Source organism: Lissotriton vulgaris, chromosome 9 (assembly GCF_964263255.1).
Source record: "Lissotriton vulgaris chromosome 9, aLisVul1.2, whole genome shotgun sequence".
Taxonomy (NCBI): domain Eukaryota; kingdom Metazoa; phylum Chordata; class Amphibia; order Caudata; family Salamandridae; genus Lissotriton; species Lissotriton vulgaris.
Genome location: NC_141697.1, coordinates 818754555 through 818898733, shown reverse-complemented (window position 1 = coordinate 818898733; position 144179 = coordinate 818754555).

The window sequence follows — 144179 nt, the reverse complement described above, 5'->3', positions numbered from 1 at the left end:
CTCTCCCACTCGCTCACGGACTCTCCCACTCGCTCACTGACTCTCCCACTCGCTCACTGACTCTCCCACTCGCTCACTGACTCTCCCACTCGCTCACTGACTCTCCCACTCGCTCACTGACTCTCCCACTCGCTCACTGACTCTCCCACTCGCTCACTGACTCTCCCACTCGCTCACTGACTCTCCCACTCGCTCACTGACTCTCCCACTCGCTCACTGACTCTCCCACTCGCTCACTGACTCTCCCACTCGCTCACTGACTCTCCCACTCGCTCACTGACTCTCCCACTCGCTCACTGACTCTCCCACTCGCTCACTGACTCTCCCACTCGCTCACTGACTCTCCCACTCGCTCACTGACTCTCCCACTCGCTCACTGACTCTCCCACTCGCTCACTGACTCTCCCACTCGCTCACTGACTCTCCCACTCGCTCACTGACTGACTCTCCCACTCGCTCACTGACTGACTCTCCCACTCGCTCACTGACTGACTCTCCCACTCGCTCACTGACTGACTCTCCCACTCGCTCACTGACTGACTCTCCCACTCGCTCACTGACTGACTCTCCCACTCGCTCACTCACTGACTCTCCCACTGATTGACTCACTCCTACTGACTGACTCACTGACACTCCCTGACTGACTCACTGACACTCCCTGACTGACTGACTGACTCTTCCACTCTCACTGACTGACTCTTCCACTCTCACTGACTGACTCTTCCACTCTCACTGACTGACTCTTCCACTCTCACTGACTGACTCTTCCACTCTCACTGACTGACTCTTCCACTCTCACTGACTGACTCTTCCACTCTCACTGACTGACTCTTCCACTCTCACTGACTGACTCTTCCACTCTCACTGACTGACTCTTCCACTCTCACTGACTGACTCTTCCACTCTCACTGACTGACTCTTCCACTCTCACTGACTGACTCTTCCACTCTCACTGACTGACTCTTCCACTCTCACTGACTGACTCTTCCACTCTCACTGACTGACTCTTCCACTCTCACTGACTGACTCTTCCACTCTCACTGACTGACTCTTCCACTCTCACTGACTGACTCTTCCACTCTCACTGACTGACTCTTCCACTCTCACTGACTGACTCTTCCACTCTCACTGACTGACTCTTCCACTCTCACTGACTGACTCTTCCACTCTCACTGACTGACTCTTCCACTCTCACTGACTGACTCTTCCACTCTCACTGACTGACTCTTCCACTCTCACTGACTGACTCTTCCACTCTCACTGACTGACTCTTCCACTCTCACTGACTGACTCTTCCACTCTCACTGACTGACTCTTCCACTCTCACTGACTGACTCTTCCACTCTCACTGACTGACTCTTCCACTCTCACTGACTGACTCTTCCACTCTCACTGACTGACTCTTCCACTCTCACTGACTGACTCTTCCACTCTCACTGACTGACTCTTCCACTCTCACTGACTGACTCTTCCACTCTCACTGACTGACTCTTCCACTCTCACTGACTGACTCTTCCACTCTCACTGACTCTCACTCTTCCACTCTCACTGACTCTCACTCTTTCACCGACTGACTCTCACTGACACTCTCACTCACTCTTTCACCGACTGACTCTCACTGACACTCTCACTCACTCTTTCACCGACTGACTCTCACTGACACTCTCACTCACTCTTTCACCGACTGACTCTCACTGACACTCTCACTCACTCTTTCACCGACTGACTCTCACTGACACTCTCACTCACTCTTTCACCGACTGACTCTCACTGACACTCTCACTCACTCTTTCACCGACTGACTCTCACTGACACTCTCACTCACTCTCACTCTTTCACCGACTGACTCTCACTGTCACACTCACTCTTACTGACTGTCACACTCACTCTTACTGACTGTCACACTCACTCTTACTGACTGTCACACTCACTCTTACTGACTGTCACACTCACTCTTACTGACTGTCACACTCACTCTTACTGACTGTCACACTCACTCTTACTGACTGTCACACTCACTCTTACTGACTGTCACACTCACTCATTGACTCACCCACTCTCACTGACTGCCTCACTCTCACTGACTGACTGCCTCACTCTCACTGACTGACTGCCTCACTCTCACTGACTGACTGCCTCACTCTCACTGACTGACTGCCTCACTCTCACTGACTGACTGCCTCACTCTCACTGACTGACTGCCTCACTCTCACTGACTGACTGACTCACTCTCACTGACTGACTGACTCACTCTCACTGACTGACTGCCTCACTCTCACTGACTGACTGCCTCACTCTCACTGACTGACTGCCTCACTCTCACTGACTGACTGCCTCACTCTCACTGACTGACTGCCTCACTCTCACTGACTGACTGCCTCACTCTCACTGACTGACTGCCTCACTCTCACTGACTGACTGCCTCACTCTCACTGACTGACTGCCTCACTCTCACTGACTGACTGCCTCACTCTCACTGACTGACTGCCTCACTCTCACTGACTGACTGCCTCACTCTCACTGACTGACTGCCTCACTCTCACTGACTGACTGCCTCACTCTCACTGACTGACTGCCTCACTCTCACTGACTGACTGCCTCACTCTCACTGACTGACTGCCTCACTCTCACTGACTGACTGCCTCACTCTCACTGACTGACTGCCTCACTCTCACTGACTGACTGCCTCACTCTCACTGACTGACTGCCTCACTCTCACTGACTGACTGCCTCACTCTCACTGACTGACTCTCTCTCTGCCTGACTCTCTCACTGCCTGACTCTCTCACTGCCTGACTCTCTCACTGCCTGACTCTCTCACTGCCTGACTCTCTCACTGCCTGACTCTCTCACTGCCTGACTCTCTCACTGCCTGACTCTCTCACTGCCTGACTCTCTCACTGCCTGACTCTCTCACTGCCTGACTCTCTCACTGCCTGACTCTCTCACTGCCTGACTCTCTCACTGCCTGACTCTCTCACTGCCTGACTCTCTCACTGCCTGACTCTCTCACTGCCTGACTCTCTCACTGCCTGACTCTCTCACTGCCTGACTGACTCTCACTGATTGTTAGAAATGGGATCCTGGCTGGCCAGGGCTCACACCAAAGTCACTCAGAGACCACCATTCCTAAGTCAGGGCAAGGGAGTTACACGCCAAGATAACCCCTGCTCACCCTCTAGGTAACGTGGCGCGAGCAGCAAGGCTAAACTTGGAGGCTATGTAGGTTAAGTGTTTGCGTGCGCACCCAGCAACAACACCAAAGGCCCACCGCAAAGGAAACTCCACACAAGGTTATATATAAAAATAGCCTTTGTGTTATACCAAAACACATTAGATAAAAACACACACTTTACAATGTGCCAACAGGCACGGGCAGAATTTACAGGGGATATGTACAAGACAGGGCCACATAGACCACTGTCAGGAATAGGCACTTTTTAGAACTAGCACTAGAACATAGAATATAGATCACTGTAGCAAAAAATAGAAAATAGAGCACACAATCAGTAACTACTGGTAACAGGTAAGTACCAACTACGCTACCCTAACCACCTTAGGAGAATATATGGCAGAGAACCTGGACCTCACCAGCAACACCTGTACTAGGAGAAAGACAACCACCTAAGTGTCACCCTACATTTAGGAGTAGAAGCAAGAACATACTACTTTTGAATTCCACGCCGCTCGTTTTCGCAGGTCACCATGTTGTTTTCAGGTCATTTCTGAATATTCATCGGATATGACAGATCTCTTTCAAGTTTACGTGCATAAAAGGAACTCGCCAGCTCATACTACATACCATAAAGACAGGTGTTTGACCCTTGAAGAAGTCTCAGCTGATGAGACGAAACGCGTTGGCTAAAAAAAAAAGAAAATCCATTGTGAATTGGACCATTTTTTCTACTGTGAAAACAAAATAAAGAATTGAAAATATACGATCATCAAGTTCGGACCTGTTCATTTGATATGGACTTCAACCATTGTTCTAAAGGACATTGATTGTTATTACAAAGAAATACTTTGTTGATGGGTGCTGATTCCACAGCTTATGTTAGAAGCAAGAACATATTACACATGACGATCAAAACACATTCAGAGGTGTAGGGAAGGAAAACACAAGATGCCTAAAAACATTCAGAGGTGTAAGAACAATTGCGCAAAAATCACATTAGTCACCACCTGTGACTGTCCCTAGACCAACTACCCTCTCTAGGGCTAGGACGCCCTGTGTCCCAATGTCAGGGCCCTAAACGGAGCAGCTGCCCACTAATTGCTGGGCAGCTGTGAAGACAATGATGGGGCCAACGCTGGAGCCTTCCTGGCGCTGAACCAACTGACTGGGCCCTCAGGAGCCTCGCTGGGCTCTAAATAAATGGAATGCCCCTGAGCCTCTCCGGGCTCCTCAACACTGGGGCTCCTTGAGCCTCTCGGGGTTCTTTACAAACAATTGCCGCCTTGTGGGAGCCCCTCAGGGCTCAAGAATAATGAGGTGCCACCTGAGCCTTTCAGGTTTGAAAGAAAAATGCGGCGTCGTTGGAGCCCCTCTTAGGTTCGAATTAGCAATGCCAGGTGAGCCTCGTTGGCTCTGTTTCTAGAAAAATGCCCTTGGAGCCCTCTCAGGGCTCTAAAACCATAATGCCCCCTGGGGGCTGCCACTGAACGATGTAGCGGCCCTCTGCCATCCGGGGCTGCTCTTGAAACACTGCTGAGCCCCCCCCAGATCCCCACACTCACTGGGCTGCTGTGGCGGGGGCTTTTCTGGGGCGGCTCCCTCCACTGGCTGTGGGGCCTCGCGGTTCTCGCGACTGGACTCTTCCGGGGCTCTTCCTCGCGCCTGGGGGGGGGGGGGGGGCGACGACGCTGGCTCCTGCGGTGCTTCCTGCCTTCCCAGCAGGCAGCCGGGGCTCTCCCTCGTGAGAGCCTTGCCGACCCGACGCGGCATGTTCCTTCCTCTCGGGCTGCGGGGGCGGGACTTCCGGCCCTTCGTCCTGGGCCACGCTGCGTTTGGCTGATCAGCCAGCTGCTTCCGGGTCGCCGTGGGCAGAGCGGCGGCCTGAGGGAATGCTATCCTTGTTGGGGTTAATCCGGGGTAGGCTCCCGGTCGATGGAGCATAAAAACGGGGTGAGCACCCGTATTGTTGGGAGTAAACAATAAATCGAGGTGGGCACTCAATATAATCAGTAATCCTGGGCAAATGCCGGGTGGGCACTGGCTTGGACAATTAAAGCGCCCCCAAGCGCTATGGCAGAGTCAAGCACTCCCAAGCGCTAGGGGTGTTGCGTGCTTATCTAGGACCCTGATCGATACTGTGACCTTATGCCCCTATTCGGCTATAAATCCATTTATTCCCTATATTGGCATAACTGTTCGAGTGCAATATTCAGAAACTCATCTCTGGCCTCACACGAACAGAGCCACATTCCAGAATAGCTTTCTCTGCCACTTCCTTTGCAACCAATTAGTGCAATGACAGAGCAGAAGTCACTATGAGATTCCTAGATTAACACTCTGAGTTCTTCAACAAGATAAAAACTCAGCAAACCTGGAAATCCCTGCTTGCTGTGTTTTGATTAGTAATAGAACTCTATTGAGCACTGATAGACGATCACCTCCTAGTGACATCTTATTGACGTCTTATGTCCAGCAAACTTATGTCAAACAAGGCACCTTTCAGGTATAAATACTACCAACGTGGCCTTAAGCAAGTCCCCTGTTGCCCGTTGCCTGAAGCTGCTGTTATGCTGAAGATATCATAGCTGCTATCGCTGCTGCTATCGCTACTGCTATCGCTGCTAACTAGCGAGCGATGGTGTGGTGAACTTAGGAGCTGAACAGCCGTCCCCTGCAAGAGCCCAGCAGATGCAAGCTGCCCACGGACGCTGTCCCCCCCTCCTTCTCCTCCTCGACGCGCTGAGAAGAGACTCTGCCTTTCTCCTGCAGAGAAATCCAGCTCCGGCGTTTCTAGTCTACCCTTGCGGGTGACTGGGATATCGAGCCCTGAGGGAGATACCAGACCTCCATCATTCTATTCCAGAGGTATGGTGTTGACTAAACCCTTGAGAGAGAATTCTTGAAGCAAACCTTGGCAAAACCAACTTAACTTAAAGCTACTTACTCCCCTCCCAAGTATTAGGCTTAGGTCAGGTACACTGGGGTAGGCGTAGTTAAAAGCACCAGTTGAGTATTTTAGCTTAATGTATATATGAATGTATATATGTTTTATTCCTTTTAAACCATTGTATGGCTAAGAAACCATATCAATGCTTTTACAGTATTATTTCGCAATACTTATCTTACTGTACGTACTTTTTATCATAAGAAGTCTTGCAATTGTGGCAATTCATTTCTCTTGTACGAGAAGAAAGACTGTTCAATAAATGTTAACCCTTTATTGACAAACGCCCGTCTCTCTATTCTCTACATATTGTGAAAGTAAACTGCACCAACCTGACTGAGTAAAATAACTGTCTATTGTTTCACACGACCCTAGAGATTGACTCTTGATCTGAGGAGCAAAGTTGTCATGTTGCACGGTTGTTGGAAAACTGAATCCCTTCTTGTCTGTGCCAGGGAAGCTGATCACTTCCTATTTCAGTCAAGAAAGTTTCCAGTGACCTCTGAGCTAGTTGGTAACAAACCCAATTAAGTTTAGCATAGTCAGTAGAGGCCTGGAAGATCCGCACTTCTACGTCGATACTACTGTTTATGTTATTCCAATGCGCAGGGCCTATTGGGAAAATAGGAACTACGCTACATGGCGCCCAACGTTTGGTAAGGCGATAAACTAGATACTACTGTTTATGTTATTCCAATGCGCAGGGCCTATTGGGAAAATAGGAACTACGCTACATGGCGCCCAACGTTTGGTAAGGCGATAAACTAACGCAAGACGTTAGAGTAACTCAGTCGTGCATATTTCACACAGACCCCTTTCTCCCGTAAATACTCCAATAGACGTCTGGAGTGGGTGAAAGGTTAAAATCCGCCCGAACTCAGTAGGAAGAGATTCCTATGTAAAGCTCTGGTTTATTCAACGTTGAAGGATACAGTGTTCCAAAATATTGTGCACCTAATCTTTGTCTCCTTGGAGACCTACTCTGCAAAATCTGCATTTATAAAATGTCAGACTTAGAAAACGGAATCACTGGGGGCGCAGCAGATGCGACTCAGCAGGGTCCCAAAGACACAGACCCGGATGCAATTATCATCCCGGTCCACTTAAGAAAATCTATAACTTTAAAACTTATAGAAAACGGACTGACACCACAAGGTGGTACAGTAATCTTCGTGATAGAGGTACACGAATATCGGCAGACAGAGGTATTCTATTCATGGATAAACTTTCCAGCGGCAAACGCTAGACCAAAAGAGTTTCACTATTACAAAATAGAGAAACCTCCGGAAGAGTACGCTCCTTTCGAGGAGACTGAAATCCGACTAAAATCCCAAGAGCACCTGCTCTGGTTTAATGGCGCCCTAAAACATAATGATCATATTACCAGGCTCGGTCCACTAGGTAGACCAGGAGCAACGTGGCCGGTTCTAGCCAGCTACACACCACATCCGGACATTGCAAAAATGTCAAAAGAAGAGCTGTTAGTACAGCTAAAAACATTAATAAAAATACATAGGCAATTAGTCCAATATGTAATGCGGACTGCAACAGTCCAACCAGCTGTTAATGTACCACAGCTGACCCCTCATCAGGGGAACACTAATAAAATCACACCACAGAACATACAGCCATGTCTTGGTAGAAAACCCGTAAAAAGGGAACAAATTCCTTTCTGGTTAGCACAGAAAATCACTCAAATAGAGGCAGTATTTCCTGATACTACCCCTATAGAGAAACACAGAATCTTGACCATCTGCCTTCCTATGGGAATCGCACCACACGTGGAGGACTGCGACACTTGGGGTACAGTCTTTGCTTCCATTTACACAAAAACACACGGTGGTCCGTCTATGGCGGTAATACCAGAAGTGCTAAAACAGTTTCAAAATGAATACGGTCCAGAGCCAGCTTTAAATCTTGGTATGAAATTACTGAAAGACTTTAAGCAGGTCTCGGCTATATTATTAGCCAACATAAAGGGAGAAGCAGCATCTGTGGCGATCCGCCAGAAGTTGAAGGAAACAGATATAACAGATCAGCCAATTGAGCTTGCCAAAATCATAGAGAAATGCTATGAAGAATTAGGTAGAGACAGCTTGGGTGGAAAACCAGTAAAGCCCCAACTGCTCGAAAATCCTGAAAAATTATTTATTAAAAATAATTCAAACACTCCTAAAAAGAGCTGGGATGGAAATAAACAATCCACTCCCAAGGAAAAAGTTTTCCAATCCAGAGGAAGGTCTCCTCGACGGAGGGAAAGAACTCCGACTCAAGAACACCAGTCTCCCCAGAGGGAGCCCTCTGAGAAAAGATATAACCTTAGAAATAGGGATAATTTGAAAAAACCTGATAGATATCAAAGTATTGATACACGTCCCTCTCGATCTTTTTCGCAGAAATCGGAAAGAAGAGGACGGTCAGACCCAGGAGAGCACACCAAGTCCAAAGACAAGGAACTTGCTCCAGAGTAAAAAATCTCAATTTCCAAAAAAGAAGGTAGCCAGTATTAGAGTAATCAACCATGCCGAGAATACTGAGGACACATTTGAAAAACGGGGAGTGGGCATTGACAATGTTGGACAGTGCAGCAGAAATCAGTATTGCCCGCAAGATCTTGATGAGTCATCTGGAGACAGTGGACACGAATGAATACATTCAGGTCGAAACTGCCGACACCAGACTTAGCGAGCCCCATAAAATATACGAAATACATTGCGTATAGAGGGTGATAAGACTAGGAAAATAAAGGGTCTATTTTGGGATAAACTCTCAAAAGGCTAAGATATCCTGTTAGCTGAAAAAGATTGGCCCCCAGAGTTTGTCAGGGAGTGCCCTTGTGGCGAAGAAGTGATTATGCCTGCCTTCTCGAATCACATTCCGATTCACAAAAAATATACATATGCAAGGAAATGGGCAGTAGCCCAAGCACCGGCATTATATAAAAATCATGTAGGATGGGATGAGGACTCTCCTCCTCACAAAATACAGTGAAAAAGTGAACCAACTGCCCAACGGCAGTATCCCATTAAGCAAGAAGCTAAAAAACAGGTCAGGGAGATCTTAGATCAACTTGAATACCAGGGGGTGATTGAAACATGCACCTCTCAAATGAACAATCCTTTGTTTCCTGTCTCCAAACCAGACAATTCATATCGTCTAGTTTTGGACTACAGACACCTTAATGCATGTTGTAAAACATTTGCAGTACAAAACTCGCATAGTGCAGCCCTAATGAATAACATAGTTAGGAAAAAATATAAAACAACATTAGACATCTAATGGTTTCTTTTGTCAAAACATTGCACCAGAAAGCAGATATTTGACCGCTTTCTCAGCATTTGGGTCGCAGAAAAAATTCTGTCGACTCCCACAGGGGTTCAAGAACAGCCCAGGACTATTCTCAGCTAGGGTAACAGAGTTACTACAAATGTATGATGATGAGGCATTATCTTACGTAGATGATATTTATCTCACAGACGACGACTTGGATACTCACTTGAAAAGAGTGAACACCATTATACTTGGGTTCACGGCAGAGGGTTACAAATTCAACTTTAAAAAGTCTCGAATTGCCCATCTGACAGTACTATTCTTAGGATACGAATTATCAAGTGAAGGAAAAAGCCTAGCGGACAACTTCTTAGAGAAGTGCGCTGTACTCCAAGCTCCAAAAACGCTGAAGAATTTACAATCCATACTAGGTTTTCTGAATTTCAGAAGAACTTACATTCTGAATTACGCGGAGAGGGTTAAACCTCTCTACGAACTAATTAAACCAGATTTTAAACAAATCAATTGGACTCAAAAACACACAGAAATTTTGAGATCACTGCAAACAGACATGTTAGCTAAAACTAAATTAGATACACGTGACAATACATGCTGTTGGACTTGGCCTTTTTTCCCCCAAAATTTTTCGCTTTTGACCCCCTTATCTGGATTGTCTCCCCCATGGGATTAAACCTGTATAGGCCATGAGTGGTGTGAGACCCCTTTTGAAAAATGTAATTACCTGACATAATGTGAGCACTTGTAAAATCCCCCATTTTAAAACTGCACCCCCATTTTAAAACTGCACCTGACTGAAATGTATTGCTTTTAAAATGGATGCCATGGCCATGGGTTTTGCCACTGGACTGACATAGGTCAGCGGTCTAGTTAATATTACCCAGCTACCCCTAGCTTTTGGAGGGAAAGCCTGGCACCCAGGGTGCTCACCCCCTCCCCTAGAACCAGTTTAGGCTAGATGTGCCAACATTCTAGAAGGTCCTGGCACTGCCTGGGAGGAGGGTATAAATAGGGGGAAGTGTCACCAGAGAGTCAGTCAGCGCTGGGACAAGGAAGGGAGGGGGACCTGCTGTGAGGTGCGTCCGCCACATGGGCCTGTGAGCTGGGCCCTGCACCCCTATAAACCCCCCCGCTGCTGTCCCCATGGGCCCCTGACAAGGGAGGGCCCCTACCCAGGTCCCTGACACTGTGGGAACCGGGAGTTGCGCCAGCGCTGCGATGAAGGAGCGCCCAGGAGGTGAGAAATAGGATTGTCCACTCCCCCTGCTGAAGCTGTGACCCTGTGGAAGTACTGGGTCGTGAAGAGTAGGCTCCTAGGAACTGTCACCCCCCTTGTAGGCACTGCCTGTCAAGCGCTATAATTGAGAAGCGCTAGGAATTCGAACTGTGCCCTGCATAGCGCTGTGTGGTGGAGCGCTGAAGAGCAGTGCGCTGTAAATAGCGCCATCTGCTGAGGAGAATCGCGCTGTGTGGGCTGAGGAAACTGTGAGGAGAAACAGCGCTGAGGAGCCTACCCTCGTGTCAGCGCGCTGTCTGCCTTATTATTAATTAATTACAAGGGAGCCTACCCTTATCGCCGCTGGGATTCACCGCCGCGGTCCGGCGTGTGTGGGACCCCCCCCCACTGCTGAGGGCCTCGTTGCGGCGGCCCCCGGTGCCAGGAGAGGGCCGCCGAAGTGGAGTGAGGGCCGCGCTGGGCCCTGAAGCCGCCGTCTACCTCGTCACGTGACGGGGGCCTGACCGCGTCATCGGCCCGCCCCCGTCACGCACTGATTGGCCTGCGCGGCCGTGAGCCCTGAAGGCCGCGCAGGGATTGGTTATCGGCCGAGAAGGCCGGGAGAAGGGAAATCGAAGCCCCGGGTCCCCGTGAGGTAGGAGGGGGACCCGGGTGAAGCTCCGTTGCGGGGCCCCCGTGAGGTAGGAGGGGGCCCCGAGAGAAGCGACCGTCGCGGGAGGCCACCCTGCTGGTCTGTGCCCCACGCGAGGGGCCGGTGGGGAAGGCGGGGCCGGGGCACGCTGTCGGTGCCGGCCCGCCAGAGCGAGGAGAGCGTCGCCAAGCCCTAGGTCCCCGTGAGGCAAGGGGACCCAGGTGAAGTGTTGGTGCGGGGCCCCCGTGCCGAGGAGGGAGCCCCGAATTGGAGCGACCGAAGCGGGAGGCCACCCCGCCGGTCTGTGGTCCTCAGTGAGGGGCCGGGGCACATTGTCGGTGCCAGCCCCGCCCCCTCCAACGAAGCCGTCTGCCGGAGCCTTGAAACGTGGGAGGAAAGCCAGGCAGGCTTCCCCCACGGGTGCCCAGACACCGTGTTGAAGCCCCAGGCCCCTCTGAGAGAAGGAGGCCCGGGTGAGGAGAGAGTGGCCGTCCAGAGGCCGTTTTGAAACCCCTGGGCCCCGGGTGACGCCGCGGAAAGGGGGGCCTCGAGGCATATTGTCGGTGCCTGGTCCCCCCCCTGCAGAGGAGACCCCAAGGACGCCCCGCAGAACCTATTGAGCCTGGTGAGTGGGGCTTGGATTAAACTGTGTGGAGGTCGGGGCACAGGGTCGGTGCTCGCCCCTGGAAACTGTACTGATCTTCATTGGCCCTATTGATCTCCTTTTTAAGCCACTAGACTGGGCTGGGACATTACTGAAACCTCCCCGGGATTGGTAGAGGGACAAGTTAACCCCTAGCTAGGTGTCAGGCCCTGCAGAGTGAAGGGCTGGGTAACTCAGCCTGGTTGTTAATGGCTTGTTGATCCCTGTGCCCTGCAATGGTTATTTGCCATGTTCATTTCTGATCAGGATGCTGGTTGCCTAGGGTAACGCAGCGTTTCATGTTACCTGTCCAGGTGTGATGCGCCACTGCGCCTAGTGTTATGGACTACTGATTACCCTGCTAAGGTGGTTATGCAAATGTTATGCCTACACTAAGGTTATTGAGGCCTAGGTATACTGTGGTTTTACACCTGATGGGTGATCGTATGCTTTTGCGCCCTGTTAGTGCCGTGGTGCCCCTATGCTAGCCTGAAGAGTTATTCCAGGCCCCTGTTATGCCCCTGGTTAATAAGCCTGCCGTACTGATTTCTTACAGGTGCTCCTGACTAGTATGTGCTGTAATGCTTTGTTGTTGTTTTTCCCTTACAGGGGTGGGGTTGGCGTTGTCACGCATGAGGTGTAGTCATGCTAATATGCAACTTACAATTTCAGCCAACCTCTCAAGGATGAAGGCCTGAGTAGGCCCTGCCTGATGTGTAATTCCCTAGGTGGAGGGGGGAAGAAACCTGATGTTTTATTACAGGTACTCCTGTCTAATATTAAAGGTTCTGTGATGTTCTGTTTTCCCTTACAGAGGTGGGGTTTGGCGTAATAACGCATAAAGTGTATTAATGCATAATATTAGAGTTTGCAATTACAGCCTACCCCTAAGGATGAGACCCTGAGTTGGCCCCGCCAGATTGGCCCCAGGTCTAATGTTCATTTAACCAACCATTTTTTTATTACAGCATGGACTTTGGACTCAACCCTTTTTGTCCCATGTAAATAATTCCCCAGGATGTACTTGGCTCTGGCGCCAGTTGGCGCCTTGTTGTGATTACCAGTGTATTTTTCCTTTTTGCCTTGCAGGTTGGAGATACTAAACTGCTTAATTTTCCAACTCAAATTGGTGTCCTGCCTCTTTTGTAGTGTGCCTGGTGTGTTGACTGAGGGTACTGCGGGAATGCTTCACATGTCCTCGAAGTTTGGCCTGCCCGCTTGATGCCATGCTACCCCCTTTGGGATTTGGGTAACCCCCATTTCCAACATTTGGTGGCAGAGCGGTGGGATAGGACTTGTGCTTGCGCAGTACCACAGCGGCCACAGGTTACACTGCAAATAGAGCTTTGGATGTAATCCGAGCCTTGTTGTGGGGATTATTGTGTTTTTTTATTGCTTCCTCCTGAAGAGTGTTCTGAATTGTCCCCTTGTTCCACTGGGAGGGTGTGTCCCGGGTGTACCTCGCCACGATGGGGTTGATCTACCAGGAAGTGGAACTGATGGAATACACCGAACAGGAGGTGATAGACTTCCTCCTGGAGAGAGGGATACCCCCAGTAGGGAACATTAGGAGGAACCTGTTTCTCTATGAGGCCCTCAAGAGGGGAGAGCCCTTAGAGATTGATGGGGACTTGTCTGACTACCCCCCCGAGGTTTTAAAGGGTCAGTGGGTTAGAGACCAGAAAGAGGGCTCCCCATCCAGAACCCTGGGAGGTAGTTATTCCGATGAGGAGGAAGAGTTTGAGAGGGCGGAGACGCCAGTAGCTGTGGAGGACACCGAAGATAGGGAGTCTCGCACTGGGTCCAGTCCCGGGGGCACTGCCCCATCCCTTTCCCTGTCCCCAGAAGAGTGGGTAGATAGGCGAGAAGAGAGGGAGTATCAGCTGGCGCTGGCAAAGCTCAGGCATGCAGAGGGCTTGGCGCAGCTGAGGGTAGAAGAGCAGCGCCTAGAGACTGAAAAAGTCCTAGCGCTGGAGAGGATGGCGGAGGCGGAGAGGGCCTTCGCCAGGGAGAGATCAGCTCAGGTGGGTAGGTTGTCCCCTGAGAGTGGTTTCAGGAGTCTGGATTCACCAAGGAGGGTGGGATCCAGTGGTGGCAGCGAGTGTAGGTCCAGTGCAAGGTGTCCCACTCCCGAAGCCCAGGAGACTGTGCCTGATTCCCCGGAGGAGGAGGACGGGTTAGTGTTGAGGGGCAGGGGAAAGCTGTCCCATCAGTCCTGGGGAGAGTTTGAGGAGGAGTGTTGGACTGTACTGGAGGATTGGGTGGTGAGGAGAGCAGTGGAGGATTGGGATGGGCTGTGCCATGCCGTTATCCGGGAGCACATGCTGAGGAGTTGTTTCCCAAGACTGCGTCACCATCTGTTGCAGTGCGGGTTCTCAGACCCCAGGGAACTTGCACGGGAGGCAGACCTCTGGGTAAGTGCCAGAGCGTCTGGGAAGGCTGAGGGGAGTGATCCCGAAGGGAGTGAGACGGGGAGGTGTCCCAAGGTACCCCAGCTGCGGCCACCAGGCCTGGAGTGTTCTTTAAGAGAACCCCAGCTTGGGAGGCTAGGCTGCCCCGATGTGTCATCCAGAGGGAGGGATCCCCTTATGTCAGGAGAACCCGGAGCATCATTAATCAGAGCTTCGGTGGTTCGGGGGACTGACCAGTCACAGGGTCTAGATCTTGGACTGGGGTTCCAGGTTCAGGAGTTGCCTGGCCTGGAGGGTGGGGTTCCTGTAAAGCAGGTCCCTACCAAATTGACTCCCAGGGGTACCACTTCCAGTGGGAGGGTGCGGAACTCTGGGAGGGGGTGCAGAGGGAGGAAGGTCTCTTCTCTGTCACCAGCTCAGCCACAGGGCGCAGATCCCGGGTTGGGTGGCCAGGGACAGGAGTTGCCTGCCCTGGTGGGAGGGACATCTGTAATCAGAGTCCCCCCGGAAGTGACTCCCAGGGGTACTTCTCCGGGTAGGAGGGTGCAGAATTCTGGGAGGGGGTGCAGGGAGAGGGAGGACTCGCCCCTGTCACCGGTTCAGCCTGTGAGTTTCGACTCCAGGTTGGGGAGAGAGTTGTGTGAGGGTGTCCCCAGGCGTAGGAGATGGAGGAACCCAAGGAGGAGAAGTAGGGGGAGGGGAGCCTCGCCCCTAAGGGCTGGTCATTCTGAGGGTGTAGACCCCAGGTGGGTGGACCAGTGGAAATTTGGAGAGAAGAGAGTGGTTCCAGAATATCACAAGCCTGAGGCTAGAGCCTCCCACTCTAGGAAAGAGAGACATCCCACTAGGGAACACCAGTGGGGTGGTTCTGTTGGTGAAGGGAGGGTTGCGAAGGAGAACCATTGGGTTCCAGAGTGGAGAAGAGACTGCAGGTGCTCCTGTAGTTGCAGGCCTGCGTCCACCTTTTTCCGCCCCAAGCAGGGAAGCCCATCAAGGCATTGATGTGTCTACCCTGGCTTTTGGCTGGGGGGGAGTCGTGTTGGACTTGGCCTTTTTTCCCCCAAAATTTTTCGCTTTTGACCCCCTTATCTGGATTGTCTCCCCCATGGGATTAAACCTGTATAGGCCATGAGTGGTGTGAGACCCCTTTTGAAAAATGTAATTACCTGACATAATGTGAGCACTTGTAAAATCCCCCATTTTAAAACTGCACCCCCATTTTAAAACTGCACCTGACTGAAATGTATTGCTTTTAAAATGGATGCCATGGCCATGGGTTTTGCCACTGGACTGACATAGGTCAGCGGTCTAGTTAATATTACCCAGCTACCCCTAGCTTTTGGAGGGAAAGCCTGGCACCCAGGGTGCTCACCCCCTCCCCTAGAACCAGTTTAGGCTAGATGTGCCAACATTCTAGAAGGTCCTGGCACTGCCTGGGAGGAGGGTATAAATAGGGGGAAGTGTCACCAGAGAGTCAGTCAGCGCTGGGACAAGGAAGGGAGGGGGACCTGCTGTGAGGTGCGTCCGCCACATGGGCCTGTGAGCTGGGCCCTGCACCCCTATAAACCCCCCCGCTGCTGTCCCCATGGGCCCCTGACAAGGGAGGGCCCCTACCCAGGTCCCTGACACTGTGGGAACCGGGAGTTGCGCCAGCGCTGCGATGAAGAAGCGCCCAGGAGGTGAGAAATAGGATTGTCCACTCCCCCTGCTGAAGCTGTGACCCTGTGGAAGTACTGGGTCGTGAAGAGTAGGCTCCTAGGAACTGTCACCCCCCTTGTAGGCACTGCCTGTCAAGCGCTATAATTGAGAAGCGCTAGGAATTCGAACTGTGCCCTGTATAGCGCTGTGTGGTGGAGCGCTGAAGAGCAGTGCGCTGTAAATAGCGCCATCTGCTGAGGAGAATCGCGCTGTGTGGGCTGAGGAAACTGTGAGGAGAAACAGCGCTGAGGAGCCTACCCTCGTGTCAGCGCGCTGTCTGCCTTATTATTAATTAATTACAAGGGAGCCTAACCCTTATCGCCGCTGGGATTCACCGCCGCGGTCCGGCGTGTGTGGGACCCCCCCCCACTGCTGAGGGCCTCGTTGCGGCGGCCCCCGGTGCCAGGAGAGGGCCGCCGAAGTGGAGTGAGGGCCGCGCTGGGCCCTGAAGCCGCCGTCTACCTCGTCACGTGACGGGGGCCTGACCGCGTCATCGGCCCGCCCCGTCACGCACTGATTGGCCTGCGCGGCCGTGAGCCCTGAAGGCCGCGCAGGGATTGGTTATCGGCCGAGAAGGCCGGGAGAAGGGAAATCGAAGCCCCGGGTCCCCGTGAGGTAGGAGGGGGACCCGGGTGAAGCTCCGTTGCGGGGCCCCCGTGAGGTAGGAGGGGGCCCCGAGAGAAGCGACCGTCGCGGGAGGCCACCCCGCTGGTCTGTGCCCCACGCGAGGGGCCGGTGGGGAAGGCGGGGCCGGGGCACGCTGTCGGTGCCGGCCCGCCAGAGCGAGGAGAGCGTCGCCAAGCCCTAGGTCCCCGTGAGGCAAGGGGACCCAGGTGAAGTGTTGGTGCGGGGCCCCCGTGCCGAGGAGGGAGCCCCGAATTGGAGCGACCGAAGCGGGAGGCCACCCCGCCGGTCTGTGGTCCTCAGTGAGGGGCCGGGGCACATTGTCGGTGCCAGCCCCGCCCCCTTCAACGAAGCTGTCTGCCGGAGCCTTGAAACGTGGGAGGAAAGCCAGGCAGGCTTCCCCCACGGGTGCCCAGACACCGTGTTGAAGCCCCAGGCCCCTCTGAGAGAAGGAGGCCCGGGTGAGGAGAGAGTGGCCGTCCAGAGGCCGTTTTGAAACCCCTGGGCCCCGGGTGACGCCGCGGAAAGGGGGGCCTCGAGGCATATTGTCGGTGCCTGGTCCCCCCCCTGCAGAGGAGACCCCAAGGACGCCCCGCAGAACCTATTGAGCCTGGTGAGTGGGGCTTGGATTAAACTGTGTGGAGGTCGGGGCACAGGGTCGGTGCTCGCCCCTGGAAACTGTACTGATCTTCATTGGCCCTATTGATCTCCTTTTTAAGCCACTAGACTGGGCTGGGACATTACTGAAACCTCCCCGGGATTGGTAGAGGGACAAGTTAACCCCTAGCTAGGTGTCAGGCCCTGCAGAGTGAAGGGCTGGGTAACTCAGCCTGGTTGTTAATGGCTTGTTGACCCCTGTGCCCTGCAATGGTTATTTGCCATGTTCATTTCTGATCAGGATGCTGGTTGCCTAGGGTAACGCAGCGTTTCATGTTACCTGTCCAGGTGTGATGCGCCACTGCGCCTAGTGTTATGGACTACTGATTACCCTGCTAAGGTGGTTATGCAAATGTTATGCCTACACTAAGGTTATTGAGGCCTAGGTATACTGTGGTTTTACACCTGATGGGTGATCGTATGCTTTTGCGCCCTGTTAGTGCCGTGGTGCCCCTATGCTAGCCTGAAGAGTTATTCCAGGCCCCTGTTATGCCCCTGGTTAATAAGCCTGCCGTACTGATTTCTTACAGGTGCTCCTGACTAGTATGTGCTGTAATGCTTTGTTGTTGTTTTTCCCTTACAGGGGTGGGGTTGGCGTTGTCACGCATGAGGTGTAGTCATGCTAATATGCAACTTACAATTTCAGCCAACCTCTCAAGGATGAAGGCCTGAGTAGGCCCTGCCTGATGTGTAATTCCCTAGGTGGAGGGGGGAAGAAACCTGATGTTTTATTACAGGTACTCCTGTCTAATATTAAAGGTTCTGTGATGTTCTGTTTTCCCTTACAGAGGTGGGGTTTGGCGTAATAACGCATAAAGTGTATTAATGCATAATATTAGAGTTTGCAATTACAGCCTACCCCTAAGGATGAGACCCTGAGTTGGCCCCGCCAGATTGGCCCCAGGTCTAATGTTCATTTAACCAACCATTTTTTTATTACAGCATGGACTTTGGACTCAACCCTTTTTGTCCCATGTAAATAATTCCCCAGGATGTACTTGGCTCTGGCGCCAGTTGGCGCCTTGTTGTGATTACCAGTGTATTTTTCCTTTTTGCCTTGCAGGTTGGAGATACTAAACTGCTTAATTTTCCAACTCAAATTGGTGTCCTGCCTCTTTTGTAGTGTGCTTGGTGTGTTGACTGAGGGTACTGCGGGAATGCTTCACATGTCCTCGAAGTTTGGCCTGCCCGCTTGATGCCATGCTACCCCCTTTGGGATTTGGGTAACCCCCATTTCCGACACACGCGATCTTGTAATCCGAGTCATCCCATGAAGATGCGGATTCACGTACCTAACCTCTAATGAGGGAGAAAAGGTACCAATAGCATACAAATCACATTTGTACACAAAGGCTGAAATAAAATTCAGTTCAACGGAGAAAATTCTAACTGCGTTTCAGACTGCTGTAGCAAAAGAAAGGCCCCTAGCACAAGGCAAACGAATAATAATCGTAACACCTATACCGGCTTTAGAAGCGGTAACTAAAGCAAGCATTCCTAATGCTAAAGCTTTGCATCCGAGATGGATCCAGTGGGTTAATTCTCTTGCTGCAACAGACGTAGTTTACGAATTTGATCCTAATTTAAAGACACAAGAATTTTTACAATATGAATATGAATGTCCTCTGCCAATTGAAATCCTGCCTCTCGAAGAATACGGAAGTATTATATATACTGACGGATCAGCACAACCCGCAGTTGGGGGTAAGCAAGCTTACAGTGCTGCGTGCGCGATTGTTAAAGGTCGTTGGCACAAAGGAAAATTTAGACCTATGGTCACTAAAACACAATCTCTAGGAGATTGCTCAGCTCAACGAGCTGAATTAATTGCATGTAAGATGGCGCTAGAAAATACTGATCGCGAATTCCCCACACTAATAGTGTGCGATTCTTATTATTGCGTACAATCTTATAATGAATACTTGCAGGATTGGGTGGAAAATGGTTTCAAAGATGCAAAAGGTGGCACAATAAAGCATAAAATGCTTTGGGAACAGGTAGTTCTTTTACAGAAAGAACTACAAAAGACTCACGTGATACATACACTGAGTCATCAACGTGATGGCGTTCACGTTGCAGGGAATTCATTGGCTGATGAAGCCGCGAAGGCAGCTGTGCAAATGGCTTCCGTAGCTGCGATAACTCGGTCACATACAAAAATAGACAGCGATATTCTACAAGCTGTCAGTGCGTCAGTAAAAAATGATAAGAAAACACTCCCAAAAGGCTTTCCAGAAAAGTACTTATATTCAACAGATACGAATAATGATCCTTTTGCTCGAATCCCTGGAGTGGGGGATAGGGTAATTCCAAACATGGAACACAGGTTAGGACTAATCAAAGCGGCACACGAAGGGCTTGCCTCTGCACACGCTGGCGTTTCCGCAACAATATCACTACTAAAAAAGAGATATTGGTGGCCTCGCTTTAGAATACAAACTAAAAAGTATGTATTAGAATGCGATATATGCCAAAGGATAAAAGTAAAAACAGTAAAACGACCAGCGCAGACACCCCTTCTCATCTCGGATAAACCATTTGCATGTGTTTACCTGGACCACTGTGGTCCCCTACAAAGGGATGGCAACTATAGATATATCATGGTAGCAGTGGATTCCTGTACGAGGTTCATATGGATGTGGCCCCAGCGCTCGGCTGACGCTAGAACGGTTATAAAAGATCTGCGAGTCTTTATCGGCACATACGCAATTACCACGTTCCATTCTGACCAGGGTCCTGCTTTTAGCTCTCGAGCTTATAAGGAGGCCATGGCCAGCATGGGAATTGGGTTGCGGTATTCTTGTCCGTCGCACCCCGAAGGGAATAGTGTGGTAGAAAGAAAAAACCGAGACATAAAGCGATCTATAACAGCGAAGGTATTAGGTTCAGGCGCTGGGTGGGTCAAACATTTAATAAGTGTCCAGACCAGTCTTAACAATTTGCCAAGAAAATCTCTAAAAGGTTTCAGCCCATACGAACTATTGTTCGGAATTAGAATGACAATTCAGGACTTAGATAGTCAGGTATCAGTGGTACAAGATAAGAAAACAGACTTTGACATCAAAGATCGTTTGGCTGTTTTACAGGAACTGAATGAAACAAGAAAATCCTTAAGCAACATAAAGTTAAAGCAACAGCCAGATACCACTGACGAGGCACCACAAGCAACAGCCCCAGCAAGGCCTGTCTGGATTCCAAAGATTGGGGATCTAGTCAGAGAAAAAATCGCGGTGAAGAAGGAATTTGGGCCTTCTTACAGAAAAGCAGTATCTGTCTTGGCAGTCACCGGAACAAGATCAGTTGTACTACCGCCCCTTGCTGGTAAAAAGGAGAACAGAGTCGCGTCTATCGACCTGGTAAAACCACAACCATGTGGCCTATAATCAACAGTAGGCCCAGTGGACTCCCAAGAAACAACAGAATACCCAAACTTGCAACAATCCAAGAGGTTCAAACTGAAAGACTAATCACATTCGATCAGCCTGCAGTGCACAGAGAAGGACTATGCAATAATGCCATGGAACTCGCGCCTCTTGAGACACAGATTGAAACAGTTCGTCAAGAAACACCAGTCTACAATAATGTGGCATCAGAAAGTGCTACCGAGAGACAGATTGAAAGAACAATCCCAACAATTCACAGAACTGCCTCTGGTTATTTCATCAACTTCGACAACTTCTCTGAAGATCAAAACGACCCCGAAGTGATGCCAGAAACAAAAAAGTATTCTAAAGAAAATACAACAGGACTCCTTCAACAAATCAAAGAATTATATCTGGATTCACCGTTGATTGAGCATTGGATTATTTCAGGGGTATTCATACTCCTACTATGCCTACTTTTAATTTTAGGAAAGTTTATTATAATTGAAAGGACACAGCAAGTCAGAACATCAACCTAGTCCTGAAACCACACAGATCATCCCACGTGAAGAAAAGAGAACTGTCAACAGTAAATGTCACAGCAATTCCAATACCTGGTGGGGTAGTATGGGAGAAAACTGACTATGAGATCTATGGTCCGGTCGAGATCCTGAAGTATCCTCATCAACTGAAGGTTTCTTTAAGTGACTTTGTAAAACCTAGCACATTCTCTGATGATTGGGACTTTAACAGTATTAATGACATGTCTGATTTAGAACAATTGCGTAAAAATCACATTAGTCACCACCTGTGACTGTCCCTAGACCAACTAGCCTCTCTAGGGCTAGGACGCCCTGTGTCCCAATGTCAGGGCCCTAAACGGAGCAGCTGCCCACTAAGTGCTGGGCAGCTGTGAAGACAATGATGGGGCCAACGCTGGAGCCTTCCTGGCGCTGAACCAACTGACTGGGCCCTCAGGAGCCTCGCTGGGCTCTAAATAAATGGAATGCCCCTGAGCCTCTCCGGGCTCCTCAACACTGGGGCTCCTTGAGCCTCTCGGGGTTCTTTACAAACAATTGCCGCCTTGTGGGAGCCCCTCAGGGCTCAAGAATAATGAGGTGCCACCTGAGCCTTTCAGGTTTGAAAGAAAAATGCGGCGTCGTTGGAGCCTCTCTTAGGTTCGAATTAGCAATGCCAGGTGAGCCTCGTTGGCTCTAATTCTAGAAAAATGCCCTTGGAGCCCTCTCAGGGCTCTAAAACCATAATGCCCCCTGGGGGCTGCCACTGAACGATGTAGCGGCCCTCTGCCATCCGGGGCTGCTCTTGAAACACTGCTGAGCCCCCCCAGATCCCCACACTCACTGGGCTGCTGTGGCGGGGGCTTTTCTGGGGCGGCTCCCTCCACTGGCTGCGGGGCCTCGCGGTTCTCGCGACTGGACTCTTCCGGGGCTCTTCCTCGCTCCTGGGAGCCCGGGGGGGGGACGACGACGCTGGCTCCTGCGGTGCTTCCTGCCTTCCCGGCAGGCGGCCGGGGCTCTCCCTCGTGAGAGCCTTGCCGACCCGACGCGGCATGTTCCTTCCTCTCGGGCTGCGGGGGCAGGACTTCCGGCCCTTCGTCCTGGGCCACGCTGCGTTTGGCTGATCAGCCAGCTGCTTCCGGGTCGCCGTGGGCAGAGCGGCGGCCTGAGGGAATGCTATCCTTGTTGGGGTTAATCCGGGGTAGGCTCCCGGTCGATGGAGCATAAAAACGAGGTGAGCACCCGTATTGTTGGGAGTAAACAATAAATCGAGGTGGGCACTCAATATAATCAGTAATCCTGGGCAAATGCCGGGTGGGCACTGGCTTGGACAATTAAAGCGCCCCCAAGCGCTATGGCAGAGTCAAGCACTCCCAAGCGCTAGGGGTGTTGCGTGCTTATCTAGGACCCTGATCGATACTGTGACCTTATGCCCCTATTCGGCTATAAATCCATTTATTCCCTATATTGGCATAACCGTTCGAGTGCAATATTCAGAAACTCATCTCTGGCCTCACACGAACAGAGCCACATTCCAGAATAGCTTTCTCTGCCACTTCCTTTGCAACCAATTAGTGCAATGACAGAGCAGAAGTCACTATGAGATTCCTAGATTAACACTCTGAGTTCTTCAACAAGATAAAAACTCAGCAAACCTGGAAATCCCTGCTTGCTGTGTTTTGATTAGTAATAGAACTCTATTGAGCACTGATAGACGATCACCTCCTAGTGACATCTTATTGACGTCTTATGTCCAGCAAACTTATGTCAAACAAGGCACCTTTCAGGTATAAATACTACCAACGTGGCCTTAAGCAAGTCCCCTGTTGCCCGTTGCCTGAAGCTGCTGTTATGCTGAAGATATCATAGCTGCTATCGCTGCTAACAAGCGAGCGATGGTGTGGTGAACTTAGGAGCTGAACAGCCGTCCCCTGCAAGAGCCCAGCAGATGCAAGCTGCCCACGGACGCTGTCCCACCCTCCTTCTCCTCCTCGACGCGCTGAGAAGAGACGCTGCCTTTCTCCTGCAGAGAAATCCAGCTCCGGCATTTCTAGTCTACCCTGCGGGTGACTGGGATATCGAGCCCTGAGGGAGATACCAGACCTCCATCATTCTATTCCAGAGGTATGGTGTTGACTAAACCCTTGAGAGAGAATTCTTGAAGCAAACCTTGGCAAAACCAACTTAACTTAAAGCTACTTACTTACCCCCCTCCCAAGTATTAGGCTTAGGTCAGGTACACTGGGGTAGGCGTAGTTAAAAGCACCAGTTGAGTATTTTAGCTTAATGTATATATGAATGTATATATGTTTTATTCCTTTTAAACCATTGTATGGCTAAGAAACCATATCAATGCTTTTACAGTATTATTTCGCAATACTTATCTTACTGTACGTACTTTATATCATAAGAAGTCTTGCAATTGTGGCAATTCATTTCTCTTGTACGAGAAGAAAGACTGTTCAATAAATGTTAACCCTTTATTGACAAACGCCCGTCTCTCTATTCTCTACATATTGTGAAAGTAAACTGCACCAACCTGACTGAGTAAAATAACTGTCTATTGTTTCACACGACCCTAGAGATTGACTCTTGATCTGAGGAGCAAAGTTGTCATGTTGCACGGTTGTTGGAAAACTGAATCCCTTCTTGTCTGTGCCAGGGAAGCTGATCACTTCCTATTTCAGTCAAGAAAGTTTCCAGTGACCTCTGAGCTAGTTGGTAACAAACCCAATTAAGTTTAGCATAGTCAGTAGAGGCCTGGAAGATCCGCACTTCTACGTCGATACTACTGTTTATGTTATTCCAATGCGCAGGGCCTATTGGGAAAATAGGAACTACGCTACATGGCGCCCAACGTTTGGTAAGGCGATAAACTAACGCAAGACGTTAGAGTAACTCAGTCGTGCATATTTCACACAGACCCCTTTCTCCCGTAAATACTCCAATAGACGTCTGGAGTGGGTGAAAGGTTAAAATCCGCCCGAACTCAGTAGGAAGAGATTCCTATGTAAAGCTCTGGTTTATTCAACGTTGAAGGATACAGTGTTCCAAAATATTGTGCACCTAATCTTTGTCTCCTTGGAGACCTACTCTGCAAAATCTGCATTTATAAAATGTCAGACTTAGAAAACGGAATCACTGGGGGCGCAGCAGATGCGACTCAGCAGGGTCCCGAAGACACAGACCCGGATGCAATTATCATCCCGGTCCACTTAAGAAAATCTATAACTTTAAAACTTATAGAAAACGGACTGACACCACAAGGTGGTACAGTAATCTTCGTGATAGAGGTACACGAATATCGGCAGACAGAGGTATTCTATTCATGGATAAACTTTCCAGCGGCAAACGCTAGAACAAAAGAGTTTCACTATTACAAAATAGAGAAACCTCCGGAAGGGTACGCTCCTTTCGAGGAGACTGAAATCCGACTAAAATCCCAAGAGCACCTGCTCTGGTTTAATGGCGCCCTAAAACATAATGATCATATTACCAGGCTCGGTCCACTAGGTAGACCAGGAGCAACGTGGCCGGTTCTAGCCAGCTACACACCACATCCGGACATTGCAAAAATGTCAAAAGAAGAGCTGTTAGTACAGCTAAAAACATTAATAAAAATACATAGGCAATTAGTCCAATATGTAATGCGGACTGCAACAGTCCAACCAGCTGTTAATGTACCACAGCTGACCCCTCATCAGGGGAACACTAATAAAATCACACCACAGAACATACAGTCATGTCTTGGTAGAACACCCGTAAAAAGGGAACAAATTCCTTTCTGGTTAGCACAGAAAATCACTCAAATAGAGGCAGTATTTCCTGATACTACCCCTATAGAGAAACACAGAATCTTGACCATCTGCCTTCCTATGGGAATCGCACCACACGTGGAGGACTGCGACACTTGGGGTACAGTCTTTGCTTCCATTTACACAAAAACACACGGTGGTCCGTCTATGGCGGTAATACCAGAAGTGCTAAAACAGTTTCAAAATGAATACGGTCCAGAGCCAGCTTTAAATCTTGGTATGAAATTACTGAAAGACTTTAAGCAGGTCTCGGCTATATTATTAGCCAACATAAAGGGAGAAGCAGCATCTGTGGCGATCCGCCAGAAGTTGAAGGAAACAGATATAACAGATCAGCCAATTGAGCTTGCCAAAATCATGGAGAAATGCTATGAAGAATTAGGTAGAGACAGCTTGGGTGGAAAACCAGTAAAGCCCCAACTGCTCGAAAATCCTGAAAAATTATTTATTAAAAATAATTCAAACACTCCTAAAAAGAGCTGGGATGGAAATAAACAATCCACTCCCAAGGAAAAAGTTTTCCAATCCAGAGGAAGGTCTCCTCGACGGAGGGAAAGAACTCCGACTCAAGAACACCAGTCTCCCCAGAGGGAGCCCTCTGAGAAAAGATATAACCTTAGAAATAGGGATAATTTGAAAAAACCTGATAGATATCAAAGTATTGATACACGTCCCTCTCGATCTTTTTCGCAGAAATCGGAAAGAAGAGGACGGTCAGACCCAGGAGAGCACACCAAGTCCAAAGACAAGGAACTTGCTCCAGAGTAAAAAATCTCAATTTCCAAAAAAGAAGGTAGCCAGTATTAGAGTAATCAACCATGCCGAGAATACTGAGGACACAGTTGAAAAACGGGGAGTGGGCATTGACAATGTTGGACAGTGCAGCAGAAATCAGTATTGCCCGCAAGATCTTGATGAGTCATCTGGAGACAGTGGACACGAATGAATACATTCAGGTCGAAACTGCCGACACCAGACTTAGCGAGCCCCATAAAATATACGAAATAACATTGCGTATAGAGGGTGATAAGACTAGGAAAATAAAGGGTCTATTTTGGGATAAACTCTCAAAAGGCTAAGATATCCTGTTAGCTGAAAAAGATTGGCCCCCAGAGTTTGTCAGGGAGTGCCCTTGTGGCGAAGAAGTGATTATGCCTGCCTTCTCTAATCACATTCCGATTCACAAAAAATATACATATGCAAGGAAATGGGCAGTAGCCCAAGCACCGGCATTATATAAAAATCATGTAGGATGGGATGAGGACTCTCCTCCTCACAAAATACAGTTAAAAAGTGAACCAACTGCCCAACGGCAGTATCCCATTAAGCAAGAAGCTAAAAAACAGGTCAGGGAGATCTTAGATCAACTTGAATACCAGGGGGTGATTGAAACATGCACCTCTCAAATGAACAATCCTTTGTTTCCTGTCTCCAAACCAGACAATTCATGTCGTCTAGTTTTGGACTACAGACACCTTAATGCATGTTGTAAAACATTTGCAGTACACAACTCCCATAGTGCAGCCCTAATGAATAACATAGTTAGGAAAAAATATAAAACAACATTAGACATATCTAATGGTTTCTTTTGTCAAAACATTGCACCAGAAAGCAGATATTTGACCGCTTTCTCAGCATTTGGATCGCAGAAAAATTCTGTCGACTCCCACAGGGGTTCAAGAACAGCCCAGGACTATTCTCAGCTAGGGTAACAGAGTTACTACAAATGTATGATGATGAGGCATTATCTTACGTAGATGATATTTATCTCACAGACGACGACTTGGATACTCACTTGAAAAGAGTGAACACCATTATACTTGGGTTCACGGCAGAGGGTTACAAATTCAACTTTAAAAAGTCTCGAATTGCCCATCTGACAGTACTATTCTTAGGATACGAATTATCAAGTGAAGGAAAAAGCCTAGCGGACAACTTCTTAGAGAAGTGCGCTGTACTCCAAGCTCCAAAAACGCTGAAGAATTTACAATCCGTACTAGGTTTTCTGAATTTCGGAAGAACTTACATTCTGAATTACGCGGAGAGGGTTAAACCTCTCTACGAACTAATTAAACCAGATTTTAAACAAATCAATTGGACTCAAAAACACACAGAAATTTTGAGATCACTGCAAACAGACATGTTAGCTAAAACTAAATTAGATACACGTGACAATACACGCGATTTTGTAATCCGAGTCATCCCATGAAGATGCGGATTCACGTACCTAACCTCTAATGAGGGAGAAAAGGTACCAATAGCATACAAATCACATTTGTACACAAAGGCTGAAATAAAATTCAGTTCAACGGAGAAAATTCTAACTGCGGTTCAGACTGCTGTAGCAAAAGAAAGGCCCCTAGCACAAGGCAAACGAATAATAATTGTAACACCTATACCGGCTTTAGAAGCGGTAACTAAAGCAAGCATTCCTAATGCTAAAGCTTTGCATCCGAGATGGATCCAGTGGGTTAATTCTCTTGCTGCAACAGACGTAGTTTACGAATTTGATCCTAATTTAAAGACACAAGAATTTTTACAATATGAATATGAATGTCCTCTGCCAATTGAAATCCTGCCTCTCGAAGAATTCGGAAGTATTATATATACTGACGGATCAGCACAACCCGCAGTTGGGGGTAAGCAAGCTTACAGTGCTGCGTGCGCGATTGTTAAAGGTCGTTGGCACTAAAGAAAATTTAGACCTATGGTCACTAAAACACAATCTCTAGGAGATTGCTCAGCTCAACGAGCTGAATTAATTGCATGTAAGATGGCGCTAGAAAATACTGATCGCGAATTCCCCACACTAATAGTGTGCGATTCTTATTATTGCGTACAATCTTATAATGAATACTTGCAGAATTGGGTGGAAAATGGTTTCAAAGATGCAAAAGGTGGCACAATAAAGCATAAAATGCTTTGGGAACAGGTAGTTCTTTTACAGAAAGAACTACAAAAGACTCACGTGATACATACACTGAGTCATCAACGTGATGGCGTTCACGTTGCAGGGAATTCATTGGCTGATGAAGCCGCGAAGGCAGCTGTGCAAATGGCTTCCGTAGCTGCGATAACTCGGTCACATACAAAAATAGACAGCGATATTCTACAAGCTGTCAGTGCGTCAGTAAAAAATGATAAGAAAACACTCCCAAAAGGCTTTCCAGAAAAGTACTTATATTCAATAGATACGAATAATGATCCTTTTGCTCGAATCCCTGGAGTGGGGGATAGGGTAATTCCAAACATGGAACACAGGTTAGGACTAATCAAAGCGGCACACGAAGGGCTTGCCTCTGCACACGCTGGCGTTTCCGCAACAATATCACTACTAAAAAAGAGATATTGGTGGCCTCGCTTTAGAATACAAACTAAAAAGTATGTATTAGAATGCGATATATGCCAAAGGATAAAAGTATCAACAGTAAAACGACCAGCGCAGACACCCCTTCTCATCTCGGATAAACCATTTGCATGTGTTTACCTGGACCACTGTGGTCCCCTACAAAGGGATGGCAACTATAGATATATCATGGTAGCAGTGGATTCCTGTACGAGGTTCATATGGATGTGGCCCCAGCGCTCGGCTGACGCTATAACGGTTATAAAAGATCTGCGAGTCTTTATCGGCACATACGCAATTACCACGTTCCATTCTGACCAGGGTCCTGCTTTTAGCTCTCGAGCTTATAAGGAGGCCATGGCCAGCATGGGAATTGGGTTGCGGTATTCTTGTCCGTCGCACCCCGAAGGGAATAGTGTGGTAGAAAGAAAAAAACGAGACATAAAGCGATCTATAACAGCGAAGGTATTAGGTTCAGGCGCTGGGTGGGTCAAACATTTAATAAGTGTCCAGACCAGTCTTAACAATTTGCCAAGAAAATCTCTAAAAGGTTTCAGCCCACACGAACTATTGTTCGGAATTAGAATGACAATTCAGGACTTAGATAGTCAGGTATCAGTGGTACAAGATAAGAAAACAGACTTTGACATCAAAGATCGTTTGGCTGTTTTACAGGAACTGAATGAAACAAGAAAATCCTTAAGCAACATAAAGTTAAAGCAACAGCCAGATACCACTGACGAGGCACCACAAGCAACAGCCCCAGCAAGGCCTGTCTGGATTCCAAAGATTGGGGATCTAGTCAGAGAAAAAATCGCGGTGAAGAAGGAATTTGGGCCTTCTTACAGAAAAGCAGTATCTGTCTTGGCAGTCACCGGAACAAGATCAGTTGTACTACCGCCCCTTGCTGGTAAAAAGGAGAACAGAGTCGTGTCTATCGACCTGGTAAAACCACAACCATGTGGCCTATAATCAACAGTAGGCCCAGTGGACTCCCAAGAAACAACAGAATACCCAAACTTGCAACAATCCAAGAGGTTCAAACTGAAAGACTAATCACATTCGATCAGCCTGCAGTGCACAGAGAAGGACTATGCAATAATGCCATGGAACTCGTGCCTCTTGAGACACAGATTGAAACAGTTCGTCAAGAAACACCAGTCTACAATAATGTGGCATCAGAAAGTGCTACCGAGAGACAGATTGAAAGAACAATCCCAACAATTCACAGAACTGCCTCTGGTTATTTCATCAACTTCGACAACTTCTCTGAAGATCAAAACGACCCCGAAGTGATGCCAGAAACAAAAAAGTATTCTAAAGAAAATACAACAGGACTCCTTCAACAAATCAAAGAATTATATCTGGATTCACCGTTGATTGAGCATTGGATTATTTCAGGGGTATTCATACTCCTACTATGCCTACTTTTAATTTTAATTTTAGGAAAGTTTATTATAATTGAAAGGACACAGCAAGTCAGAACATCAACCTAGTCCTGAAACCACGCAGATCATCCCACGTGAAGAAAAGAGAACTGTCAACAGTAAATGTCACAGCAATTCCAATACCTGGTGGGGTAGTATGGGAGAAAACTGACTATGAGATCTATGGTCCGGTCGAGATCCTGAAGTATCCTCATCAACTGAAGGTTTCTTTAAGTGACTTTGTAAAACCTAGCACATTCTCTGATGATTGGGACTTTAACAGTATTAATGACATGATGTCTGATTTAGTAATGTCAGCTAGATTCACAGAACATGATTATTTACAAGGTTCATCTAGTTATGAGCAGACATTCTGCTACACACATTATGGCGATCATTATTTGCATAAATCTGCACAGTCTAGAAATGTTTTTAAGTATAATCAATGGGAACATTGTTCTACACCACCTAAAAGCAGTTCTAAAGCATTTTTTGAGAAATTCAAATACTTTTCAGGGTTTAACACCAGTGATGCAGAAACGTTTTATTACAAACTGTTAGATAAAACAGGAATGAAAACAATGCTGACAAACACTAAATTAATATATTCAGAAGCATTTTATGAAAAAATGATGACATTTGGTTTTGATTATTGGAAAAATAACATTGAAACAAAAACCATTTGGGGTACAAAAGATTGGTAGGTACAAGGTCTTGAAGCACTATTCAGAACCTGCATGATACCAGAACAAATGATGTTTTTAAATGACACAATACACCAAACATCCTGTCTTGGCCTAGCTAAGATCAAAGACCTTAACAAACCGTCTATTCCGAAGCCAATACCTGATAATGCAACTACAGATATTGAGATAGACGTATCTAAAATTTTACATTTTAACAGAACACATCCTGATTGGAAAAAGTGGTTAATCTGGCCTACTGACACAAACAACTGTCAAGATAGATTCCAGAACAAAACACAGGGGTTAAAAATGACCAGACAAGACCCTAGATACTCCCAGAGACAACATCCAGGGATAGTAACAACATACAGTGTAGGGAAACTCTGCCTCGAATGGCTAGGAACATCCACACTGGCTGAAATTAAGCAACACTTGTCTTTACTAAAAGATGGTGCTGATTTGCGCGAGTTCATTCTTGGACCATGCAAACAGCGTCAAAAGCGTTTCATAGCGGCCAGCATCTATGCTGCGTACAACGAGGCTTGTAAAGTCACACAAATTGAAACAGCTGAAAAAATACGAGAAATTACCATACACACATTCATGCTACAGTGACAGCGACAAAAATGTATTTCTTAGTGGTGAAAATTGTAAACATTCACTAAGCGGTATGCTTTTGTGCCAGGGTATTAATTTACACGGAGCCTGTGAAGGTAATTCTAACAACCTTTCATGCCACCAGCTTGTCACACCTGCAACTCAGATAGAGCCCTTCTTTATGCAACTTGCGAATGGGAGTTACATTCTTAGAACGGATCACAGATGTTGTGGCCTTGTTCCAGGGAAAAGTTATCTAGTAAGCGTAACATCCATGGTCAAATGCTGTATGCAAGCATTGTTCCCGAGTGGGCCTGTAGACACAGAGACTCCCATCTGGCCTCGTCTGAATCTCTATTCTATACGAATTGATACTTTAAGCAAAATGAAGTCTGTGCTTTTGCAGACAACAGTGCCCATAACGTCATCAAAAGAGACGTATGATCTTCTAGTTGCAAGGACAGCTACGGAGGTTCATGACCTTTTATCAACAAATTGCCTCGTGCATTTCGTAGAAATGCTTAGCCAACTCCTTAACATGTCTAGTGCCACAGGCATCCCAGGCATATTTAAGACGATTTTTACGGGACTGCTAACACCATTTCAAGCAATTCTGGGAATCGTTCCAAATTTTGTCCACTCTGTTTTTGGCGGCATACCCCTATTTTTGGGACTTGTAGCAGGGATTTTATTTTTGACCCTCCTGCTTCGTTATGGCAAGCCACAGCTCAGACATGACTCCTATGGGAATGGAAGAGACAATCCTAGCAATCCGCTACCGGGACAGAATAACTAAAGTCCTTGGATTGGCCAGGCTGAGAGATCTAAACATGACCTGGTTCCTTTCATTCAGACCTATGTGGCAGAACTGTATCTTACCGGTACTACGATGTATGCTATGCGGAGATGAGTGCATGTTGGACATCTGTCTTTCACTTCCATCAGCAGTACCAATGGACGTCGATACTTTGCTCAGTCCGATAACGGCTCACGCATTGTGTTGTCCCCAGCGGCTACCAATCCTGATGACGGCATTCGTTGGGACTCCTGTGCTACGACTAGGTGGTAACAGTGGAGCAAGTGACAAAAGCAGCATCACCCAGGTACGACCATCTGTGAGCATTGCTGATCCCGACTATGATGACAGCAATCATTCTCACACTTGCCAAGTTACAGCACTATCGAATTTGGTCGAACTGTCACCTGATTTTGTTGACCAATTTTTTGAGAGCCTGTCTGATATGATGTTCTCACCCGGACAGAAACAATAACTTTGGAGAAGCATTCCGACACACAGCGTTCCCATGAACTCTCAATTCGGCCTTCAGTTTTGAACAACAAAAACTGCTAAAAGCGTTGGAACTCTAATTTCCCCGTTCAAGCAATAATTCTTTTGAATTGAACACTTTTTAATATTCACCCTTTTTGGCACGAAAAATTCTGTGCTTAAAGTAAAAACTATTCTTAGAGAACAGAAGCTTCAACTTCTATTTCTAAACACATCTAGAGACATAATAACTTTACACCAGCCTCTAGCACATTTATTGCAATGCATTTATATGTGATGATTTATCTCGCCCTTCTTCTGTTTCAGAGATATTTCATGTGTAATTCTTTTTGCATAATCGTTCATTGATTTCATATGCTATAATTTTTGAATGATTTCTATGCTTCAAAAACGTACAGTACCTATATTTTCACGTATTACAATATACGCCAATTTCAAATGCATATATGTATTTTGGGGTGGGCAATGTTACACATGCATCTTATTGCTCTAGTTTTAGTAATTTGATGGACATGAATTCGTGGAGTGGGTGTTGCGTGCTTATCTAGGACCCTGATCGATACTGTGACCTTATGCCCCTATTCGGCTATAAATCCATTTATTCCCTATATTGGCATAACCGTTCGAGTGCAATATTCAGAAACTCATCTCTGGCCTCACACGAACAGAGCCACATTCCAGAATAGCTTTCTCTGCCACTTCCCTTGCAACCAATTAGTGCAATGACAGAGCAGAAGTCACTATCTGAGATTTCTAGATTAACACTCTGAGTTCTTCAAGATAAAAACTCAGCAAACCTGGAAATCCCTGCTTGCTGTGTTTTGATTAGTAATAGAACTCTAATGAGCACTGATAGACGATCACTTCCTAGTGACATCTTATTGACGTCTTATGTCCAGCAAACTTACGTCAAACAAGGCACCTTTCAGGTATAAATACTACCAACGTGGCCTTAAGCAAGTCCCCTGTTGCCCGTCGCCTGAAGCTGCTGTTATGCTGAAGATATCATAGCTGCTATCGCTACTGCTATCGCTGCTAACTAGCGAACGATGGTGTGGTGAACTTAGGAGCTGAACAGCCGTCCCCTGCAAGAGCCCAGCAGATGCAAGCTGCCCGCGGACGCTGTCCCCCCTCCTTCTCCTCCTCGACGCGCTGAGAAGAGACGCTGCCTTTCTCCTGCAGAGAAATCCAGCTCTGGCGTTTCTAGTCTACCCTTGCGGGTGACTGGGATTTCGAGCCCTGAGGGAGATACCAGACCTCCATCATTCTATTCCAGAGGTATGGTGTTGACTAAACCCTTGAGAGAGAATTCTTGAAGCAAACCTTGGCAAAACCAACTTAACGTAAAGCTACTTACTTACTCCTCTCCCAAGTATTAGGCTTAGGTCAGGTACACTGGGGTAGGCGTAGTTAGAAGCACCAGTTGAGTATTTTAGCCTAATGTATATATGAATGTATATATGTTTTATTCCTTTTAAACCATTGTATGGCTAAGAAACCATATCAATGCTTTTACAGTATTATTTCGCAATACTTATCTTACTGTACGTACTTTTTATCATAACAAGTCTTGCAATTGTGGCAATTCATTTCTCTTGTACGAGAAGAAAGACTGTTCAATAAATGTTAACCCTTTATTGACAAACGCCCGTCTCTCTATTCTCTACATATTGTGAAAGTAAACTGCACCAACCTGACTGAGTAAAATAACTGTCTATTGTTTCACACGACCCTAGAGATTGACTCTTGATCTGAGGAGCAAAGTTGTCATGTTGCACGGTTGTTGGAAAACTGAATCCCTTCTTGTCTGTGCCAGGGAAGCTGATCACTTCCTATTTCAGTCAAGAAAGTTTCCAGTGACCTCTGAGCTAGTTGGTAACAAACCCAATTAATTTTAGCATAGTCAGTAGAGGCCTGGAAGATCCGCACTTCTACGTCGATACTACTGATTATGTTATTCCAATGCGCAGGGCCTATTGGGAAAATAGGAACTACGCTACGGGGGGGGGGGGGTCAGGAGGATCAAGAGAAAGCGCTCCCCAGCGCTAGTGGATAAATAAAGCGATTCCAGGCGCTTCCAGGCCCACAAGTCCAGAAAAAGTCCTACTAGCAGAGCAAGGCAAGGGGGGGCGGGCAAAGGGTGGTTGCAGGGGCCAGCTCACTGGCCCCTCCAGGCAGGGAGGTGGTCCTAGTGGCGGTCTCTCCTGGCGCCCAGCAGCAGCAGCCCCCCTCAGTAGGATGTTATGTTATCAACATTTATTTTACGCACAGATGCTCCAGCTAAGGAGCGTCCTGGCGCATGGAAAAGGTGGACATAATACAACGCAGAGAAAACAGAAAAGTGAGGGTCAACATGAAGGATTAAAACAGGTAAGTTTTCACGGCCCTACGGAATGCTAAAAGATCCTCTAACAGGCGGATTTCCAAAGGGAGAGAGTTCCAGAGAGCCGCAGCTCTCACACGGAAAGAACGACCGCCCATCCGGCTAAGCCTGAAACGTGGGATAACCGCAAGGGATTGCCCAAGAGATCTGAGGGAGCGAGTCGGGACATAGGGGGATAAGAGATTAATGAGGATCTCAGGTGCCGATCCTTTTAAAATTTTAAAGGCAAGCCTCAGGGCCTTAAAGTGGATTCGGCTTTTCATTGGTAGCCAGTGTAGGGACCGCAGAGTGTTGGACGTGGGACAGGACCTCGGCAGACCCACCACTGCTCTCGCAGCCGCGTTCTGAACGCGCTGCAAGCGAACGATCTCAGATTGGTTAACTCCCAGCAGGAGCGAGCTGGCGTAGTCCAGCCAGGAGATGATTGTCGCTTGGATGACCAACTGTCATCAGGAATAGAACCAATTGTAAGGGGACACAGCCCCTTTTTATACAGTGAAACCCTTTGTCTTTGTGCAGGGTGGGGGAAGAACCAGTCGCAGCTGGTCTGGGAGCACCCTTGATGTGCTCAGCCCCTCACTCTATTCACTGGCAGGGCTTGGGTCATTAGACGCACCACATGGGACAGAGCCAGCATTGTGTGGGGAAAGCCCAGTCCTATTCAGGACCCAGGTGCACTCCTCCCCAGCCATCAGCATGCTAATCTCCACACTCACCACCGGGCAGATCCATCCAGACTCCTGGAGCCAGGCTCACCAGCCTGCTACAGCCAATCACACGCCAGCACATTCACTGCACAGACAGGCACACTCCTAGAAGTGGCACTTCCATATTAGACACAAACAGGCTGCATACATCATAGCGCAGCATTCAATCACACAAGTTCGTACATACCAAACTCGAGCCTGCACACCTCACGCATCTGAAACTACCTGGGACACAGACATTCTCCATGCATTCCTATGGGAGGGCAGGCCAACCTTACTCCACGCACTCAGAGTGCGCACACACTTTCCTCTGGAACACAGTGAAAGTGCGCAGAAACCAAAAATCACTACCACCAATTCACATTCAAAAAGCAAAAAGTTTAGGGGTGAACCTGCCAGAAGGGCCAAGTGCAACACAACCCGCTTCCAGGCAAAACGCAGGGGAAACCAATCACCACCATGATGGACTTCCCTGCTTGGGGCGATAGAACACGGACATGGGCCCGCAACTGCAGGGACACCCTCCTGTTCTACGCCACAGTGAACCCGTGGGGTTCCTTCTAACACCACTGTCTGGACCAACTGGGCTAACCCACTGGTATTTCCCAGCTGTCCGCGGCCAGGACCAGGCCCTGGGCCACCCAGGTGCCACAGGTCCTTGCCTATTCGCAGAGTGGGGGGTAGGAACCCATGGCACATAGTAGCCATTTTTCACACTTCCTGTCTGCAGGACAGGACTAGACTGCCACTGGTTCTCTAGCCTAGGGTCTACAACCTCAGGCGGACCAGGAGTCTCAGGGAAGGCTCTCCTCCCCCTACCTCTTTTCCTAGGGTTCCTCCTCCTCCGGCGAGGGGTACCCCTAGAGCGCTATTCCAACCCAGGGTTTAACCCCTCAGGTTGCACCGGGGTCAGATGTGGGCTCTCCCATCCTCTGCACCCCCTTCCAGAGTTCTGCTCTCTACCAACTGGGGCGGTACCTCTGAAAGAAGAACTGGTCAGGACACTGGTTACAGTTGTCCTTCCCTCCAGGTCCGGCGGATCCTGCACCTGGCCTTCCAACCTCAGGTCTGGAACCTTTGGTGGAATAATTGCCTGGCACTCCAGGACTTCTGAGGACTTACACACCACCCCCCTGAGGCTAACAAAGGACACATATGTTGTGTGACTGTCTGTCTGGCGCAGATCTCCCGTCCCCTGTCCACCTGACAGTGCACAAAGATCCCCCAGAACAGACGTGGTGTTACCATGGTCACTACATGGGAACCTCACCCAACTGGGTAGTCCCTGACCCACTGGTTCTTCCACTGGGGAACTCATCCCCCAATCACTCCTCACGCTGGACTCCTGTACCCTCCCTACCGGAGCGGTACTGCCAGACTCTAGAACCACAGGAGCTCTGTTTACAGACGCTCCAGGTCCTCTACTCACTAGGAGATCTTCCTCAAGTGGAGTAACAGGACAGCCTAGGTCCCCAACCTGGTGTTCCCTACAGAAACCATCCAAATCCTGAGGCAGTGTTTCGTGCGTCTGGGGTCCCTCGGTCTCCCACTCTCTCCTGCTCCACTGAGCCAGGCAGTGAGCCCCTACACCCTCCTTGCTATCCTGGGACCTAGCTGAGCTATACTGAGCCTCTTCCACCACGTTGGGCTGGAAGATACCTGAGCCACTACTTTTGGAATCACTCCCTAATGATTCTAGAGAACCTCTAGCACTTTCCCAGTGGTCTGCTTTCTCTGCCAGCTCATAAGGACAAAAGCATTCAAACCCCAACAGGTGTTGGCGCATCTCTGAACGACAAGTACTGAGCATCTGCTCTTTGAGAACCATATTGATCACTCCACCCCAATCCTGTTTTGGGTTAACCTCTAACCAATCCATCAGTGCATTACTACAATCATCCACAAAATTTCCCCAGAGCCGGTGAGACGGCTTCTTCCTACTGTCCCTGAATTTCAACCTATATTCCTCCTCTGGGGAAACAGGTACCAGACTGTGGGAACTGGGGGTGGGACTTCTTGCTCTGGGCTCTATATAGCTGCCACCACTGGACTCAACCCTCCCTGGGAAGTCCAGAAAACTACAACTGCGCGTGGGGGATAGTCTACCCTCCAGAGCTAACTTCTCTCTGGTGAAGGCCCTCTCAGCCTCCTCTATCCTCTTCTGCGCTAAGACCTTCTCAGTCTCTAACCTTTGTTGCTCAAGGGCCAATGTCCTAAGACTCAACTCATGAGCCCATAACGCAATTTTCTCCTCTAAGGCTAACTTCCTATTCGCCTCTGGGGACAGGGGAAGGGATGAGGCACTGCCTCCTACGCTGGACCCAGCAAGGGACTCCCTACCTATGGGGTCTTCACTCTCTACTGGCGTCCAGGTACTGTCATCTTCTTCCTCCTCTTCTGAATCTTCAGGGCTCACCACAGACCCACCACCCTCATGGTATGAGGCCCAGGCCCTTTCCTCACTGTGCTCAAGATCCCATTGATCCTTTTGCCATCTGACCAGGCAGTCCCTAAGTTCGTAATAGTTTGACTCACCCCTCCCTATGTCTCTCTCTTCACAGAACCTTTCCAGCTCCCACTTACTGTTGGTATCTAGATCTCTGAAATCAAAAGCAGACTCCATTTTGGCGGACGTCCTAGAGAAAAGATTACTCAGGGAACCTAGGGGTCTGAGCTTAACAGTAGCACACAATTCACAAGGTATTCAGCAAGTTCCCTATCCCAGAGATCTCACACTCACTTGTCCAGTGCAACACACCATTCATCCACACGCAACCCCCCCTCGGACTGGTAAGGCAGTTTCTACCACCCCTGATTCGTCAACCTGCCCACACGTGACACAGGTACCAACTCTGGGCGCGGGGAGGGGGAAACATGTACTGGACACAATTACACAATGATACCTTTAGGAGAAGAAATATGGAACTTCAACAAAAAACAATAATCCCCAAAATGTGGTCATCTAAAATGCAGAGTTTTGTATTGCGGCCAGTTGCCACTGCGGTACAAAGCGAACACAAATCCGGGTCCTCACCGCTGCCACCAATGTTAGAAATGGAATCCCTGGCTGGCCAGGGCTCGAGCCAAAGTCAGTCAGAGACCACCATTCCTAAGTCAGGGCAAGGGAGTTACACGCCAAGATAACCCCTGCTCACCCTCTAGGTAACGTGACGCGAGCAGCAAGGCTAAACTTGGAGGCTAGGTAGGTTAAGTGTTTGCGCGCGCACCCAGCAACAACACCCAAGGCCCACCACAAAGGAAACTCCACACAAGGTTGTATATAAAAATAGCCTTTGTATTATACCAAAACACATTAGATAAGAACACACACTTTACAATGCGCCAACAGGCACGGGCAGAATTTACAGGGGATATGTACAAGATAGGGCCACATGGACCACTTTCAGGAATAGGCACTTTTTATAACTAGCACTTAGAACATAGAATATAGATCACTGTAGCAAAAAAAGAAAATAGAGCACACAACCAGTGACTACTGGTAACAGGTAAGTACCACCTTCGCAACCCTAACCATCTTAGGAGAATATTACGCAGGGAACCTGGATCTCACCAGCAACACCTGTACTAGGAGAAAAACAACCACCTAAGTGTCACCATACATTTAGAAGTAGAAGCAAGAACATATTACACATGACGCATCAAAACACATTCAGGGGTGTAGGGAAGGAAAACACATGATGCCTAAAACATTCAGAGGTGTAAGAAAAATTGCGCAAAAATCACATTAGTCACCACCTGTGACTATCCCTAGGCCAACTGGCCTATCTAGGGCTAGGACGCCCTGTGTCCCAATGTCAGGGGCCTAAACGGAGCAGCTGCCCACTAAGTGCTGGGCAGCTGTGAAGACAATGATGGGGCCAACGCTGGAGCCTTCCAGGCTCTGAACCAACTGACTGGGCCCTCAGGAGCCTCGGTGGGCACTAAATAAATGGAATGCCCTTGAGCCTCTCCTGGCTCCTCAACACTGGGGCGCCTTGAGCCTCTCGGAGCTCCTTACAAACAATTGCCGCCTTGTGGGAGCCTCTCAGGGCTCAAGAATAATGAGGTGCCCCCTGAGCCTTTCAGGCTCGAAAGAAAAATGTGACGTCGTTGGAGCCCCTCTTAGGCTCGAATTAGCAATGCCAGGTGAGCCTCGTGGGCTCTGATTCTAGAAAAATGCCCTCAGAGCCCTCTCAGGGCTCTAAAACCAAAATGCCCCCTGGGGGCTGCCACTGAACGATGGAGCGGCCCTCTGCCATCCGGGGCCGCTCTTGAACCACTGCTGAGCCCCCCCAGACACTCACACTCACTGGGCTGCTGTGGCGGGGGCTCCTCTGCAGCGGCTCCCTTCACTGGCTGCGGGGCCTCGCGGTTCTCGCTGCCGGACTTCTCTCTCTCCCCGGGGCTCTTCCTCGCTCCTGGGAGCCCGGGGGGGGGGGGGGGGGGGAAACAACGATGCTGGCTCCTGCGGTGCTTCCTGCTTTCCAGGCAGGCGGCCGGGGCTCTCCCTCGTGAGGGCCTCGCCGACCCGACGCGACAGGTTCCTTCCTCTCGGGCTGCGGAGGCGGGACTTTCGGCCCTTCGTCCTGGGCCGCGCTGCGGTTGGCAGATCAGCCAGCTGCTTTCGGGTCGCCGTGGGCAGAGGGGCGGCCTGAGGGAGTGCTATCCTTGTTGGGGTTAATCCGGGGTAGGCGCCCGGTCGATGGAGCATAAAAACAGGGTGAGCACCCGTATTGTTGGAAGTAAACAATAAATCGAGGTGGGCACTCAATATAATCAGTAATCCTGGGCAAATGCCGGATGGGCACCGCCTTGGACAATTAAAGCGCCCCCAAGCGCTATGGCAGAGTCAAGCGCTCCCAAGCAACAGGGGGGGTCAGGAGGATCAAGAGAAAGCACGCCCCAGCGCTAGTGGATAAATAAAGTGCTTCCAGGCGCTTCAAGGCCCAGAAGTCCAGAAGAAGTCCTCCTAGCAGAGCAAGGCAAGGGGGGGGGCAAAGGCTGGGCCCAGGGGCCAGCTCACTGGTCCCTCCAGGCAGGGAGGTGGTCCTAGTGGCGGTCTCTCCTGGTGCCCAGCAGCAGCAGCCCCCCTCAGTAGGATCAGGAACAGAACCAATTGTAAGGGGACACAGCCCCTTTTTATACAGTGAAACCCTTGTCTTTGTGCAGGGTGGGGGAAGAACCAGTCGCAGCTGGTCTGGGAGCACCCTTGATGTGCTCAGCCCCTCACTATTCACTGGCAGGGCTTGGGTCATTAGACGCACCAAAGGGGGCGGAGCCAGAATTGTGTAGGGGAAAGCCCAGTCCTATTCAGGACCCAGGTACACTCCTCCCCAGCCATCAACATGCTAATCTACACACTCCCCACTGGGAAGACCCATCCAGACTCCTGGAGCCAGGCTCACCAGCCAGCTCCAGCCAATAAAACGCCAGCACATTCACAGCACAGACAGGCACATTTCTAGAAGTGGCACTTCCATAGTAGACACAAACAGGCTGCATACATCATTGCGCAGCATTCAATCACACAAGTTAAAACATACCTAACTCGAGCCTGCACACCTCACGCATCAGAAACTACCAGGGACACAGACATTCCCCATGCATTCCTATGGGAGGGCAGGCAAACCTTACTCCAGGCACTCAGAGTGCGCACACACTTTCCACTGGGACAGAGTGAAAGTGCGCAGAAACCAAAAATCACTACCACCAATTCACATTCAAACAGCAAAAAGTTTAGGGGTGAACCTGCCAGAAGGGCCAAGTCCAACACTGTCTCACTCTCACTGACTCACTCTCACTGACTCACTCTCACTGACAGATTCGCTGGCAGACTCACTCACTCTCCCACTCTCATTGATTGACTGACTCATTCTCTGACTCATTCTCACCGACTCTCTCACTGACACTCTCACTGACACTCTCACTGACTGACTCACTCTTACTGACTCTCACTGACAGACTAACTCTCTCACTGACAGACTCTCACTGACTCACTGACAGACTCTCACTGACTCACCGACAGACTCTCACTGACTTACTGACAGACTCTCACAGACTCACTGACAGACTCTCACTGACTCATTGACTATCTCACTGACTCTCACTGACCGACATACTCTGACTCACTGACTCTCTCTAACTGACTCTCTGACTGACTCACTCACTCTCACTATTGCTGACACTCACTGACTAACTCCCACTCTCACTGACAAACTCTCCCACTCTCTCACTGACTGACTCTCCCACTCTGTCACTGACTGACTCTCCCACTCTCTCATTGACTGACTCACTCCCACTGACTGACTCTCACTGACACTTCCTGACTGACTCTTCCACTCTCTCTCTGACTGACTCACTCTCACTGACAGACTCACTCTCACTGACAGACTCACTCTCACTGACACTCTCACTGACACTTTCCCACTCATTCACTGACAGACTGACTGACTGACTCTCACTCATTGACTCACTCAATCAATTCAATGGAGACTTTATTCGGTTATATTTCACACCATAAAAGTACACATATATACAATACAATTAAAAACATTATTCATACTATTACAATAATTCATAGTCACATACAAAAATTATATTACACGTAGCCCATTGTCAATACGATGATCCAGATACATGGTAATGTGCAGATAGTAAGTACAACATCATTGGTCTAGGCAGTTCCTTAATTTGATAGTTAATTTTAAGAATTCTTTAACCTTTAAAACACTATCACTATACAAAAGCTGTAAATAAAAAAAGGCAGGTTTGATTTGGTTAAAATTAAGTTTCCTTAGGAGGGCAACAAGATAACGTTTGCGGGGATATTCATAAAACCTACATAAAAACATAAAATGCAGCATATCCTGAGGAGACTTCCCGTCGCAGCCACAGGGTGCTGTAACCTTATTAAAAGTGTCTGACTTCGGTCGAATTAAAAGATGATGGAAGATGTCAAATCTAAACCTAGTCAACAAGAATTTCTCATGAGAGGTGAAATTACTCATTAAATATGGCTCCATGCTTTCACAAGTTTTTAACATCACATATTTCCTAATTCTTGGCTTCATAAGCTCCTCACTTTCCCTTTGAGCCAACTTATCCTTATAGAAGGCTTGTTTGATTGCTAATATATCCCCTTTTACAATTCCGCTGGGATTTACAAACAAATTCAGGCGACCTAGCCTGGAAAAGCAAGTTTTCAGATATTTTAACCACGGGACACGCATATGTTTATCCTGAGATACAAGATCTCTTACAATCAAATGGGTAAGGGGTATGTCCTGATTTATCCACAGTTTCACCCAACAGGTCAGAGGCCTTAAGGAAAAAATATCACTTAGATACTGGATTCCCAGTTCTTCGTGTACTGTCAGGTTGGGTGTACTGGTGGGGACACAAAGTAGACGTTTTAGGAAATTGTTTTCGACAACCTGCAACTGTTCTCCAGTTACATATCCCCAGAGTTCACTACCATATGCAGCTGTAGCAACAGATTTGGCATTATAAAGCTTAATCATTGCGTTTATTGGCTTCTTGCCCAGTATTGTCGCAAAGTTAAAAACAGAAGCATTAGCCCTTGTCAGTTCACCTTTCTTTCTGACCAAGTGTGGACCCCAATTGAGCTTGGTATCAAACAGGACACCAAGATATGAGAATGTTTCTGTGACTGGTATTGGAACATCATTCAGTTTAAAAATAAAATTCTTTTTGGGTTTATGGCCAACATGCATTATGTATGATTTGGAGTTGTTGACCAATAGATTTCGGTCAGACAGAAATGTATTAAAAGCATTTAAAAGAGCCTGGAGTCCCTTCTCTGTTCTTGAGATTAAAACTGCATCGTCTGCGTATAAAAGAACTGGAATACCCCGCCTGCCAACTCTGGGGCAATCCGCCTGTACATTCTGTAGGTAATCATCTAAATCATTAATATACAGATTAAAAAGGAAGGGGGCAAGAATGCAACCCTGGCGCACTCCCTTCTTTATGTCGAAATTACCAGTGGTGTCCCCATTTACAGAATATCTGACATTGGCACTGGTATTACTGTGCATATCCACCAGAAAGTCGACTAACCCTGGATCCACACCTTTCTCCCTCATGGACCTCCACAGCCCCCCCCCTGTTAACACAGTCGAAGGCTGAAGAGAGGTCCATGAAGGCAAGATGGACAGTTCCCCTCTGTACAGTGGTGTATTTACTCAATACAAGGAAGAGGTTAAGGTACTGGGTTATGGTGGAGCGCCCCCACAGAAACCATACTGAGAAATCGACATTGTGTTATTTGCGGTCGCCCAGCATGTTATTCTCTGTAGTAGGATTCTCCCCATAATTTTGACCATGGAGTCAATTAATGAGATTGGCCGGTAAAAATGAGGACTGCCCTTATCTCCTTTTTTAAAAACAGGAACAATCGTTGATAGACCCCATGAGGTAGGACAGCCCATTTTGGCAGCTGCGTTAAATACTGCAGACAAGATGGGGGCCCAAAAGTGTGGGTCAGACTTATATAAATCCGGAGGGATCCCATCAGGTCCCGGGGCCTTTCTGGTAGTAAGTCCTTCAATAGCCACCTTAACTTCATCATTAGTGAACCTAATAGCACCTCCCCTAGCATCAGGTAATTTCTCCGTTCTAACAGGCAACCCAGAAGAGTATAATTGTTTGAAATGAAGTTCCCACTCTTCCCTAGTAATACAACAGTCCAGACCATTACCCGGGTCTTCTACCAAGAACGTTTTTTTAATTATTGTCCAAAATCTGGTACTGGGATTTTAAGGTAGAGGGATCAAGTAACTCATTCCACGCTTCTACTCTTAGCGACTCCTTATGGGATTTAAGAATGGACTTATATTCTCTACGGCACAGTTGGACCTTTTCCTGCACTCTCGGGATAGCTGTCAGTGCCAGCCTGAGATTTCGAGCAGCTTTGGAACAGTCATGATTGAACCATCTTGGCCCACATTTTTCCACACTCCTCTTTGCTGGAACCAACATCAGTTCTGACACCTTCTCCGACAGATTTTGATAAGCAGTAAGAACCTGACGTGGGTCTGCCTCCACCTGAGTGCAGCTCACGATATCCTCAGTACACGTGTCTATAATATTTTTGTACAGTAAGTCTGGGGTCACCATTGACCATTTAAGTCGCCGCCTCCCATCTGTGGTATCCAGCCTCCCAATCTTACATATCTGTTTTTCCTTAGTAAACCAAGGTCCCTTCAAACGAATTGTTAAAGGATTATGGTCACTAAATTCGCTTGGTGCAATATCAAACGAATCTAAGAAAGGCAGCAGTATTGTTGACAACAACATGTGATCAATAAAGGTACCCCTCCCATGCCCCTTAAAGGTGGGAGTATCAAAACATTTCAATGGATCCCTGAGTGTCATGGCCAGGGAGAGGTCCAGGTTATCAAGGAGAGCATTGCATAATTCTCCAGCCATTGTGTGTTCCAGGTGGAGTCCCTCCATGCGCTCACAATTTAAGTCATTTATGCATTTATGCAGAGGATCTCCACTCAGTGTCAGTGACTGACTCACCCACTCTCACTGACACTCACTCAACAGATTCACTCACTCTCGCTGACTGAGACTCTCTCTCACTGACAGACGCACACTCACTCTCTTACTGACACTCTCTCACTCTCTCACTGACACTCTCCCACTGACTGACTGACTCACTCACTGACAGACTCTGTCACTGACAGACTCTCTCATTGACTGCCTCTTTCACTGACTGCCTGCCTCACTGACTGCCTGCCTCACTGACTGCCTGCCTGCCTGACTGCCTGCCTGACTGCCTGCCTGCCTCACTGCCTGCCTCACTCTCACTGACTGCCTGCCTCACTCTCCCTCACTGACTGCCTCATTCTCCCTGACTGACTGCCTCACTCTTACTGACTGACTGCCTCACTCTCACTGACTAACAGCCTCACTCTCACTGACACTCTCACTCAGACTCTCACTGACAAACTCACTCAGACTCTCACTGACACTCTCACTCAGACTCTCACTGACACTCTCAGTCAGACTCTCACTGACACTCTCACTCAGACTCTCACTGACAGATTCGATGGCACTCACTCTCCCACTCTCACTAACTGACTGACTCATTCTCACTGACTCAGACTCATCCTCACCGAGTCTCACTGACACTCACTGACTCACTGACTCTCTCACTGACTCACTAACCCTCACTGACTCCCTGACTCACTGACTCACTCACTGACAGACCCTCACTGACTCACTCACTGACAGACTCTCACTGACTCACTCACTGACAGACTCTCACTGACTCACTCACTGACAGACTCTCACTGACTGACTGACTCTCACTGACTGACTGACTCTCACTGACTGACTATCACTGACTGACTCTCACTGCCTGACTGACTCACTCTCACTGACTGACTCTCACTGACTGACTCTCACTGACTGACTCACTCTCACTGACTGACTGACTCACTGACTCACTCTCACTCTCTCTCACTGACTGTATGACTCACGCTCACTGACACTCTCACTGACTGAATGACTCACGCTCACTGACACTCTCACTGACTGAATGACTCAAGCTCACTGACACTCTCACTGACAGATTCGCTGGCAGACTCACTCACTCTCCCACTGACTGACTCATTCTCACTGACACTCTCACTGACACTCTCACGGACTCTCTCACTGACACTCTCACTGACTCTCTCTCACTGACTCTCTCTCACTGACTCACTCTCACTGACTCACTCTCACTGACTCACTCTCACTGACTCACTCTCACTGACACACTCTCACTGACTCACTCTCACTGACAGGCCCTCACTGACTCTCACTACTGACTCACTGACTCACTATTTCACTCTCTCTCACTGACTGACTGACTGACTCACTCTCACTGACTGACTGACTCACTCTCACTGACTGACTGACTGACTCACTTTCACTGACTGACTGACTCACTTTCACTGACTGACTGACTCACTCTCACTGACTGACTGACTCACTCTCACTGACTGACTGACTCACTCTCACTGACTGACTGACTCACTCTCACTGACTGACTGACTCACTCTCACTGACTGACTCACTCACTCTCACTGACTGACTCACTCACTCTCACTGACTGACTGACTGACTCACTCTCACTGACTGACTCACTCACTCACTCTCACTGACTGACTCACTCTGACTTACTGACTCACTCTCACTGACTGACTGACTGACTCACTCTCACTGACTGACTCACTCACTCACTCTCACTGACTGCCTGCCTCACTCTCCCAGACTGACTGCCTCAGTCTCCCTGACTGACTGCCTCACTCTCACTTACTGACTGCCTCACTCTCACGGACTGACTGCCTCACTCTCACTGACTGACAGCCTCACTCTCACTGACACTCTCACTCAGACTCTCACTGACACTCACTGACACTCTCACTCAGACTCTCACTGACACTCTCACTCCGACTCTCACTGATGGATTCGATGGCACTCACTCTCCCACTCTTACTAACTGACTCATTCTCACTGACTCAGACTCATCCTCACTGAGTCTCACTGACACTCACTGACTCACTGACTCTCTCACTGACTCACTCACTGACTCACTGACCCTCACTGACTCACTGACCCTCACTGACTCACTGACTCTCTCGCTGACTCACTGACTCTCTCATTGACTCACTCTCTGACAGACCCTTACTGACTCACTCACTGACAGACTCTCACTGACTCACTCACTGACAGACTCACACTGACTCACTCACTGACAGACTCTCACTGACTTACTCTCACTGACTGACTCTCACTGACTGACTCACTCTCACTGACTGACTCACTGACTGACTCACTCTCACTGACTCACTCTTTCACTCTCTCTCACTGACTCTATGACTTACGCTCACTGACACTCTCACTGACTGAATGACTCACGCTCACTGACACTCTCACTGACTGAATGACTCACGCTCACTGACACTCTCACTGACAGATTCGCTGGCAGACTCACTCACACTCCCACTGACTGACTGACTCATTCTCACTGACACTCTCACTGACACTCTCACTGACACTCTCACTGACACTCTCACTGACACTCTCACAGACTCTCTCTCTGACACTCTCACTGACTCTCTCACTGACTCACTCTCACTGGCTCACTCTCACTGACTCACTATCACTGACTCACTCTCACTGACAGACCCTCACTGACGGACCCTCACTGACAGACCCTCACTGACTCTCACTACTGACTCACTGACTCACTATTTCACTCTCTCTCACTGACTGACTGACTGACTCACTCTCACTGACTGACTGACTCACGCTCACTGACTGACTGACTGACTCACTTTCACTGACTGACTCACTCACTCTCACTGACTGACTGACTCACTCTCACTCTGACTGACTGACTCACTCTCACTGACTGACTCACTCTCACTGACTGACTCACTCACTCTCACTGACTGACTCACTCACTCTCACTGACTGACTCACTCACTCTCACTGACTGACTCACTCACTCTCACTGACTGACTCACTCACTCTCACTGACTGACTCACTCACTCTCACTGACTGACTCACTCACTCTCACTGACTGCCTGCCTCACTCTCACTGACTGCCTGCCTCACTCTCACTGACTGCCTGCCTCACTCTCACTGACTGCCTGCCTCACTCTCACTGACTGCCTGCCTCACTCTCACTGACTGCCGGCCTCACTCTCACTGACTGACTGCCTCACTCTCCCTGACTGACTGCCTCACTCTCCCTCACTGACTGCCTCACTCTCACTGACTGACTGCCTCACTCTCACTGACTGACAGCCTCACTCTCACTGACACTCTCACTCAGACTCTCACTGACACTCTCACTCAGACTCTCACTGACACTCTCACTCAGACTCTCACTGACAGATTCGATGGCACTCACTCTCCCACTCTCACTAACTGACTGACTCATTCTCACTGACTCAGACTCATCCTCACTGAGTCTCACTGACACTCATTGACTCACTGACTCTCTCACTGACTCACTCACTGACTCACTGACCCTCACTGACTCCCTGACTCTCTCGCTGACTCACTGACTCTCTCACTGACTCACTCACTGACAGACCCTCACTGACTCACTCACTGACAGACTCTCACCAACTCACTCACTGACAGACTCTCACTGACTCACTCACTGACAGACTCTCACTGACGTACTCACTGACAGACTCTCACTGACTGACTGACTCTCACTGATTGACTCTCACTGACTGACTCACTCTCACTGACTGACTCTCACTGACTGACTCTCACTGACTGACTCACTCTCACTGACCGACTCACTCACTGACTCACTCCCGCTGACTCACTCTCACTGACTCACTCTTTCACTCTCTCTCACTGACTGAATGACTCAAGCTCACTGACACTCTCACTGACTGAATGACTCATGCTCACTGACACTCTCACTGACTGAATGACTCACGCTCACTGACACTCTCACTGACACTCTCACTGACAGATTCGTTTCAGACTCACTCACTCTCCCACTGACTGACTGACTCATTTTCACTGACACTCTCACTGACACTCTCACTGACACTCTCACTGACTCTCTCACTGACACTCTCACTGACACTCTTACTGACTCTCTCTCACTGACTCACTCTCACTGACTCACTCTCACTGACTCACTATCACTGACATACTCTCACTGACTTACTCTCACTGACAGGCCCTCACTGACAGAACCCTCACTGAGAGACCCTCCCTGACTCTCACTACTGATTCACTGACTCACTATTTCACTCTCTCTCACAGACTGACTGACTGACTCACTCTCACTGACTGACTGACTCACTCTCACTGACTGACTGACTGACTGACTCACTTTTACTGACTGACTGACTCACTTTCACTGACTGACTGACTCACTTTCACTAACTGACTGACTCACTCTCACTGACTGACTGACTCACTCTCACTCTCACTGACTGACTGACTCACTCTCACTGACTGACTCACTCACTCTCACTAACTGACTCACTCACTCTCACTGACTGACTCACTCACTCTCACTGACTGACTGACTCACTCACTCTCACTGACTGACTCACTCACTCTCACTGACTGACTCACTCTCACTTACTGACTCACTCTCACTGACTGACTGACTGACTCACTCTCACTGACTGCCTGCCTCACTGACTGCCTGCCTCACTGACTGTCTGCCTGCCTGACTGCCTGCCTGACTGACTGCCTGCCTCACTACCTGCCTCACTCTCACTGACTGCCTGCCTCACTCTCACTGACTGCCTGCCTCACTCTCACTGACTGCATGCCACGCTCTTACTGACTGCCTGCCTCACTCTTACTGACTGCCTGCCTCACTCACACTGACTGCCTGCCTCACTTTCACTGACCGCCGTCCTCACTCTCACTGACTGACTGCCTCACTCTCCCTGACTGACTGCCTCACTCTCCCTGACTGACTGCCTCACTCTCACTGACTGACAGCCTCACTCTCACTGACACTCTCACTCAGACTCTCACTGATACTCTCACTCAGACTCTCACTGACACTCTCACTCAGACTCTCACTGACGGATTTGATGGCACTCACTCTCCCACTCTCACTAACTGACTGACTCATTCTCACTGACTCAGACTCATCCTCACTGAGTCTCACTGACACTCACTGACTCACTGACTCTCACTGACTCATTGACTCACTCACTGACTCACTGACCCTCACTGACTCACTGACCCTCACTGACTCACTGACCCTCACTGACTCACTGACTCTCTCGCTGACTCACTGACTCTCTCGCTGACTCACTCACTGGCAGACCCTCACTGACTCACTCACTGACAGACTCTAACTGACTCACTCACTCTCACTGACTGACTGACTCTCTCTCACTGACTGACTGACTCTCACTGACTGACTCTCACTGACTGACTCTCACTGACTGACTCACTCTCACTGACTGACTCTCACTGACTGACTCTCACTGACTGACTGACTCTCACTGACTGACTCACTCTCACTGACTCACTCTTTCACTCTCTCTCACTGACTGAATGACTCACGCTCACTGACACTCTCACTGATTGAATGACTCTTGCTCACTGACACTCTCACTGACAGATTCGCTGGCAGACTCACTCACTCTCCCACTGACTGACTGACTCATTCTCACTGACACTCTCACTGACACTCTCACTGACACTCTCACAGACTCTCTCACTGACTCTCTCACTGACTCTCTCACTGACTCACTCTCACTGACGCACTCTCACTGACTCACTCTCACTGACTCACTCTCACTGACTCACTTTCACTGACAGACCCTCACTGACAGACCCTCACTGACAGACACTACTGACTCACTATTTCACTCTCTCTCACTGACTGACTGACTGACTCACTCTCACTGACTGACTGACTCACTCTCACTGACTGACTGACTCACTCACTTTCACTGACTCACTCACTCTCACTCTGACTGACTCACTCACTCTCACTCTGACTGACTGACTCACTCCCACTGACTGACTCACTCACTCTCACCAACTGACTCACTCACTCACACTGACTGACTCACCCACTCTCACTCACTGACTCACTCACTCTCACTGACTGACTCACTCTCACTGACTGACTGACTCACTCTCACTGACTGACTGACTCACTCTTATTTACTGACTCACTCTCACTTACTGACTCACTCTCACTGACTGACTCAATCACTCTCACTGACTGACTCACTCACTCTCACTGACTGACTGACTCACTCTTTTACTGACTCACTCTCACTGACTGACTCACACTCTCACTGACTGACACTCACTCTCACTGACTGACACTCACTCTCACTGACTGACTCACTCTCACTGACTGATTCACTCACTCTCACTGACTGATTCACTCACTCTCACTGATTCACTCACTCTCACTGACTGACTCACTCAATTTCAATTTCAATTTCAAAAGCTTTTATTCGATTTGTGAACAAATCATACAAGCGAACATAAAAATCAATTCGTTACATTAAAAAGATTGTTATAAGATACAAAATTTTATACAGGGGAAACCAAAGTATTTCATATGGGAATAGGACACATACTGACAAGCGTTAATCATTGGATCATAATTGAAAATATAAAGATGACCAAAAGGTACAAAAGTTAAAATCGTACAGACAGGAATAAATATATTATCACAAAATGCTCATCCTGGCAGCTGTACGTTAAATAACAGACCCCTGCCTAGATCATGGGAAATATAAATTTTTTTGTTTTAAAATTAGAGTACAGACAGGACAGTATAGAAATATAATAGCACTAAACGTTTCCTGGCAGCTGTACAATGAAAAATATGAAAAATCAAAAGAGAGAAACATGTACAGACAGGATTGAGAGTAAGTTATCACTGCTAAAAAATGCTCGTCCTGGCAGCTGTACAAATTAAGAAAGTACAGACAGGAATGTAAAAATCATAGCAATACAATACTTTTCCTGGCAGCTGTACATTTCAAAATGAAAGTGGCAACAAAAAAACAAATATCCGCATTTTCTAGAGCTGATAGTAACACAAGGGCATTCTTAAAAAACCGTATATTATATTTAATAAATATAGGTTTTAGATACCTTACTCTTAAAAAATGGTAAAATTTGCAAAAAAGTAAGAAATGGCAGCAGCTCTGACGTGAAACGTTGTCACAAGGGCAGGGGGTTTCAGATTTCTGTTTCTGTACTGGGAACGCAACTAAATGGTGTACAATACCCAATCTGACGCGGGTTAAAACATATTGATGAGATGGGCGGCAGACATATAGGAGATAAGCTTGGAGCCCCATTGGTAAGTTAAGTTCTCTATAGAACTTCACAGTAGCTAGCTTACCATATATCTCATCACGCCCTTTCTTTTTGTGCATTAGAAAAGTTTGTTTAATCTCTTTTTTAGGAATTTCTAACACCAGTTCGGGGTCGAGAAGAACATCAATATCAAACAAAATTTTGTACCAAAAATGAATATATTTCAGCCAAAGAATACGTGAAGAGAAGTCCAGGCCTATACAATCAAGAATAATTTCTTGAGTGAATCGAGTTTCTTGCTTAGCCCAAATAGAACGCCACAATAAGAGTGGACGAACGGCTGCTAAGTCCGAGATAAACTCGACCCCAACCTCGTCATGAATTAGTTGAATGGAAGCGGAGTGGGGGACACATAGCACTCTTCTTAAAAACTTGTTTTCCTCTTTTTGGAGAGAGGTGCCATCTATGTGGCCCCACACCCCCGCCCCATACAATGCCGAGGGAACACAGCGAATATTATAGATATTAATCATATCTCGAATGCTTCTCGAACCAAGCTTGGAAGCAAATCGAAAAACGCTGCTGGTGGAGCGTGTCATTTTCAACCTGGCATTATCAAGCTCTGGTTTCCATGACCCATCATTAGCATAGGTAATTCCTAGGTAACAGAATGTTTTAACTTGTAACATTTTATCGTTATCTAGATAAAAACTGGACTTCAATTTGTTGGCTGACTCACCGCACAACATAACATAGGTCTTGGATTTGTTTACACAGAGTCTCCTGGTTTGTATAAACAACATGAAACTATTGATAAGAAGCTGTAGGCCTATCTGAGTGCAGGATAAGAGTACCGCGTCATCCGCATAAAGTAGGATTGGGACAGAATTGCCTCCAATCTGCGGAGCGTCTGCCGGTATAGTAGCCAGGGTGCGATCAACACAATTAATAAAAAGGGAAAATAAAAGAGGAGCTAGTACGCATCCTTGACGGATGCCCCTAGATACCTTAAAGAATGGTGTACATTCACCTTGAGTGCCATATCGGACTTTACAAGAAAGTTTCTGGTAAAGCCTTGCAAAAAATGTACTATTTCTTTCGGTGCTCCTAACTCCAATAAAACCTGCCAAAGAATACCGTGATCAACTAAATCAAATGCGCTGCTCAGATCAGCAAAACATAAAAATAAGTTGCCCTTTTTGGCCACTGTATATTTATTAATTAAAAGATCCAAATTCACGCATTGCTCCAGGGTGCCCATCCCCTTCCTGAAGCCATATTGCACTTTAGTTAAAATATTCATATCTTCTGCCCAGGTTTCTAGTCTATTGAGCAGGATTCTACTCATAACCTTTACTGAGGCATCCAATAAAGAAATTGGCCGATAATTGGAGGCCTCAGATTTGCTGCCTTTTTTAAATAACGGGACAATAACCGATTGACCCCATGAGGGAGGAAAGTTACCTTCCGCTGCGCAGTTGAAGGTCCTAACCAAAATGGGGGCCCACAGGTTTGGTTCTGTTTTTAATAAATCTATAGGCACCCCGTCGGGTCCCGGGGCCTTCCCTCCCTTGCTATTTGCAAGGCCTTCTAGTCCCTCTTGCAGCGTAATCTCTAAAGGTATAGGTGTCCATATTGGAAGATCAGCAAGAGGTAGGGTTAAAGATACCCTTTCTGGGTTAAAGATATTAGTGAAGTGAGAGACCCAGTCCTCACAGGCAACATAAGAAGTGATTTCTGGGATACCTTCTGTATTTAGAAATGGGCTATTAACTATTTCCCAGTAGAGTTTGCTATTTTTTGCCTCAACTGCATCATTCAGTTTATCCCATGCTTCTCTCTGTAAGACCTTTTTCCTATTAGAGATAGCCAGTTTGTAGTTAGCCCTTGCTTGTTTAGTTCTGTTGCCATCTCGGGGTTTGAGCCCTAAAGCATGCTTCAATTCCCGTAGGGCTACAGTACAGGGTTTATCAAACCATCCCAATTTTACCGTTTTGGTAGCTGATGGTTTCTTGGTAAAAATACCCTCGATGATAGTATTGATATTAATAAATTGTGATATCAAAAGATCGGCTCACTCACTCTCACTGACTGACTCACTCACTCTCACTGACTAACTCACTCACTCTCACTGACTGACTCACTCACTCTCACTGACTGACTCACTCTCTTTGACTGACTCACTCACTCTCATTGACTGACTCACTCACTCTCATTGACTGACTGACTCACACTCATTGACTGACTCACTCTCATTGACTGGCTGACTCCCTCTCATTGACTGACTGACTCACTCTCATTGACTGACTGACTCACTCTCATTGACTGACCGACTCACTCTCATTGACTGACTGACTCACTCTCATTGACTGACTGACTCACTCTCATTGACTGACTGCCTCACTCTCATTGACTGACTGACTCACTCTCATTGACTGACTGACTCACTCTCATTGACTGACTGACTCACTCTCATTGACTGACTCACGCTCACTGACTGACTCACTCTCACTGACTGACTCACTCTCACTGACACACTCTCACTGACTGACTCACTCTCATTGACTGACTGACTCACTCTCATTGACTGACTTACTCACTCTCATTGACTGACCGACTCACTCTCACTGACTGACCGACTAACTCTCACTGACTGACTGACTGACTGACTCTCACTGACTGATTGACTGACTCACTCTCACTGACTGACTCACTCTCACTGACTGACTCACTCTTACTGACTGACTGGCTCACTCTCACTGACTGACTCACTCACTCTCACTGACTGACTCACTTACTCTTACTGACTGACTGACTCACTCTCACTGACTGACTCACTCACTCTTACTGACTGACTCACTCTCACTGACTGACTCACTCTCACTTACTGACTCACTCTCACTGACTGACTCACTCACTCACTCTCACTGAGTGACTGACTCACTCTCACTGACTGACTCACTCACTCTCACTGACTGACTCACTCACTCTTACTGACTGACTGACTCACTCACTCACTCTCACTGACTGACTCTCTCTTTTACTGACTCACTCTCACTGACTGACTGACTCACTCACTCTCACTGACTGACTCACTCACTCTCACTGACTGACTCACACTCTCACTGACTGACTCACACTCTCACTGACTGACTCACACTCTCACTGACTGACTCACACTCTCACTGACTGACTCACACTCTCAGTGACTGACTCACACCCTCACTGACTGACACTCACTCTTACTGACTGACTCACTCTCACTGACTGACTCACTCTCACTGACTGATTCACTCACTCTCAACTGACTGACTGACTCACTCTCACTGACTGACTCACTCACTCTCACTGACTGACTCACTCACTCTCACTGACTGACTCACTCACTCTCACTGACTGACTCACTCACTCTCACTGACTGACTGACTCACTCTCACTGAGGGACTCACTCTCACTGACTCACTCACTCTCACTGACTCACTGACTCACTCTCATTGACTGACTCACTCACTCTCATTGACTGACTCACTCTCATTGACTGACTGACTCACTCTCATTGACTGACTCACTCTCATTGACTGATTGACTCCCTCTCATTGACTGACTGACTCACTCTCATTGACTGACTGACTCACTCTCATTGACTGACCGACTCACTCTCATTGACTGACTCACTCTCATTGACTGACTGACTCACTCTCATTGACTGACTGACTCACTCTCATTGAATGGCTGACTCACTCTCATTGACTGACTCACGCTCACTGACTGACTCACTCTCACTGACTCACTCTCACTGACTGACTCACTCTCATTGACTGACTGACTCACTCTCATTGACTGACTGACTGACTCTCACTGACAGACTCACTCTCACTGACTGACTCACGCTCACTGACTGACTCACGCTCACTGACTGACTCACGCTCACTGACTGACTCACGCTCACTGACTGACTCACTCTCACTGACTGACTCACTCTCATTGACTGACTGACTCACTCTCATTGACTGACTGACTCACTCTCATTGACTGACTGACTCACTCTCATTGACTGACTGACTCACTCTCACTGACTGACTGAGTCTCACTGACTGACTGACTGACTCTCACTGACTCACTCACTCTCACTGATTGACTCACTCTCACTGACTGACTGACTCACTCGCACTGACTGACTCACTCTCACTGACTCACTCTCACTGACTGACTCACTCTCACTGACTGACTCTCTCACTCTCACTGACTGACTATCCCACTCTCACTGACTGACTCTCCCACTCTCACTGACTGACTCTCCCACTCTCTCACTGACTCACTCTCCCACTCTCTCACTGACTCACTCTCACTGGCTCACTCTCACTGGCTCACTCTCCCACTCTCTCACTGACTGGCTCACTCTCACTGGCTCACACACCCACTCTCTCACTGATTGGCTCACTCTCACTGACTGATTGACACTCTCATTGACTCTCACTGACTGACTTTCACTGAATGACTCTCACTGACTGACTCTCACTGACTGACTCCCACTGACTGACTCCCACTGACTGACTCTCACTGACTGTTATGTTATGTTAAACAAATTTATAAGGCGCAACTAACACTATTAGGTTTCTTGGCGCCATAATGAAGAGAGCAGATGAAGAAGCAACAGGGGACGTTTATTGGTAAGAATCAGTAAAAAGAAAAGTTTTGAGAGAAGATCTGAATTTGGGGTACGGAGTGGACAGTCTGAGAGGCAGAGGGAGGGAATTCCAAAAAGTGGGGGCCAGGAAGGAGAACTTAAGCCCGCCGTGTTTCTTCCTCTTGTATCTGGGAGTGGATAACAGGGCCAGTTGGGAAGACCGGAGAGTGCGAGGGGGAACATAGGGTTGAAGGAGGGAAGAAATGAAGTGGGGGCCCTGACCGGCAAGGGATTTGAAAATGATGCAGCCCAACTTGAACTTGCAACGGGCGGCTACCGGGAGCCAATGAAGGCTTTTCAGGAGGGGGCGAACATGTTGGTCTCTTGGAAGAGAATGAATCAGGCGGGCAGCCTGATTCTGGATCAGCTGAAGCCGCCTAAGTTGGTAGGCTGGAATGCCAACATAGAGCGCGTTGGCGTAGTCGAGCCTCGATATTACTAGCGCTAGCAGGGCTAGGGTAAGGGCCTCGAAAGTGAGTAGCCGGGAGATTTTCCTAATTTTCCTTAATTGAAAATGGCTGGAGGAGACTACCGCGCTGATCTGGGGCGTCATAGAAAGGTCGCTGCTGATGACGACTCCCAGACTTTTGACACAGTTGGCAGGGCAAGGTGGACTGCCGAGGCTGACCGGCCAGAAGGAGGAGTCCCAGGGGTTGGAAGAGCCCCCGACAAGAACCAGCTCGGTCTTGTCGGGGTTGAGCTTCAGATGGTTTGAGCTCATCCAATTGCTGATAAAGCAGAGGGTGTTTTGGAAAGTAGAAATGGAGTCAGCAGAGGAATCAATGTTGAAAATTAGTTGTATGTCATCAGCGTAGTTGAACGCTGTGACATTGAACTGCCGGAGGGCACGGATAAGTGGGGAAAGATACAAATTAAAAAGGAGGGGGGAAAGGGAAGAGCCTTGCGGGACACCACAGGTAAGTTTGACCTGGGAAGCAGAAAACTGGGATAGTCTGACCGCTTGATGGCGTTGGGTCAGAAAGGAGCGGACCCAGGCCAGGGCGGTACCCTGGATGCCGGCCTCCCCGACACGGTCGACCAAAACATCATGGTCGACCGTGTCAAAGGCGGCCGACAGGTCCAGGAGGACCAAAGCCTGGCAGATGTTAGCGTCCGCTCCCCTGCGCAATTCCTCCATGACAGAAAGAATGACGGCTTCTGTTGAATGCGCGGGTCTAAATCCAGCCTGCTGACTGACTCTCACTGACTGACTCTCACTGACTGACTCTCACTGACTGACTCTCACTGACTCACTCTCACTGACTCACTCTCACTGACTCACTCTCACTGACTTAATCTCACCCTCTCTTACTGACTGACACTCACACTCTCTCTCACTGTCTGATTGATTCTCTCTCACTTTTTGACTCACTGACTGACTGATTCTCTGACTGACTCACTCTCACTAAAAGACTGACTGACTCTTGTTAAAAGATGGACTCACTCTCACTAAAAGACGGACTCACTCTCACTATCTCACTGACTGACTCTCCCACTCTCACTGACTCTCCCACTCTCACTGACTCTCCCACTCTCACTGACTGACTCTCCCACTCTCACTGACTGACTCTCCCACTCTTACTGACTGACTCTCCCACTCTCACTGACTGACTCTCCCACTCTCACTGACTGACTCTCCCAATCTCACTGACTGACTCTCCCACTCTCACTGACTGACTCACTCACTCTCACTGACTGACTCTCACTGACTAACTCACTCACTCTCACTGACTCACTCACTCTCATTGACTGACTGACTCACTCTCATTGACAGACTGACTCACTCTCATTGACTGACTGAGTCACTCTCATTGACTGACTGACTCACTCTCATTGACTGACTGACTCACTCTCATTGACTGACTGACTCACTCTCATTTACTGACAGACTCACTCTCATTGACTGACAGACTCACTCTCATTGACTGACTCACACTCTCACTGACTGACACTCACTCTCACTGACTGACTCACTCTCATTGACTGACTGACTCACTCTCACTGACTGACTGACTCTCACTGACTGACTGACTCTCACTGACTGACTGACTCACTCACTCTCACTGATTGACTCACTCTCACTGACTGACTGACTCACTCGCACTGACTGACTCACTCTCACTGACTCACTCTCACTGACTGACTCACTCTCACTGACTGACTCTCTCACTCTCACTGACTGACTATCCCACTCTCACTGACTGACTCTCCCACTCTCACTGACTGACTCACTCTCACTGACTGATTCACTCACTCTCAACTGACTGACTCACTCACTCTCACTGACTGACTGACTCACTCACTCTCACTGACTGACTACTCACTCTCACTGACAGACTCACTCTCACTGACTGACTCACTCACTCTCATTGACTCACTCACTCTCATTGACTGACTCACTCACTCTCATTGACTGACTCACTCTCATTGACTGATTGACTTCCTCTCATTGACTGACTCACTCTCATTGACTGACTGACTCCCTCTCATTGACTGACCGACTCACTCTCATTGACTGACTGACTCACTCTCATTGACTGACTCACTCTCATTGACTGACTGACTCACTCTCATTGACTGACTGACTCACTCTCATTGAATGACTGACTCACTTTCATTGACTGACTCACGCTCACCGACTGACTCACTCTCACTGACTGATTCACTCTCACTGACTCACTCTCACTGACTGACTCACTCTCATTGACTGACTGACTCACTCTCATTGACTGACTGACTCACTCTCATTGACTGACTGACTGACTCTCACTGACTGACTGACTCTCACTGACTGACTGACTCTCACTGACTGACTGACTGACTCACTCTCACTGACTGACTCACTCTCACTGACTGACTGACTCACTCTCACTGACTGACTCACTCTCACTGACTCACACTCTCACTAACTGACTCACTCTCACTGACTGACTCCCCCACTCTCAATGACTGACTCTCCCACTCTCACTGACTGACTATCCCACTCTCACTGACTGACTCTCCCACTCTCACTGACTGACTCTCCCACTCTCTCACTGACTCACTCCCCCACTCTCACTGACTCACTCTCACTGGCTCACTCTCACTGGCTCACTCTCACTGGCTCACTCTCACTGGCTCACTCTCCCACTCTCTCACTGACTGGCTCACTCTCACTGGCTCACTCTCCCACTCTCTCACTGATTGGCTCACTCTCACTGACTGATTGACACTCTCATTGACTCTCACTGACTGACTTTCACTGAATGACTCTCACTGACTGACCTTCACTGAATGACTCTCACTGACTGACTCTCACTGACTGACTCCCACTGACTGACTCCCACTGACTGACTCTCACTGACTCACTCTCACTGACTGACTCTCACTGACTCACTCTCACTGACTCAATCTCACCCTCTCCTACTGACTGACTCACACTCTCTCTCACTGACTGATTGATTCTCTCTCACTTTTTGACTCTCTGACTGACTCACTCTCACTAAAAGACTGACTGACTCTTGTTAAAAGATGGACTCACTCTCACTAAAAGACGGACTCACTCTCACTATCTCACTGACTCTCTTTTTCATTCACTGACTCTCCCACTCTCACTGACTGACTCTCCCACTCTCACTGACTGACTCTCGCACTCTCACTGACTGACTCTCCCACTCTCACTGACTGACTCTCCCACTCTCACTGACTGACTCACTCACTCTCACTGACTGACTCTCACTGACTAACTCACTCACTCTCACGGACTCACTCACTCTCATTGACTGAGTGACTCACTCTCATTGACTGAGTGACTCACTCTCATTGACTGAGTGACTCACTCTCATTGACTGACTGACTCACTCTCACTGACTGACTCACTCTCACTGACTGATTCACTCACTCTCAACTGACTGACTCACTCACTCTCACTGACTGACTCACTCACTCTCACTGACTGACTCACTCACTCTCACTGACTGACTCACTCACTCTCACTGACTGACTGACTCACCCTCACTGAGGGACTCACTCTCACTGACTCACTCACTCTCACTGACTCACTGACTCACTCTCATTGTCTGACTCACTCACTCTCATTGACTGACTCACTCTCATTGACTGACTGACTCACTCTCATTGACTGACTCACTCTCATTGACTGATTGACTCCCTCTCATTGACTGACTGACTCACTCTCATTGACTGACTGACTCACTCTCATTGACTGACCGACTCACTCTCATTGACTGACTCACTCTCATTGACTGACTGACTCACTCTCATTGACTGACTGACTCACTCTCATTGAATGGCTGACTCACTCTCATTGACTGACTCACGCTCACTGACTGACTCACTCTCACTGACTCACTCTCACTGACTGACTCACTCTCATTGACTGACTGACTCACTCTCATTGACTGACTGACTGACTCTCACTGACAGACTCACTCTCACTGACTGACTCACGCTCACTGACTGACTCACGCTCACTGACTGACTCACGCTCACTGACTGACTCACGCTCACTGACTGACTCACTCTCACTGACTGACTCACTCTCATTGACTGACTGACTCACTCTCATTGACTGACTGACTCACTCTCATTGACTGACTGACTCACTCTCATTGACTGACTGACTCACTCTCACTGACTGACTGACTCTCACTGACTGACTGACTGACTCTCACTGACTCACTCACTCTCACTGATTGACTCACTCTCACTGACTGACTGACTCACTCGCACTGACTGACTCACTCTCACTGACTCACTCTCACTGACTGACTCACTCTCACTGACTGACTCTCTCACTCTCACTGACTGACTATCCCACTCTCACTGACTGACTCTCCCACTCTCACTGACTGACTCTCCCACTCTCTCACTGACTCACTCTCCCACTCTCTCACTGACTCACTCTCACTGGCTCACTCTCACTGGCTCACTCTCCCACTCTCTCACTGACTGGCTCACTCTCACTGGCTCACTCACCCACTCTCTCACTGATTGGCTCACTCTCACTGACTGATTGACACTCTCACTGACTGACTTTCACTGAATGACTTTCACTGAATGACTCTCACTGACTGACTCTCACTGACTGACTCCCACTGACTGACTCCCACTGACTGACTCCCACTGACTGACTCTCACTGACTGTTATGTTATGTTAAACAAATTTATAAGGCGCAACTAACACTATTAGGTTTCTTGGCGCCATAATGAAGAGAGCAGATGAAGAAGCAACAGGGGACGTTTATTGGTAAGAATCAGTAAAAAGAAAAGTTTTGAGAGAAGATCTGAATTTGGGGTACGGAGTGGACAGTCTGAGAGGCAGAGGGAGGGAATTCCAAAAAGTGGGGGCCAGGAAGGAGAACTTAAGCCCGCCGTGTTTCTTCCTCTTGTATCTGGGAGTGGATAACAGGGCCAGTTGGGAAGACCGGAGAGTGCGAGGGGGAACATAGGGTTGAAGGAGGGAAGAAATGAAGTGGGGGCCCTGACCGGCAAGGGATTTGAAAATGATGCAGCCCAACTTGAACTTGCAACGGGCGGCTACCGGGAGCCAATGAAGGCTTTTCAGGAGGGGGCGAACATGTTGGTCTCTTGGAAGAGAATGAATCAGGCGGGCAGCCTGATTCTGGATCAGCTGAAGCCGCCTAAGTTGGTAGGCTGGAATGCCAACATAGAGCGCGTTGGCGTAGTCGAGCCTCGATATTACTAGCGCTAGCAGGGCTAGGGTAAGGGCCTCGAAAGTGAGTAGCCGGGAGATTTTCCTAATTTTCCTTAATTGAAAATGGCTGGAGGAGACTACCGCGCTGATCTGGGGCATCATAGAAAGGTCGCTGCTGATGACGACTCCCAGACTTTTGACACAGTTGGCAGGGCAAGGTGGACTGCCGAGGCTGACCGGCCAGAAGGAGGAGTCCCAGGGGTTGGAAGAGCCCCCGACAAGAACCAGCTCGGTCTTGTCGGGGTTGAGCTTCAGATGGTTTGAGCTCATCCAATTGCTGATAAAGCAGAGGGTGTTTTGGAAAGTAGAAATGGAGTCAGCAGAGGAATCAATGTTGAAAATTAGTTGTATGTCATCAGCGTAGTTGAACGCTGTGACATTGAACTGCCGGAGGGCACGGATAAGTGGGGAAAGATACAAATTAAAAAGGAGGGGGGAAAGGGAAGAGCCTTGCGGGACACCACAGGTAAGTTTGACCTGGGAAGCAGAAAACTGGGATAGTCTGACCGCTTGATGGCGTTGGGTCAGAAAGGAGCGGACCCAGGCCAGGGCGGTACCCTGGATGCCGGCCTCCCCGACACGGTCGACCAAAACATCATGGTCGACCGTGTCAAAGGCGGCCGACAGGTCCAGGAGGACCAAAGCCTGGCAGATGTTAGCGTCCGCTCCCCTGCGCAATTCCTCCATGACAGAAAGAATGACGGCTTCTGTTGAATGCGCGGGTCTAAATCCAGCCTGCTGACTGACTCTCACTGACTGACTCTCACTGACTGACTCTCACTGACTGACTCTCACTGACTCACTCTCACTGACTCACTCTCACTGACTCACTCTCACTGACTTAATCTCACCCTCTCTTACTGACTGACACTCACACTCTCTCTCAATGTCTGATTGATTCTCTCTCACTTTTTGACTCACTGACTGACTGATTCTCTGACTGACTCACTCTCACTAAAAGACTGACTGACTCTTGTTAAAAGATGGACTCACTCTCACTAAAAGACGGACTCACTCTCACTATCTCACTGACTGACTCTCCCACTCTCACTGACTCTCCCACTCTCACTGACTCTCCCACTCTCACTGACTGACTCTCCCACTCTCACTGACTGACTCTCCCACTCTCACTGACTGACTCTCCCACTCTTACTGACTGACTCTCCCTCTCTCACTGACTGACTCTCCCACTCTCACTGACTGACTCTCCCAATCTCACTGACTGACTCTCCCACTCTCACTGACTGACTCACTCACTCTCACTGACTGACTCTCACTGACTAACTCACTCACTCTCACTGACTCACTCACTCTCATTGACTGACTGACTCACTCTCATTGACAGACTGACTCACTCTCATTGACTGACTGAGTCACTCTCATTGACTGACTGACTCACTCTCATTGACTGACTGACTCACTCTCATTGACTGACTGACTCACTCTCATTGACTGACTGACTCACTCTCATTTACTGACAGACTCACTCTCATTGACTGACAGACTCACTCTCATTGACTGACTCACACTCTCACTGACTGACACTCACTCTCACTGACTGACTCACTCTCATTGACTGACTGACTCACTCTCACTGACTGACTGACTCTCACTGACTGACTGACTGACTCTCACTGACTGACTGACTCACTCACTCTCACTGATTGACTCACTCTCACTGACTGACTGACTCACTCGCACTGACTGACTCACTCTCACTGACTCACTCTCACTGACTGACTCACTCTCACTGACTGACTCTCTCACTCTCACTGACTGACTATCCCACTCTCACTGACTGACTCTCCCACTCTCACTGACTGACTCACTCTCACTGACTGATTCACTCACTCTCAACTGACTGACTCACTCACTCTCACTGACTGACTGACTCACTCACTCTCACTGACTGACTACTCACTCTCACTGACAGACTCACTCTCACTGACTGACTCACTCACTCTCATTGACTCACTCACTCTCATTGACTGACTCACTCACTCTCATTGACTGACTCACTCTCATTGACTGATTGACTTCCTCTCATTGACTGACTCACTCTCATTGACTGACTGACTCCCTCTCATTGACTGACCGACTCACTCTCATTGACTGACTGACTCACTCTCATTGACTGACTCACTCTCATTGACTGACTGACTCACTCTCATTGACTGACTGACTCACTCTCATTGAATGACTGACTCACTTTCATTGACTGACTCACGCTCACCGACTGACTCACTCTCACTGACTGATTCACTCTCACTGACTCACTCTCACTGACTGACTCACTCTCATTGACTGACTGACTCACTCTCATTGACTGACTGACTGACTCTCACTGACTGACTGACTCTCACTGACTGACTGACTGACTCTCACTGACTGACTGACTGACTCACTCTCACTGACTGACTCACTCTCACTGACTGACTGACTCACTCTCACTGACTGACTCACTCTCACTGACTCACACTCTCACTAACTGACTCACTCTCACTGACTGACTCCCCCACTCTCAATGACTGACTCTCCCACTCTCACTGACTGACTATCCCACTCTCACTGACTGACTCTCCCACTCTCACTGACTGACTCTCCCACTCTCTCACTGACTCACTCCCCCACTCTCACTGACTCACTCTCACTGGCTCACTCTCACTGGCTCACTCTCACTGGCTCACTCTCCCACTCTCTCACTGACTGGCTCACTCTCACTGGCTCACTCTCCCACTCTCTCACTGATTGGCTCACTCTCACTGACTGATTGACACTCTCATTGACTCTCACTGACTGACTTTCACTGAATGACTCTCACTGACTGACTTTCACTGAATGACTCTCACTGACTGACTCTCACTGACTGACTCCCACTGACTGACTCCCACTGACTGACTCTCACTGACTCACTCTCACTGACTGACTCTCACTGACTCACTCTCACTGACTCAATCTCACCCTCTCCTACTGACTGACTCACACTCTCTCTCACTGACTGATTGATTCTCTCTCACTTTTTGACTCACTGACTGACTGCCTCTCTGACTGACTCTCTGACTGACTCACTCTCACTAAAAGACTGACTGACTCTTGTTAAAAGATGGACTCACTCTCACTAAAAGACGGACTCACTCTCACTATCTCACTGACTCTCTTTTTCATTCACTGACTCTCCCACTCTCACTGACTGACTCTCCCACTCTCACTGACTGACTCTCGCACTCTCACTGACTGACTCTCCCACTCTCACTGACTGACTCTCCCACTCTCACTGACTGACTCTCCCACTCTCACTGACTGACTCACTCACTCTCACTGACTGACTCTCACTGACTAACTCACTCACTCTCACGGACTCACTCACTCTCATTGACTGAGTGACTCACTCTCATTGACTGAGTGACTCACTCTCATTGACTGAGTGACTCACTCTCATTGACTGACTGACTCACTCTCATTGACTGACTGACTCACTCTCATTGACTGACTGACTCACTCTCATTGACTGACAGACTCACTCTCATTGACTGACTGACCCACTCTCATTGACTGATTGACTCACTCTCATTGACTGACTGACTCACTCTCACTGACTGACTGACTGACTCACTCTCACTGACTGACTGACTCACTGACTGACTGACTGACTCAATCTCACTGACTGACTGACTAACTCACTCTCACTGACTGACTGACTCACTCTCACTCACTGACTGACTCACTCTCACTGACTGACTCACTCTCACTGACTGACTGACTCACTCTCACTGACTGACTGACTGACTCTCACTCACTCACTCTCACTGACTGACTCAATCTCACTGACTGACTCACTCTCACTGACTGACTCACTCACTCTCACTGACTGACTCACTCTCACTGACTGACTCACTCTCACTGACTGCCTCACTCTCACTGACTGCCTCACTCTCACTGACTGCCTCACTCTCACTGACTGCCTCACTCTCTCACTGACTGCCTCACTCTCACTGACTGCCTCACTCTCACTGACTGCCTCACTCTCACTGACTGCCTCACTCTCTCACTGACTGCCTCACTCTCACTGACTGCCTCACTCTCTCACTGACTGCCTCACTCTCTCACTGACTACCTCACTCTCTCACTGACTGCCTCACTCTCTCACTGACTGCCTCACTCTCTCACTGACTGCCTCACTCTCTCACTGACTGCCTTACTCTCTCACTGACTGCCTCACTCTCTCACTGACTGCCTCACTCTCTCACTGACTGCCTCACTCTCTCACTGACTGCCTCACACTCTCACTGACTGCCTCACTTTCTCACTGACTGCCTCACTCTCTCACCGACTGCCTCACTCTCTCACCGACTGCCTCACTCTCTCACCGCCTGCCTCACTCTCTCACTGCCTGCCTCACTCGCTCACTGCCTGCCTCACTCTCTCACTGCCTGCCTCACTCTCTCACTGCCTGCCTCACTCTCTCACTGCCTGCCTCACTCTCTCACTGCCTGCCTCACTCTCTCACTGCCTGCCTGCCTCACTCTCTCACTGCCTGCCTGCCTCACTCTCTCACTGCCTGCCTGCCTCACTCTCTCACTGCCTGCCTGCCTCACTCTCTCACTGCCTGCCTGCCTGCCTCACTCTCTCACTGCCTGACTCTCACTGCCTGACTCTCTCACTGCCTGACTCTCACTGCCTGACTCTCACTGCCTGACTCTCACTGACTGACTCTCACTGACTGACTCTCACTGAATGACTCTCACTCTCACTGACTGACTCTCACTCTCACTGACTGACTCTCACTCTCACTGACTGACTCTCACTCTCACTGACTGACTCTCACTGATTGTTAGAAATGGGATCCTGGCTGGCCAGGGCTCACACCAAAGTCAGTCAGAGACCACCATTCCTAAGTCAGGGCAAGGGAGTTACACGCCACGATAACCCCTGCTCACCCTCTAGGTAACGTGGCGCGAGCAGCAAGGCTAAACTTGGAGGCTATGTAGGTTAAGTGTTTGCGTGCGCACCCAGCAACAACACCAAAGGCCCACCGCAAAGGAAACTCCACACAAGGTTATATATAAAAATAGCCTTTGTGTTATACCAAAACACATTAGATAAAAACACACACTTTACAATGTGCCAACAGGCACGGGCAGAATTTATAGGGGATATGTACAAGACAGGGCCACATAGACCACTGTCAGGAATAGGCACTTTTTAGAACTAGCACTAGAACATAGAATATAGATCACTGTAGCAAAAAATAGAAAATAGAGCACACAATCAGTAACTACTGGTAACAGGTAAGTACCAACTACGCAACCCTAACCACCTTAGGAGAATATATGGCAGAGAACCTGGACCTCACCAGCAACACCTGTACTAGGAGAAAGACAACCACCTAAGTGTCACCATACATTTAGGAGTACAAGCAAGAACATACTACTTTTGAATTCCACGCCGCTCGTTTTCGCAGGTCACCATGCCGTTTTCAGGTCATTTCTGAATATTCATCGGATATGACAGATCTCTTTCAAGTTTACGTGCATAAAAGGAACTCGCCAGCTCATACTACATACCATAAAGACAGGTGTTTGACCCTTGAAGAAGTCTCAGCTGATGAGACGAAACGCGTTGGCTAGAAAAAAAAGAAAATCCATTGTGAATTGGACCATTTTTTCTACTGTGAAAACAAAATAAAGAATTGAAAATATACGATCATCAAGTTCGGACCTGTTCATTTGATATGGACTTCAACCATTGTTCTAAAGGACATTGATTGTTATTACAAAGAAATACTTTGTTGATGGGTGCTGATTCCACAGCTTATGTTAGAAGCAAGAACATATTACACATGACGATCAAAACACATTCAGAGGTGTAGGGAAGGAAAACACAAGATGCCTAAAAACATTCAGAGGTGTAAGAACAATTGCGCAAAAATCACATTAGTCACCACCTGTGACTGTCCCTAGACCAACTAGCCTCTCTAGGGCTAGGACGCCCTGTGTCCCAATGTCAGGGCCCTAAACGGAGCAGCTGCCCACTAAGTGCTGGGCAGCTGTGAAGACAATGATGGGGCCAACGCTGGAGCCTTCCTGGCGCTGAACCAACTGACTGGGCCCTCAGGAGCCTCGCTGGGCTCTAAATAAATGGAATGCCCCTGAGCCTCTCCGGGCTCCTCAACACTGGGGCTCCTTGAGCCTCTCGGGGTTCTTTACAAACAATTGCCGCCTTGTGGGAGCCCCTCAGGGCTCAAGAATAATGAGGTGCCACCTGAGCCTTTCAGGTTTGAAAGAAAAATGCGGCGTCGTTGGAGCCCCTCTTAGGTTCGAATTAGCAATGCCAGGTGAGCCTCGTTGGCTCTGATTCTAGAAAAATGCCCTTGGAGCCCTCTCAGGGCTCTAAAACCATAATGCCCCCTGGGGGCTGCCACTGAACGATGTAGCGGCCCTCTGCCATCCGGGGCTGCTCTTGAAACACTGCTGAGCCCCCCCAGACCCCCACACTCACTGGGCTGCTGTGGCGGGGGCTTTTCTGGGGCGGCTCCCTCCTCTGGCTGCGGGGCCTCGCGGTTCTCGCGGCTGGACTCTTCCGGGGCTCTTCCTCGCTCCTGGGAGCCCGGGGGGGGGGACGACGACGCTGGCTCCTGCGGTGCTTCCTGCCTTCCCGGCAGGCGGCCGGGGCTCTCCCTCGTGAGAGCCTTGCCGACCCGACGCGGCATGTTCCTTCCTCTCGGGCTGCGGGGGCAGGACTTCCGGCCCTTCGTCCTGGGCCACGCTGCGTTTGGCTGATCAGCCAGCTGCTTCCGGGTCGCCATGGGCAGAGCGGCGGCCTGAGGGAATGCTATCCTTGTTGGGGTTAATCCGGGGTAGGCTCCCGGTCGATGGAGCATAAAAACGGGGTGAGCACCCGTATTGTTGGGAGTAAACAATAAATCGAGGTGGGCACTCAATATAATCAGTAATCCTGGGCAAATGCCGGGTGGGCACTGGCTTGGACAATTAAAGCGCCCCCAAGCGCTATGGCAGAGTCAAGCACTCCCAAGCGCTAGGGGTGTTGCGTGCTTATCTAGGACCCTGATCGATACTGTGACCTTATGCCCCTATTCGGCTATAAATCCATTTATTCCCTATATTGGCATAACCGTTCGAGTGCAATATTCAGAAACTCATATCTGGCCTCACACGAACAGAGCCACATTCCAGAATAGCTTTCTCTGCCACTTCCTTTGCAACCAATTAGTGCAATGACAGAGCAGAAGTCACTATGAGATTCCTAGATTAACACTCTGAGTTCTTCAACAAGATAAAAACTCAGCAAACCTGGAAATCCCTGCTTGCTGTGTTTTGATTAGTAATAGAACTCTATTGAGCACTGATAGACGATCACCTCCTAGTGACATCTTATTGACGTCTTATGTCCAGCAAACTTATGTCAAACAAGGCACCTTTCAGGTATAAATACTACCAACGTGGCCTTAAGCAAGTCCCCTGTTGCCCGTTGCCTGAAGCTGCTGTTATGCTGAAGATATCATAGCTGCTATCGCTACTGCTATCGCTGCTAACTAGCGAGCGATGGTGTGGTTAACTTAGGAGCTGAACAGCCGTCCCCTGCAAGAGCCCAGCAGATGCAAGCTGCCCACGGACGCTGTTCCCCCCTCCTTCTCCTCCTCGACGCGCTGAGAAGAGACGCTGCCTTTCTCCTGCAGAGAAATCCAGCTCCGGCGTTTCTAGTCTACCCTTGCGGGTGACTGGGATATCGAGCCCTGAGGGAGATACCAGACCTCCATCATTCTATTCCAGAGGTATGGTGTTGACTAAACCCTTGAGAGAGAATTCTTGAAGCAAACCTTGGCAAAACCAACTTAACTTAAAGCTACTTACTTACTCCCCTCCCAAGTATTAGGCTTAGGTCAGGTACACTGGGGTAGGCGTAGTTAAAAGCACCAGTTGAGTATTTTAGCTTAATGTATATATGAATGTATATATGTTTTATTCTTTTTAAACCATTGTATGGCTAAGAAACCATATCAATGCTTTTACAGTATTATTTCGCAATACTTATCTTACTGTACGTACTTTTTATCATAAGAAGTCTTGCAATTGTGGCAATTCATTTCTCTTGTACGAGAAGAAAGACTGTTCAATAAATGTTAACCCTTTATTGACAAACGCCCGTCTCTCTATTCTCTACATATTGTGAAAGTAAACTGCACCAACCTGACTGAGTAAAATAACTGTCTATTGTTTCACACGACCCTAGAGATTGACTCTTGATCTGAGGAGCAAAGTTGTCATGTTGCACGGTTGTTGGAAAACTGAATCCCTTCTTGTCTGTGCCAGGGAAGCTGATCACTTCCTATTTCAGTCAAGAAAGTTTCCAGTGACCTCTGAGCTAGTTGGTAACAAACCCAATTAAGTTTAGCATAGTCAGTAGAGGCCTGGAAGATCCGCACTTCTACGTCGATACTACTGTTTATGTTATTCCAATGCGCAGGGCCTATTGGGAAAATAGGAACTACGCTACATGGCGCCCAACGTTTGGTAAGGCGATAAACTAACGCAAGACGTTAGAGTAACTCAGTCGTGCATATTTCACACAGACCCCTTTCTCCCGTAAATACTCCAATAGACGTCTGGAGTGGGTGAAAGGTTAAAATCCGCCCGAACTCAGTAGGAAGAGATTCCTATGTAAAGCTCTGGTTTATTCAACGTTGAAGGATACAGTGTTCCAAAATATTGTGCACCTAATCTTTGTCTCCTTGGAGACCTACTCTGCAAAATCTGCATTTATAAAATGTCAGACTTAGAAAACGGAATCACTGGGGGCGCAGCAGATGCGACTCAGCAGGGTCCCGAAGACACAGACCCCGATGCAATTATCATCCTGGTCCACTTAAGAAAATCTATAACTTTAAAACGTATAGAAAACGGACTGACACCACAAGGTGGTACAGTAATCTTCGTGATAGAGGTACACGAATATCGGCAGACAGAGGTATTCTATTCATGGATAAACTTTCCAGCGGCAAACGCTAGAACAAAAGAGTTTCACTATTACAAAATAGAGAAACCTCCGGAAGAGTACGCTCCTTTCGAGGAGACTGAAATCCGACTAAAATTCCAAGAGCACCTGCTCTGGTTTAATGGCGCCCTAAAACATAATGATCATATTACCAGGCTCGGTCCACTAGGTAGACCAGGAGCAACGTGGCCGGTTCTAGCCAGCTACACACCACATCCGGACATTGCAAAAATGTCAAAAGAAGAGCTGTTAGTACAGCTAAAAACATTAATAAAAATACATAGGCAATTAGTCCAATATGTAATGCGGACTGCAACAGTCCAACCAGCTGTTAATGTACCACAGCTGACCCCTCATCAGGGGAACACTAATAAAATCACACCACAGAACATACATTCATGTCTTGGTAGAACGCCCGTAAAAAGGGAACAAATTCCTTTCTGGTTAGCACAGAAAATCACTCAAATAGAGGCAGTATTTCCTGATACTACCCCTATAGAGAAACACAGAATCTTGATCATCTGCCTTCCTATGGGAATCGCACCACACGTGGAGGACTGCAACACTTGGGGTACAGTCTTTGCTTCCATTTACACAAAAACACACGGTGGTCCGTCTATGGCGGTAATACCAGAAGTGCTAAAACAGATTCAAAATGAATACGGTCCAGAGCCAGCTTTAAATCTTGGTATGAAATTACTGAAAGACTTTAAGCAGGTCTCGGCTATATTATTAGCCAACATAAAGGGAGAAGCAGCATCTGTGGCGATCCGCCAGAAGTTGAAGGAAACAGATATAACAGATCAGCCAATTGAGCTTGCCAAAATCATAGAGAAATGCTATGAAGAATTAGGTAGAGACAGCTTGGGTGGAAAACCAGTAAAGCCCCAACTGCTCGAAAATCCTGAAAAATTATTTATTAAAAATAATTCAAACACTCCTAAAAAGAGCTGGGATGGAAATAAACAATCCACTCCCAAGGAAAAAGTTTTCCAATCCAGAGGAAGGTCTCCTCGACGGAGGGAAAGAACTTCGACTCAAGAACACCAGTCTCCCCAGAGGGAGCCCTCTGAGAAAAGATATAACCTTAGAAATAGGGATAATTTGAAAAAACCTGATAGATATCAAAGTATTGCTACACGTCCCTCTCGATCTTTTTCGCAGAAATCGGAAAGAAGAGGACGGTCAGACCCAGGAGAGCACACCAAGTCCAAAGACAAGGAACTTGCTCCAGAGTAAAAATTCTCAATTTCCAAAAAAGAAGGTAGCCAGTATTAGAGTAATCAACCATGCCGAGAATACTGAGGACACAGTTGAAAAACGGGGAGTGGGCATTGACAATGTTGGACAGTGCAGCAGAAATCAGTATAGCCCGCAAGATCTTGATGAGTCATCTGGAGACAGTGGACACGAATGAATACATTCAGGTCGAAACTGCCGACACCAGACTTAGCGAGCCCCATAAAATATACGAAATAACATTGCGTATAGAGGGTGATAAGACTAGGAAAATAAAGGGTCTATTTTGGGATAAACTCTCAAAAGGCTAAGATATCCTGTTAGCTGAAAAAGATTGGCCCCCAGAGTTTGTCAGGGAGTGCCCTTGTGGCGAAGAAGTGATTATGCCTGCCTTCTCGAATCACATTCCGATTCACAAAAAATATACATATGCAAGGAAATGGGCAGTAGCCCAAGCACCGGCATTATATAAAAATCATGTAGGATGGGATGAGGACTCTCCTCCTCACAAAATACAGTGAAAAAGTGAACCAACTGCCCAACGGCAGTATCCCATTAAGCAAGAAGCTAAAAAACAGGTCAGGGAGATCTTAGATCAACTTGAATACCAGGGGGTGATTGAAACATGCACCTCTCAAATGAACAATCCTTTGTTTCCTGTCTCCAAACCAGACAATTCATATCGTCTAGTTTTGGACTACAGACACCTTAATGCATGTTGTAAAACATTTGCAGTACAAAACTCGCATAGTGCAGCCCTAATGAATAACATAGTTAGGAAAAAATATAAAACAACATTAGACATATCTAATGGTTTCTTTTGTCAAAACATTGCACCAGAAAGCAGATATTTGACCGCTTTCTCAGCATTTGGGTCGCAGAAAAAATTCTGTCGACTCCCACAGGGGTTCAAGAACAGCCAAGGACTATTCTCAGCTAGGGTAACAGAGTTACTACAAATGTATGATGATGAGGCATTATCTTACGTAGATGATATTTATCTCACAGACGACGACTTGGATACTCACTTGAAAAGAGTGAACACCATTATACTTGGGTTCACGGCAGAGGGTTACAAATTCAACTTTAAAAAGTCTCGAATTGCCCATCTGACAGTACTATTCTTAGGATACGAATTATCAAGTGAAGGAAAAAGCCTAGCGGACAACTTCTTAGAGAAGTGCGCTGTACTCCAAGCTCCAAAAACGCTGAAGAATTTACAATCCATACTAGGTTTTCTGAATTTCGGAAGAACTTACATTCTGAATTACGCGGAGAGGGTTAAACCTCTCTACGAACTAATTAAACCAGATTTTAAACAAATCAATTGGACTCAAAAACACACAGAAATTTTGAGATCACTGCAAACAGACATGTTAGCTAAAACTAAATTAGATACACGTGACAATACACGCGATCTTGTAATCCGAGTCATCCCATGAAGATGCGGATTCACGTACCTAACCTCTAATGAGGGAGAAAAGGTACCAATAGCATACAAATCACATTTGTACACAAAGGCTGAAATAAAATTAAGTTCAACTGAGAAAATTCTAACTGCGGTTCAGACTGCTGTAGCAAAAGAAAGGCCCCTAGCACAAGGCAAACGAATAATAATCGTAACACCTATACCTGCTTTAGAAGCGGTAACTAAAGCAAGCATTCCTAACGCTAAAGCTTTGCATCCGAGATGGATCCAGTGGGTTAATTCTCTTGCTGCAACAGACGTAGTTTACGAATTTGATCCTAATTTAAAGACACAAGAATTTTTACAATATGAATATGAATGTCCTCTGCCAATTGAAAACCTGCCTCTCGAAGAATACGGAAGTATTATATATACTGACGGATCAGCACAACCCGCAGTTGGGGGTAAGCAAGCTTACAGTGCTGCGTGCGCGATTGTTAAAGGTCGTTGGCACAAAGGAAAATTTAGACCTATGGTCACTAAAACACAATCTCTAGGAGATTGCTCAGCTCAACGAGCTGAATTAATTGCATTTAAGATGGCGCTAGAAAATACTGATCGCGAATTCCCCACACTAATAGTGTGCGATTCTTATTATTGCGTACAATCTTATAATGAATACTTGCAGAATTGGGTGGAAAATGGTTTCAAAGATGCAAAAGGTGGCACAATAAAGCATAAAATGCTTTGGGAACAGGTAGTTCTTTTACAGAAAGAACTACAAAAGACTTACGTGATACATACACTGAGTCATCAACGTGATGGCGTTCACGTTGCAGGGAATTCATTGGCTGATGAAGCCGCGAAGGCAGCTGTGCAAACGGCTTCCGTAGCTGCGATAACTCGGTCACATACAAAAATAGACAGCGATATTCTACAAGCTGTCAGTGCGTCAGTAAAAAATGATAAGAAAACACTCCCAAAAGGCTTTCCAGAAAAGAACTTATATTCAACAGATACGAATAATGTTCCTTTTGCTCGAATCCCTGGAGTGGGGGATAGGGTAATTCCAAACATGGAACACAGGTTAGGACTAATCAAAGCGGCACACGAAGGGCTTGCCTCTGCACACGCTGGCGTTTCCGCAACAATATCACTACTAAAAAAGAGATATTGGTGGCCTCGCTTTAGAATACAAACTAAAAAGTATGTATTAGAATGCGATATATGCCAAAGGATAAAAGTATCAACAGTAAAACGACCAGCGCAGACACCCCTTCTCATCTCGGATAAACCATTTGCATGTGTTTACCTGGACCACTGTGGTCCCCTACAAAGGGATGGCAACTATAGATATATCATGGTAGCAGTGGATTCCTGTACGAGGTTCATATGGATGTGGCCCCAGCGCTCGGCTGACGCTAGAACGGTTATAAAAGATCTGCGAGTCTTTATCGGCACATACGCAATTACCACGTTCCATTCTGACCAGGGTCCTGCTTTTAGCTCTCGAGCTTATAAGGAGGCCATGGCCAGCATGGGAATTGGGTTGCGGTATTCTTGTCCGTCGCACCCCGAAGGGAATAGTGTGGTAGAAAGAAAAAACCGAGACATAAAGCGATCTATAACAGCGAAGGTATTAGGTTCAGGCGCTGGGTGGGTCAAACATTTAATAAGTGTCCAGACCAGTCTTAACAATTTGCCAAGAAAATCTCTAAAAGGTTTCAGCCCATACAAACTATTGTTCGGAATTAGGATGACAATTCAGGACTTAGATAGTCAGGTATCAGTGGTACAAGATAAGAAAACAGACTTTGACATCAAAGATCGTTTGGCTGTTTTACAGGAACTGAATGAAACAAGAAAATCCTTAAGCAACATAAAGTTAAAGCAACAGCCAGATACCACTGACGAGGCACCACAAGCAACAGCCCCAGCAAGGCCTGTCTGGATTCCAAAGATTGGGGATCTAGTCAGAGAAAAAATCGCGGTGAAGAAGGAATTTGGGCCTTCTTACAGAAAAGCAGTACCTGTCTTGGCAGTCACCGGAACAAGATCAGTTGTACTACCGCCCCTTGCTGGTAAAAAGGAGAACAGAGTTGTGTCTATCGACCTGTTAAAACCACAACCATGTGGCCTATAATCAACAGTAGGCCCAGTGGACTCCCAAGAAACAACAGAATACCCAAACTTGCAACAATCCAAGAGGTTCAAACTGAAAGACTAATCACATTCGATCAGCCTGCAGTGCACAGAGAAGGACTATGCAATAATGCCATGGAACTCGTGCCTCTTGAGACACAGATTGAAACAGTTCGTCAAGAAACACCAGTCTACAATAATGTGGCATCAGAAAGTGCTACCGAGAGACAGATTGAAAGAACAATCCCAACAATTCACAGAACTGCCTCTGGTTATTTCATCAACTTCGACAACTTCTCTGAAGATCAAAACGACCCGAAGTGATGCCAGAAACAAAAAAGTACTCTAAAGAAAATACAACAGGACTCCTTCAACAAATCAAAGAAGTATATCTGGATTCACCGTTGATTGAGCATTGGATTATTTCAGGGGCATTCATACTCCTACTATGCCTACTTTTAATTTTAATTTTAGGAAAGTTTATTATAATTGAATGGACACAGCAAGTCAGAACATCAACCTAGTCCTGAAACCACACAGATCATCCCACGTGAAGAAAAGAGAACTGTCAACAGTAAATGTCACAGCAATTCCAATACCTGGTGGGGTAGTATGGGAGAAAACTGACTATGAGATCTATGGTCCGGTCGAGATCCTGAAGTATCCTCATCAACTGAAGGTTTCTTTAAGTGACTTTGTAAAACCTAGCACATTCTCTGATGATTGGGACTTTAACAGTATTAATGACATGATGTCTGATTTAGTAATGTCAGCTAGATTCACAGAACATGATTATTTACAAGGTTCATCTAGTTATGAGCAGACATTCTGCTACACACATTATGGCGATCATTATTTGCATAAATCTACACAGCCTAGAAATGTTTTTAAGTATAATCAATGGGAACATTGTTCTACACCACCTAAAAGCAGTTCTAAAGCATTTTTTGAGAAATTCAAATACTTTTCAGGGTTTAACACCAGTGATGCAGAAATGTTTTATTACAAACTGTTAGATAAAACAGGAATGAAAACAATGCTGACAAACACTAAATTAATATATTCAGAAGCATTTTATGAAAAGATGATGACATTTGGTTTTGATTATTGGAAAAATAACATTGAAACAAAAACCATTTGGGGTACAAAAGATTGGCAGGTACAAGGTCTTGAAGCACTATTCAGAACCTGCATGATACCAGAACAAATGATGTTTTTAAATGACACAATACACCAAACATCCTGTCTTGGCCTAGCTAAGATCAAAGACCTTAACAAACCGTCTATTCCGAAGCCAATACCTGATAATGCAACTACAGATATTGAGATAGACGTATCTAAAATTTCACATTTTAACAGAACACATCCTGATTGGAAAAAGTGGTTAATCTGGCCTACTGACACAAACAACTGTCAAGATAGATTCCTGAACAAAACACAGGGGTTAAAAATGACCAGACAAGACCCTAGATACTCCCAGAGACAACATCCAGGGATAGTAACAACATACAGTGTAGGGAAACTCTGCCTCGAATGGCTAGGAACATCCACACTGGCTGAAATTAAGCAACACTTGTCTTTACTAAAAGATGGTGCTGATTTGCGCGAGTTCATTCTTGGACCATGCAAACAGCGTCAAAAGCGTTTCATAGCGGCCAGCATCTATGCTGCGTACAACGAGGCTTGTAAAGTCACACAAATTGAAACAGCTGAAAAAATACGAGAAATTACCATACACACATTCATGCTACAGTGACAGCGACAAAAATGTATTTCTTAGTGGTGAAAATTGTAAACATTCACTAAGCGGTATGCTTTTGTACCAGGGTATTAATTTACACGGAGCCTGTGAAGGTAATTCTAACAACCTTTCATGCCACCAGCTTGTCACACCTGCAACTCAGATAGAGCCCTTCTTTATGCAACTTGCGAATGGGAGTTACATTCTTAGAACGGATCACAGATGTTGTGGCCTTGTTCCAGGGAAAAGTTATCTAGTAAGCGTAACATCCATGGTCAAATGCTGTATGCAAGCATTGTTCCCGAGCGGGCCTGTAGACACAGAGACTCCCATCTGGCCTCGTCTGAATCTCTATTCTATACGAATTGATACTTTAAGCAAAATGAAGTCTGTGCTTTTGCAGACAACAGTGCCCATAACGTCATCAAAAGAGACGTATGATCTTCTAGTTGCAAGGACAGCTACGGAGGTTCATGACCTTTTATCAACAAATTGCCTCGTGCATTTCGTAGAAATGCTTAGCCAACTCCTTAACATGTCTAGTGCCACAGGCATCCCAGGCATATTTAAGACGATTTTTACGGGACTGCTAACACCATTTCAAGCAATTCTGGGAATCGTTCCAAATTTTATCCACTCTGTTTTTGGCGGCATACCCCTATTTTTGGGACTTGTAGCAGGGATTTTATTTTTGACCCTCCTGCTTCGTTATGGCAAGCCACAGCTCAGACATGACTCCTATGGGAATGGAAGAGACAATCCTAGCAATCCGCTACCGGGACAGAATAACTAAAGTCCTTGGATTGGCCAGGCTGAGAGATCTAAACATGACCTGGTTCCTTTCATTCAGACCTATATGGCAGAACTGTATCTTACCGGTACTACGATGTATGCTATGCGGAGATGAGTGCATGTTGGACATCTGTCTTTCACTTCCATCAGCAGTACCAATGGACGTCGATACTTTGCTCAGTCCGATAACGGCTCACGCATTGTGTTGTCCCCAGCGGCTACCAATCCTGATGACGGCATTCGTTGAGACTCCTGTGCTACGACTAGGTGGTAACAGTGGAGCAAGTGACAAAAGCAGCATCACCCAGGTACGACCATCTGTGAGCATTGCTGATCCCGACTATGATGACAGCAATCATTCTCACACTTGCCAAGTTACAGCACTATCGAATTTGGTCGAACTGTCACCTGATTTTGTTGACCAATTTTTTGAGAGCCTGTCTGATATGATGTTCTCACCCGGACAGAAACAATAACTTTGGAGAAGCATTCCGACACACAGCGTTCCCATGAACTCTCAATTCGGCCTTCAGATTTGAACAACAAAAACTGCTAAAAGCGTTGGAACTCTAATTTCCCCGTTCAAGCAATAATTCTTTTGAATTGAACACTTTTTAATATTCACCCTTTTTGGCACGAAAAATTCTTTGCTTAAAGTAAAAACTATTCTTAGAGAACAGAAGCTTCAACTTCTATTTCTAAACACATCTAGAGACATAATAACTTTACACCAGCCTCTAGCACATTTATTGCAATGCATTTATATGTGATGATTTATCTCGCCCTTCTTCTGTTTCAGAGATATTTCATGTGTAATTCTTTTTGCATAATCGTTCATTGATTTCATATGCTATAATTTTTGAATGATTTCTATGCTTCAAAAACGTACAGTACCTATATTTTCACGTATTACAATATACGCCAATTTCAAATGCATATATGTATTTTGGGGTGGGCAATGTTACACACGCATCTTATTGCTCTAGTTTTAGTAATTTGATGGACATGAATTCGTGGAGTGGGTGTTGCGTGCTTATCTAGGACCCTGATCGATACTGTGACCTTATGCCCCTATTCGGCTATAAATCCATTTATTCCCTATATTGGCATAACCGTTCGAGTGCAATATTCAGAAACTCATCTCTGGCCTCACACGAACAGAGCCACGTTCCAGAATAGCTTTCTCTGCCACTTCCCTTGCAACCAATTAGTGCAATGACAGAGCAGAAGTCACTATCTGAGATTTCTAGATTAACACTCTGAGTTCTTCAACAAGATAAAAACTCAGCAAACCTGGAAATCCCCGCTTGCTGTGTTTTGATTAGTAATAGAACTCTAATGAGCACTGATAGACGATCACTTCCTAGTGACATCTTATTGACGTCTTATGTCCAGCAAACTTACGTCAAACAAGGCACCTTTCAGGTATAAATACTACCAACGTGGCCTTAAGCAAGTCCCCTGTTGCCCGTCGCCTGAAGCTGCTGTTATGCTGAAGATATCATAGCTGCTATCGCTACTGCTATCGCTGCTAACTAGCGAACGATGGTGTGGTGAACTTAGGAGCTGAACAGCTGTCCCCTGCAAGAGCCCAGCAGATGCAAGCTGCCCGCGGACGCTGTCCCCCCTCCTTCTCCTCCTCGACGCGCTGAGAAGAGACGCTGCCTTTCTCCTGCAGAGAAATCCAGCTCCGGCGTTTCTAGTCTACCCTTGCGGGTGACTGGGATTTCGAGCCCTGAGGGAGATACCAGACCTCCATCATTCTATTCCAGAGGTATGGTGTTGACTAAACCCTTGAGAGAGAATTCTTGAAGCAAACCTTGGCAAAACCAACTTAACTTAAAGCTACTTACTTACTCCTCTCCCAAGTATTAGGCTTAGGTCAGGTACACTGGGGTAGGCGTAGTTAGAAGCACCAGTTGAGTATTTTAGCCTAATGTATATATGAATGTATATATGTTTTATTCCTTTTAAACCATTGTATGGCTAAGAAACCATATCAATGCTTTTACAGTATTATTTCGCAATACTTATCTTACTGTACGTACTTTTTATCATAACAAGTCTTGCAATTGTGGCAATTCATTTCTCTTGTACGAGAAGAAAGACTGTTCAATAAATGTTAACCCTTTATTGACAAACACCCGTCTCTCTATTCTCTACATATTGTGAAAGTAAACTGCACCAACCTGACTGAGTAAAATAACTGTCTATTGTTTCACACGACCCTAGAGATTGACTCTTGATCTGAGGAGCAAAGGTGTCATGTTGCACGGTTGTTGGAAAACTAAATCCCTTCTTGTCTGTGCCAGGGAAGCTGATCACTTCCTATTTCAGTCAAGAAAGTTTCCAGTGACCTCTGAGCTAGTTGGTAACAAACCCAATTAAGTTTAGCATAGTCAGTAGAGGCCTGGAAGATCCGCACTTCTACGTCGATACTACTGTTTATGTTATTCCAATGCGCAGGGCCTATTGGGAAAATAGGAACTACGCTATAGGGGGGGGGGGGGGGGTCAGGAGGATCAAGAGAAAGCGCTCCCCAGCGCTAGTGGATAAATAAAGCGATTCCAGGCGCTTCCAGGCCCACAAGTCCAGAAAAAGTCCTACTAGCAGAGCAAGGAAAGGGGGGGGGGGCAAAGGCTGGGCGCAGGGGCCAGCTCACTGGTCCCTCCAGGCAGGGAGGTGGTCCTAGTGGCGGTCTCTCCTGGCGCCCAGCAGCAGCAGCCCCCCTCAGTAGGATGTTATGTTATCAACATTTATTTTGCGCACAGATGCTCCAGCTAAGGAGCGTCCTGGCGCATGGAAAAGGTGGACATAACACAACGCAGAGAAAACAGAAAAGTGAGGGTCAACATGAAGGATTAAAACAGGTAAGTTTTCACGGCCCTACGGAATGCTAAAAGATCCTCTAACAGGCGGATTTCCAAAGGGAGAGAGTTCCAGAGAGCCGCAGCTCTCACACGGAAAGAACGACCGCCCATCCGGCTAAGCCTGAAACGCGGGATAACCGCAAGGGATTGCCCAAGAGATCTGAGGGAGCGAGTTGGGACATAGGGGGATAAGAGATTAATGAGGATCTCAGGTGCCGATCCTTTTAAAATTTTAAAGGCAAGGCTCAGGGCCTTAAAGTGGATTCGGCTTTTCATTGGTAGCCAGTGTAGGGACCGCAGAGTGTTGGACGTGGGACAGGACCTCGGCAGACCCACCACTGCTCTCGCAGCCGCGTTCTGAACGCGCTGCAAGCGAACGATCTCAGATTGGTTAACTCCCAGCAGGAGCGAGCTGGCGTAGTCCAGCCGGGAGATGATCGTCGCTTGGATGACCAACTGTCATCAGGAATAGAACCAATTGTAAGGGGAAACAGCCCCTTTTTATACAGTGAAACCCTTTGTCTTTGTGCAGGGTGGGGGAAGAACCAGTCGCAGCTGGTCTGGGAGCACCCTTGATGTGCTCAGCCCCTCACTCTATTCACTGGCAGGGCTTGGGTCATTAGACGCACCACATGGGACGGAGCCAGCATTGTGTGGGGAAAGCCCAGCCCTATTCAGGACCCAGGTGCACTCCTCCCCAGCCATCAGCATGCTAATCTCCACACTCACCACCGGGCAGATCCATCCAGACTCCTGGAGCCAGGCTCACCAGCCTGCTACAGCCAATCACACACCAGCACATTCACTGCACAGACAGGCACACTTCTAGAAGTGGCACTTCCATATTAGACACAAACAGGCTGCATACATCATAGCGCAGCATTCAATCACACGAGTTCTTACATACCAAACTCGAGCCTGCACACCTCACGCATCTGAAACTACCAGGGACACAGACATTCTCCATGCATTCCTATGGGAGGGCAGGCCAACCTTACTCCACGCACTCAGAGTGCGCACACACTTTCCTCTGGAACACAGTGAAAGTGCGCAGAAACCAAAAATCACTACCACCAATTCACATTCAAAAAGCAAAAAGTTTAGGGGTGAACCTGCCAGAAGGGCCAAGTGCAACACAACCCCAAAACGCAGGGGAGACCAATCACCACCATGATGGACTTCCCTGCTTGGGGCGATAGAACACGGACATGGGCCCGCAACTGCAGGGACACCCTCCTGTTCTACGCCACAGTGAACCCGTGGGGTTCCTTCTAACACCACTGTCTGGACCAACTGGGCTAACCCACTGGTATTTCCCAGCTGTCCGCGGCTAGGACCAGGCCCTGGGCCACCCAGGTGCCACAGGTCCTTGCCTATTCGCAGAGTGGGGGGTAGGAACCCATGGCACATAGTAGCCATTTTCCACACTTCCTGTCTGCAGGACAGGACTAGACTGCCACTGGTTCTCTAGCCTAGGGTCTACAACCTCAGGCGGACCAGGAGTCTCAGGGAAGGCTCTCCTCCCCCTACCTCTTTTCCTAGGGTTCCTCCTCCTCCGGCGAGGGGTACCCCTAGAGCGCTAATCCAACCCAGGGTTTAACCCCTCAGGTTGCACCGGGGTCAGATGTGGGCTCTCCCATCCTCTGCACCCCCTTCCAGAGTTCTGCTCTCTACCAACTGGGGCGGTACCTCTGAAAGAAGAACTGGTCAGGACACTGGTTACAGTTGTCCTTCCCTCCAGGTCCGGCGGATCCTGCACCTGGCCTTCCAACCTCCGGTCTGGAACCTTTGGTGGAATAATTGCCTGGCACTCCAGGACTTCTGAGGACTTACACACCACCCCCCTGAGGCTAACAAAGGACACATATGTTGTGTGACTGTCTGTCTGGCGCAGATCTCCCGTCCCCTGTCCACCTGACAGTGCACAAAGATCCCCCAGAACAGACGTGGTGTTACCATGGTCACTACATGGGAACCTCACCCAACTGGGTAGTCCCTGACCCACTGGTTCTTCCACTGGGGAACTCATCCCCCAATCACTCCTCACGCTGGACTCCTGTACCCTCCCTACCGGAGCGGTACTGCCAGACTCTAGAACCACAGGAGCTCTGTTTACAGACGCTCCAGGTCCTCTACTCACTAGGAGATCTTCCTCAAGTGGAGTAACAGGACAGCCTAGGTCCCCAACCTGGTGTTCCCTACAGAAACCATCCAAATCCTGAGGCAGTGTTTCGTGCGTCTGGGGTCCCTCGGTCTCCCACTCTCTCCTGCTCCACTGAGCCAGGCAGTGAGCCCCTACACCCTCCTTGCTATCCTGGGACCTAGCTGAGCTATACTGAGCCTCTTCCACCACGTTGGGCTGGAAGATACCTGAGCCACTACTTTTGGAATCACTCCCTAATGATTCTAGAGAACCTCTAGCACTTTCCCAGTGGTCTGCTTTCTCTGCCAGCTCATAAGGACAAAAGCATTCAAACCCCAACAGGTGTTGGCGCATCTCTGAACGACAAGTACTGAGCATCTGCTCTTTGAGAACCATATTGATCACTCCACCCCAATCCTGTTTTGGGTTAACCTCTAACCAATCCATCAGTGCATTACTACAATCATCCACAAAATTTCCCCAGAGCCGGTGAGACGGCTTCTTCCTACTGTCCCTGAATTTCAACCTATATTCCTCATCTGGGGAAACAGGTACCAGACTGTGGGAACTGGGGGTGGGACTTCTTGCTCTGGGCTCTATATAGCTGCCACCACTGGACTCAACCCTCCCTGGGAAGTCCAGAAAACTACAACTGCGCGTGGGGGATAGTCTACCCTCCAGAGCTAACTTCTCTCTGGTGAAGGCCCTCTCAGCCTCCTCTATCCTCTTCTGCGCCAAGACCTTCTCAGTCTCTAACCTTTGTTGCTCAAGGGCCAATGTCCTAAGACTCAACTCATGAGCCCATAACGCAATTTTCTCCTCTAAGGCTAACTTCCTATTCGCCTCTGGGGACAGGGGAAGGGATGAGGCACTGCCTCCTACGCTGGACCCAGCAAGGGACTCCCTACCTATGGGGTCTTCACTCTCTACTGGCGTCCAGGTACTGTCATCTTCTTCCTCCTCTTCTGAATCTTCAGGGCTCACCACAGACCCACCACCCTCATGGTATGAGGCCCAGGCCCTTTCCTCACTGTGCTCAAGATCCCATTGATCCTTTTGCCATCTGACCAGGCAGTCCCTAATTTCGTAATAGTTTGACTCACCCCTCCCTATGTCTCTCTCTTCACAGAACCTTTCCAGCTCCCACTTACTGTTGGTATCTAGATCTCTGAAATCAAAAGCAGACTCCATTTTGGCGGACGTCCTAGAGAAAAGATTACACAGGGAACCTAGGGGTCTGAGCTTAACAGTAGCACACAATTCACAAGGTATTCAGCAAGTTCCCTATCCCAGAGAACTCACACTCACTTGTCCAGTGCAACACACCATTCATCCACACACAACCCCCCCTCGGACTGGTAAGGCAGTTTCTACCACCCCTGATTCGTCAACCTGCCCACACGTGACACAGGTACCAACTCTGGGCGCGGGGAGGGGGAAACATGTACTGGACACAATTACACAATGATACCTTTAGGAGAAGAAATATGGAACTTCAACAAAAAACAATAATCCCCAAAATGTGGTCATCTAAAATGCAGAGTTTTGTATTGCGGCCAGTTGCCACTGCGGTACAAAGCGAACACAAATCCGGGTCCTCACCGCTGCCACCAATGTTAGAAATGGAATCCCTGGCTGGCCAGGGCTCGAGCCAAAGTCAGTCAGAGACCACCATTCCTAAGTCAGGGCAAGGGAGTTACACGCCAAGATAACCCCTGCTCACCCTCTAGGTAACGTGACGCGAGCAGCAAGGCTAAACTTGGAGGCTAGGTAGGTTAAGTGTTTGCGCGCGCACCCAGCAACAACACCCAAGGCCCACCACAAAGGAAACTCCACACAAGGTTGTATATAAAAATAGCCTTTGTATTATACCAAAACACATTAGATAAGAACACACACTTTACAATGTGCCAACAGGCACGGGCAGAATTTACAGGGGATATGTACAAGATAGGGCCACATGGACCACTTTCAGGAATAGGCACTTTTTATAACTAGCACTTAGAACATAGAATATAGATCACTGTAGCACAAAAAAGAAAATAGAGCACACAACCAGTAACTACTGGTAACAGGTAAGTACCACCTTCGCAACCCTAACCATCTTAGGAGAATATTACGCAGGGAACATGGATCTCACCAGCAACACCTGTACTAGGAGAAAAACAACCACCTAAGTGTCACCATACATTTAGAAGTAGAAGCAAGAACATATTACACATGACGCATCAAAACACATTCAGGGGTGTAGGGAAGGAAAACACATGATGCCTAAAACATTCAGAGGTGTAAGAAAAATTGCGCAAAAATCACATTAGTCACCACCTGTGACTGTCCCTAGGCCAACTGGCCTATCTAGGGCTAGGACGCCCTGTGTCCCAATGTCAGGGGCCTAAACGGAGCAGCTGCCCACTAAGTGCTGGGCAGCTGTGAAGACAATGATGGGGCCAACGCTGGAGCCTTCCAGGCTCTGAACCAACTGACTGGGCCCTCAGGAGCCTCGCTGGGCACTAAATAAATGGAATGCCCTTGAGCCTCTCCTGGCTCCTCAACACTGGGGTGCCTTGAGCCTCTCGGAGCTCCTTACAAACAATTGCCGCCTTGTGGGAGCCTCTCAGGGCTCAAGAATAATGAGGTGCCCCCTGAGCCTTTCAGGCTCGAAAGAAAAATGTGGCGTCGTTGGAGCCCCTCTTAGGCTCGAATTAGCAATGCCAGGTGAGCCTCGTGGGCTCTGATTCTAGAAAAATGCCCTCAGAGCCCTCTCAGGGCTCTAAAACCAAAATGCCCCCTGGGGGCTGCCACTGAACGATGGAGCGGCCCTCTGCCATCCGGGGCCGCTCTTGAACCACTGCTGAGCCCCCCCAGACACTCACACTCACTGGGCTGCTGTGGCGGGGGCTCCTCTGCAGCGGCTCCCTTCACTGGCTGCGGGGCCTCGCGGTTCTCGCTGCCGGACTTCTCTCTCTCCCCGGGGCTCTTCCTCGCTCCTGGGAGCCCGGGGGGGGGGGGGGGGGGGGGAGAAACAACGATGCTGGCTCCTGCGGTGCTTCCTGCTTTCCAGGCAGGCGGCCGGGGCTCTCCCTCGTGAGGGCCTCGCCGACCCGACGCGACAGGTTCCTTCCTCTCGGGCTGCGGAGGCGGGACTTTCGGCCCTTCGTCCTGGGCCGCGCTGCGGTTGGCAGATCAGCCAGCTGCTTTCGGGTCGCCGTGGGCAGAGGGGCGGCCTGAGGGAGTGCTATCCTTGTTGGGGTTAATCCGGGGTAGGCGCCCGGTCGATGGAGCATAAAAACAGGGTGAGCACCCGTATTGTTGGAAGTAAACAATAAATCGAGGTGGGCACTCGATATAATCAGTAATCCTGGGCAAATGCCGGATGGGCACCGCCTTGGACAATTAAAGCGCCCCCAAGCGCTATGGCAGAGTCAAGCGCTCCCAAGCAACAGGGGGGGTCAGGAGGATCAAGAGAAAGCACGCCCCAGCGCTAGTGGATAAATAAAGTGCTTCCAGGCGCTTCAAGGCCCAGAAGTCCAGAAGAAGTCCTCCTAGCAGAGCAAGGCAAGGGGGGGGGCAAAGGCTGGGCCCAGGGGCCAGCTCACTGGTCCCTCCAGGCAGGGAGGTGGTCCTAGTGGCGGTCTCTCCTGGTGCCCAGCAGCAGCAGCCCCCCTCAGTAGGATCAGGAACAGAACCAATTGTAAGGGGACACAGCCCCTTTTTATACAGTGAAACCCTTGTCTTTGTGCAGGGTGGGGGAAGAACCAGTCGCAGCTGGTCTGGGAGCACCCTTGATGTGCTCAGCCCCTCACTATTCACTGGCAGGGCTTGGGTCATTAGACGCACCAAAGGGGGCGGAGCCAGAATTGTGTAGGGGAAAGCCCAGTCCTATTCAGGACCCAGGTACACTCCTCCCCAGCCATCAACATGCTAATCTACACACTCCCCACTGGGAAGACCCATCCAGACTCCTGGAGCCAGGCTCACCAGCCAGCTCCAGCCAATAACACGCCAGCACATTCACAGCACAGACAGGCACATTTCTAGAAGTGGCACTTCCATAGTAGACACAAACAGGCTGCATACATCATTGCGCAGCATTCAATCACACAAGTTAAAACATACCTAACTCGAGCCTGCACACCTCACGCATCAGAAACTACCAGGGACACAGACATTCCCCATGCATTCCTATGGGAGGGCAGGCAAACCTTACTCCAGGCACTCAGAGTGCGCACACACTTTCCACTGGGACAGAGTGAAAGTGCGCAGAAACCAAAAATCACTACCACCAATTCACATTCAAACAGCAAAAAGTTTAGGGGTGAACCTGCCAGAAGGGCCAAGTCCAACACTGTCTCACTCTCACTGACTCACTCTCACTGACTCACTCTCACTGACAGATTCGCTGGCAGACTCACTCACTCTCCCACTCTCATTGATTGACTGACTCATTCTCTGACTCATTCTCACCGACTCTCTCACTGACACTCTCACTGACACTCTCACTGACTGCCTCACTCTTACTGACTCTCACTGACAGACTAACTCTCTCACTGACAGACTCTCACTGACAGACTCTCACTGACTCACCGACAGACTCTCACTGACTTACTGACAGACTCACTGACAGACTCTCACTGACTCATTGACTATCTCACTGACTGACATACTCTGACTCACTGACTCTCTCTAACTGACTCTCTGACTGACTCACTCACTCTCACTATTGCTGACACTCACTGACTAACTCCCACTCTCACTGACAAACTCTCCCACTCTCTCACTGACTGACTCTCCCACTCTCTCACTGACTGACTCTCCCACTCTCTCATTGACTGACTCACTCCCACTGACTGACTCTCACTGACACTTCCTGACTGACTCTTCCACTCTCTCTCTGACTGACTCACTCTCACTGACAGACTCACTCTCACTGACAGACTCACTCTCACTGACACTCTCACTGACACTTTCCCACTCATTCACTGACAGACTGACTGACTGACTCTCACTCATTGACTCACTCAATCAATTCAATGGAGACTTTATTCGGTTATATTTCACACCATAAAAGTACACATATATACAATACAATTAAAAACATTATTCATACTATTACAATAATTCATAGTCACATACAAAAATTATATTACACGTAGCCCATTGTCAATACGATGATCCAGATAGATGGTAATGTGCAGATAGTAAGTACAACATCATTGGTCTAGGCAGTTCCTTAATTTGATAGTTAATTTTAAGAATTCTTTAACCTTTAAAACACTATCACTATACAAAAGCTGTAAATAAAAAAAGGCAGGTTTGATTTGGTTAAAATTAAGTTTCCTTAGGAGGGCAACAAGATAACGTTTGCGGGGATATTCATAAAACCTACATAAAAACATAAAATGCAGCATATCCTGAGGAGACTTCCCGTCGCAGCCACAGGGTGCTGTAACCTTATTAAAAGTGTCTGACTTTGGTCGAATTAAAAGATGATGGAAGATGTCAAATCTAAACCTAGTCAACAAGAATTTCTCATGAGAGGTGAAATTACTCATTAAATATGGCTCCATGCTTTCACAAGTTTTTAACATCACATATTTCCTAATTCTTGGCTTCATAAGCTCCTCACTTTCTCTTTGAGCCAACTTATCCTTATAGAAGGCTTGTTTGATTGCTAATATATCCCCTTTTACAATTCCGCTGGGATTTACAAACAAATTCAGGCGACCTAGCCTGGAAAAGCAAGTTTTCAGATATTTTAACCACGGGACACGCATATGTTTATCCTGAGATACAAGATCTCTTACAATCAAATGGGTAAGGGGTATGTCCTGATTTATCCACAGTTTCACCCAACAGGTCAGAGGCCTTAAGGAAAAAATATCACTTAGATACTGGATTCCCAGTTCTTCGTGTACTGTCAGGTTGGGTGTACTGGTGGGGACACAAAGTAGACGTTTAGGAAATTGTTTTCGACAACCTGCAACGGTTCTCCAGTTACATATCCCCAGAGTTCACTACCATATGCAGCTGTAGCAACAGATTTGGCATTATAAAGCTTAATCATTGCGTTTATTGGCTTCTTGCCCAGTTTTGTCGCAAAGTTAAAAACAGAAGCATTAGCCCTTGTCAGTTCACCTTTCTTTCTGACCAAGTGTGGACCCCAATTGAGCTTGGTATCAAACAGGACACCAAGATATGAGAATGTTTCTGTGACTGGTATTGGAACATCATTCAGTTTAAAAATAAAATTATTTTTGGGTTTATGGCCAACATGCATTATGTATGATTTGGAGTTGTTGACCAATAGATTTCGGTCAGACAGAAAAGTATTAAAAGCATTTAAAAGAGCCTGGAGTCCCTTCTCTGTTCTTGAGATTAAAACTGCATCGTCTGCGTATAAAAGAACTGGAATACCCCGCCTGCCAACTCTGGGGCAATCCGCCTGTACATTCTGTAGGTAATCATCTAAATCATTAATATACAGATTAAAAAGGAAGGGGGCAAGAATGCAACCCTGGCGCACTCCCTTCTTTATGTCGAAATTACCAGTGGTGTCCCCATTTACAGAATATCTGACATTGGCACTGGTATTACTGTGCATATCCACCAGAAAGTCGACTAACCCTGGATCCACACCTTTCTCCCTCATGGACCTCCACAGCCCCCCCCCCTGTTAACACAGTCGAAGGCTGAAGAGAGGTCCATGAAGACAAGATGGACAGTTCCCCTCTGTACAGTGGTGTATTTACTCAATACAAGGAAGAGGTTAAGGTACTGGGTTATGGTGGAGCGCCCCCACAGAAACCATACTGAGAAATCGACATTGTGTTATTTGCGGTCGCCCAGCATGTTATTCTCTGTAGTAGGATTCTCCCCATAATTTTGACCATGGAGTCAATTAATGAGATTGGCCGGTAAAAATGAGGACTGCCCTTATCTCCTTTTTTAAAAACAGGAACAATCGTTGATAGACCCCATGAGGTAGGACAGCCCATTTTGGCAGCTGCGTTAAATACTGCAGACAAGATGGGGGCCCAAAAGTGTGGGTCAGACTTATGTCGTAAATATTTAATTTACTATCATAATTTCTATGCAGGTAAGTACTTAATCAATAATAACTCAATCGGAAAGAAAGAACCAGAGTCCGTGGTGTTAGAGTTCTTAGGGGTTTTATTCCTTAAAAAGGAATGGTCATGACCTGGCTATCATGTTCCCGCAACCACACAGGGTTCAGGAAGGGATAGAAAGAGCGCACGCCACATTTTATTGACAGTACATAGCTTATATACTTAATTCATTGTCATGAAAAACGTATGGTAGGCGTAACAGCTGAGAGAAGACAAGATAACAGCATCCACGTGTTAGCAATACGTAATCAGAAGGCGTGAACTAGGCGTGAACTAGAGGTGTGTGCTAGAAACGTCACCAGGTAGGTGTCACAGAAGGGGTGGCACTAACAGAAATGTTGCAATGTCAGCAGAAATCGGAAGCTTGGATGCGCGCGCAGCTGCATGACGTGTGATTGACGTGAAACTGGAGGGTGCAGGGAACTTGACATTTACACTGACGGAAAGAGACAGAAGTCTGGCATGTCAGATCAACTTGTACTTCTATCATATCTGATATCTGATGTTTGGGAGCCATACTATCTGGAGGGAAAGGTCTCTGGGGCAGAAGCTATTCTATACTGACTGTGAGTGCGTGTGTAAGCGCCTGAGTGTCTGCATGAGAAGCGTGGGGGCATGGGCCTTCCATGGGAGCATGGTAACAGAGGCTATGAATTACTTGCACGGAGACAGGTTAGCCCTCTGCTCTGCAGATGAGGGGGATGTTTACTGAAGCTAGTAGGCAGGAATGTATTTTCGAGGAGCGGAACAGATAACTCGAAGGTTATAGTCAGTCTTGGCAGGCAGCAGGCTGAGCTGAGCACGGTGGGCCGCGCTGGAAGTAAGTCAGAGTTCACGGGTACAGAGGCAGCCTGGGCTGAGGTTTTCAGAGTCAGAAGCCAGAAAAATGGCTCGATGGCAGAAATTCAGGGCCTACTTTGCCAGAGCTGAAAAACGTGTAAGGTACACTACAAAAAGACGTTGGCATAGCAGACTTAGGAACGGACTATTCAACCCATTCAGGGTGGGTCTGAAAGAGGACATGTTGACGTTGGACGCAAATGTATTTGCGTCTTCGTAGCTGGCACAGGAGGGAAGTTACATGCACTTTAAGCTGGTACATGGAGTCGGTGGGGTACACGCTAGGGAACACAATCTTGACCATAAAATTTATATTTCCTCATTCCCTCCTTGTTCCCTACGGACCCTTCATGATATATCGATCCTCATGAATCGATCAGTTTGTTCTTGTAACATCATTTGTTCTTCTTTCTTTCTTTCACGTTTTGAGAGGAAACTGGAATGTTCAATGCATGATGTGGCACACAGTCCACAAATCGCTGGCCCACACTGTAGGCACAAGCAGCAACTGAATACTAGGACTAGGCCAATGCCTAGGAAGGATAGGATCTTCCATCCCCAAGCGGTTAACGTTGTCCAGAACCAACCGGACCAAGTCCAGGTGCCTGGATTCTGATGTATCAGATTTGCAATTTTATGAAGACGTGTAATAGCTTGATATACAGATGGTGCGTTTTGTGGAATGAAAATACAGCAACTTGACCCGATGACCTTACAGGCTCCACCTCTATCTGCCAAGATGACGTCAATCACAAGACGATTCTGAAGAACAACAACCCGCATGGCGGACTGCTCTTCTGTTAAGTTACCTAAGGCGGAGGCAGTTTCATTCACTACTGCTTCAAGTGTTCTAGTTAATCTGCGGATTAGTTTACTATTTTGGACGGGACCTAAAAAGAAAAAGAATCCTTTATTAAAATCGGTGTATTGTTCCCATGCCGTTTCTGTATAGTCGACAAGTGAGATATCTCTTCTGAGTCTATTCCTTGCTAGATTTGTATTTCTGTGATAATCAGGAGGAGCTAGAAAAACAGGTGGCAGAAGGAATGCAATGTAACAGGTACCATCCCAATCTGGAGGTAAGCGTATGTATGCGGTATGACCACAAACAAAATAGGAATGACGGGTAGCTCTAAAAGAAGACTTGCCTTGATCACTGAATTCGACCACAATAGTACATTTACTATGGCCTAAGTGTACTGAACCTTTCTTGCTGACACATAATTCACCAGTGACTGGTAGTACTGACATAGCGGGCAGAACTGGAGCAGGTTCGGATTCAACAGTAAGGATCATAAGGTTAATTGTGTAATTACCTAATCCATAAACTTCGTTTTCTAGATCAGTTCCTATTCTAATGGGGAGTCCCTTCTTGTCAGGATAACAGGCATTAAGCAGAACTAAGTTCAAGTTTCCCCAAACCCAGCTCCCTTTGAAAACAGCAATATCAGGATCTACGGAATTTATTATTCTAAACCAGGCACCACAGGAACCGTTGTGAGTAAACGGGTACGGAAAGAGGGGCAGAGCTCCCTTGTATTTCTGGTAGGGAGGGAGTCGGCCACATATCCAGCAGTTTGTAGCATTGTTAGTCTGATGGGAATGATGTAACATACTAATGAATGTGTTGTTGCGCAGCGCAAGTCTGTAAGAAAGTTCATGTGGAGGTAGTTTACTAAAAGAATGTTCAGCAGAAACATTATAAGCAGATTGTTCACGCTTGAAAATAGGATAATAGATGGGGAGCAGTATACTCGCAATAATTATCAGAACACTTAGAAAAAACATAATTAATAATGTCACCATACAGTGACTACGTAGTGATTTACAATATGTACGTTTCTTTAATTCTCTCTCTCTATCTCGATCTAGGGGATACATGTCAGAAACTATTTAACCGATTCACCTAGGGGAGGACTTAAACAATTAAACTGTCTGACTTGCTAGATCGGAGCTTAAGTCTGTATTCCTCTTGGGGAGTTTTCTCTCGTTCGGAAGTTTTAAAGTCACTAGTTTTGATACAGTCTTTGGTGGGGGTGGATGAGCCTGGATCTGGTTTCAGTTCATTGTATTTTTTGATATGGCTCGTGTGGACCCACCCCTTTCTGCCTTCCAGTTTCACTGCGGTCCTCGTTGTAAGAAGGACGGTCTTTGGCTCCTTCCAGCGGGGCTCCAGCGGACTCTTCCTGTCGAAGTTCCGTACTAAAACTGTGTCCCCAGGACGGACATCATGTGGCTTTACATCAGTGTTGTCGGGGAAAGCTGCGGCAACCTGTGAACGACATGATTGGAGTGCAGACATCAAGGAGGCAAGGTAATCTGTCAACATATTACAATCAACATCAGTAATCTTCTTCGGAATGGGCGTCCCCCACATATTCGGTGGTCTACCAAAGACCACTTCGTACGGGGATAGTCCTGATCTCGAGTGGGCAACCATCCTCATGTAGAATAGTGCCACGGGCAGGGCGACTATCCAGTCGACCCCTTTCTCTTTACATATTTTTGCAAGGCGTGTCTTTAATGTCTGGTTATGCCTTTCTACAAGGCCTGCGGCTTCGGGATGTCGGACACAATGGAATCTCCACTGGTATCCTAGCAATAGGGAAACCTGCTTCATTAATTCAGATGAGAATGGCTGACCGTTATCTGAGTACACGACACGAGGCAAGCCGTACCGTGGGAAGAATTCACGAACCAGCTGCCTGGCAGTGGTCGGAGCAGTATAATCTGGGACTGGGTATGCTTCGGTCCAACGGGACAGTGCACAAACAACTACGAGGACATATTTGAATCCTCGACAACGGTCCATCTGGATATAATCCATCTGGAGGACTTCAAAAGGGTGATCGGGAGGATGAAATCCACCTTGCTCTACAGGGACGCTTTTACCTGGATTGAACTGACAACAGATCATGCAAGTACGCACTTTCTGTTTTGCTGCTGCTCGTAAGTGTTTATTGCTCCAAAGATTTTGTAAACTGTCTAGCATTGCTTTTTCTCCTAGGTGTGCTGGACTATGTGCTGTATTAACCATGACTTGAACCATAGAATCAGGGAGAAACCATGTAGATTTTCCCTTCGTCATCCAACCTTGTTCTGTTTGAATCCCTCCTAGTTCAGTCCATTTCTTTATTTCATCTGGAGTAGCATGTGCCTGAATATCGATTACATCTAGTGTGGGATCCCTGACTGTCATACAATTTGTCGGTCCTATTGTCTTTGTCATGTCAGTTGTCTGAGTGTGAGTCAATGCTGTATGTTTTGCTGTCTGGTCTGCCAGGTCGTTACCCTGGGAAACAGAATCTGTAACTTTAGTATGTGCTTTACACTTCATGACGGATATGCCTGAAGGCAGATGTATTGCTTCTAACAGTGCTTGAATGAGGGGACCATGTTGGATCTTGGCACAATGAGAGGTCAGAAAACCTCGTTCTTGCCATAACATACCGAAGTCGTGTACAACTCCGAACGCATAACGGGAATCAGTGTATATGTTGACATTTCTGTTTTTGGCTAGAATACAGGCTCGGGTCAGAGCAATAAGCTCTGCCGCTTGAGCGGACAGTGTGTCAATACGATGTGTTTCTTTTACTTCGGTTTCAGTGGTCACTGCATACGCGGCCACTAATTCTCCTGTACTTGTTCTCATACATGAACCATCCACATAAAGTGTCAGGTCTGGATTTGTCAGTGGAACATCTGTTAAGTCTCGTCGAGGTTTTGTAACTGCATTAATGATTTCTATACAATCATGCGGGGCTGGATCTGTCATAATTGTAGGTAACAGTGTTGCGGGGTTCAGAATGCTGCAACGTCTGATTTCTATGTGTGGCTGGAATAGCGTCAATTCATAACCTGTCAGTCGTGCTATAGTCAAGTGTTGAGTCTGGGTTCTGTTTAAAAGAACCTCTACAGAATGTGGAACTTGTACTGTTAACTGATGCCCTAGGACAATTGAATCACTCTGTCTGATTGCTAATGCTGTTGCTGCTACAGACTTTAAGCACGCAGGGAGTGCCTGGGCTACTGAATCCAATGTACTTGAAAAATAAGCGCAAGGCTTATGTGAACCTGCTTGATCTTGGGTGAGGACAGACAATGCTGTACCATCACGTTCTGTAACAAAAAGTGTAAACGGCTTGCTGTAACATGGTGTTGCTAAAACTGGTGCTTGACATAATGCTTTCTTTAATTCCTCAAAGGCTTGTGTATGTTCCTGAGTCCAAGGGAGGACAATCGAAGCCGCTGCCTCCTGTGTTGTTAACTGGATGAGTGGTTTAGCTAGAAATGCATATTGAGGAATCCATTGTCTGCAGTACGAGGTGAGGCCTATGAAGGCCCGCACTTCCTTTTGTGTCTGGGGTCGTGCCATATTTACAATTAACTGAATGCGATCGGGAGTGAGCTGTCTCCCCACTTTGGACAGCAAGTGACCCAAGTATACAACTTGCTGACCACAGAATTGCAGCTTCGAAGGAGACACCTTGTGTCCCTTGTCTGCCAGGAAATGTAAGACTGTCAGTGATGCTTGTTCACATTCGGGTTCACTTCGTGCGGTGATCAGCAGATCATCGACGTATTGCAATAAAGCAGTGTTAACTGGCATTTGAATACAATCTAGTTGTCTTTTCAGTGCTTGACTATAGATGCTGGGGCTTTCTGTGAATCCTTGAGGTGCGCGGGAAAATTTGAAACTTCGTCCATTTAAACTGAAACCGAAGAGATATTGGCTCTCTGGATCAATAGGTACACTAAAGAAGGCGTTCTTGAGATCAATTACAGTAAAGAACGTCGCTTCTGAATCAATAGCAGTCAATAGAGAAGAGATATCGGGGACCACAGGGTACTGTGGTACAATACATTTATTCAGCTCTCGAAGATCAATCACCAGCCGATATACTGGCGGTGCATTGGGATCAGTACGTTTAAGAATTGGAATGATGGGTGAATTACAGATATTGGAGTCGGTCTCTACGACCACTCCTTGGGCAATGAGCTCTTCAATGATTTTCAGTAAAGCCACTACAGCATCGGGTGGTAACTTGTATTGTCTGATTCGTGGTAGAACAACTCCTGTCTTGAGTGTAACACGGTATGGTGTGATATGCATACAACCTACATCAGTTGGGCCTGTTGCCCACAAGTGATCTGGTACATTTTTCAATCTGACATCGAATTCTCGCAAAACATAATGACCCTTGAAATCCCGCAGAAAAAGTCTAACTCCCTCCGGGGAACAGCAAATTATGGCTCCTAGAGCCTTCAATGTTTTAATTCCTAACAGATTTTCTGGACATGATTTCGTAAGTAACAAGTCTGTAATACGTGATAATGGACCCACAGCCAGGGGAACTGGTTCTGATACTTCATTTATAATGGGCTGTCCTGAAAAACCAAGGGAAACATTCTGTGAGCCTGAGAGGGGTGCCCCTGGGACTTCGTCATGACTGATTGTGGTGCGGCTTGCCCCTGTGTCAATTAAAAACTTTCTATCTTTTCCCAATACTTGACTGTGTACATAAGGACCTTCTTGATCTACAGGAATTTCAATAAGAGGCAAGCCAAATTCCCTCTCTAGGCTGTTTCATGTGTATCGCTGGTAATCGGGGTAAGCAGATTGGGCATACTGGTACATTTGTTGGGAAACTTGCTGAGTCGCGGCAAGAGGCTGTGGCTGAGATACCGCTACTGTCTGTGCTGTATGGGATGAAGCATGCATAGGCTGTGTGTTCTGTGAGGTCTGTACATTCTGTGGAGTCTGTTGCTGGACCTGATCTTGTCTTGGTGGATGCGGTCTCTCTTTGGTTTTACCTGTTGCTATATTGTGTTTCAGAACTGGGCATTCATGTACGTAGTGACCTGGCTGCTTGCAATAATTGCACGTCCCTTTAACAGGACCTGCGGAATGATTTGTCTGATTCGTACCTTTCCTATTTCCGTCGGTATGTACCGACTGGGCTACTAACATTTTCATTTTTGTGTCTTTCATACGTTTCTGTTCCTGATCTTGTTCTTCTCTAATTCTATTCTGATGGTATTGTAACATTTGTAACATCTGTGATGGCGTATTTGCTTGCCATGTACTCTCGACCTTGTATACACGGTTTTTAACTGCTAACAGGGAATTCTCGACTAGCTTTGATACAAAAAGATGCGGGTACGATTCGCTACTTGGTTTAAGACCACTATTAATAATAAAACATTTCTCGAATCTTGAATAAAAGTCACTAGTATCTTCGTCGGGTTTCTGTTTACATGCTGAGATTGCATCCCAGTCTTCTTTTCTAGTTGCTAGTAATCTTGGCAGAACCTGTACTATTAAACCTGGTAATGCTTTAGTTTTGTCCCCGAGGCCTACCCCTGGGACACGCTTGCTCTCTTCGTCTTCTATTTCTGCCCATACAATCTTTTTGTCTCCCACCTCCCATTCTTTTTCCTTGAGTTTCTCGTATATGCCCGTAGGCAGCAGTACCTTTAACATTTTCATGATATCTTCATATGTGTAATCCCCCATCAGTAACATGTCTTTAAGCTCTCTGTGGAAACCTGCAGGGTCTTTATCATGGCTCGGTACTAGTTTCTTCATTTCTAACAGTTCTAACTTAGTCAGTGGCGTGTGTACATACACGCGTTTCAAGAGATGATCCTCACCCATAACTGGGTGTACTTCTCGTAAGGGGTTCTGACTTTCAATGCCACTCAGGCATTCCATACGATACATTTTTCTTTCTGGGGGTGGAGCGGGAACATATTCAGAGCTTACAAAAGTGTCATATCTATGTCGTTGTTCTAGAATTATTTGTATTAACTTGGTACTTAGACCTCTCCATCTATCCATGAGTAGTGCTTCTAGAGTTTCGTGTAAGGGACCTGGATCGGAATGTTTATTTCTGTATTTCGTGAGGAGGTGCTGCATCATGTATACACCTGCTAATTTCTGCTCGTCTGGGGAGAGGTTCAGGAATGTCTGTGCTACGGTGTCATCATTATACATATCCGGATTTTCAGCCCATAATATAGCTGACCGGGCTAATTCCTGTTCATCCATTGAATTTAGTATGTGGTACCCCACTCGGTCTCGGAGTATTTTATCAGTCTCCTGGAACTGGTGTTCAGAAGAATTCGGGTTGGTTAAGGCAGAGAGAAAAACTCTCTTGCTTTCCGGACGGGTACCTTTCCTAAGGTAAGTTCCCTTACCTACATACGCTATAGTATCTGTAGTCTTTTCTGATTCTTCAAGTTCTTCCTCCTCCTCGGAGGAGGCCCTTTCTTTCTCTTTTTCGTGCATTTCTATCACTGCTTTTCTTATTTTCTTGTACATACTGGCTATGCAAGCCCCCTTATCATGTTTTCCTTCAGATATATTTTGACCCCACTTGTTTAGTGCATCTAACTCGCTCTGATCTGTCCCAGGCCTATCTCTTTCTCTTATTAGGCAATTTATGAAAAAACGTAGTATCTGTGCTTGAATGTCAACTTTCTGATGCTCCATGGCATCCTTAACACTGTCAGGGTCTTTACCAGTCTGAATGAACTGATATATTCTATCTAGGCGCTCCTTCATCCCTGCAAATAACAGCAGGAAATCAGTAGCAGATCTTAACCGTAGTGAGGCCATCATCATTCTGTCGTTTTTGCCGGGTACTGGATCATATCTGCAAACTGAAAGTTTTTCTTTGAGTATGTCAAGACGGGGTGACTTGAACGTGAGAGGACTCTGCATATCCCTAAGGTTTACTCTGTGTGTCAATGGTGGGGTGTGAAGACCCCCCGTCGCACCTCCTGAAGCGGAAGCTTGGGCATTATCTCTCTGTGGAGTCTGTATCTGAACTTGAATTTGTCCTTTGGTAGCGTCAGGTAGACGTGGTTTTGGTAGATCTATTTTAACTGCGGGAAGTGGTGGAGGTGGAGGAATCTGTTGTGGTACTGGCGGAATATGATCTTGGGGCGGGTTACCACCCCCATCCCTGTCGTTAGGCAGGGCGCGGACAGGCAGATTGGTGTAAGCGGGTGCTACATCCTCTAGATAGGAATTTAAGAATATGTCTTTAGTGGTCCTGTGATTTACTTTAGTTGGTACCAATGGTGACGGTAGATTTTTCGGTATTTCTGAAATGGCCTCATGCGAACCCTCGGCCGCGAGATACATACCGTTTACGAGGTTATTTCGTGCACGGTCTACTTGCTCTGTTTTTACTCGGATCCCTTCGGTAACTAATTCGTTTTCTTGGGCTTTATCTGATTCTCTAAGTCTGTCTTCTCTACGTAGTGCTTTTTCAGCACGCTTATGTGATTCCTTACGCCAAAACTCTATGGCGTCCTTCTGAGATTGTCTGGCTTTCTTTTTCCATAGCGCTTCCTCTACCTTCATGATGCACTCAGCATCCCATGTTCCAGTAACTGGCCATCTGTGTCTCTCGTCTAGATGTTTTGTATAATCGGCCCATAAATCTAGATACAATATGGCATCTAAGCCATGCTTGTGGTACATGAAGTTTCCTGGAGTGTCCCTAGGGGGAATAGGAATTTCTTCCTCCAGTATCCCTTTCCTAGTTCCTATCTGCTTTAACTTGTTGAAAAACGGCATCTTGTTTCTACTTAGTACTGAAAGCTCGATTTTACCTACTTAATACTGAATACAGCTATTTATACAAGAACGCACAATAATGCACATTAAAAACAGTCACACTCATACCACGACATTAATCACATGAAAAAAAACATTTAAAACATATATCACTACCCCTTTATACTGATGTACTGCTAAACAGCACAGATACACTGTCTAAAACAGTGCAGACCTTGAAATAACGGAGGTACTGCTAAACAGCACAGATACACTGTCTAAAAACAGTGCAGACCGGACTTGTGTACCCAAACCCGTCTTGATACGACCCAGCAATGGTACTCACCGGGAAGCACAGAAATCGGAAGGCCTCGGAAAACTCGACTGGACTGGACTCGGCTCAACTTCGGAAAACTTCGGAAAACTTCGGAAAACTGGTGGGCCTCTTGACACCTCGGACCTTGCTTCTTTCGGCTAGGCTCTGGTCGGGATCCTCCGCACTCCTCACCGCCTCGTCTGGGTACTGATCGCAGTCTTCGTCACCTCCGTGGGCCAGAGGGAGATGCAGGAAATCCTGCCAGTACGCGTAGTTTCCTTCTAACTGATGGCAGGGGACAGAGCTTGCAACGCACCAACCGGCGCGTGAGGTGGGGGAGGGGTCCCTGTTCGGGCGCCAAAATGTCGTAAATATTTAATTTACTATCATAATTTCTATGCAGGTAAGTACTTAATCAATAATAACTCAATCGGAAAGAAAGAACCAGAGTCCGTGGTGTTAGAGTTCTTAGGGGTTTTATTCCTTAAAAAGGAATGGTCATGACCTGGCTATCATGTTCCCGCAACCACACAGGGTTCAGGAAGGGATAGAAAGAGCGCACGCCACATTTTATTGACAGTACATAGCTTATATACTTAATTCATTGTCATGAAAAACGTATGGTAGGCGTAACAGCTGAGAGAAGACAAGATAACAGCATCCACGTGTTAGCAATACGTAATCAGAAGGCGTGAACTAGGCGTGAACTAGAGGTGTGTGCTAGAAACGTCACCAGGTAGGTGTCACAGAAGGGGTGGCACTAACAGAAATGTTGCAATGTCAGCAGAAATCGGAAGCTTGGATGCGCGCGCAGCTGCATGACGTGTGATTGACGTGAAACTGGAGGGTGCAGGGAACTTGACATTTACACTGACGGAAAGAGACAGAAGTCTGGCATGTCAGATCAACTTGTACTTCTATCATATCTGATATCTGATGTTTGGGAGCCATACTATCTGGAGGGAAAGGTCTCTGGGGCAGAAGCTATTCTATACTGACTGTGAGTGCGTGTGTAAGCGCCTGAGTGTCTGCATGAGAAGCGTGGGGGCATGGGCCTTCCATGGGAGCATGGTAACAGAGGCTATGAATTACTTGCACGGAGACAGGTTAGCCCTCTGCTCTGCAGATGAGGGGGATGTTTACTGAAGCTAGTAGGCAGGAATGTATTTTCGAGGAGCGGAACAGATAACTCGAAGGTTATAGTCAGTCTTGGCAGGCAGCAGGCTGAGCTGAGCACGGTGGGCCGCGCTGGAAGTAAGTCAGAGTTCACGGGTACAGAGGCAGCCTGGGCTGAGGTTTTCAGAGTCAGAAGCCAGAAAAATGGCTCGATGGCAGAAATTCAGGGCCTACTTTGCCAGAGCTGAAAAACGTGTAAGGTACACTACAAAAAGACGTTGGCATAGCATACTTAGGAACGGACTATTCAACCCATTCAGGGTGGGTCTGAAAGAGGACATGTTGACGTTGGACGCAAATGTATTTGCGTCTTCGTAGCTGGCACAGGAGGGAAGTTACATGCACTTTAAGCTGGTACATGGAGTCGGTGGGGTACACGCTAGGGAACACAATCTTGACCATAAAATTTATATTTCCTCACTTATACAAATCCGGAGGGATCCCATCAGGTCCCGGGGCCTTTCTGGCAGTAAGTCCTTCAATAGCCACCTTAACTTCATCATTAGTGAACCTAATGGCACCTCCCCTAGCATCAGGTAATTTCTCCGTTCTAACAGGCAACCCAGAAAAGTATAATTGTTTGAAATGAAGTTCCCACTCTTCCCTAGTAATACAACAGTCCAGACCATTACCCGGGTCTTCTACCAAGAACGTTTTTTTAATTATTGTCCAAAATCTGGTACTGGGATTTTAAGGTAGAGGGATCAAGTAACTCATTCCACGCTTCTACTCTTAGCGACTCCTTATGGGATTTAAGAATGGACTTATATTCTCTACGGCACAGTTGGACCTTTTCCTGCACTCTCGGGATAGCTGTCAGTGCCAGCCTGAGATTTCGAGCAGCTTTGGAACAGTCATGATTGAACCATCTTGGCCCACATTTTTCCACACTCCTCTTTGCTGGAACCAACATCAGTTCTGACACCTTCTCCGACAGATTTTGATAAGCAGTAAGAACCTGACGTGGGTCTGCCTCCACCTGAGTGCAGCTCACGATATCCTCAGTACACGTGTCTATAATATTTTTGTACAGTAAGTCTGGGGTCACCATTGACCATTTAAGTCGCCGCCTCCCATCTGTGGTATCCAGCCTCCCAATCTTACATATCTGTTTTTCCTTAGTAAACCAAGGTCCCTTCAAACGAATTGTTAAAGGATTATGGTCACTAAATTCGCTTGGTGCAATATCAAACGAATCTAAGAAAGGCAGCAGTATCGTTGACAACAACATGTGATCAATAAAGGTACCCCTCCCATGCCCCTTAAAGGTGGGAGTATCAAAACATTTCAATGGATCCCTGAGTGTCATGGGCAGGGAGAGGTCCAGGTTATCAAGGAGAGCATTGCATAATTCTCCAGTCATTGTGTGTTCCAGGTGGAGTCCCTCCATGCGCTCACAATTTAAGTCATTTATGCATTTATGCAGAGGATCTCCACTCAGTGTCAGTGACTGACTCACCCACTCTCACTGACACTCACTCAACAGATTCACTCACTCTCGCTGACTGAGACTCTCTCTCACTGACAGACGCACACTCACTCTCTTACTGACACTCTCTCACTCTCTCACTGACACTCTCCCACTGACTGACTGACTCACTCACTGACAGACTCTGTCACTGACAGACTATCTCACTGACTGCCTCTTTCACTGACTGCCTGCCTCACTGACTGCCTGCCTCACTGACTGCCTGCCTGCCTGACTGCCTGCCTGACTGACTGTCTGCCTCACTGCCTGCCTCACTCTCACTGACTGCCTGCCTCACTCTCCCTGACTGACTGCCTCATTCTCCCTGACTGACTGCCTCACTCTTACTGACTGACTGCCTCACTCTCACTGACTAACAGCCTCACTCTCACTGACACTCTCACTCAGACTCTCACTGACAAACTCACTCAGACTCTCACTGACACTCTCACTCAGACTCTCACTGACACTCTCAGTCAGACTCTCACTGACACTCTCACTCAGACTCTCACTGACAGATTCGATGGCACTCACTCTCCCACTCTCACTAACTGACTGACTCATTCTCACTGACTCAGACTCATCCTCACTGAGTCTCACTGACTCTCTCACTGACTCACTCACTGACTCACTAACCCTCACTGACTCCCTGACTCACTGACTCACTCACTGACAGACCCTCACTGACTCACTCACTGACAGACTCTCACTGACTCACTCACTGACAGACTCTCACTGACTCACTCACTGACAGACTCTCACTCACTGACTGACTCTCACTGACTGGCTGACTCTCACTGACTGACTATCACTGACTGACTCACTGCCTGACTGACTCACTCTCACTGACTGACTCTCACTGACTGACTCTCACTGACTGACTCACTCTCACTGACTGACTGACTCACTGACTCACTCTCACTCTCTCTCACTGACTGTATGACTCACGCTCACTGACACTCTCACTGACTGAATGACTCACGCTCACTGACACTCTCACTGACTGAATGACTCAAGCTCACTGACACTCTCACTGACTGAATGACTCAAGCTCACTGACACTCTCACTGACTGAATGACTCATTCTCACTGACACTCTCACGGACTCTCTCACTGACAGTCTCACTGACTCTCTCTCACTGACTCTCTCTCACTGACTCACTCTCACTGACTCACTCTCACTGACTCACTCTCACTGACTCACTCTCACTGACACACTCTCACTGACTCACTCTCACTGACAGGCCCTCACTGACTCTCACTACTGACTCACTGACTCACTATTTCACTCTCTCTCACTGACTGACTGACTCACTCTCACTGACTGACTGACTCACTCTCACTCACTGACTGACTGACTCACTTTCACTGACTGACTGACTCACTCTCACTGACTGACTGACTCACTCTCACTGACTGACTCACTCACTCTCACTGACTGACTGACTCACTCTCACTGACTGACTCACTCACTCTCACTGACTGACTCACTCACTCTCACTGACTGACTGACTTACTCACTCTCACTGACTGACTCACTCACTCTCACTGACTGACTCACTCTGACTTACTGACTCACTCTCACTGACTGACTGACTCACTCACTCACTCTCACTGACTGACTCACTCACTCACTCTCACTGACTGCCTGCTTCACTCTCCCAGACTGACGGCCTCACTCTCCCTGACTGACTGCCTCACTCTCACTGACTGACTGCCTCACTCTCACGGACTGACTGCCTCACTCTCACTGACTGACAGCCTCACTCTCACTGACACTCTCACTCAGACTCTCACTGACACTCACTGACACTCTCACTCAGACTCTCACTGACACTCTCACTCCGACTCTCACTGATGGATTCGATGGCACTCACTCTCCCACTCTCACTAAATGACTCATTCTCACTGACTCAGACTCATCCTCACTGAGTCTCACTGACACTCACTGACTCACTCACTGACTCACTGACCCTCACTGACTCACTGACCCTGGAGAAGTGTGGCTCAGGGGTTAGAGGCGGCAGACCCGGAGGCTGAGATCGGTCCTGGACCAGGGTTCAATTCCCCGCCTCGGCGGGTCTTGGGCTAAAAATTCCACGGACTTGATAATTCTCCCTCCGGTGCCTTCTCGACTCACGGGTTCACACTCTGCGACTCTGGGCAATAGCTTGCTTAATCTCCACAACGGCCCCTCGCGGCGGGATGCCTGACTTTCACCTTGTGGATACCCGCTGGGGCTATCACACAGGGGAATATCAGGACGGGTTCCCTAAGCAAGCGCCGGGACACCCACTGCGGGTAGCTGTGCGCTATATAAGCTCAACTACATTTACATTTACATTTACATTTACTGACTCACTGACTCTCTCGCTGACTCACTGACTCTCTCATTGACTCACTCTCTGACAGACCCTTACTGACTCACTCACTGACAGACTCTCACTGACTCACTCACTGACAGACTCACACTGACTCACTCACTGACAGACTCTCACTTACTTACTCTCACTGACTGACTCTCACTGACTGACTCACTCTCACTGACTGACTCACTGACTAACTCACTCTCACTGACTCACTCTTTCACTCTCTCTCACTGACTGTATGACTTACGCTCACTGACATTCTCACTGACTGAATGACTCACGCTCACTGACACTCTCACTGACTGAATGACTCACGCTCACTGACACTCTCACTGACACTCTCACTGACAGATTCGCTGGCAGACTCACTCACACTCCCACTGACTGACTGACTCATTCTCACTGACACTCTTACTGACACTCTCACGGACTCTCTCACTGACACTCTCACTGACTCTCTCTCACTGACTCACTCTCACTGACTCACTCTCACTGACTCACTCTCACTGACACACTCTCACTGACTCACTCTCACTGACAGGCCCTCACTGACTCTCACTACTGACTCACTGACTCACTATTTCACTCTCTCTCTCACTGACTGACTGACTGACTCACTCTCACTGACTGACTGACTCACTCTCACTGACTGACTGACTCACTTTCACTGACTGACTGACTCACTCTCACTGACTGACTGACTCACTCTCACTGACTGACTCACTCACTCTCACTGACTGACTGACTCACTCTCACTGACTGACTCACTCACTCTCACTGACTGACTCACTCACTCTCACTGACTGACTGACTCACTCACTCTCACTGACTGATTCACTCACTCACTCTCACTGACTGACTCACTCTGACTTACTGACTCACTCTCACTGACTGACTGACTCACTCACTCTCACTGACTGACTCACTCACTCACTCTCACTGACTGCCTGCCTCACTCTCCCAGACTGACTGCCTCAGTCTCCCTGACTGACTGCCTCACTCTCACTGACTGACTGCCTCACTCTCACGGACTGACTGCCTCACTCTCACTGACTGACAGCCTCACTCTCACTGACACTCTCACTCAGACTCTCACTGACACTCACTGACACTCTCACTCAGACTCTCACTGACACTCTCACTCTGACTCTCACTGATGGATTCGATGGCACTCACTCTCCCACTCTCACCAACTGACTCATCCTCACTGAGTCTCACTGACACTCACTGACACTCACTGACTCTCTCACTGACTCACTCACTGACTCACTGACCCTCACTGACTTGAGGTAATATGAATTTTTATGGTCAATTGTGTCCCCTAACGTAGACCCCAACGGCTCCATGTACGTGCTTCAAGTACATGTATGTTCCCTCCACAACCAGCTATGAAGACGCAAATACATTTGCGTCCAACGTTAACATGTCCTCTTTCAGATCCACCATGAATGGGTCGAATATTCAGTTCCTAAGTATGCCTTGCCACCGTCTTTACATGGTGCACTTTCACGTTTTCCTGGCCTTGGCGAGCTAGGCCCTGATTTCTGCCATCGAGTTTTTTTCCTGCCTTCTGCCTCTGGAAGCTGCAGCCTGGACCTGCATCTGTATCCCTGAACTTTGTCTTACTCCCTGCGCGGCTAGCGGTGCTTGGCTCGGCCTGCTTGCCTGCCAAAACAGTATTCAGCCTTCAAGTTATCTGCTCCGCTCCTCGAAAATACATTCCTGTCTAGTAGTTTAGGTAAACATCCTTCCCATCTGCAGAGCAAAGGGCCCGGCCTTTCTGTCTCCATGCAAGTAATTCATAGCTCCCGTTACCATGGTAGGCCCATGGCCCCCTTGCTTTACACGTAGACACGTAGTCGCATATACACGCACTAACAGTCAGTATAGCATAGCCTCTGCCCGAGAGACCTTTCCTTCTAGATAATACAGTTCCTCAAACACAAGATACCAGATATGATTTGGGATTAGGTTGTTCTGACACGCCAGACTTCTGTCTCCCCGTATAGCGCAAATGTCAAGTCCCCTTCACCCTCCAGTTCCGCGTCAATCACAAGTCATGCTGCTGTGCGCGCATCTCTGCCACATATTTCTGCTGACTCTGCAGGATTCTTCTATGGATCCACCCACTTGTGACGTTTCTAGCACACACCTCCGTGTACGCCCTTGTGCACGCCTTCTGTTACGCACATGTGTTCTTATCTCGTTTCTCTCAGCTGTTACGCCTTCTGCATTCATCACCACTATATGCATTGACTATATATATGATATTTTGTTAATAAAACATTGTACATGTCCATGTCCATTCCCTTCCTGAACATTTGTGGTGATGGAACATGATACCTGGTTCGAACCAATTCCTTTTTAAGGAATAAAACCCTTATAACCTCAGATGCCACGGACTCTGCCTCTCATTTATTTTGACTGAGTTATTCTTATTGAACTTTACCGCATAGAAATTAAGTATAGGTAATTTTATTTACCACATAATTGGCGCCCGAATAGGGACCCCTCCCCCACCTTACGCGCCGGCGGTGCGTTGCAGGCCTGGTCCCCTGCCACAGCCGTGACGGACAACTACGCGTACCCGCAGGATTTCCTGTATCTCCCTCAGGCCAACGGAGGTGACTGAGGCTGCGATCGACACCCAGACGAGGCGGTAAGGAGTGCGGAGGATCCCGACCAGAGCCCAGCCGAGAGAGCAAGGTCCGAGGTGTTCAGAGGCCCACCAGTTCCGAAGTTCCGAAGTACCTACGCTACTAGTCGAGTCCAGTCCAGTCCGGTCCAGTCCAGTGTCGAGTTTCCGAGGCCTTCCGTTCCGTGCTTCCCGGTGAGTACCGTTGCTGGGGACGCATCTAGACGGGTGCATTAATTTGTGTCCGGTACACAGACCCGGTCTGCACTGTTTAGCAGTGTATCTGTACTGTTAAGCAGTATATCAAGTATTCAACTAAGTTATTGTTCGTTTTCTGAAATTTTTAAATGTGTTTTAATGTCGTGGTATGAGTGATTGTTTGATTTTCATTACTGTGTTCATTGTATTAGTTGTGTCCAAATCCGAGTAAGTATCAAGTATCAAGTATCACAGCTTAAAATGCCGCTGTTTTCCAAACTGAAACAGATAGGAACTAGAAAAGGGATACTCGAGGAAGCTGTTCCCATCCCACCCAGGGACACTCCAGGCTATTTTATGTACCACAAGCACGGCTTAGACGCTGTATTATATCTCGATTTGTGGGTGGATTACACCAAGGATTTAGCAGAGAATCAGAGATGGCCCGCTACAGGGACATGGGATGCCGAGTGCATCATGAGAGTAGAAGAAGCATTATGGAAAAAGAAAGCCAGACAGTCACAGAAAGATGCCATCGAATTATGGCGTAAAGAATCGCATAGACGCACAGAGAAAGCATTCAGAAAAGCAGAGAGAAGTAAAGAGGATTCCGAAAAAGCCATAGAAAAAGAACTACTAGAAGAAGGAGAACGAGTTAGAATAGAACAACACGATAGACGTAGTAATGCTATTATGACAGGATTGTATCCAGTCCTGGCCGAGGGCCTGCCCAAGGCAACCTCGGAAGTACAGAAAAATCTGCACCCTCCATTGGTTCCGACTAAATTACGTCATAAGACCGCAGCAGAGATTTTTCTTTCTTCCTATTTAGACGATGTAGCTCCCGCATACACCAATGTTCCACCTGCACCTATACCACCCACTAATAACCTTCCCCAACGACAGACCACTCCTCCACCACTTCCTGCACCCCCCATTAACCCTATTAATCCGCTTAATCCCTTCGGGCCCGACACGGCCCTACAGACAGATCATGCTCAAGCCTCCGCCTCCGGAGGTGCATCAGGAGGTTACCATACCCCGCCACCAGTACAACGATTAACTATTAGAGAATTAGCAATGCAACGTACCCCGAGAGCAGTCCCAATGGAAAAGCTTAAAGAGTTTCTTACAGACTGTAGATATGACCCAGTACCAGGCAAAGACGGTTGCATGATATTAGCCTCAATACGCATAAGACGTGCTGCAAATTTTTTGGTTTTATTTCCAGGAATGCAGGATTACCTAGACAGGATATATCATTTTGTTCAGACAGGGGAGGGTCAGGAATGTATTCACGAGGCTATGGCGCATCAGAAAGTAGACCTTCAAAGTGTACTATTAAGATTCCTCATAAACTGTTTCATAAGAGAACGAGACCGCCCTGGTGTAAATAAAGAAGAGATGGTGGTACTAACTACGTGGGGTCAGAATATTTCAGAGGGAAAACATGATAGAAAGGCATGTATAGAGGCCATGTACAGGAAAATCCGTAAAGAAATAGTAGTATTTCATGCAAAAGAGAAAGCTGAAAGGGAAGCAGAATCAGACGCGAATAAATCCTCCGAGGAGGAAGAGCCAGAAGATAGAGGAACGATAGCATATGTAGGAAAGGGTAGACCCTTTAATAAACCGATACGTCCAGAAAGCAAGAGACTTTTCCACTCTGCTATGTCAAACCCGAAGACTCCTGAACATCTATTTCAGGCTACCGATAAAATACTTCAAGAACGAATGGGGTACCATGTACTCAATTCCATGGATGAGCAAGAATTAGCCAGGTCAGCAGTACAATGGGCTGACAATTCCGATAAATATAATGACGACGCATTAGCGCAAACATTTCTGAATCTTACCCCAGACGAACAGCGATTGGCTGGTATGTACATGATACAACATCTCCTTATATTGTATAAGAGCCAACATTCTGATCCAGGTCCCTTACCTGATGTACTAATAGAATTACTTATGAGTAAATGGAGAGGCCTGGGTACTGATTTAATTAAACTAATTCTAGAACATCGCCACAGATATAGTGCTTTTCTGAATCCACAGTTTGTTTCAGCTCCACCCCCAGAAAGAAAAATGTTTTACATAGACAGACAAAATCCCTTGCGAGAAGTGCATCCAGTCAGGAATGCTGATAATACCTTTAGACGTGTGTTTGTGTACACGCCCATAACTAAAATGGAATTATTGGAAATGAAGAAACTAGTGCCCAGTCACGATAAAGACCCTGCAGGTTTCCACCGTGAAATAAAAGACATGTTACTCATGGGTGATTATACCTATCCCGACATCATGAAAATATTGAAAGTGTTATTGCCTGCCGGTATTTACGAGAAACTCAAAGAAAAAGAATGGGAGGTGGGTGATACAAAGATAGATTGGGCTGCATTAGAAACTGAAGAAACGACTCGAACCCCAGGGTTGGGTCTTGGGGACAAAACTAAAGCATTACCAGGACTGTTAGTACAGGTTTTGCCACGTTTGTTAGCAACTAAAAAGGAGGACTGGGATGCAATCTCAGCCTGCAAACAGAAACCCGATGAAGACACTAGTGATTTTTATTCCCGATTTGAGAAATGTTTTATTATTAATAGTGGCCTGAAAGCAAGTAGCGAATCATACCCACACCTTTTTGTATCTAAATTAGTCGAGAATTCCCTGCCCCAAGTTAAGAATCGTGTACTGAAAGTCGAGAGCACCTGGCAAGCAAACACGCCTTCCCAAATGTTACAAATGTTACAGTACCACCAGAACAGAATTAGAGAAGAACATGATCACGAACAAAGACGTATGAAAGACACGAAAATGAAAATGTTAGTTGCTCAGTCAGTTCCAGCTGACGGTCAGAAAAAGGGCATGACACAGTCCAATAATTCAGCAGCTCCTGTTAAAGGGACATGCAACTATTGTAAACAGCCAGGTCACTATATAAACGAATGTGCAGTTTTGAAACACAATATAGCTACAGGTAAAACTAAAGAGAGACCGCGTCAACCTAGACAGGACCAGGTCCAACAACAAGTACCACAGAATATCCAGCCTATGCAGGCTCCACAACAGACAGTACAGACCGTAGCGGTACCACAGCCACACCCGATTGCCGCAACAAAACATGCAACTCAGCAGATGTACCAGTATGCCCAAACTGATTATCCCGATTATCAGCGATACACATGAAACAGCCTAGAGAGGGAGGTTGGCTTGCCTCTTATTGAGGTTCCTGTAGATCAAGAGGGTCCTTACGTACATAGTCAAGTATTAGGTAAAGATAGAAAGTTTTCGATTGACACAGGGGCAAGCAGAACAACAATAAGTCACGACGAGGTTCCAGGGGCACCCCTCTCAGGCTCCCAGAATGTTTCCCTTGGATTTTCAGGCAAGCCTATTGTAAATGAAGTATCGAAACCAGTACCCCTTTTAGTTGGTCCGTTGTCTCGCACTACAGATTTGTTATTAACGAAGTCATGTCCAGAAAACTTGTTAGGTATCAAGACACTGAAAGCTCTAGGAGCTGTGATTTGCTGTTCTCCGGAAGGAGTAAGACTGTTTTTGCGTGACTTTAAGGGTCACTATGTGTTGAGAGATATTGATCCCAGATTACAGAATGTTCCTGCACATTTATGGGCACAAGGCCCCACTGATGTAGGTTGTATGCACATTACTCCATATCGAGTCACACTCAAGCCAGGAGTGGTATTACCACGAATGCGACAATACAAGTTACCCCCAGATGCTGTAGTGGCTTTACTGAAAATCATTGACGAGCTCATTGCACAAGGAGTAGTTGTAGAAACCGACTCAAATTTATGTAATTCCCCTATCATTCCGATTCTTAAACGCACTGATCCAAATGCACCTCCAGTTTATCGATTAGTTATTGATTTACGCGAATTGAATATATGCATTGTACCACAGTACCCTGTGGTTCCAGATATCGCCTCTCTATTGACAGCTATTGATTCCGAAGCAACGTTCTTTACTGTAATTGATCTGAAGAACGCCTTCTTTAGTGTCCCCATTGATCCGGAAAGCCAATATCTCTTCGGATTCTGTTTAAATGGCCGAAGCTTCAAATTTGCACGCGCACCTCAAGGATTCACAGAAAGCCCCAGCATCTATAGCCAAGCATTGAAAAGACAACTTGACAGTATTCACTTGCCTGCTAACACTGCCCTACTTCAGTATGTCGATGATCTATTGATCACCGCCCGAAGTGAACAAGAATGTGAACAAGCATCACTGACGGTTTTACATTTCTTGGCTGACAAGGGACACAAGGTGTCTCCTTCGAAGCTGCAATTCTGTGTTCAGCAAGTGGTTTACCTTGGGCACTTGCTGTCCAAAGGGGGGAGACAGCTAACTCCTGACCGCATCCAGTTAATTGTAAACATGTCACAACCCAAGACACAAAAGGAGGTACGGGCTTTTATAGGCCTCACTTCTTACTGCAGACAATGGATTCCTCAGTATGCATTTCTAGCCAAGCCACTCATACAGTTGACAACCCAGGAGGCAGCGACATCGACTGCCCTCCCTTGGACTCAGGAACATACACAAGCTTTTGACGACTTAAAGAAAGCCTTATGTCAAGCACCAGTTTTAGCGACACCATGTTACAGCAAGCCTTTTACACTTTTTGTCACAGAACGTGAAGGTACTGCATTGTCAGTACTCACCCAAGATCAAGCAGGTTCACACAAACCGTGTGCCTATTTTTCTAGTACGTTGGATCCAGTAGCCCAGGCTTTGCCTGCGTGCTTGAAATCAGTAGCAGCGACAGCTCTAGCAATCAGACAAAGTGATTCCATAGTGTTAGGACATCAATTGACAGTACAAGTTCCATATTCCGTGGAGGTTCTTTTAAACCGAACACAGACTCAACACTTGACTATAGCACGACTGACAGGTTATGAATTGACATTGTTTCAGCCACACATAGAAATCAGACGTTGTAATACATTGAATCCTGCTACACTTCTACCATTAAGTGAGACAGACCCATTGGCACATGATTGTATTGAAGTCATTACCATCACGACAAAACCCAGACAAGACTTGACAGACACCGCATTACCAGATCCAGACCTGACACTTTATGTGGATGGTTCATGTATGAGAACAAGTACAGGAGAATTAGTGGCCGCATATGCAGTCACGACAGAAACTGAAGTCATAGAAACGAACTGTATTGACATCCTGTCAGCTCAAGCAGCAGAGCTCATCGCTCTGACACAAGCCTGTATTCGAGCCAAGAACAAGAGAGTTAACATATATACAGATTCACGTTATGCATTCGGAGTCGTACACGACTTCGGTGTACTCTGGCGAGAGAGAGGTTTTTTGACTTCCCACGGTGCCAAGATCCAGCACGGTCCCCTCATTCAAGCTCTGTTAGACGCAATACATTTGCCTACAGCCATATCCATTATGAAGTGCAAGGCACATACGAAAGTTACAGATATCATTTCCCAGGGTAACGACCTGGCAGACCGAACAGCCAAGCATACAGCTCAGACTCAGACTCACACAACTGACCTGACAAAGACAATAGTCCCGACACCGACACATTGCATGACAGTTAAGGATCCCGCCCTAGATGTAATTGACATACAGACACATGCTACACCAGACGAAATCAAGAAATGGACTGAACTAGGAGGGATCCAGACAGAACAGGGATGGATGACGAAAGGAAAATCTACATGGTTTCTCCCCGATTTTATGGTTCAAGTTATCATTAACACAGTACACAGTCCAGCACATTTAGGAGAAAAAGCCATGTTAGACAGTATTCAAAACCTTTGGTCCAATAAACATTTACGAGCAGCAGCGAAACAGAAAGTGCGTACTTGCATGATCTGTTGTCAGTTCAACCCAGGTAAAGGCGTTCCCGTAGAGCAAGGTGGATTTCATCCTCCCGATCACCCTTTTGAAGTCCTCCAGATGGATTATATCCAGATGGAACGTTGTCGAGGATTCAAATATGTCCTCGTAGTTGTATGTGCACTCTCCCGTTGGACAGAAGCATATCCAGTCCCAGATTACACTGCCCCAACCACTGCCAAGCAGCTGGTTCGTGAATTTTTCCCCAGGTATGGTTTGCCTCGTATCGTATACTCAGATAACGGTCAGCCATTCTCGTCCGAGCTTATGAAGCAGGTATCACTCCTGCTAGGCTACCAATGGAAATTCCACTGTGTCCGACATCCCGAGGCAGCAGGACTCGTGGAACGTCATAATCAGACCCTGAAAATCCGTCTTGCCAAGATCTGTAGAGAGAAAGGCGTTGACTGGATAGTAGCTTTACCAGTTGCACTTTTTTACATGAGAATGATCGCACACTCTAGAACAGGGCTATCCCCGTACGAGGTGGTCTTTGGTAGGCCACCGAATATGTGGGGGACGCCTCTGCCGAGAAAAATCACTGATGTTGACTGTAACATGCTGACAGATTACCTTGCTTCCTTGATGTCTGCACTACAATCATGTCGTTCACAGGTTGCTGCAGCCTTTCCCGACAACACCGAGGTGAAGCCACACGAGATTGTCCCGGGGGACCTGGTGTTCGTGAGGAACTTCGACAGGAGAAGTCCGCTGGAGCCCCGTTGGCAGGCGCCGAAGCTAGTACTATTGACTACAAGGACTGCGATTAAAGTGGAGGGCCGTAAGGGCTGGCTTCACTCGAGTCATGTTAAAAAATGCCATGGACTGCCGCCAGACTTAGACTCCCAGCCCTGCCCTCCTCCACAGACTGACTCAAAACTCCCCCTGGTAGAGAAAAATTCTTCCCAGGAGTATAAATTAAAGTTGAGGTCTAGCAAGTCAGACAGTTTAATTGTTTAAGTCCTCCCCTAGGTGAATCGGTTAGACAAGTTTCTGACATGTATCCCCTAGACCCCAATAGAGAGAGAGATAGACAGAAACAGCTCAAGAAACGTGAATATTGTAAATCACTTCGTAGTCACTGTATTGTGACACTATTGATTATGTTTTTTCTGAGTCTTATGATTATTGCTGCAAGTATACTGCTTCATGTCTATCTTCCTATTTTCACACGTGCACATTCTTCTTCAAATGACACTGTCGAGCACACTTTCAGTGAACTGCCCCCGCATGTGTTGTCTTACCGACTTGCGCTGCGCAACAATACATTCATTAGTATGTTACATCATTCCCATCAGACCAGCAATGCTACTAATTGTTGGATATGTGGCCGACTCCCTCCCTATCAGAAATACAAGGGAGTTCTGCCCCTCTTTCCGTACCCGTTCACACACAATGGTTCCTGTGGTGCATGGTTTAGTTTAATGAACTCTTTGGATTCTGATTCCGTAGTTTACCAGGGCAATTGGGTATGGGGAAATCTGAACACAGTTCTGCATAAGGTATGTTTCCCTGACAAGGAGGGTCTTCCCCAAAGGATAGGGACTGATCTAGAAAACGAAGTATATGGATTAGGTAACTTTACACTTAACCTCATGATTCTGAATGTCCAGTCCGAAGCCGAACCAGTCTTGCCCGCTATGTCAGTATTACCAGTCAAAGGCGAATTATGTGTCAGAAAGAATGGTTCAGTACACCTAGGTCATAGTAAGTGTACTACTGTGATCGAATTCAGTGATAAAGGCAAGTCTTCATTTAAGGCTTCCCGTCATTCCTATTTCGTTTGTGGTCATACAGCATATATACGTTTACCTCTAGATTGGGATGGTACTTGTTACATTGCCTTCCTTCTGCCACCTGTTTTCCTAGCCCCTCCTGATTATCATAGGGACTCCCATCTAGTACACAATAGACCACAGAGAGATCTCCCGATTGTCGACTATACTGAAACGGCATGGGAGCAATACACAGACTTTAATAAAGGTTTCTTTCCCTACTTAGGTGCTGTCTTTAATAGTAAACTGATACGTAAATTAACCAGAACACTTGAAGCAGTAGTGAATGAAACTACTTCCGCCCTAGGCAACTTAACAGAGGAACCGTCTGCTATGAGACTTGTCGTTCTTCAAAATCGTCTTGTCCTTGACGTCATCCTGGCCGATAGGGGCGGAGCTTGTAGAGTCATCGGATCGAGCTGCTGTGTTTTCATTCCAGAAAACGCGCCATCAGTATATAGAGCCATAACCCGTCTTCACAAGATTGCAAGTCAGATACACCAGAATCCAGGCACCTGGACTTGGTCCAGTTGGTTCTGGAGCGTGTTATCAGCCTGGGGATGGAAAGTCCTATCCTTCCTAGGAATAGCCCTTCTTATAGTATTCAGTTGTTGTCTATGTCTGCAATGTGGGCCGGCGATTTGCGGCTTGTGCGCCACATCATGTATTCCTCATTCAAGTCCACGTTCAAAACACCGTCAGAAGAAAGAAGAGCAAATGATGTTACATGAACAGATTGATAGATTAATGAGGATTGATATATCATGAAGGGTCCGTAGGGGACAAGGAGGGAATGAGGTAATATGAATTTTTATGGTCAATTGTGTCCCCTAACGTAGACCCCAACGGCTCCATGTACGTGCTTCAAGTACATGTATGTTCCCTCCACAACCAGCTATGAAGACGCAAATACATTTGCGTCCAACGTTAACATGTCCTCTTTCAGATCCACCATGAATGGGTCGAATATTCAGTTCCTAAGTATGCCTTGCCACCGTCTTTACATGGTGCACTTTCACGTTTTCCTGGCCTTGGCGAGCTAGGCCCTGATTTCTGCCATCGAGTTTTTTTCCTGCCTTCTGCCTCTGGAAGCTGCAGCCTGGACCTGCATCTGTATCCCTGAACTTTGTCTTACTCCCTGCGCGGCTAGCGGTGCTTGGCTCGGCCTGCTTGCCTGCCAAAACAGTATTCAGCCTTCAAGTTATCTGCTCCGCTCCTCGAAAATACATTCCTGTCTAGTAGTTTAGGTAAACATCCTTCCCATCTGCAGAGCAAAGGGCCCGGCCTTTCTGTCTCCATGCAAGTAATTCATAGCTCCCGTTACCATGGTAGGCCCATGGCCCCCTTGCTTTACACGTAGACACGTAGTCGCATATACACGCACTAACAGTCAGTATAGCATAGCCTCTGCCCGAGAGACCTTTCCTTCTAGATAATACAGTTCCTCAAACACAAGATACCAGATATGATTTGGGATTAGGTTGTTCTGACACGCCAGACTTCTGTCTCCCCGTATAGCGCAAATGTCAAGTCCCCTTCACCCTCCAGTTCCGCGTCAATCACACGTCATGCTGCTGCGCGCGCATCTCTGCCACATATTTCTGCTGACTCTGCAGGATTCTTCTATGGATCCACCCACTTGTGACGTTTCTAGCACACACCTCCGTGTACGCCCTTGTGCACGCCTTCTGTTACGCACATGTGTTCTTATCTCGTTTCTCTCAGCTGTTACGCCTTCTGCATTCATCACCACTATATGCATTGACTATATATATGATATTTTGTTAATAAAACATTGTACATGTCCATGTCCATTCCCTTCCTGAACCCTTGTGGTGATGGAACATGATACCTGGTTCGAACCAATTCCTTTTTAAGGAATAAAACCCTTATAACCTCAGATGCCACGGACTCTGCCTCTCATTTATTTTGACTGTGTTATTCTTATTGAACTTTACCGCATAGAAATTAAGTATAGGTAATTTTATTTACCACAGACTCACTGACCCTCACTGACTCTCTCGCTGACTCACTGACTCTCTCATTGACTCACTCTCTGACAGACCCTTACTGACTCACTCACTGACAGACTCTCACTGACTCACTCACTGACAGACTCACACTGACTCACTCACTGACAGACTCTCACTGACTTACTCTCACTGACTGACTCTCACTGACTGACTCACTCTCACTGACTGACTCACTGACTGACTCACTCTCACTGACTCACTCTTTCACTCTCTCTCACTGACTCTATGACTTACGCTCACTGACACTCTCACTGACTGAATGACTCACGCTCACTGACACTCTCACTGACTGAATGACTCACGCTCACTGACACTCTCACTGACACTCTCACTGACAGATTCGCTGGCAGACTCACTCACACTCCCACTGACTGACTGACTCATTCTCACTGACACTCTCACTGACACTCTGACTGACACTCTCACTGACACGCTCACTGACACTCTCACAGACTCTCTCTCTGACACTCTCACTGACTCTCTCACTGACTCACTCTCACTGGCTCACTCTCACTGACTCACTCTCACTGACTCACTCTCACTGACTCACTATCACTGACTCACTCTCACTGACAGACCCTCACTGACGGACCCTCACTGACAGACCCTCACTGACTCTCACTACTGACTCACTGACTCACTATTTCACTCTCTCTCACTGACTGACTGACTGACTCACTCTCACTGACTGACTGACTCACGCTCACTGACTGACTGACTGACTCACTTTCACTGACTGACTCACTCACTCTCACTGACTGACTGACTCACTCTCACTCTGACTGACTGACTCACTCTCACTGACTGACTCACTCTCACTGACTGACTCACTCACTCTCACTGACTGACTCACTCACTCTCACTGACTGACTCACTCACTCTCACTGACTGCCTGCCTCACTCTCACTGACTGCCTGCCTCACTCTCACTGACTGCCTGCCTCACTCTCACTGACTGCCTGCCTCACTCTCACTGACTGCCTGCCTCACTCTCACTGACTGCCGGCCTCACTCTCACTGACTGACTGCCTCACTCTCCCTGACTGACTGCCTCACTCTCCCTGACTGACTGCCTCACTCTCACTGACTGACTGCCTCACTCTCACTGACTGACTGCCTCACTCTCACTGACTGACAGCCTCACTCTCACTGACACTCTCACTCAGACTCTCACTGACAAACTCACTCAGACTCTCACTGGCACTCTCACTCAGACTCTCACTGGCACTCTCACTCAGACTCTCACTGACACTCTCACTCAGACTCTCACTGACAGATTCAATGGCACTCACTCTCCCACTCTCACTAACTGACTGACTCATTCTCACTGACTCAGACTCATCCTCACTGAGTCTCACTGACACTCATTGACTCACTGACTCTCTCACTGACTCACTCACTGACTCACTGACCCTCACTGACTCCCTGACTCTCTCGCTGACTCACTGACTCTCTCACTGACTCACTCACTGACAGACCCTCACTGACTCACTCACTGACAGACTCTCACCAACTCACTCACTGACAGACTCTCACTGACTCACTCACTGACAGACTCTGACGTACTCACTGACAGACTCTCACTGACTGACTGACTCTCACTGATTGACTCTCACTGACTGACTCACTCTCACTGACTGACTCTCACTGACTGACTCTCACTGACTGACTCTCACTGACTGACTCACTCTCACTGACCGACTCACTCACTGACTCACTCCCACTGACTCACTCTCACTGACTCACTCTTTCACACTCTCTCACTGACTGAATGACTCAAGCTCACTGACACTCTCACTGACTGAATGACTCATGCTCACTGACACTCTCACTGACTGAATGACTCACGCTCACTGACACTCTCACTGACACTCTCACTGACAGATTCGTTTCAGACTCACTCACTCTCCCACTGACTGACTGACTCATTTTCACTGACACTCTCACTGACACTCTCACTGACACTCTCACTGACACTCTCACGGACTCTCTCACTGACACTCTCACTGACACTCTTACTGACTCTCTCTCACCGACTCACTCTCACTGACTCACTCTCACTGACTCACTATCACTGACATACTCTCACTGACTCACTCTCACTGACAGGCCCTCACTGACAGACCCTCACTGAGAGACCCTCCCTGACTCTCACTACTGATTCACTGACTCACTATTTCACTCTCTCTCACTGACTGACTGACTGACTCACTTTTACTGACTGACTGACTCACTTTCACTGACTGACTGACTCACTTTCACTAACTGACTGACTCACTCTCACTGACTGACTGACTCACTCTCACTCTCACTGACTGACTGACTCACTCTCACTGACTGACTCACTCACTCTCACTAACTGACTCACTCACTCTCACTGACTGACTCACTCACTCTCACTGACTGACTGACTCACTCACTCTCACTGACTGACTCACTCACTCTCACTGACTGACTCACTCTCACTTACTGACTCACTCTCACTGACTGACTGACTGACTCACTCTCACTGACTGCCTGCCTCACTGACTGCCTGCCTCACTGACTGCCTGCCTGCCTGCCTGCCTGCCTGACTGACTGCCTGCCTCACTACCTGCCTCACTCTCACTGACTGCCTGCCTCACTCTCACTGACTGCCTGCCTCACTCTCACTGACTGCATGCCACGCTCTTACTGACTGCCTGCCTCACTCTTACTGACTGCCTGCCTCACTCACACTGACTGCCTGCCTCACTTTCACTGACTGCCGTCCTCACTCTCACTAACTGACTGCCTCACTCTCCCTGACTGACTGCCTCACTCTCCCTGACTGACTGCCTCACTCTCACTGACTGACAGCCTCACTCTCACTGACACTCTCACTCAGACTCTCACTGACACTCTCACTCAGACTCTCACTGACACTCTCACTCAGACTCTCACTGACGGATTTGATGGCACTCACTCTCCCACTCTCACTAACTGACTGACTCATTCTCACTGACTCAGACTCATCCTCACTGAGTCTCACTGACACTCACTGACTCACTGACTCTCACTGACTCATTGACTCACTCACTGACTCACTGACCCTCACTGACTCACTGACCCTCACTGACTCACTGACTCTCTTGCTGACTCACTGACTCTTTTGCTGACTCACTCACTGACAGACCCTCACTGACTCACTCACTGACAGACTCTCACTGACTCACTCACTGACAGACTCACACTGACTCACTCACTGACAGACTCTCACTGACTTACTCACTGACAGGCTCTCACTGACTGACTCACTCTCACTGACTGACTGACTCTCTCTCACTGACTGACTGACTCTCACTGACTGACTCTCACTGACTGACTCTCACTGACTGACTCACTCTCACTGACTGACTCTCACTGACTGACTCTCACTGACTGACTCTCACTGACAAACTCACTCTCACTGACTGACTCACTCACTGACTCACTCTCACTGACTCACTCTTTCACTCTCTCTCACTGACTGTATGACTCACGCTCACTGACACTCTCACTGACTGAATGACTCACGCTCACTGACACTCTCACTGACTGAATGACTCTTGCTCACTGACACTCTCACTGACACTCTCACTGACAGATTCGCTGGCAGACTCACTCACTCTCCCACTGACTGACTGACTCATTCTCACTGACACTCTCACTGACACTCTCACTGACACTCTCACAGACTCTCTCACTGACACTCTCACTGACTCTCTCACTGACTCACTCTCACTGACGCACTCTCACTGACTCACTCTCACTGACTCACTCTCACTGACTCACTTTCACTGACAGACCCTCACTGACAGACACTACTGACTCACTATTTCACTCTCTCTCACTGACTGACTGACTGACTCACTCTCACTGACTGACTCACTCTCACTGACTGACTGACTCACTCACTTTCACTGACTGACTCACTCTCACTGACTGACTGACTCACTCTCACTCTGACTGACTGACTCACTCCCACTGACTGACTCACTCACTCTCACCAACTGACTCACTCACTCTCACTGACTGACTCACCCACTCTCACTCACTGACTCACTCACTCTCACTTACTGACTGACTCACTCTCACTGACTGACTGACTCACTCTCACTGACTGACTGACTCACTCTTATTTACTGACTCACTCTCACTTACTCACTCACTCTCACTGACTGACTCACTCACTCTTTTACTGACTCACTCTCACTGACTGACTCACTCACTCACTCACTCACTCACTCACTCTCACTGACTGACTCACTCACTCTCACTGACTGACTGACTAACACTCTCACTGACTGACTCACACGCTCATTGACTGACTCACACTCTCACTGACTGACACTCACTCTCACTGACTGACACTCACTCTCACTGACTGACTCACTCTCACTGACTGATTCACTCACTCTCACTGACTGATTCACTCACTCTCACTGACTGATTCACTCACTCTCACTGACTAACTCACTCACTCTCACTGACTGACTCACTCACTCTCACTGACTGACTCACTCACTCTCACTGACTGACTCACTCACTCTCACTGACTGACTCACTCACTCTCACTGACTGACTCACTCACTCTCATTGACTGACTCACTCACTCTCATTGACTGACTCACTCACTCTCATTGACTGACTGACTCACTCTCATTGACTGACTCACTCTCATTGACTGGCTGACTCCCTCTCATTGACTGACTGACTCACTCTCATTGACTGACTGACTCACTCTCATTGACTGACTGACTCACTCTCATTGACTGACTGACTCACTCTCATTGACTGACTGCCTCACTCTCATTGACTGACTGACTCACTCTCATTGACTGACTGACTCACTCTCATTGACTGACTGACTCACTCTCATTGACTGACTCACGCTCACTGACTGACTCACTCTCACTGACTGACTCACTCTCACTGACACACTCTCACTGACTGACTCACTCTCATTGACTGACTCACTCACTCTCATTGACTGACTTACTCACTCTCATTGACTGACCGACTCACTCTCACTGACTGACGACTAACTCTCACTGACTGACTGACTGACTGACTCTCACTGACTGATTGACTGACTCACTCTCACTGACTGACTCACTCTCACTGACTGACTCACTCTTACTGACTGACTGGCTCACTCTCACTGACTGACTCACTCACTCTCACTGACTGACTCACTTACTCTTACTGACTGACTGACTCACTCTCACTGACTGACTCACTCACTCTTACTGACTGACTCACTCTCACTGACTGACTCACTCTCACTTACTGACTCACTCTCACTGACTGACTCACTCACTCACTCTCACTGAGTGACTGACTCACTCTCACTGACTGACTCACTCACTCTCACTGACTGACTCACTCACTCTCACTGACTGACTCTCTCTTTTACTGACTCACTCTCACTGACTGACTGACTCACTCACTCTCACTGACTGACTCACTCACTCTCACTGACTGACTCACACTCTCACTGACTGACTCACACTCTCACTGACTGACTCACACTCTCACTGACTGACTCACACTCTCACTGACTGACTCACACTCTCAGTGACTGACTCACACTCTCACTGACTGACACTCACTCTTACTGACTGACTCACTCTCACTGACTGACTCACTCTCACTGACTGATTCACTCACTCTCAACTGACTGACTCACTCACTCCCACTGACTGACTCACTCACTCTCACTGACTGACTCACTCACTCTCACTGACTGACTCACTCACTCTCACTGACTGACTCACTCACTCTCACTGAGGGACTCACTCTCACTGACTCACTCACTCTCATTGACTGACTCACTCACTCTCATTGACTGACTCACTCACTCTCATTGACTGACTCACTCTCATTGACTGACTGACTCACTCTCATTGACTGACTCACTCTCATTGACTGATTGACTCCCTCTCATTGACCGACTGACTCACTCTCATTGACTGACTCACTCTCATTGACTGACTGACTCACTCTCATTGACTGACTGACTCACTCTCATTGAATGGCTGACTCACTCTCATTGACTGACTGACTCACTCTCACTGACAGACTCACTCTCACTGACTGACTCACGCTCACTGACTGACTCACGCTCACTGACTGACTCACGCTCACTGACTGACTCACGCTCACTGACTGACTCACTCTCACTGACTCACTCTCACTGACTGACTCACTCTCGTTGACTGACTGACTGACTCTCATTGACTGACTGACTGACTCTCACTGACAGACTCACTCTCACTGACTGACTCACGCTCACTGACTGACTCACGCTCACTGACTGACTCACGCTCACTGACTGACTCACGCTCACTGACTGACTCACTCTCACTGACTGACTCACTCTCATTGACTGACTGACTCACTCTCATTGACTGACTGACTCACTCTCATTGACTGACTGACTCACTCTCACTGACTGACTGACTCACACTGACTGACTGACTGACTCTCACTGACTGACTGACTCACTCACTCTCACTGATTGACTCACTCTCACTGACTGACTGACTCACTCGCACTGACTGACTCACTCTCACTGACTCACTCTCACTGACTGACTCACTCTCACTGACTGACTCTCTCACTCTCACTGACTGACTATCCCACTCTCACTGACTGACTCTCCCACTCTCACTGACTGACTCTCCCACTCTCTCACTGACTCACTCTCCCACTCTCTCACTGACTCACTCTCACTGGCTCACTCTCACTGGCTCACTCTCACTGGCTCACTCTCCCACTCTCTCACTGACTGGCTCACTCTCACTGGCTCACTCTCCCACTCTCTCACTGATTGGCTCACTCTCACTGACTGATTGACACTCTCATTGACTCTCACTGACTGAATTTCACTGAATGACTCTCACTGACTGACTTTCACTGAATGACTCTCAGTGGGAGTTCACTGACTGACTTTCACTGAATGACTCTCACTGACTGACTCTCACTGACTGACTCCCACTGACTGACTCCCACTGACTGACTCCCACTGACTGACTCTCACTGACTGACTCTCACTGACTGACTCTCACTGACTGACTCTCACTGACTGACTCTCACTGACTCACTCTCACTGACTGACTCTCACTGACTCACTCTCACTGACTTAATCTCGCCCTCTCTTACTGACTGACACTCACACTCTCTCTCACTGTCTGATTGATTCTCTCTCACTTTTTGACTCACTGACTGACTGACTCTCTGACTGACTCACTCTCACTAAACGACTGACTGACTCTTGTTAAAAGATGGACTCACTCTCACTAAAAGACGGACTCACTCTCACTATCTCACTGACTGACTCTCCCACTCTCACTGACTCTCCCACTCTCACTGACTCTCCCACTCTCACTGACTGACTCTCCCACTCTCACTGACTGACTCTCCCACTCTTACTGACTGACTCTCCCACTCTCACTGACTGACTCTCCCACTCTCACTGACTGACTCTCCCAATCTCACTGACTGACTCTCCCACTCTCACTGACTGACTCACTCACTCTCACTGACTGACTCTCACTGACTAACTCACTCACTCTCACTGACTCACTCACTCTCATTGACTGACTGACTGACTCACTCTCATTGACTGACTGACTCACTCTCATTGACTGACTGAGTCACTCTCATTGACTGACTGACTCACTCTCATTGACTGACTGACTCACTCTCATTGACTGACTGACTCACTCTCATTGACTGACTGACTCACTCTCATTGACTGACGGACTCACTCTCATTGACTGACTGACTCACTCTCACTGACTGACTGACTCTCACTGACTGACTGACTGACTCTCACTGACTGACTGACTCACTCTCACTGATTGACTCACTCTCACTGACTGACTGACTCACTCGCACTGACTGACTCACTCTCACTGACTCACTCTCACTGACTGACTCACTCTCACTGACTGACTCTCTCACTGACTGACTATCCCACTCTCACTGACTGACTCTCCCCCTCTCTCTGACTGACTCACTCTCACTGACTGATTCACTCACTCTCAACTGACTGACTCACTCACTCTCACTGACTGACTCACTCACTCACTCTCACTGACTGACTCACTCACTCTCACTGACAGACTCACTCTCACTGACTGACTCACTCACTCTCATTGACTCACTCACTCTCATTGACTGACTGACTCACTCTCATTGACTGACTCACTCTCATTGACTGATTGACTTCCTCTCATTGACTGACTCACTCTCATTGACTGACTGACTCACTCTCATTGACTGACCGACTCACTCTCATTGACTGACTCACTCTCATTGACTGACTCACTCTCATTGACTGACTGACTCACTCTCATTGACTGACTGACTCACTCTCATTGAATGACTGACTCACTTTCATTGACTGACTCACGCTCACTGACTGACTCACTCTCACTGACTGATTCACTCTCACTGACTCACTCTCACTGACTGACTCACTCTCATTGAATGACTGACTCACTCTCATTGACTGACTGACTCACTCTCATTGACTGACTGACTCACTCTCACTGACTGACTGACTCTCACTGACTGACTGACTGACTCTCACTGACTGACTGACTGACTCACTCTCACTGACTGACTCACTCTCACTGACTGACTGACTCACTCTCACTGACTGACTCACTCTCACTGACTCACACTCTCACTAACTGACTCACTCTCACTGACTCACTCTCACTGACAGGCCCTCACTGACAGACCCTCACTGAGAGACCCTCACTACTGATTCACTGACTCACTATTTCACTCTCTCTCACTGACTGACTGACTGACTCACTCTCACTGACTGACTGACTCACTCTCACTGACTGACTGACTGACTGACTCACTTTTACTGACTGACTGACTCACTTTCACTGACTGACTGACTCACTTTCACTAACTGACTGACTCACTCTCACTGACTGACTCACTCTCACTCTCACTGACTGACTGACTCACTCTCACTGACTGACTCACTCACTCTCACTAACTGACTCACTCACTCTCACTGACTGACTCACTCACTCTCACTGACTGACTGACTGACTCACTCTCACTGACTGACTCACTCACTCTCACTGACTGACTCACTCTCACTTACTGACTCACTCTCACTGACTGACTGACTGACTCACTCTCACTGACTGCCTGCCTCACTGACTGCCTGCCTCACTGACTGCCTGCCTGCCTGACTGCCTGCCTGACTGACTGCCTGCCTCACTACCTGCCTCACTCTCACTGACTGCCTGCCTCACTCTCACTGACTGCCTGCCTCACTCTCACTGACTGCATGCCACGCTCTTACTGACTGCCTGCCTCACTCACACTGACTGCCTGCCTCACTTTCACTGACTGCTGTCCTCACTCTCACTGACTGACTGCCTCACTCTCCCTGACTGACTGCCTCACTCTCCCTGACTGCCTGCCTCACTCTCACTGACTGACAGCCTCACTCTTACTGACACTCTCACTCAGACTCTCACTGACACTCTCACTCAGACTCTCACTGACACTCTCACTGACGCACTCTCACTGACTCACTCTCACTGACTCACTCTCACTGACTCACTTTCACTGACAGACCCTCACTGACAGACCCTAACTGACAGACACTACTGACTCACTATTTCACTCTCTCTCACTGACTGACTGACTGACTCACTCTCACTGACTGACTGACTCACTCTCACTGACTGACTGACTCACTCACTTTCACTGACTGACTCACTCTCACTGATTGACTGACTCACTCTCACTCTGACTGACTGACTCACTCCCACTGACTGACTCACTCACTCTCACCAACTGACTCACTCACTCTCACTGACTGACTCACCCACTCTCACTCACTGACTCACTCACTCTCACTTACTGACTGACTCACTCTCACTGACTGACTGACTCACTCTCACTGACTGACTGACTCACTCTTATTTACTGACTCACTCTCACTGACTGACTCACTCTCACTGACTGACTGACTCACTCCCACTGACTGACTCACTCTCACTGACTCACACTCTCACTAACTGACTCACTCTCACTGACTCACTCTCACTGACAGGCCCTCACTGACAGACCCTCACTGAGAGACCCTCCCTGACTCTCACTACTGATTCACTGACTCACTATTTCACTCTCTCTCACTGACTGACTGACTGACTCACTCTCACTGACTGACTGACTCACTCTCACTGACTGACTGACTGACTGACTCACTTTTACTGACTGACTGACTCACTTTCACTGACTGACTGACTCACTTTCACTAACTGACTGACTCACTCTCACTGACTGACTGACTCACTCTCACTCTCACTGACTGACTGACTCACTCTCACTGACTGACTCACTCACTCTCACTAACTGACTCACTCACTCTCACTGACTGACTCACTCACTCTCACTGACTGACTGACTGACTCACTCTCACTGACTGACTCACTCACTCTCACTGACTGACTCACTCTCACTTACTGACTCACTCTCACTGACTGACTGACTGACTCACTCTCACTGACTGCCTGCCTCACTGACTGCCTGCCTCACTGACTGCCTGCCTGCCTGACTGCCTGCCTGACTGACTGCCTGCCTCACTACCTGCCTCACTCTCACTGACTGCCTGCCTCACTCTCACTGACTGCCTGCCTCACTCTCACTGACTGCATGCCACGCTCTTACTGACTGCCTGCCTCACTCTTACTGACTGCCTGCCTCACTCACACTGACTGCCTGCCTCACTTTCACTGACTGCTGTCCTCACTCTCACTGACTGACTGCCTCACTCTCCCTGACTGACTGCCTCACTCTCCCTGACTGCCTGCCTCACTCTCACTGACTGACAGCCTCACTCTTACTGACACTCTCACTCAGACTCTCACTGACACTCTCACTCAGACTCTCACTGACACTCTCACTCAGACTCTCACTGACGGATTTGATGGCACTCACTCTCCCACTCTCACTAACTGACTGACTCATTCTCACTGACTCAGACTCATCCTCACTGAGTCTCACTGACACTCACTGACTCACTGACTCTCACTGACTCATTGACTCACTCACTGACTCACTGACCCTCACTGACTCACTGACCCTCACTGACTCACTGACTCTCTTGCTGACTCACTGACTCTTTTGCTGACTCACTCACTGACAGACCCTCACTGACTCACTCACTGACAGACTCTCACTGACTCACTCACTGACAGACTCACACTGACTCACTCACTGACAGACTCTCACTGACTTGCTCACTGACAGGCTCTTACTGACTGACTCACTCTCACTGACTGACTGACTCTCTCTCACTGACTGACTGACTCTCACTGACTGACTCTCACTGACTGACTCTCACTGACTGACTCACTCTCACTGACTGACTCTCACTGACTGACTCTCACTGACTGACTCACTCTCACTGACTGACTCACTCACTCTCACTGACTCACTCTTTCACTCTCTCTCACTGACTGTATGACTCACGCTCACTGACACTCTCACTGACTGAATGACTCACGCTCACTGACACTCTCACTGACTGAATGACTCTTGCTCACTGACACTCTCACTGACACTCTCACTGACAGATTCGCTGGCAGACTCACTCACTGCCCCACTGACTGACTGACTCATTCTCACTGACACTCTCACTGACACTCTCACTGACTCTCTCACTGACTCACTCTCACTGACGCACTCTCACTGACTCACTCTCACTGACTCACTCTCACTGACTCACTTTCACTGACAGACCCTCACTGACAGACCCTCACTGACAGACACTACTGACTCACTATTTCACTCTCTCTCACTGACTGACTGACTGACTCACTCTCACTGACTGACTGACTCACTCTCACTGACTGACTGACTCACTCACTTTCACTGACTGACTCACTCTCACTGACTGACTCACTCACTCTCACTGACTGACTGACTCACTCTTTTACTGACTCACTCTCACTGACTGACTCACTCACTCACTCACTCACTCTCACTGACTGACTCACTCACTCTCACTGACTGACTGACTAACACTCTCACTGACTGACTCACACGCTCACTGACTGACTCACTCACTCTCACTGACTGACTCACCCACTCTCACTCACTGACTCACTCACTCTCACTTACTGACTGACTCACTCTCACTGACTGACTCAATCACTCTCACTGACTGACTCACTCACTCTCACTGACTGACTGACTCACTCTTTTACTGACTCACTCTCACTGACTGACTCACTCACTCACTCACTCACTCTCACTGACTGACTCACTCACTCTCACTGACTGACTGACTAACACTCTCACTGACTGACTCACTCACTCTCACCAACTGACTCACTCACTCTCACTGACTGACTCACCCACTCTCACTCACTGACTCACTCACTCTCACTTACTGACTGACTCACTCTCACTGACTGACTGACTCACTCTCACTGACTGACTGACTCACTCTTATTTACTGACTCACTCTCACTTACTGACTCAATCTCACTGACTGACTCAATCACTCTCACTGACTGACTCACTCACTCTCACTGACTGACTGACTCACTCTTTTACTGACTCACTCTCACTGACTGACTCACTCACTCACTCACTCACTCTCACTGACTGACTCACTCACTCTCACTGACTGACTGACTAACACTCTCACTGACTGACTCACACGCTCACTGACTGACTCACACTCTCACTGACTGACAGTCACTCTCACTGACTGACACTCACTCTCACTGACTGACTCACTCTCACTGACTGATTCACTCACTCTCACTGACTGATTCACTCACTCTCACTGACTGATTCACTCACTCTCACTGACTGACTCACTCACTCTCACTGACTGACTCACTCACTCTCACTGACTGACTCACTCACTCTCACTGACTGACTCACTCACTCTCACTGACTGACTCACTCACTCTCACTGACTGACTCACTCACTCTCACTGACTGACTCACTCACTCTCACTGACTGACTCACTCACTCTCATTGACTGACTCACTCACTCTCATTGACTGACTCACTCACTCTCATTGACTGACTGACTCACTCTCATTGACTGACTCACTCTCATTGACTGGCTGACTCCCTCTCATTGACTGACTGACTCACTCTCATTGACTGACTGACTCACTCTCATTGACTGACCGACTCACTCTCATTGACTGACCGACTCACTCTCATTGACTGACTGCCTCACTCTCATTGACTGACTGCCTCACTCTCATTGACTGACTGACTCACTCTCATTGACTGACTGACTCACTCTCATTGACTGACTGACTCACTCTCATTGACTGACTCATGCTCACTGACTGACTCACTCTCACTGACTGACTCACTCTCACTGACACACTCTCACTGACTGACTCACTCTCATTGACTGGCTCACTCACTCTCATTGACTGACTTACTCACTCTCATTGACTGACCGACTCACTCTCACTGACTGACGACTAACTCTCACTGACTGACTGACTGACTGACTCTCACTGACTGATTGACTGACTCACTCTCACTGACTGACTCACTCTCACTGACTGACTCACTCTTACTGACTGACTGGCTCACTCTCACTGACTGACTCACTCACTCTCACTGACTGACTCACTTACTCTTACTGACTGACTGACTCACTCTCACTGACTGACTCACTCACTCTTACTGACTGACTCACTCTCACTGACTGACTCACTCTCACTTACTGACTCACTCTCACTGACTGACTCACTCACTCACTCTCACTGAGTGACTGACTCACTCTCACTGACTGACTCACTCACTCTCACTGACTGACTCACTCACTCTCACTGACTGACTGACTCACTCACTCACTCACTCTCACTGACTGACTCTCTCTTTTACTGACTCACTCTCACTGACTGACTGACTCACTCACTCTCACTGACTGACTGACTCACTCTTTTACTGACTCACTCTCACTGACTGACTCACTCACTCACTCACTCACTCTCACTGACTGACTCACTCACTCTCACTGACTGACTGACTAACACTCTCACTGACTGACTCACACGCTCACTGACTGACTCACACTCTCACTGACTGACAGTCACTCTCACTGACTGACACTCACTCTCACTGACTGACTCACTCTCACTGACTGATTCACTCACTCTCACTGACTGATTCACTCACTCTCACTGACTGATTCACTCACTCTCACTGACTGACTCACTCACTCTCACTGACTGACTCACTCACTCTCACTGACTGACTCACTCACTCTCACTGACTGACTCACTCACTCTCACTGACTGACTCACTCACTCTCACTGACTGACTCACTCACTCTCACTGACTGACTCACTCACTCTCACTGACTGACTCACTCACTCTCATTGACTGACTCACTCACTCTCATTGACTGACTCACTCACTCTCATTGACTGACTGACTCACTCTCATTGACTGACTCACTCTCATTGACTGGCTGACTCCCTCTCATTGACTGACTGACTCACTCTCATTGACTGACTGACTCACTCTCATTGACTGACCGACTCACTCTCATTGACTGACTGACTCACTCTCATTGACTGACTGACTCACTCTCATTGACTGACTGCCTCACTCTCATTGACTGACTGACTCACTCTCATTGACTGACTGACTCACTCTCATTGACTGACTGACTCACTCTCATTGACTGACTCATGCTCACTGACTGACTCACTCTCACTGACTGACTCACTCTCACTGACACACTCTCACTGACTGACTCACTCTCATTGACTGGCTCACTCACTCTCATTGACTGACTTACTCACTCTCATTGACTGACCGACTCACTCTCACTGACTGACGACTAACTCTCACTGACTGACTGACTGACTGACTCTCACTGACTGATTGACTGACTCACTCTCACTGACTGACTCACTCTCACTGACTGACTCACTCTTACTGACTGACTGGCTCACTCTCACTGACTGACTCACTCACTCTCACTGACTGACTCACTTACTCTTACTGACTGACTGACTCACTCTCACTGACTGACTCACTCACTCTTACTGACTGACTCACTCTCACTGACTGACTCACTCTCACTTACTGACTCACTCTCACTGACTGACTCACTCACTCACTCTCACTGAGTGACTGACTCACTCTCACTGACTGACTCACTCACTCTCACTGACTGACTCACTCACTCTCACTGACTGACTGACTCACTCACTCACTCTCACTGACTGACTCTCTCTTTTACTGACTCACTCTCACTGACTGACTGACTCACTCACTCTCACTGACTGACTCACTCACTCTCACTGACTGACTCACACTCTCACTGACTGACTCACACTCTCACTGACTGACTCACACTCTCACTGACTGACTCACACTCTCACTGACTGACTCACACTCTCAGTGACTGACTCACACTCTCACTGACTGACACTCACTCTTACTGACTGACTCACTCTCACTGACTGACTCACTCTCACTGACTGATTCACTCACTCTCAACTGACTGACTCACTCACTCTCACTGACTGACTCACTTACTCTCACTGACTGACTCACTCACTCTCACTGACTGACTCACTCACTCTCACTGACTGACTGACTCACTCTCACTGAGGGACTCACTCTCACTGACTCACTCACTCTCACTGACTCACTCACTCACTCTCATTGACTGACTCACTCACTCTCATTGACTGACTCACTCTCATTGACTGACTGACTCACTCTCATTGACTGACTCACTCTCATTGACTGATTGACTCCCTCTCATTGACCGACTGACTCACTCTCATTGACTGACTCACTCTCATTGACTGACTGACTCACTCTCATTGACTGACTGACTCACTCTCATTGAATGGCTGACTCACTCTCATTGACTGACTGACTCACTCTCACTGACAGACTCACTCTCACTGACTGACTCACGCTCACTGACTGACTCACGCTCACTGACTGACTCACGCTCACTGACTGACTCACGCTCACTGACTGACTCACTCTCACTGACTCACTCTCACTGACTGACTCACTCTCATTGACTGACTGACTGACTCTCATTGACTGACTGACTGACTCTCACTGACAGACTCACTCTCACTGACTGACTCACGCTCACTGACTGACTCACGCTCACTGACTGACTCACGCTCACTGACTGACTCACGCTCACTGACTGAATCACTCTCACTGACTGACTCACTCTCATTGACTGACTGACTCACTCTCATTGACTGACTGACTCACTCTCATTGACTGACTGACTCACTCTCACTGACTGACTGACTCACACTGACTGACTGACTGACTCTCACTGACTGACTGACTCACTCACTCTCACTGATTGACTCACTCTCACTGACTGACTGACTCACTCGCACTGACTGACTCACTCTCACTGACTCACTCTCACTGACTGACTCACTCTCACTGACTGACTCTCTCACTCCCACTGACTGACTATCCCACTCTCACTGACTGACTCTCCCACTCTCACTGACTGACTCTCCCACTCTCTCACTGACTCACTCTCCCACTCTCTCACTGACTCACTCTCACTGGCTCACTCTCACTGGCTCACTCTCACTGGCTCACTCTCCCACTCTCTCACTGACTGGCTCACTCTCACTGGCTCACTCTCCCACTCTCTCACTGATTGGCTCACTCTCACTGACTGATTGACACTCTCATTGACTCTCACTGACTGACTTTCACTGAATGACTCTCACTGACTGACTTTCACTGAATGACTCTCAGTGGGAGTTCACTGACTGACTTTCACTGAATGACTCTCACTGACTGACTCTCACTGACTGACTCCCACTGACTGACTCCCACTGACTGACTCCCACTGACTGACTCTCACTGACTGACTCTCACTGACTGACTCTCACTGACTGACTCTCACTGACTGACTCTCACTGACTCACTCTCACTGACTGACTCTCACTGACTCACTCTCACTGACTTAATCTCGCCCTCTCTTACTGACTGACACTCACACTCTCTCACTGTCTGATTGATTCTCTCTCACTTTTTGACTCACTGACTGACTGACTCTCTGACTGACTCACTCTCACTAAAAGACTGACTGACTCTTGTTAAAAGATGGACTCACTCTCACTAAAAGACGGACTCACTCTCACTATCTCACTGACTGACTCTCCCACTCTCACTGACTCTCCCACTCTCACTGTCTCTCCCACTCTCACTGACTGACTCTCCCACTCTCACTGACTGACTCTCCCACTCTTACTGACTGACTCTCCCACTCTCACTGACTGACTCTCCCAATCTCACTGACTGACTCTCCCACTCTCACTGACTGACTCACTCACTCTCACTGACTGACTCTCACTGACTAACTCACTCACTCTCACTGACTCACTCACTCTCATTGACTGACTGACTGACTCACTCTCATTGACTGACTGACTCACTCTCATTGACTGACTGAGTCACTCTCATTGACTGACTGACTCACTCTCATTGACTGACTGACTCACTCTCATTGACTGACTGACTCACTCTCATTGACTGACTGACTCACTCTCATTGACTGACGGACTCACTCTCATTGACTGACTGACTCACTCTCACTGACTGACTGACTCTCACTGACTGACTGACTGACTCTCACTGACTGACTGACTCACTCTCACTGATTGACTCACTCTCACTGACTGACTGACTCACTCGCACTGACTGACTCACTCTCACTGACTCACTCTCACTGACTGACTCACTCTCACTGACTGACTCTCTCACTCTCACTGACTGACTATCCCACTCTCACTGACTGACTCTCCCCCTCTCTCTGACTGACTCACTCTCACTGACTGATTCACTCACTCTCAACTGACTGACTCACTCACTCTCACTGACTGACTCACTCACTCACTCTCACTGACTGACTCACTCACTCTCACTGACAGACTCACTCTCACTGACTGACTCACTCACTCTCATTGACTCACTCACTCTCATTGACTCACTCACTCTCATTGACTGACTGACTCACTCTCATTGACTGACTCACTCTCATTGACTGATTGACTTCCTCTCATTGACTGACTCACTCTCATTGACTGACTGACTCACTCTCATTGACTGACCGACTCACTCTCATTGACTGACTCACTCTCATTGACTGACTCACTCTCATTGACTGACTGACTCACTCTCATTGACTGACTGACTCACTCTCATTGAATGACTGACTCACTTTCATTGACTGACTCACGCTCACTGACTGACTCACTCTCACTGACTGATTCACTCTCACTGACTCACTCTCACTGACTGACTCACTCTCATTGACTGACTGACTCACTCTCATTGACTGACTGACTCACTCTCATTGACTGACTGACTCACTCTCACTGACTGACTGACTCTCACTGACTGACTGACTGACTCTCACTGACTGACTGACTGACTCACTCTCACTGACTGACTCACTCTCACTGACTGACTGACTCACTCCCACTGACTGACTCACTCTCACTGACTCACACTCTCACTAACTGACTCACTCTCACTGACTCACTCTCACTGACAGGCCCTCACTGACAGACCCTCACTGAGAGACCCTCCCTGACTCTCACTACTGATTCACTGACTCACTATTTCACTCTCTCTCACTGACTGACTGACTGACTCACTCTCACTGACTGACTGACTCACTCTCACTGACTGACTGACTGACTGACTCACTTTTACTGACTGACTGACTCACTTTCACTGACTGACTGACTCACTTTCACTAACTGACTGACTCACTCTCACTGACTGACTGACTCACTCTCACTCTCACTGACTGACTGACTCACTCTCACTGACTGACTCACTCACTCTCACTAACTGACTCACTCACTCTCACTGACTGACTCACTCACTCTCACTGACTGACTGACTGACTCACTCTCACTGACTGACTCACTCACTCTCACTGACTGACTCACTCTCACTTACTGACTCACTCTCACTGACTGACTGACTGACTCACTCTCACTGACTGCCTGCCTCACTGACTGCCTGCCTCACTGACTGCCTGCCTGCCTGACTGCCTGCCTGACTGACTGCCTGCCTCACTACCTGCCTCACTCTCACTGACTGCCTGCCTCACTCTCACTGACTGCCTGCCTCACTCTCACTGACTGCATGCCACGCTCTTACTGACTGCCTGCCTCACTCTTACTGACTGCCTGCCTCACTCACACTGACTGCCTGCCTCACTTTCACTGACTGCTGTCCTCACTCTCACTGACTGACTGCCTCACTCTCCCTGACTGACTGCCTCACTCTCCCTGACTGCCTGCCTCACTCTCACTGACTGACAGCCTCACTCTTACTGACACTCTCACTCAGACTCTCACTGACACTCTCACTCAGACTCTCACTGACACTCTCACTCAGACTCTCACTGACGGATTTGATGGCACTCACTCTCCCACTCTCACTAACTGACTGACTCATTCTCACTGACTCAGACTCATCCTCACTGAGTCTCACTGACACTCACTGACTCACTGACTCTCACTGACTCATTGACTCACTCACTGACTCACTGACCCTCACTGACTCACTGACCCTCACTGACTCACTGACTCTCTTGCTGACTCACTGACTCTTTTGCTGACTCACTCACTGACAGACCCTCACTGACTCACTCACTGACAGACTCTCACTGACTCACTCACTGACAGACTCACACTGACTCACTCACTGACAGACTCTCACTGACTTACTCACTGACAGGCTCTTACTGACTGACTCACTCTCACTGACTGACTGACTCTCTCTCACTGACTGACTGACTCTCACTGACTGACTCTCACTGACTGACTCTCACTGACTGACTCACTCTCACTGACTGACTCTCACTGACTGACTCTCACTGACTGACTCACTCTCACTGACTGACTCACTCACTCTCACTGACTCACTCTTTCACTCTCTCTCACTGACTGTATGACTCACGCTCACTGACACTCTCACTGACTGAATGACTCACGCTCACTGACACTCTCACTGACTGAATGACTCTTGCTCACTGACACTCTCACTGACACTCTCACTGACAGATTCGCTGGCAGACTCACTCACTGCCCCACTGACTGACTGACTCATTCTCACTGACACTCTCACTGACACTCTCACTGACTCTCTCACTGACTCACTCTCACTGACGCACTCTCACTGACTCACTCTCACTGACTCACTCTCACTGACTCACTTTCACTGACAGACCCTCACTGACAGACTCTCACTGACAGACACTACTGACTCACTATTTCACTCTCTCTCACTGACTGACTGACTGACTCACTCTCACTGACTGACTGACTCACTCTCACTGACTGACTGACTCACTCACTTTCACTGACTGACTCACTCTCACTGACTGACTGACTCACTCTCACTCTGACTGACTGACTCACTCCCACTGACTGACTCACTCACTCTCACCAACTGACTCACTCACTCTCACTGACTGACTCACCCACTCTCACTCACTGACTCACTCACTCTCACTTACTGACTGACTCACTCTCACTGACTGACTGACTCACTCTCACTGACTGACTGACTCACTCTTATTTACTGACTCACTCTCACTTACTGACTCACTCTCACTGACTGACTCAATCACTCTCACTGACTGACTCACTCACTCTCACTGACTGACTGACTCACTCTTTTACTGACTCACTCTCACTGACTGACTCACTCACTCACTCACTCTCACTGACTGACTCACTCACTCTCACTGACTGACTAACACTCTCACTGACTGACTCACACGCTCACTGACTGACTCACACTCTCACTGACTGACACTCACTCTCACTGACTGACACTCACTCTCACTGACTGACTCACTCTCACTGACTGATTCACTCACTCTCACTGACTGATTCACTCACTCTCACTGACTGACTCACTCACTCTCACTGACTGACTCACTCACTCTCACTGACTGACTCACTCACTCTCACTGACTGACTCACTCACTCTCACTGACTGACTCACTCACTCTCACTGACTGACTCACTCACTCTCACTGACTGACTCACTCACTCTCACTGACTGACTCACTCACTCTCACTGACTGACTCACTCACTCTCATTGACTGACTCACTCACTCTCATTGACTGACTCACTCACTCTCATTGACTGACTCACTCTCATTGACTGGCTGACTCCCTCTCATTGACTGACTGACTCCCTCTCATTGACTGACTGACTCACTCTCATTGACTGACCGACTCACTCTCATTGACTGACTGACTCACTCTCATTGACTGACTGACTCACTCTCATTGACTGACTGCCTCACTCTCATTGACTGACTGACTCACTCTCATTGACTGACTGACTCACTCTCATTGACTGACTGACTCACTCTCATTGACTGACTCACGCTCACTGACTGACTCACTCTCACTGACTGACTCACTCTCACTGACACACTCTCACTGACTGACTCACTCTCATTGACTGACTGACTCACTCTCATTGACTGACTTACTCACTCTCATTGACTGACCGACTCACTCTCACTGACTGACGACTAACTCTCACTGACTGACTGACTGACTGACTCTCACTGACTGATTGACTGACTCACTCTCACTGACTGACTCACTCTCACTGACTGACTCACTCTTACTGACTGACTGGCTCACTCTCACTGACTGACTCACTCACTCTCACTGACTGACTCACTTACTCTTACTGACTGACTCACTTACTCTTACTGACTGACTGACTCACTCTCACTGACTGACTCACTCACTCTTACTGACTGACTCACTCTCACTGACTGACTCACTCTCACTTACTGACTCACTCTCACTGACTGACTCACTCACTCACTCTCACTGAGTGACTGACTCACTCTCACTGACTGACTCACTCACTCTCACTGACTGACTCACTCACTCTCACTGACTGACTGACTCACTCACTCACTCTCACTGACTGACTCTCTCTTTTACTGACTCACTCTCACTGACTGACTGACTCACTCCCTCTCACTGACTGACTCACTCACTCTCACTGACTGACTCACACTCTCACTGACTGACTCACACTCTCACTGACTGACTCACACTCTCACTGACTGACTCACACTCTCACTGACTGACTCACACTCTCAGTGACTGACTCACACTCTCACTGACTGACACTCACTCTTACTGACTGACTCACTCTCACTGACTGACTCACTCTCACTGACTGATTCACTCACTCTCAACTGACTGACTCACTCACTCTCACTGACTGACTCACTCACTCTCACTGACTGACTCACTCACTCTCACTGACTGACTGACTCACTCTCACTGAGGGACTCACTCTCACTGACTCACTCACTCTCACTGACTCACTCACTCACTCTCATTGACTGACTCACTCACTCTCATTGACTGACTCACTCTCATTGACTGACTGACTCACTCTCATTGACTGACTCACTCTCATTGACTGATTGACTCCCTCTCATTGACTTACTGACTCACTCTCATTGACTGACTGACTCACTCTCATTGACTGACTCACTCTCATTGACTGACTGACTCACTCTCATTGACTGACTGACTCACTCTCATTGAATGGCTGACTCACTCTCATTGACTGACTGACTCACTCTCACTGACAGACTCACTCTCACTGACTGACTCACGCTCACTGACTGACTCACGCTCACTGACTGACTCACGCTCACTGACTGACTCACGCTCACTGACTGACTCACTCTCACTGACTCACTCTCACTGACTGACTCACTCTCATTGACTGACTGACTGACTCTCATTGACTGACTGACTGACTCTCACTGACAGACTCACTCTCACTGACTGACTCACGCTCACTGACTGACTCACGCTCACTGACTGACTCACGCTCACTGACTGACTCACTCTCACTGACTGACTCACTCTCATTGACTGACTGACTCACTCTCATTGACTGACTGACTCACTCTCATTGACTGACTGACTCACTCTCACTGACTGACTGACTCACACTGACTGACTGACTGACTCTCACTGACTGACTGACTCACTCACTCTCACTGATGGACTCACTCTCACTGACTGACTGACTCACTCGCACTGACTGACTCACTCTCACTGACTCACTCTCACTGACTGACTCTCCCACTCTCACTGACTGACTCTCCCACTCTCACTGACTGACTCTCCCACTCTCACTGACTGACTCTCCCACTCTCTCACTGACTCACTCTCCCACTCTCTCACTGACTCACTCTCACTGGCTCACTCTCACTGGCTCACTCTCACTGGCTCACTCTCCCACTCTCTCACTGACTGGCTCACTCTCACTGGCTCACTCTCCCACTCTCTCACTGATTGGCTCACTCTCACTGACTGATTGACACTCTCATTGACTCTCACTGACTGACTTTCACTGAATGACTCTCACTGACTGACTTTCACTGAATGACTCTCACTGACTGACTCTCACTGACTGACTCCCACTGACTGACTCCCACTGACTGACTCCCACTGACTGACTCTCACTGACTGACTCTCACTGACTGACTCTCACTGACTCACTCTCACTGACTCACTCTCACTGACTCACTCTCACTGACTGACTCTCACTGACTCACTCTCACTGACTTAATCTCACCCTCTCTTACTGACTGACACTCACACTCTCTCTCACTGTCTGATTGATTCTCTCTCACTTTTTGACTCACTGACTGACTGACTCTCTGACTGACTCACTCTCACTAAAAGACTGACTGACTCTTGGTAAAAGATGGACTCACTCTCACTAAAAGACGGACTCACTCTCACTATCTCACTGACTGACTCTCCCACTCTCACTGACTCTCCCACTCTCACTGACTCTCCCACTCTCACTGACTGACTCTCCCACTCTCACTGACTGACTCTCCCACTCTTACTGACTGACTCTCCCACTCTCACTGACTGACTCTCCCACTCTCACTGACTGACTCTCCCACTCTCACTGACTGACTCTCCCAATCTCACTGACTGACTCTCCCACTCTCACTGACTGACTCACTCACTCTCACTGACTGACTCTCACTGACTAACTAACTCACTCTCACTGACTCACTCACTCTCATTGACTGACTGACTGACTCACTCTTATTGACTGACTGACTCACTCTCATTGACTGACTGAGTCACTCTCATTGACTGACTGACTCACTCTCATTGACTGACAGACTCACTCTCATTGACTGACAGACTCACTCTCATTGAATGACTCACACTCTCACTGACTGACACTCACTCTCACTGACGGACTCACTCTCATTGACTGACTGACTCACTCTCACTGACTGACTGACTCTCACTGACTGACTGACTGACTCTCACTGACTGACTGACTCACTCACTCTCACTGACTGACTGACTCACTCGCACTGACTGACTCACTCTCACTGACTCACTCTCACTGACTGACTCACTCTCACTGACTGACTCTCTCACTCTCACTGACTGACTATCCCACTCTCACTGACTGACTCTCCCACTCTCACTGACTGACTCACTCTCACTGACAGATTCACTCACTCTCAACTGACTGACTCACTCACTCTCACTGACTGACTGACTCACTCACTCTCACTGACTGACTCACTCACTCTCACTGACAGACTCACTCTCACTGACTGACTCACTCACTCTCATTGACTCACTCACTCTCATTGACTGACTCACTCACTCTCATTGACTGACTCACTCTCATTGACTGATTGACTTCCTCTCATTGACTGACTCACTCTCATTGACTGACTGACTCACTCTCATTGACTGACCGACTCACTCTCATTGACTGACTCACTCTCATTGACTGACTCACTCTCATTGACTGACTGACTCACTCTCATTGACTGACTGACTCACTCTCATTGAATGACTGACTCACTTTCATTGACTGACTCACGCTCACTGACTGACTCACTCTCACTGACTGATTCACTCTCAATGACTCACTCTCACTGACTGACTCACTCTCATTGACTGACTGACTCACTCTCATTGACTGACTGACTCACTCTCATTGACTGACTGACTCACTCTCACTGACTGACTGACTCTCACTGACTGACTGACTGACTCTCACTGACTGACTGACTCACTCACTCTCACTGACTGACTCACTCTCACTGACTGACTGACTCACTCTCACTGACTGACTCACTCTCACTGACTCACACTCTCACTAACTGACTCACTCTCACTGACTGACTCCCCCACTCTCAATGACTGACTCTCCCACTCTCACTGACTGACTATCCCACTCTCACTGACTGACTCTCCCACTCTCACTGACTGACTCTCCCACTCTCTCACTGACTCACTCCCCCACTCTCACTGACTCACGCTCACTGGCTCACTCTCACTGGCTCACTCTCCCACTCTCTCACTGACTGGCTCACTCTCACTGGCTCACTCTCCCACTCTCTCACTGATTGGCTCACTCTCACTGACTGATTGACACTCTCATTGACTCTCACTGACTGACTTTCACTGAATGACTCTCACTGACTGACTTTCACTGAATGACTCTCACTGACTGACTCTCACTGACTGACTCCCACTGACTGACTCCCACTGACTGACTCTCACTGACTCACTCTCACTGACTCACTCTCACTGACTCACTCTCACTGACTCAATCTCACCCTCTCTTACTGACTGACTCACACTCTCTC